Below are 144,179 nucleotides of genomic sequence, written 5' to 3'. Positions count from 1 at the left end.
GCCAGGCCCAACATGCCCCCCATCCCCGCCAGGCCCCCCGCCATGCCCCCCCGCCAGGCCCAACATGCCCCCCATCCCCGCCATGCCCCCCGCCAGGCCCAACATGCCCCCCATCCCCGCCATGCCCCCCGCCAGGCCCCCCGCCAGGCCCAACATGCCCCCCATCCCCGCCAGGCCCCCGCCATGCCCCCGCAGGCCCAACATGCCCCCCATCCCCGCCATGCCCCCCGCCAGGCCCCCCGCCAGGCCCAACATGCCCCCCATCCCCGCCAGGACCCCCGCCATGCCCCCCCGCCAGGCCCAACATGCACCCCATCCCCGCCATGCCCCCCGCCAGGCCCAACATGCCCCCCATCCCCGCAATGCCCCCCGCCAGGCCCAACATGCCCCCCATCCCCGCCATGCCCCCCGCCAGGCCCCCCGCCAGGCCCAACATGCCCCCCATCCCCGCCAGGCCCCCCGCCATGCCCCCCGCCAGGCCCAACATGCCCCCCATCCCCGCCATGCCCCCCGCCAGGCCCCCGCCAGGCCCCCGCCAGGCCCAACATGCCCCCCATCCCCGCCAGGCCCCCCGCCATGCCCCCCCGCCAGGCCCAACATGCCCCCCATCCCCGCCATGCCCCCGCCAGGCCCAACATGCCCCCCATCCCCGCCATGCCCCCCGCCAGGCCCCCCGCCAGGCCCAACATGCCCCCCATCCCCGCCAGGCCCCCCGCCAGGCCCCCCGCCAGGCCCAACATGCCCCCCATCCCCGCCAGGCCCCCCGCCAGGCCCCCCGCCAGGCCCAACATGCCCCCCATCCCCGCCAGGCCCCCTGCCAGGCCCCCAAGCCAGCCAGTGGCCCCAAATCCATATTGAATTAAACTCACTTGTTGGTCTGGAGGACCGTAGAGTAGCGCATACTGGGGGAGGACCCCATCCACAAGTTTCTCCAACTCTTCTCCAGTGAAGGCAGGGGCCCTTTCCCCAGGCCAGCAGCCATTGTCCCTTCCAGACCGAGGTCACAGCAACACTTGCAGTATAGGTCCTCTCCTGTGAAAGTTCAAGTCGCGAGTGAATAAGTAGATAGAAAATGGCGGTCACGCCCGCGGCGGTGCGTACCGCGGCGGTGCGTACCGCCACCGCCGGCGCCCTTCGCCATTGGCTCCTGAAACCCATAGGCTTCAATGTTAACCAATGCGGCTTCGCGCCGCGGTCTTCAACCGCCGACCGCCGCGGTGTGCCACGCCAGCGCATTGACCTCACATCCCATTGTCACACTTCACAGGTCAGGCAGCCGCCATTTCGAGGGTCCACATGGCTCAATTTCAACTGCGTCACACAGGCCTAGGCCTTGCATTGCCACTCATACACGCCATTCACTGCATAGAGAATCGTTTACTGTGCAAGCTGTGAGTACGTACCTGTGGGTTGCTTGACTGTGTGCTCCATGTTGTCCTTCCTAGGCACCGTCCGCTGGGTTTGGCGAGGAGAAGGAGGAATCCTCCCGTGTACAGACCGCTGGTGGACCTGTCGACAATGGAAGCACGCCACATTATCCTGACCTACCGGCTTGACCGTGCCACTATACATGAACTGTGTGCCCAGCTGGAGCCCGACCTGATGTCCCCCATCCGCCAACCCACAGGGATTCCCCCTCTGGTGCAGGTCCTGTCAGTACTCCATTTCTTGGCAAGTGGGTCATTTCAGACAACAGTGGGAATTGCTTCTGGGATGTCTCAGCCCATGTTTTCGAAGGTGTTATCCAGAGTGTTGTCTGCCCTGATGAAATACATGAGGAGCTACATCCTTTTCCCTAAGGTGGGCGAATTGGCTACAGTGAAGGGTGATTTCTATGCCCTTGGACATATTCCCAACGTCATTGGTGCCATTGATGGGACACATGTGGCTTTGGTTCCCCCAAGAGACAGTGAGCAGGTGTACAGGAACAGAAAAAGTTACCATTCCATGAACATCCAGGTGGTGTGTTTGGCTGACCAGTACATCTCGCATGTAAATGCCAAATTCCCTGGGTCAGTGCATGACGCCTACATCCTAAGGAATAGCAGCATCCCTTACGTGATGGAACAGCTAGAGAGACACCGTGTATGGCTATTGGGGGACTCTGGGTACCCCAACCTGTCGTGGCTACTGACCCCAGTAAGGAATCCCCGGACCAGGGCAGAGGAACGGTACAATGAGGCCCATGGGCGTACTAGGAGGGTGATCGAACGCACCTTCGGCCTCCTAAAGGCCAGGTTTCGGTGCCTGCATATGACAGGTGGATCCCTAATGTACTCACCTAAGAAGGTGTGTCACATCATCATGGCCTGCTGCATGCTTCACAACCTGGCTTTGCGCCGCCAGGTGCCTTTCCTGCAGGAGGATGGTCGAGACGGTGGTGTTGTGGCAGCTGTGGAACCTGTGGAGAGTGACGAGGAGGAAGACGACGGGGCTGAAACAGACAACAGGGACAGAATCATTGCACAGTACTTCCAATAGGACACAGGTAACAATTCAAACATAATTTAGTAAATGTAAACTACTCTCCTGCATCTCTGCTGCCTGTCTATTTGCCCCAGTGTATGATGACTGAGTTGTGGCTTTTCCCTCCCTATTTCAGATCTGGGGTCCCCACTACGAGTCCTGTGCTTCGTTTCCCCATGGACTACAGCTTTGTGGCAGCTGTTTGTTGACTTCACTATGTACAAGGACATATTTGCACTGTCATGTCAATTACAATATTTTGAAATCACAGCCAGACTCCAGATAGTTTTGTGCAAAATAGGTGTTTATTTCAGTGCTCAAAATGGGATGGGTGGTTTCAAGTGGGTGGGGGCTATGGTGAATGAATGTCCATGGCAGAGTCCAGAGTAACAGTCACACAGGTGCATTGTCCATAGGCCTGTGGAGAGATGGAGCATGGGCAGTTCAAGGATGGACAGGGTGACAATGTGGGACAGTGGGATGACATCAGGTGGTATCCTTTGCTGGCGGGGGTCTTGACATCCTACTCTGTCTTCTTGCAAGATCTCAGGGCCCTCTTGCGGGGTGGTTCTTCTCCTGCAGGAGGTGGGGGTCTGGTGGGCTGCTGTTGTGCGGGGGCCTCCTGTCCACTAGCGCCGGCGGAGGTGGTTGGCTGTTCTTGGTCCAGGCTAGTGGCACTGGCCCTTTGTTGTTGTTGAGTGTCCGTCCTGGTGTTGATGAGTTCCTGCAGCAGCCCTACCATGGTAACCAGGGTGGAGGTGAGGGCTCTGATGTCCTCCCTGTACCCCCGATAGTGTTCCTCCTGCAGTACCTGGATCTCCTGGAACCTGGCCAGTACCGTCGCCATCGTCTCCTGGGAGCGGTTGTATGCTCCCATGATGGTGGTGAGGGCCTCGTGGAGAGTGGGTTCCCTGGGCCCGTCCCCCCCCTGTCGCACAGCTGCCCTCCCAGTTCCCCTGTTTCCCTGGGCCTCTGCCCCCTGGCCGGTGTGCCCACTACCACTGCCCCCAGGTCCCTGTTGTTGTTGGGGTGGTGGGTTATCATGGGTGCCCTGTAGTGGTAGACACACCGCTGATTGACGCGCCGTGGAGACAGAGGCATGGGCCCGCTGGGTGGGAGCTGTGCTGGTGTTCCCAGAGGGGTTTGGGTCTGTAGTGGCCTGTGGCTGTCTGAGGGGAACCGACTGTCCAGAGGTCCCCGATGGTCCGGGCTGGTCATCAGTGTCCAGGTCGACAGAGCTGCTGTCATCGCTGACGGCCTCTTGGGTGGGGGGTGTGGAGAATTCTGGGCCCTCCGTGGCGGTGTGTTGGCGGTCGGGTCCTGCAGGGGTATAGAGGTATGGTTATAGTTTCAATGTGTGCCATATGGGTGTATCTGTGGGTTCCCGTGTCCCCAAGTGCTGGCATTCATGTGTGGGGGCTTTGGTGAGGGTGGCTTGTGGGGGGGATGTGTATATGCATTGGGCATGCTTTGGTGATGGGTGTCCATGCTTAGTGGACGCATGCAGGCCTAGGTTTTGGGATGTGTGGGTTGTGATGGTGAGACATTGGCAGGGAATAGGTGTGCTGGGGGTGGGGGTGAGGATGGTGGTGGGGGTGAGGATGGTGGTGGGGGTGAGGGTGGGGGTGAGGATGGGGGTGGGGGTGAGGGTGGGGTTCGAGGATGGGGGTGAGGGTTGGGGTATGATTTGGCATGCAGGTGGGGGGGAAGCAGTATTGAAGCTTCAACTTACCAGAATCCATTCCTCCGCCGACTCCTGCGAGGCCGTCAGGATGCAGGATGTTCAAGACTTCCTCCTCCCATGTTGTAAATTGTGGGGGTTGAGGTGGGGGTCCTCCGCCAGTCTTCTGCACGGCGATGTTGTGCCTGGATACCATGGAATGCACCTTCCCCCGTAGGTCGTTCCATCGCTTCCTGATGTCTTCCCGATTTCTGGGGTGCTGTCCCACAGCGTTGACCCTGTCGACAATCCTCTGCCAAAGCTCCGTCCTCCGGGCAATGCTGGTGTATTGGACCTGTGTGCCGAAGAGCTGGGGCTCTACCCGAACGATTTCCTCCACCATGACCCTGAGTTCTTCGTCTGAGAAGCGGGGGTGTCTTTGGGGTGCCATGGAGTGGTGTGTATGATGTGTGGGGTGGAGTATGTGTAGTTAAGTGTGTTGAGTGTGGTGGTGTGTGTTGTTTTGTGTGTGGATATTGTGTGGGTGATGGTGTAGTGTGCCTCTGTGTGATGGTGTTCTATGATCGCTGCTGTGTCTCTCAGTGCTTCTTTTTGGATTTTGGTCGATGGGGTTTGTGGGTGATGTGGGTGTGTGTTTTATATTGTATTGTGTGTGTGGGAGTGGTGTGTGTATGTGTATCAGGTGTGTGGAATTCAAATCGTCCAATGTTGCTGAGTTTTGTTCGTTTGTGTGTATTCTGACCGCGGCGGTGTGTACCGCCAATGGAAAACCGCGTTTGAAAGACCGCCGCGTGGATTCGTGGGTCAGAATGGCATGGGCGTATTTCTGTTGGCGTGACGGTGGAGGTTTGGTCACCTCCACTTTTCCGCCGACCGCTGGTCTGGCGGTCTGTTGTGGCTGTCGGATTTTCGGCGGTTTGGCTGCTGCGGGTCAGAATGACCGTGGCGGATTACCGCGACCGCGGCGGAATTATGGAGGATTTCTGACCGGCGGTAAGCGCCTTTTACCGCCGAGGTCAGAATGAGGGCCTGAGTGTGTCGTGGCTTCCACAGGGGTCCCTCTGGTAGGGAGTGATGAGTTTCAGCCAAGTATGAGGGTCGTTCATTCAGTTCCCAGCCTCTTGCCTCAGGGACAGAGTATCTCTCTTTTGTTTTGGTGCAGTGAGAAGAGTCCAGTTGTTAGTGATGCAGAGCTCCTCCTTGTTCATCAAATCCGAGGTTCTGGTATCAAGGGTCTCCCTTAACTTCTGGATGTAGGGGACTTAGGGTTGTGGAGGATAGTAACCTATAGCCAGCTAGCTCCTGCAGCTAATCTGCCCCTGAGGTGACCACATTTGTTGGGACAGGTCACCGTTAGCTACCCAGAACCCTCTAATCAAAATCAAAATTTAGTGCACTGAACTGACTGCTCTCCCTAGAGGTGTGGTAAGCTTGGTAGTGCTGTGCACAGTCCTGCATACCTTATTTCCCACCTGTCCATTAGCAAATTTGCCTGGGGTAGATGGAGGGATGTTTCTTCCACTGGGGGACAGCACCAATGGCTATTAGAGGCGGAGAAGCCTTTGCAGCTCACCATCCGGAAGGCTCTATTCAGTAGCCTACCTGGGGGGCGGGAGGTGTGACCTCCTTCCTATCTCAGACTTTGTTCCTGACCTCTGAGAGCATCCATGCTGCCTGACAGGGGCATCAGAAGCCTGTCTTGGTGGCAGCAAGTGCACGAAAAAAGGTGGGTGGACCAGCAAGGGCACAAAGAAGGGTGGTAGATAGGTGGGCAATCTCTAGTGTGCCACCTGAGTGCATGCCAGCCGTCCCTCGACATCAGATTCATGTTGCAGGAGAGAAATTAAGTTTTTTGATACCAAACTAGACATAGCGAGGCGGTACCATAATGGAGCTAGCAACCCAGGTCTGCCTGAGCTTAAGTCCCATTTTATACTATGGACTGGCATGCACTTATAGTGTACCTTAATTAAAGGTATGAAATAAAGACATGTAAGCTTGTGCTTATATGCCTGCACCTTAAATATGATGAACCCTACCTCCTGAGCTGCAGAGGCCTTCATTAGGGGTGTATGACATATATGTAAGGCTGTGAAGGCGAATGTGCCACTTATGGTGAGAGCACACTTGAATTCAAGCAGTTTGCACCTCTCCGGCAGTCTGCATTGGCAGGGCTGCCATCAGAAGTTAGCATGTGTCAACTAGGGTGGCACAAACTTGTGCTGCAGCCCTGAAGACCCCTTTACCACCGATGGATATCATTGGTACCATTTACTAGGGGCTTACAAGGAGGGAAGGTTTTGCCAATCAGGAAATTACCATGTTGCAAACAATTTAGGAAAAGAACACATACACCAGGCCATGCTAGCAGGTCTCAGTGCACTATCAGAGATGAAAAACCAGCATCTATGGGTCCAAAGGGCAAAAATGTGGGAGGCATCTGAAAAGAGCACAGTTTTCTTATAACATAATCAATCAGTGAGGTGTGTCCTGGTGAGCTCTATCTGCCACCATCGAGAACATTCAGTGTCAATACATTTGCCACTGCATTTTCCTCCAAAGTGTCACTGAAAGATACATTCCTCCTGCGATGCGACATGGGTCTCCTTCACACTTCCCATCAATGCCTCACCTGCCTGGAGCTGTGAGGGAAGTCAAAGCAGAATTGCCCCATGTCATATAACAGATCTGAAATTGGCAAGGAAAGTATTGTATCCAGAGTACGCAGCATTTACCATACATCACAGACCTCCTGCCTCAGAAACAGGTGAAGGTCTCACGTTCAACTCTCCACAATCTGTACATCCATGTTGTTAAACATTTCAGCCTTAGGGTGGTCTTCCCCTAAACATTTGCCTTACTCTTCCTGTTTTCGCTGAACATGGATTTGTTGATCTTAGGACTCTGCACACTTCACCACTGCTAACCAGTGCTAAAGTGCTTGTGCTCTGTCTTTGAAACATGATAAAATTGGCTTACACCCAAATAGCACATTTAGTTTACTTCTACTAGAAATGTGGTACTACATGTACCTAAGGCCTGTAAATTAAATGCTACTAGTAGGCCTAGGGCACTCACTCAAGTAGTCTTTTAAACATATCCTAGGCCTGCCATTGGAGCCTGTGTGTGTAGTTTTAAACTGCCTTTTTGACCTGGGAACATGCATACTCCATAGGGGAGGGTGCAAAGTGATTAAAAATGGAATGTGTAGTTTTAAGTTTTACATGTTGAGTTGGTGAAAAACTCACAACTTAATTTTTTACTATTGTGAGGCCTACCTCTGCCATTGGATAACATTGGTTTGCCTCATTACACTTAATAAGTGCTAACTCTTGATTAGGAGCAGTGTCTGATCTATTGTAATTTATAATCCTCATTCATGGGTAAGACAGATTTTAAATCACAGTTCTGAAAGTGTTACTTTTAGAGAGTTGATATTTTCTTGTCCTAACTCTTTGATGCCTACAACCGTTCCTGGGTTACATGACTTAGGGCCAGATGTAGCAAACGTTTGCGAGTCGCAAATGACCCGAATCGCTATTTGTGACTCCGCAAAATCGGAAATGGGATGCAAAAATCCCATTTCCGACTCGCAAAAAGCGATGCGAGCCGTTACCGACTCGCAAAATTTGCGACCCCATTTTGCGACCCGCAAATAGGAAGTCGCAATTTGCGAGTCGCAAACCATATGCAATAGCAACTCGCAAATTGCGACTAGTCGCAAAAAGCCCAGTTTGCATGTCCAATTTACCACTAACTCAGAGCAGGTGGTAATCATAACCAAAGTATAAAAGGAGACCCAGAAGGCATCTGGGTTACTCAAGATGGCGGAGATATACCTGATAGCAGTGAGGAGGAGAGCCCACGCAGCCCAGCAGAGGAGGAGGAGGAGCCAGAGACAGGAGAAGATTTACAGAACAAGGCAGACACTCTTCCAGCAAACCGAGGAGGAAATATACGATAAATATAGACTTAGCAGCGCAGCTATACTAGATTTAATTGAATTACTCAAACCACAGCTAGAACGGCAGACTCTGAGCGGCTGCGCCATTCCTACGCATGTGCAAGTGCTATGCTCACTGCACCTCTTGGCCTCGGGGAGCTATCCGGGGATCATTGCTGTGGCAGGTGGGGTATCCCAAAGTGCACTATCAAGGTTCCTCAGGGCTTTCCTAGATGCACATGTCCCAATACATATACCTACCCAGGAATGAGGCAGAAATTAACAGGACCAAGTTGGACTTTTACCGGATTGCCAACTTTCCCCATGTCATAGGGTGTGTAGATGGGACACATATTCAAATATGCCCTCCTGCAAACCTGGAATATCTGTTCCGCAATAGAAAGTGTACCCACTCACTCAATATTCAGGTTGTTTGTGACACCCATTATGTCATCACTGACATTGTAGCGAAATTTCCAGGCAGTACTCATGACTCCTACATTTTTAGGCACAGTGGGATACACCAACGCCTGGAACGTGGGGAGTTTGGAGACGGATACCTCCCAGGTAGAGCTGCATACACCTTGTAGACATGCACACAGATCAATGTGCACACCAACCAGGACTTTCTAACAGTGTACTTTTTGTGCCCAACAGGTGACAGTGCATATGCCTTACGGCCATGGATACTGACTCCGTACTTAACACCCAGCAATGAATGTGAGAGGCGATACAACAGTGCACATAAGAGGACCAGGAACCTGATAGAACGAACCTTTGGATTGCTGAAAGCACGGTTCAGATGCCTTCACTGAAGTGGAGGTGCCCTCCAGTATACCCCCATAACGGCATTCAAAATAGTTGTAGCATGCGCTATCCTGCACAACATTGCCACCCGACGTGGGCTACCTCTCACCCCTCCAGACCCAGATTCTGAGGATGAAGAGCAAGAGCAACCACATCGCCATCATGGGGATAGGAGCATCGCAAATCAAGGCAGACTGAGACGGGAACACATTGCAACACAATACTTTGGAAGATACGTGCCAACTTCTACCATACTCACCAATTGAACAAACACTCCATTTGTTAAGTGGAACAAAAACATTATTTAATATGTGCAAAAACAGAACTATATACAATGAAAAACTGTTCAGGGCCATCAAAAAGCCCACCTGGCATGGAACACATTGCCATCTTGTGCCCCAACATCAGGGACAGTGGTTAGTTTACAGCCTACGGCGGCCTCTGCCAGCCTGGCTGGTACCAGGTTGCTCAGCAGTGCTCTGCCTCGTACTCCCACTCCGGAGCACCCTGGTGTCACCAGCAGAGACACTGCTGACAGTGGAGCCCTCCTCGCTGTCTTGTGGGGTGTCCCCTGTACCCCTGGACACCTGCCGTGCCTCCATGAGGTCTATCACATGGGTGATCCGGCCCAGGCCCCTTGCCATATCACCCGCAAAGTGGCCCATTTCAACCTGGAGGCCGACTGTTCTCCTTGACAGCCCAGTAGTGTTCACTGCCAGTCTGCAAATAGAGGAGGCCATCCTGTCCAGCCTTTGGAGCAGCTGGCGGTCCCTGCGCCGCGCACCCTCACTCTGTGTAAGCAGTCCAGCCACCAGTTCACGCATTGACAGGGCTAGGTCACCAGTGTTGTTGCCAATTACCTCCAGTTGTGCATGAACCTGCTGCATGCTGTTTTCATTGTTCCTTACGAAGCGCTGCAGAACCCCACTAATCCGCCCTAACATTTGATTCTGCAGGTGCTGACCACGTAGCAGTTGTGCCTCTATCAGTGTGGTGGATGGAAGCCCTGACTCTGCCTGCAGCCCTGCTCTCCTCATCCTGCGTCGCCTGCGCAGCAGTGGATGCCCTGTGATGTGTGCTGTGGCACTCCTGGTTGTTGCTGGTGCAGGCTCCGAAACCACTGTTGCAGCGGGTGTTGCCATAGAGGGGATGGTGTTGGTGGTGCAGGTGGGAGTGGTGGCTGCTCCTGTTGTCTCCTCATGGGGCTGGCTGACCAGTGGCACCTGGCTGCTGTGGCTGGTGGTGGTGTCTTGTGGGAGACCTGTGGGACATGGGGAAAACACTGTCAGTGTCTACTATCTGTTGCACACTTCCTAATAAAAATTTGCCTATTAACTGCCTACTTGACTACATTGCTCATAATGCATCATGCTGGTATCTGCTACTCTGAAATGGAGCTATCTTGGTTGTGCATGCCCCTGTGTACATGGTGGGTGGGGGTATGGCATTGATGGGGGTACAGGCATATCACATGGTACTCACCGGTTGATGTTCTGGGCTCAGAGGTGTCCAGTTCTCCAAATCCTGTTACAGACTCCGGCTCCAGGGTCTCCTCCACCCTTTCCTCCAGGGGTGTGGGTGGTGGTATGGAAGATGGTCCCCCTCCTGTGCCTCTCATCTCCCGGAGCCTTTCTGCCACCCTCTCCTTGGTCCGGGAGCAGAGGTCGTACCACCTCTTCTTTATTTCATCCACACTCCTGTGGCTGACCCCCAGGGAGTTTACCTTCTCCTGAATTTCCTGCCAAATTCGTTTTTTGGCAGAGTCTGGCACATTGAGGGCTGCCTTCCCAAATAGCTCATCATGGTGCTGACAGCATTCCTCTGTGAGCACCTCCAGCTCCTTCTCTGCAAATTTCAGCTTTCTCTTTCTGGGAGTGTCAGCCATGGTTGCTGTTGCTCTGTTAGCTGTGCAGCAGTTAAAAAGGGTGTGGTCCTCCCTCCTCCCAGGTGTATTTGTAAACTTTCTGGCTGTGATATCATCATCATGTGCCAGGAAGTGTTTCCAGAGTGTTCTGGAGTGTTCTGCAGCACCTGCATTAAATTTTCAGAACAGTCGCAATTTGCGACACACGCTTGCAAATTGCGAGTACATTTTTTGCACGGTCGCAAAAAGCGAGCTCGCAAACAGCGGACTCGCTATCTGCGGTGCGACTCCGGGTGCGAGTCGCAATTTGTCCCCGCAAATTCTACCTGCATTCCAGTTAGCGACACGCAAATTGCGAGTCGCACATGCTCGCAAATTGCGAGTTGCTAATTTATTTGTACCTACATCTGGCCCTTGGTGTAGTTGGCAGTTGGTCTTTGTGTATTCCTGCCAGAGAGCAACACAATAGAGAGTCTGGAGGTTGGCAGGATGGGCCATCTCTGATTTGATAGTAGGACGAAGCTATCACCTACCACACTTGCACTTTCAAGGCACTGCCTAGCTCACATACAAAGAACTACACACTAGCCTATTGTGCCCCCAAACAGACTGGGACCAGGACAGGCAGTCAGGATATTTCAGACACCTCATTAGGGTGAAATACTAAAAGCTTCTCCCACTTTAAAGTGGGCACGAGGACCCTGAGACCCACTCTTAAGATCAAAAAGCCTAGCTGCTCTGCTGCAAGAAGGACTTCTGTGCTGCACTGTTACCTGAAGAAGAAGAACATGACCTGCACCATGAACTCTACACCACCAGAATGACTCCAAGGGCTAGTTGGCTGACCTCTTTTCTAAAGCTGCAGGGACACAACTAGTCCAATGCCCTTGAACCCTGCGCCTGGCCTCTGCCTACTCCGGGTTCTGACCCCCAAGTGGTGCATCCGCTGTCCTGGACTTTTAGAAGTGGGATTAAAGGTGCTCTGCCAGCCCCCATCAGAACCAACACAGCATGATGCAGTGCTACACAATCCAACCCAGACCATGCAGCTTCTCATCGTAACCAACTCAGTGCAATGCAACACCTACGCGGGAACTCACATCGCAGCCCTTGCAGCTCCTCATCAGAACTAATGCAGCATGATGCAACTCTGTGTGGGCCTCCAGTTGCAGCCCTTGCAACTCCTCATCTGAACCAACAAAGCATGATGCAACTTGACGTAGCACCATGCTTCACTCCTCAGAACCACTACTGAGCACCACAACGCCCCACATGAAGGACATACGGTACAATTCTCAACTGGCCTATCCTAGTCCCTGTATCCAGCCTGTGCTTCATCGTGGTTGGCTTGAACATGTGACTTTGTCCTGATTCGGCGCTTTGTGCTTTTAAGCACCATTTTTACCTAAAGCTTTAAAATTGCATAACCTTGGTTCTACTAATTGAAGTTTTAGCATTTTGGTGCATAATAATTAATTAAAGTTCACTCTATTTTTCTAAATTGGTGTGGGATTTTTCTTGTGCCATATTTTCATTTTATTACTGTTCGAATGCAGCATAAACTTTACACATTGTCTCTAAGTTAAGCCTAACTGTTTTGTGCCTGCTTCCGAAAGGTTAAGCACGCAGGTTAATTTAGTGACTTTTAGTGGCTCACCCTGGCAGATATTGTGGCTGTTGCTTGAGCAGGACTTCATGCCACTCGTCCAACAATCCAATTTCTCACTTTGGTGTTCAGTGGTGGGTTTCAGTACTTATATATATATATAAATAATTTGGTACCAACTTGAGTTTTTATAATTCTCCATAACTGGATTTTTTGCTTTTTCCAAATTGATTCTTGATAGAAATTGTTGTTCTAGTTGGCAGAGTTATGCACCCTGTCAAAGCAGGAACCACAATCCTCATCAGGGTAAGCCACACACACACCCTAAATTACTGTGCTCACCCCCCTAGTAGCTTGGCACAGAGCAGTCATGCTTAAGAGGCAATGTATTAAGTATTTGTGCAACACTTCAAACAGTAAAACAGTGGAAACACCACACAAACGATACCACACCTGGCTAGACAAAAAAATAGAACTTAGTTTAATAAATAAAACAAGCCCAAAACGACATAAATCCTATAAGTAGAACTTGATATATGCATTTTTAAATTATAAACTGCCAAATAGCTCTTAGAAGCAAGAAGCGCCAACTGGGAAAAATGGCCTCGCTGGACCAGGACAAAGGCAAAAGTTAAGTCTGACTGCGATGCAGCGTGGGCTGGAGACAGGGACCTAGTGAGGCTTGCTGAACAAAAGTACCTTAATCCTGGTTGTGTTGGTGTTGAAGATGCGGGGAGTAGGCTGAAGTGATGCATCGGTGTGATCCCCACAGTGAAAATTATGCATTGATGGTTCCTGCGCAGTGATGAAAATGTGTAGATTTTCTCCATGCAGCAGTGATGCACCAGGTCCGAGACGCGGCAGGTCCAAAGGTGATGCAACAAGGTTGATCCGCACTGGGGAGGGAAAGCCTCAATTCCAATCCACGCAATGGGGCCGATGCGCTGGCCCGATCCACGCAACAGGGGTGATACACTGGTTCTGATCTGGGCAGTGGCGTGGTGCATCATTTCTGACTGGAGCAGTACTTTATACCCACTTCTAAGGGACGAGAACTGGGCTGGCACTACTTGGCATGGCAAGACCCACAGTTGGCAGAGTCCAGGTGCTGTAGCAGGTGAGTTTGAAGTCTTTTGTGTCCCAAATACTTAAAAAAACAGGAGTCAAGCCAGCAAGACTTTGGAGTCACTTTGATTCTGGGTTGGAGAGATGCAGGCCAGTTCTTCTCACTACCAGGCATAAAGGGCAGCAGGCAGCAGGTCAGCACAGCAGAGCAGGAGTTCAGCAAAGTGACAGTCCTTTCAACAGCACAGCAGCCCTTCTTACTGGCAGTGTCCACAGGTCCAGAAGTGTACTGAGTTGGTGGTATCTGAGGTCCACAGCTTACACCTAGTTCTGTCTTTGATGTGGGGAGACTTCAAAAAGAGGCCTCTAAAGTGCAAAGAATCCCTGCCCTTCCTCCCCTGCATCCTGACTCACTACAGGGGGTATGCAGCCCTTTGTATGGGTAAAGTACATAGCCTATTCAGGTGTAAGTGTCAGCCCCACCCCCATTCTGCTCAAGCTGTGGATGGCCCATCAGTCACACCTAAGCTCCCTCTGTGTATTGCTGTATGGAGGGAATACAGCTGTCACCCACCCCAGATGTGTATTCAGAGACAGGCAGAAGGCACCGAATGGCTAAAGTAAGAAAATACCAACTTTCTAAAAGTGGTATTTTTGGAATTGCAATTCAAAATCTGACTTCACCCCTAAATTGTCATTTTAAATTGTGATTCCAGAGACATCAAACTTGGGCCTTTCATCCCTTCCCAATTGGACATTACACTTATAAAAGGTTATAAGGTAATCTCAATGTTATCCTATCAGAATGGTACGATGTGCAGTAGTGAAAAAAGAATGTAGAAGAAGAGTTTTTCACTACTAGGACATGTAAAACTTAAAAGTGTATGTCCTACTTTTTAAATACACTGCACCCTGCCCTTCGGCTGTCCAGCACCTACCTTTAGGGGTGACATATCTGAATTAAAAAGGAAGGGTTAGCTTGCCAGGTCAACATGGCAGTTAAAAACTGAACACACACAGGCTCTGCAATGGCAGACCCGAGACATGTTTGAAGTGCTACCGAAGTGGGTGGGACAATCAGTGCTGCAGGCCCACTAGTAGCATTTAATTTACAGGCCCTGGGCACAGGTAGTGTACTTTACTAGGGCCTTATAAGTACATTTAAATGCCAATTGTGAATATGCCAATGTTAACATGTTTTAAGCAGAGAGCACAAGCACTTTAGCACTGGTTAGCAGTGGTAAAGTGCCCAGAGCCCTAAAGCCAGCAAAGCAGAGGTCAGCAAAACAAGAGGTCTGAAAGCAAAAAGTCTGGGGAAACCACCCCAAAGCAGGCAAGGTCTAACAACTCTTATTGTACCTGACTGTCTGTTCCTCTGAATATACCTGCAAGAATGGAATTTGAGCTCATCAATTTTGGGAGCTACATTGTAGCTGAGCTCAATGAATTCTGTAAGGAAAAAGGTCTTCCAACCATGAAGGTCACAGGGAAGCTGGAGCTTCAGAAGGCTCTGAGGGCCTGGGTGGAGGCTCGCCAGTTGCTGGCAACAACAGAGGACCAGGAAGAGGAGAAGGGTATGGAGGGGCAAAAGGAGGACCTGTTCACAGGTCCTGAGCTGCGGCACTTAGATGAGGAGGACAACTCAACTCCAGGAATGAATCCCATTGTCAGGGCAGAAAGCAGTGCATATCTCCATGTTCTGTCCCCAGAGAAGTTGGCGGACATGGAAGAAAAGAGGGAATTTCAAATGCAGATGGCTAAACTAAAAGTGGAGGAGGAGCTGGCTTTTGCGTGACTAGCTCATGAGAGGAGCCTTTAGGAGATGGAACTCAAGCAAAGCAAGCAGAATATAGCAGTAACAGTAGAAGTGATACTGCGGTTTTTAGTGGAGATGAAAAGGCCAACATCTCCAAAGACCTGGTCTCTTGCTACCTGGTAGAGGATGATATTGACAAGTAGTTCTCAGCCTATGATGTAACACATGCCTTCAGAGGGGAGGGCACCCTGCTTACACTAGACATAGGGGACCATATGAGATATGCCCCCATCAAAGCCATTCTTATTTTAAGGTGTCGGCTGACTGCAGAGAAGTATGACATGACATTTAGGGTCAGTCAGAAACTGCCTAACCAATCTTGGGTGGACTTTCTTTATTACCCTAGCAAGGCACTGAGTGGTTCAGTATGAGGCAGCAAAGCCAGTGATAATATTGAACTGTACAACTTGATCCTTGGAGAGCACAGGCTCAATAGTTGTTTACAGACCTGCACCAACACCTAGTGGATAGTAAGCTCACTGACTCCAGGGAGCTTGCTAAGGATGTAGACCTCTGGGCCAGCACAAGAGTGTCCAAGAAGATTCCTGGGGCAGATCACGAGACAGGTAGTCAGGGGTCCCACCAGAAGAAAGAGGGGAGAGAAAAACTTTAAAATTAGTTCTTTAAAGGCCTCTAAAAAAATTCCCAAAGAAGAGTAATCAGGCCTAGTTTGAACCAAAGAAGAAGGGATTCTATAACAAGCAGCCCAGGAGGTATGCCCCCAGTGCACTTAGTGTTACACAAATGGGTACTCCAAAGCAGACAACAAATGCGTGAAGAGGGCACAGCCCCCTAATGGTGGACAGACACCATGGTTAGTGAGTGTAGCACTTGGTGAGAAATTAATAATAGTTAGTTTGAGGGAGAGAGTAGAAGTTACCCTAGTGTCCCTGGGGAAAAGTGAGATGGTGCCAAAAGCCCACATGCCTTCAAATACTTCCAAGTACAGGCAGTGGGACTCCATCAGTTGGCAATAGATGGAGGGTCTGAGAGACACAGGGGCATGTATGACTCACCCCTAATACTTTCCACCAGAACATAGTCATAAACTACTGCAAGAGCAACTACCCAGTGACTCTGGTTCCCTTTGAGTGGGGGTGTGGGCGTGGGGGTATTGGGGAGTCTCAGGTTCTCTGAAAGTGGCTGTGAGCCCTGACATGCCAACGTCTGTTGGGCAACAACCCAGAGAACACTGTCTGGTATGAAATGGAGTTCAGTTCACACCTGGAGATGTTAGAATTGCCTCAATGGGTCTATATGACTACATGGCCCATGGCTAATCAAAAGGGGACTCAAGGGAGCCTGAAAAAATGCCCCAGGCAGTGGCCAAGAAGGAGAAGGGCAGGGCCTTGGGAAACCAGCCCCTGAAACTCCCACTGTCCAGGTTGATAGGGTGTCGAGGAGGCTGTTCCAGAGCCTACTGCGGAGGACATTGCCACCCTGGGATATCTGCCTGAGCTTGCTGAATGGCAAGTTGAGGGTGAACCCACAAGGTAGGAATTCTGTAAGGCATAGAAGGAGTGTCCCATCCTAGAGGGTTGCAAAAGCAAGCTAAGGCCCAGGCAGCAAGTGACACGTCTAGAGATAACCTTATCTATTGAAAGAATGATCTCCTTTATAGTGAGGCTAAAGTTGCTGGGCCTGGGGCAACCTGTGCATTGGTGGTCCACCAGTGGTACAGGGCCTTCCTTCTGGGACTGGCTCATGACATACCCTTGGCAGAATCTATGAGGCAGGTCAAGACCTTTTCCAAGCTTGTCCCACACTTCTATCGCCCTAGATGAAGACAGCTACATATTCATTCTGTAGGTCTTGTTCCACCTGCCAGGCCAGTAGGAAAGCAATGACAAAACTAAAGGCTCCTGGTTCCTTTGCTTGTTGTTGGCACCTCCTCTGAAAAAGTGGACATCAACAAGGTTCATGTGATGTCACTTTCTTTGACATCATGAAACCTCAGAAATGTTCGTAATAACAATGAACTGGGATGTGGCCCAGAGTGATTGCCAGTAGTTGAGATCAATTCAAGCATTCAATCAATCACTTTTTTGTATACTTAAGCATGTCACCCTAGGTAGGATAGATAAGCCCAGACATGGGTGCGGTGCGCACTGTGTCTCTAGAACCAAGGTATACCTGGCTGATGAACCCATAACAAGTGTGGAACAAGTCCTGGGTTGCTTGTGTTCTGTTTTAGGGAAGACCTGGCATGGCCGTTCGGACGGGACTGCTCCCACTTGTGCAGGGTCAAGACTGATTTGCATATGGCTGGGTCCAAACTGAGGTGGCATGGTGTGCAAAATAATGATGGACTTGGATACGGTTCAAGTAATTACCAGTTGCCGAGATTAATTCAAGCCTTCCATTATTCACTTTTTTGTATACTTTACTATATTAAAGGCAAGGCAAAGCTATGGAGGTGGCATAACTTGAAGATCACATTACTAATGTGGAGCATTAGTGGTCTGCCTCACACACTGCTCACACCCTTTGCTCCCTAGTTCGATTCTGCTCAGATTTGCTGGTTGAGTTCATGAGGCAGAATCTATGAAAAGGCTGGAAAATATGTGGACTGGCCCTTAAGGCAACAGAATTATCCCTTTCATTGTCAATACAGATTCCCAGCTAGTCAAATTACCCACTTATATTACAAAAGTCTTCACCACAAATTACAAGATGCTATACTCCTATAGACTGCCACCAATAGCCGAGTAAGTAAACCTTATTGTACGTAACCTCCCAATTCACACACTGTCTACGATTGACAACAGTGAGCTAGATTCCCTTTCCTGGAGAAGGAAATATAGTGGCCATCACATATATACCTTCTAGGAGGACCGCAGGGCTACCCTTTAGAAGTGTATAAAAAATATTTCTCACTATTCATCCCAGATTTAAAAGATGTGTATGAGGAGGCTTATAAGTGTGATTTCTGTCCTGTGGTGTACGTTGGGTGACTACATCTGTTATCCTTAAACCTAACAAACCCAGTAATGAGTGCTCCTTGACCAATCAGTATTACTAATAAATATTAAATCCAAAATACTCTCTAATATACTTGCAACTAGACTCTCCCTTATACATTACGATCAAATGGCTTTATGCCCAACAGGAGCACTAGACATTGCTTAAGATGGTTGAATATAATCCTGACTTGTGTAAGCAAGATTGTGGAAAATAGTGCCCTCCTCCTGATAGATACAGAGAAAGCATTGTTTTCGGTTCACTGGCCTCTTATGTTTCATACGTTGACCCATGGGCGCAGGTAAGATTCAACAGTGCCCGTTCAACCCCCTTTCAGTATGGAGAGGAGTACTCATTATAAATGTCCTCCCTCACCTGTGTTATTTTCCCCAGTAGTGGAGCCATTGGCAGGCCGAATATGCATAGATGCTCAGGTTGAGGGGATACATTATAAAACTGGGCATGAGGACACAAATTCACTATATGTAGATGATATATTGCTACATGGCCAACAAGTTCACAGTTCTGTCCCTTGGCATATAGGTATCCTGTGAAACTGCAGTGAAGCATCAGGATTTAGTGCGAGTTGTACCCATTTATGGTAGGCTGTTACCTTGCCTCATCAACACCAAGGTGTGCATGGCCGGTGACCATTTGACACCTGGGGTTGGAAGTTCCAAGATGTCAATAAAGAATGTAGGAGTTAAATACCGCCCCCATCGTTCTAAAGCTGAAGCTGGACTTTAAATCCTGGCCCTCTCTAAACCACTCTGTAATGGGATGGGGCGCACTGTTCAATATTATCTCCTTACCTCATTTCATTTATATCCTTTAAAAATACCCATTTACACCAATAGCATCTACATTCCTTGCTGGCCTCCAATCCTTATTCAGCAACTTTCTTTTGGGTGTGGGGGCCATCCCACCATCGGCAACCTTCCTAAAATGCAGACAATCCCCACATTCCAACAGGCTGGGATGGACTGACATGAAACTATATTATTGAGCCTCTCAGTTTGTCCCCATCAATGTCTGGATATTTGGTGACAGAGTTGGTCCGTCAAATAGATTGGATGTGGACCTAGTTGAAAGGCTTGATCTCTTTCATTTGCTTTACAAAAAGACAGTTCCACCCACTGCCGGTCTCAAGACTACCACTGTTTTTCTGGCACTAAGACCTCAAGAATAGTCACTGGCACAGCACACCCACTGTTGCCACTGCTTTGCCAGAAAATGAGATTGGTTGGGTTTTGCCAATAGGACATGATCAGAATCTGGAACCTTGGGGATGTCTGTTACCCAGACCACATCAGGCCCTTTGCAGATCAGAAGACAATTTTCCTACTACACAAATATGTTACCTGAGGTTGAGTCACACCTTGGAAAGTTACAGAGACAAGCTAGATGTGGTCTCAGACTTTACCCTTTTGTTGTAGAAATCCTAGGTTAGAAGGGCATCTCACAAATAAGTCACAAGTCATTAACTCCCTTCATCCCTCCCTAAAGTTGAGAGGAACCTGGGAGCTTAATCTAGGGCAAATTTATGACAATGACTGGATTGAAGTGAGAATAGTGCCTCCAGACTCTTCCAATTCAAATAGCTTCATAGATATCACTTTAACACAACACAACTTTGGAAGATGGGGTGAGTGACTTCGGAAAATTGAAATAGCAAGGGACCCATATTGCCTAAGATGTAAATCCTCTTTGGCACATATATATACATGTTCTGGGATTACCAAATAGTAGCGAAATATTGGCCGTCAAGCGAGCCAGCACACCATTGTCTGGATTAAAGTGCACACTCATTGGATGGATGGACCAGGAGTATGGGAATTTGCATCAGAATAGAAGAACTAGCCTATAAAGTGAGAGATGCCCACAAACTCACTAAAATATGGAGCCAATGGTGGGATTCTTCTCATGGAGGGATCCATTAAACTGAGAATCTGGGATATGAGAAGTCACACTACATTAAATTTCATTTTATTGTGATGAGAATCAGTTGACATCACCTGTATCTGATGATGTTTTTGCTCTTTATTGTTGAACCTGGCATTTTTGTAGGGTCAACTCCTAACTGTTTGCCTTCTTCCTCCCATTTTTCCTGATCTGTTTATGTTGGTTGTAGGACTCTGGGCACTTTACCACTGCTGATCAGTGTTAAAGTGCAAATGCTCTCTCTCTAAATTGGATTGGAGGTTGGTTTACCCATGATTGGAATATTTGATTTACTGGTAAGCCCCTAGTAAAGTGCACTAGAGGTGCCCAGGGCTGGTAAATCAAATGCTACTAGTGGGCCACCAGCATTGGTTGTGCCATCAACATGGGTATCCCTGTGCACATGTCTCAGACCTGCCACTGCAGTGTCTGTGTGTACAGTTTTGCACTGCCAATTCGACCTGGCAAGCGTACCCACTTGCCAAGCCCAAACCTTCCCTGTTACTATATGTGAGTCACCCCTACGTTAGGGCTTAGTTATCCACGTGGGCAGGATGCATTGTATTCAAAAGGTAGGACATGTATTGATGTGTTTACATGTCCTGGGAATTAAATACTGCCAAATTTGGTTTTCACTAAGGCAAGGCTTAGCTCTCATATAGGTTAACATCAGGCTTGCCTTTAAATACATTTTAAGTGGAATTTACCATAGGGAGCAGGTAGAGATATGGAGTTTGTGGTCTCTGAACTCACAATTTAAAATTACATCTTTTGGTAGGATTGGTTTTTAGATTGTCTGTTTGAAAATGTCTCTTTTAGAAAGTGGGAATTTTCTTGCTTAACCATTCTGTGCCTCTGCGTAGCTGCTGAATCCACATCTGGGTCAGACTGACAGTGGGTTATTTGTGAATTCACTCTAGACAGTGACACAAAGGGAGCTGAGGTGTGTCCTGCATATCCTGATGAATATTCCTGGGCTGGAGTGATAGGAAGAAGCTGACACCTGCAATTGATAGGGCTGTGCCTGCCCTCACACAATATAGACTCCAACCCCGTAGAGTGTGTCTGGGGCAGGGCAAGGAAGAGGCAGGGACTTGTGCACTACAAAGACTTTCCTTTGAAGTTTGCCTACTTCAAAAGCAGAAATGAGTATAAATGTTGGACTGCTGACCCCACAACATTAGAACACTTCTTTAGGGACCTCTGCTAAGGAGAAGAGCTGAAGAGCTGTGAAGAGGAGTACTGCCCCTTTGCTGTGTGTTGGCCTGCAGTTGCTGCTTCTGGTTTGGAGAGGACAAATACTGGGCTTTGCTGTGTATCCTGCTTGTGAAAGTTCTCCAAGGGCTTGAACTGAGCTTGCCTACTGTTAAGAAGTCTCAGGGACAGCAAAGACTAAGCCTGCCAGCACCTGGGTACGCTTGCTGAGGACCCTGACTTGCCAAGTTGTGCCCAATCCAGTTCTGTGGCTCTTGGGAGTGAAAACTGTCCCTGGTTAGGTCCTAACAACAGTAGCAAAAGTTTAAAAGTCCTTACTTTAGTTGGCCTATCAAAAAAGGGTATACAAATTTATGAAAAGGTCCCAACTTAAGTCAAATAAAATGGCAGTTGCAGGGACCCAGAGCCAGGAGCGTGACCTGGAACCTTATCAGGCATATAGCTATGTCCAGTTAAGGAGACTCTGCAAGCTGTATCAAATTCATACTGGTAAAAGCCCTAGTGTCGATAAGATTAGGTTTCTGGTGGCCCACCATGAAAAAGATCATCCCTCAGATGAGATAGATGATGATGCATTGGTGGGAGAGGAAAACCTTGTGGACAATGGAGGTGAGAGTAGCTCCCCTCACTCCAGAATTAGTGCACCCACAGACGAAGACCTGGCTCTAGCCAGGCTGACAAAAGGACTGGCCTTAGAAAATCAGCTTTTGAACTAGAGAAACAGAGAAAAGAGTTGGGCCTTTCAATATTAAACTCTCAAAAGGAGTTTTCCTTCCCATCACTGAAGGGGATGACATAATAAATGGTTTTCTGCCTTTGAAAGAGCCTGCACTGGGTGGGAATTGAGAAAAACCACTGGGGCACACTGCTGTGGGAGTTATTCTCAGGAAAGTGCAGGGATAGGCTCCTGATACTGAATGAGGCAGATTCTAAATCCTATGACCTCATGAAGGGTACCCTGATTGAGGGCTTTGGATTTACAACTGAAGAGTACCGCATACATTTCAGGGAGGCTCGAAAAACCCAGAGCCAAACTTGGGTAGAGTTTGTGGACTATTCAGTAAAAATGGTGGGTGGTTTATTAGCCGGTAACAAGATACAAGATTATGATGGGCTGTACAATTGATTCATGAAAGAGCATCTGTGTGACGGGGATATTGTAATCTTAGATGATGTTTTATTCTGGCCCTTCCCTTCTCCTTCCGCACCCAAGATGAGTCTGTCTTTTTCTTACAGACTACATGGGACATCTGTCCCTTTAAGACATCTACAGAGGGACGTGAGGAAGGGCGTGGCCTTGAGTGTGACGCTGATCAGCCCCCAGATAAATGGTGGATGGAAATTGGAAGGACAACGTACCCAGAAGGAAGGCGTGCTGGAAAGAGAGGGAGAGAGGAGCACCAAACAGAGACACTGTGGGAGACTAGCAAAGGACAAGACAGACTGGCACAGGATGATTCAGGAGGCTCCAATGCCCTATCGGAAATTTCCAGGGAGCTGGATGAGAGTTGGTGGAATAAGCTGGGAGCCCACTGTCTCCTCATTTCACCCCGCAACGCTCCCGGAGAAGTGTGGCTAACCCAGGTACGTTGGTGTCTGCCAGGACAAGTGGGAGGGTGGAAAATGGGTAGTTGTGAAAAGGGGACACCGGTCTGAGAGACAGGCTCCTCTTCTTATTTGGAAGATCGGAATGAGCCTTGCATGCTACATTTGCAAGTAAAAGAACAAGCATGACAACATGGTGATGGGATAGGGAAAACAATGATTATCTCCCTTACACCCACCCTCTTAAAAATAAGATAGAACAAAAGAATATACATTTACCTGTGGTTCTTTCCTCTTTTGTCCGAGGGGCGCTATAACCACGGTGGTCCAGTCCGGTCGAGAATAGAGGGGTGAGGAAGAACGGAGAGGACCATTACGAACCAAGCCACAGAGGAGCAAAGCATGAGCCGTACATAGAGAAAATAAAGAGACCCATAAGTAATCAAACAAGGCGTAGAGTACTTCCTTTATCCGTCTACATAGCCGTTTGCCTGCCCATGTGACAATCTGCTAAGTAATTGTTACAATGAGAGGCTACATCAATACCTGGTAGCTCAAGGTGCACTTTCCCATCAGGAGTTGGGGAGGATGGCAGACCAGTTGGTTAAAACAAGGGTAACCAAAACTACCACTGGTGGGGGGAGACCAAAAGAAAGAGGCCAAAAAGCCCCCCCAATGGAAAGATGGGAGCCAAAACAAAAATAATAAAGAGTCCTCTCAAGTTCCCCAAAAACCTGTCCAGGAAAGTGGGTCCAGAGACTCCTAACAGTCTTGGGGGTGGGTACAAAGGTAAACACTTTGGTCCCAGCAAGGCTTGGTGCTATGATTGCAAAAACAGATGGCTCCAAACTGGAGATCCTAGCTGTAAAAACAAAAAGAATGCCTCTAGTCAACCTGCAGTAAATTCAGTTGCTAATCTCCAGATGAGATCAGAGTTGTGGCCTGACCATGTCAGTGGTCCCACAGAGGCAACATTAGTCACTGAGGGTAGGGTAGAATGATTCTATGCTGCCTGGCCAAGTAATATACAATAATACAGGCAGCAACCTATGATTAATGGGGAGAAAGTGAAAGCACTGAGGGACACAGGAGCTAGTGTTACCATGGTAACTCAGCACTTTGTCCACTCAAATCACTTCCTGGTAGGGAAGTCTTATCCTGTCACCAATGCTGACAATGAGACAAAGTTCCATCCCATTGCTATGGTAACCTTTGATTGGGGGGGAGTAGTAGGGCAAAAATAAGTTGCTATGTATCCATCCCAGTAGACTTCCTGCTTGGAAATGACCTGAAGCATCCCCCCTGGGCTGAAATAGAACTGAAGACCCATGCAGCGATGCTTGGGATCCCAGAATGGGCATGTGTCAAGACTAGGGCACAGAGCAAGCTGCAGAGAGAAAAAGGAGAGTTGGATATGAAATAGTGGGCCAGTCTCCGAAGAGAAAGGGCAAGAGGACTGGGCAACCAGCTTCAAAATAGATCCCAGATCAGAACCCTACTTCCCAGGAAGAAGCATCACCCTTTCTGGAGGAAACTGAGTATGAAGAGCTTGGGCCTTACCACCCAGAGCTCTTGGGCCCAGGGGGACCCTCCAGGGAAGATCTATGCCAGGAGCAGAGAACCTGTCCCACTCTTGAAGGCCTGAGGCAGAAAGATGCACAGGAAGAGCAAGGAAATGCCAGTGGTACCCACAGGGTGTATTGGGAGGATGTGCTCTTGTTCACTGAGGCCAGAGACCTCAAACCAGGTGCAACCAGGAGAGTGGTAGTGCCCTAACAGTTCAGAGAGTTCCTCCTCACTCTAGTCCATGTCATTCCCATAGCTGTCCTTTGGGCCAAAACAAAACTTGGAGTAGGTTAGTTGACCATTTCTACTGGTCAGGAATGTCACAAAAAGTGAAGGACTTTTGTCAGTCCTACACTACCTGCCAAGGCAATGGCAAAGCAAGTGGATATTGTAGGAAGTTGGCTCTGTATGTGCTATTTCAAAGTAAGGAATAGCATGCACAGAGTCCAAGGGTTCCCCTTAGAGGTAAAATAGTGGTAAAAATAGATAATACTAATGCTCTATTTTGTGGTAGTGTGGTCAAGCAGTAGGCTTATCCAAGGAGTAGTGTTAAGCATTTGTTGTACATACACATAGACAATAAATGAGGTACACACACTCAGAGACAACTCCAGCCAATAGGTTTTGTTATAGAAAAATATATTTTCTTAGTTTATTTTAAAAACCACAGGTTCAAATTTAACATGTAATATCTTGTTTGAAAGGTATTGCAGGTAAGTACATTAGGAACTTTGAATCATTTCAATTGCATGTATACTTTTCAAGTTATTGACAAATAGCTATTTCAAAAGTGGACACAGTGCAATTTTCACAGTTCCTAGGGGAGGTAAGTTTTTGTTAGTTTTACCAGGTAAGTAAGACACTTACAGGGTTCAGTTCTTGGTCCAAGGTAGCCCACCGTTGGGGGTTCAGAGCAACCCCAAAGTTACCACACCAGCAGCTCAGGGCCGGTCAGGTGCAGAGTTCAAAGTGGTGCCCAAAACGCATAGGCTAGAATGGAGAGAAGGGGGTGCCCCGGTTCCGGTCTGCTTGCAGGTAAGTACCCGCGTCTTCGGAGGGCAGACCAGGGGGGTTTTGTAGGGCACCGGGGGGGACACAAGCCCACACAGAAATTTCACCCTCAGCAGCGCGGGGGCGGCCGGGTGCAGTGTAGAAACAAGCGTCGGGTTTGCAATGTTAGTCTATGAGAGATCAACGGATCTCTTCAGCGCTGCAGGCAGGCAAGGGGGGGCTTCCTCGGGGAAACCTCCACTTGGGCAAGGGAGAGGGACTCCTGGGGGTCACTTCTCCAGTGAAAGTCCGGTCCTTCAGGTGCTGGGGGCTGCGGGTGCAGGGTCTTTTCCAGGCGTCGGGACTTAGGTTTCAGAGAGTCGCGGTCAGGGGAAGCTTCGGGATTCCCTCTGCAGGTGGCGCTGTGGGGGCTCAGGGGGGACAGGTTTTGGTACTCACAGTCGGAGAGTAGTCCGGGGGTCCTCCCTGAGGTGTTGGTTCTCCACCAGCCGAGTCGGGGTCGCCGGGTGCAGTGTTGCAAGTCTCACGCTTCTTGCGGGGAGTTGCAGGGTTCTTTAAAGCTGCTTCTGGAAACAAAGTTGCAGTCTTTTTGGAGCAGGTCCGCTGTCCTCGGGAGTTTCTTGTCTTTTTCGAAGCAGGGCAGTCCTCAGAGGATTCAGAGGTCGCTGGTCCCTTGGAAGGCGTCGCTGGAGCAGAGTTCTTTGGAAGGCAGGAGACAGGCCGGTGAGTTTCTGGAGCCAAGGCAGTTGTCGTCTTCTGGTCTTCCTCTGCAGGGGTTTTCAGCTAGGCAGTCCTTCTTCTTGTAGTTTGCAGGAATCTCCTCTTCTAGGGTTCAGGGTAGCCCTTAAATACTAAATTTAAGGGCGTGTTTAGGTCTGGGGGGTTAGTAGCCAATGGCTACTAGCCCTGAGGGTGGGTACACCCTCTTTGTGCCTCCTCCCAAGGGGAGGGGGTCACAATCCTAACCCTATTGGGGGAATCCTCCATCTGCAAGATGGAGGATTTCTAAAAGTTGGAGTCACCTCAGCTCAGGACACCTTAGGGGCTGTCCTGACTGGCCAGTGACTCCTCCTTGTTGCTTTCTTTGTTCCCTCCAGCCTTGCCGCCAAAAGTGGGGGCCGTGGCCGGAGGGGGCGGGCAACTCCACTAAGCTGGAGTGCCCTGCTGGGCTGTGACAAAGGGGTGAGCCTTTGAGGCTCACCGCCAGGTGTTACAGCTCCTGCCTGGGGGAGGTGTTAGCATCTCCACCCAGTGCAGGCTTTGTTACTGGCCTCAGAGTGACAAAGGCACTCTCCCCATGGGGCCAGCAACATGTCTCTAGTGTGGCAGGCTGCTGGAACTAGTCAGCCTACACAGACAGTCGGTTAAGTTTCAGGGGGCACCTCTAAGGTGCTCTCTGTGGTGTATTTTACAATAAAATGTACACTGGCATCAGTGTGCATTTATTGTGCTGAGAAGTTTGATACCAAACTTCCCAGTTTTCAGTGTAGCCATTATGGTGCTGTGGAGTTCGTGTAAAACAGACTCCCAGACCATATACTCTTATGGCTACCCTGCACTTACAATGTCTAAGGTTTTGTTTAGACACTGTAGGGGTACCATGCTCATGCACTGGTACCCTCACCTTATGGTATAGTGCACCCTGCCTTAGGGCTGTAAGGCCTGCTAGAGGGGTGTCTTACCTATACTGCATAGGCAGTGAGAGGCTGGCATGGCACCCTGAGGGGAGTGCCATGTCGACTTACTCGTTTTGTCCTCACTAGCACACACAAGCTGGCAAGCAGTGTGTCTGTGCTGAGTGAGAGGTCTCCAGGGTGGCATAAGACATGCTGCAGCCCTTAGAGACCTTCCTTGGCATCAGGGCCCTTGGTACTAGAAGTACCAGTTACAAGGGACTTATCTGGATGCCAGGGTCTGCCAATTGTGGATACAAAGGTACAGGTTAGGGAAAGAACACTGGTGCTGGGGCCTGGTTAGCAGGCCTCAGCACACTTTCAATTGTAAACATAGCATCAGCAAAGGCAAAAAGTCAGGGGGCAACCATGCCAGGGAGGCATTTCCTTACACAACCCCCCCCCAAACGAAAGAGGATGAGACTAACCTTTCCCAAGAGAGTCTTCATTTTCTAAGTGGAAGAACCTGGAAAGGCCATCTGCATTGGCATGGGCAGTCCCAGGTCTGTGTTCCACTATAAAGTCCATTCCCTGTAGGGAGATGGACCACCTCAACAGTTTAGGATTTTCACCTTTCATTTGCATCAGCCATTTGAGAGGTCTGTGGTCAGTTTGAACTAGGAAGTGAGTCCCAAAGAGGTATGGTCTCAGCTTCTTCAGGGACCAAACCACAGCAAAGGCCTCCCTCTCAATGGCACTCCAACGCTGCTCCCTGGGGAGTAACCTCCTGCTAATGAAAGCAACAGGCTGGTCAAGGCCATCATCATTTGTTTGGGACAAAACTGCCCCTATCCCATGTTCAGAGGCATCTGTCTGCACAATGAACTGCTTAGAATAATCTGGAGCTTTTAGAACTGGTGCTGAGCACATTGCTTGTTTCAGGGTGTCAAAGGCCTGTTGGCATTCCACAGTCCAGTTCACTTTCTTGGGCATTTTCTTGGAGGTGAGTTCAGTGAGGGCTGTCACAATGGATCCATATCCCTTCACAAACCTCCTGTAATACCCAGTCAAGCCAAGGAATGCCCTGACTTGAGTCTGGGTTTTTGGAGCTACCCAGTCCAGAATAGTCTGGATCTTGGGTTGGAGTGGCTGAACTTGGCCTCCACCTACAAGGTGGCCCAAGTAAACCACAGTTCCCTGCCCTATCTGGCATTTGGATGCCTTGATAGAGAGGCCTGCAGATTGCAGAGCCTTCAAAACCTTCTTCAGGTGGACCAGGTGATCCTGCCAGGTGGAGCTAAAGACAGCAATATCATCAAGATAAGCTGTGCTAAAGGACTCCAAGCCAGCAAGGACTTGATTCACCAACCTTTGGAAGGTGGCAGGGGCATTCTTTAAACCAAAGGGCATAACAGTAAACTGATAATGCCCATCAGGTGTGGAGAATGCTGTTTTCTCTTTTGCTCCAGGTGCCATTTTTATTTGCCAGTACCCTGCTGTCAAGTCAAAGGTACTTAAGAATTTGGCAGCACCTAATTTTTCTATGAGCTCATCAGCTCTAGGAATTGGATGAGCATCTGTCTTGGTGACAGAATTGAGCCCTCTGTAATCCACACAAAACCTCATCTCTTTCTTTCCATCTTTGGTGTGAGGTTTGGGGACTAAGACCACTGGGCTAGCCCAGGGGCTGTCAGAGCGCTCAATTACTCCCAATTCCAGCATCTTGTGGACTTCCACCTTGATGCTTTCCTTAACATGGTCAGACTGTCTAAAGATTTTGTTTTTGACAGGCATGCTGTCTCCTGTGTCCACATCATGGGTACACAGGTGTGTCTGACCAGGGGTTAAGGAGAAGAGTTCAGGAAACTGTTGTAGGACTCTCCTACAATCAGCTTGCTGTTGGCCAGAGAGGGTGTCTGAGTAGATCACTCCATCTACTGAGCCATCTTTTGGGTCTGATGACAGAAGATCTGGGAGAGGTTCACTCTCTGCCTCCTGACCCTCATCTGTTACCATCAACAGATTCACATCAGCCTTGTCATGGAAGAGCTTAAGGCGGTTCACATGGATCACCCTCTTGGGGCTCCTGCTTGTGCCAAGGTCCACCAGGTAGGTGACCTGACTCTTCCTTTCTAGCACTGGGTAAGGGCCACTCCATTTGTCCTGGAGTGCCCTGGGAGCCACAGGCTCCAGAACCCAGACTTTCTGCCCTGGTTGGAACTCAACCAGTGCAGCCTTTTGGTCATACCAAAACTTCTGGAGCTGTTGGCTGGCCTCAAGGTTTTTGGTTGCCTTTTCCATGTACTCTGCCATTCTAGAGCGAAGGCCAAGTACATAGTCCACTATGTCTTGTTTAGGCTCATGAAGAGGTCTCTCCCAGCCTTCTTTAACAAGAGCAAGTGGTCCCCTTACAGGGTGACCAAACAGAAGTTCAAAGGGTGAGAATCCTACTCCCTTCTGTGGCACCTCTCTGTAAGCGAAAAGCAGACATGGCAAGAGGACATCCCATCTCCTTTTGAGTTTTTCTGGGAGCCCCATGATCATGCCTTTTAATGTCTTGTTGAATCTCTCAACTAAGCCATTAGTTTGTGGATGGTATGGTGTAGTGAATTTGTAAGTCACTCCACACTCATTCCACATGTGTTTTAGGTATGCTGACATGAAGTTGGTACCTCTGTCAGACACCACCTCCTTAGGGAAACCCACTCTGGTAAAGATACCAATGAGGGCCTTGGCTACTGCAGGGGCAGTAGTCGACCTAAGGGGAATAGCTTCAGGATACCTAGTAGCATGATCCACTACTACTAGGAGGTACATATTTCCTGAGGCTGTGGGAGGTTCTAGTGGACCAACTATGTCCACACCCACTCTTTCAAAGGGGACCCCCACCACTGGAAGTGGAATGAGGGGGGCCTTTGGGTGCCCACCTGTCTTACCACTGGATTGACAGGTGGGGCAGGAGAGGCAAAACTCCTTAACCTTCTGGGACATATTGGGCCAGTAGAAGTGGTTGACTAACCTCTCCCACGTCTTGGTTTGTCCCAAATGCCCAGCAAGGGGAATATCATGGGCCAAGGTCAGAATAAACTCTCTGAACGACTGAGGCACTACCACTCTCCTAGTGGCACCAGGTTTGGGGTCTCTGGCCTCAGTGTACAGGAGTCCATCTTCCCAATAGACCCTATGTGTTCCATTTTTCTTGCCCTTGGACTCTTCAGCAGCTTGGTGCCTAAGGCCTTCAAGAGAGGGACAGGTTTCTTGTCCCTTACACAGCTCCTCCCTTGAGGGTCCCCCTGGGCCTAAGAGCTCAACCTGATAAGGTTCAAGCTCCAAAGGCTCAGTTCCCTCAGAGGGCAGAACTTCTTCCTGAGAAGAGAGGTTCTCTTTTTCTGACTGTGTTGCAGTTGGTTTCCCAACTGACTTTCCTTTTCTCTTGGTAGGCTGGGCCATTTTTCCAGACTCCAGCTCTACTTTTTCACCCTGTGCCTTGCATTGTGCTCTTGTTTTTACACACACCAGTTCAGGGATACCCAGCATGGCTGCATGGGTTTTTAGTTCTACCTCAGCCCATGCTGAGGACTCCAGGTCATTTCCAAGCAGACAGTCTACTGGGATGTTTGAGGAGACCACCACCTGTTTCAGGCCATTGACCCCTCCCCATTCTAAAGTTACCATTGCCATGGGATGTGCTTTAGTTTGATTGTCAGCATTGGTGACTGTATAAGTTTTTCCAGTCAGGTATTGGCCAGGGGAAACCAGTTTCTCTGTCACCATGGTGACACTGGCACCTGTATCCCTCAGGCCCTCTACACTTGTCCCATTAATAAAGAGCTGCTGCCTGTATTTTTGCATGTTAGGAGGCCAGGCAGCTAGTGTGGCTAAATCCACCCCACCCTCAGAGACTAGAGTAGCTTCAGTGTGGACCCTGATTTGCTCTGGGCACACTGTTGATCCCACTTGGAGACTAGCCATTCCAGTGTTACCTGGATTGGAGTTTGGAGTGGAACTTTTCTTGGGACAGGCCTTGTCTCCAGTTTGGTGTCCAGACTGACTACAGTTTCGACACCAGGCCTTTTTGGGATCAAAGTTTTTACCCTTGTACCCAGGATTGTTTTGTGAAGAGGCTCTGGGCCCACCCTCCTGTGCAGGTTTTTGGGGGCCTTTAGAAGACTCTTGACTATTTTTATTTTTGGCTGTCTCACCACCTTTCCCCTGGGGAGGTTTTGTGACCCCTTTCTTTTGGTCACCCCCTGTGGAAGTTTTGGACACCCTAGTCTTGACCCAATGGTCCGCCTTCTTTCCCAATTCTTGGGGAGAAATTGGTCCTAGGTCTACCAGATGCTGATGCAGTTTATCATTGAAACAATTACTTAACAGGTGTTCTTTCACAAATAAATTGTACAGCCCATCATAATTACTTACACCACTGCCTTGAATCCAACCATCTAGTGTTTTTACTGAGTAGTCTACAAAGTCAACCCAGGTCTGGCTCGAGGATTTTTGAGCCCCCCTGAATCTAATCCTATACTCCTCAGTGGAGAATCCAAAGCCCTCAATCAGGGTACCCTTCATGAGGTCATAAGATTCTGCATCTTGTCCAGAGAGTGTGAGGAGTCTATCCCTACACTTTCCTGTGAACATTTCCCAAAGGAGAGCACCCCAGTGAGATCTGTTCACTTTTCTGGTTACACAAGCCCTCTCAAAAGCTGTGAACCACTTGGTGATGTCATCACCATCTTCATATTTAGTTACAATCCCTTTAGGGATTTTCAACATGTCAGGAGAATCTCTGACCCTATTTATGTTGCTGCCACCATTGATGGGTCCTAGGCCCATCTCTTGTCTTTCCCTCTCTATGGCTAGGATCTGTCTTTCCAAAGCCAATCTTTTGGCCATCCTGGCTAACTGGATGTCCTCTTCACTGGAGTTATCCTCAGTGATTTCAGAGGTGTTGGTCTCTCCTGTGAGGGAACCAGCATCTCTGACTATTATTTTTGGAGTCAGGGTTTGAGAGACCCTGTTCTCCCTAGATAGGACTGGTAGGGGGGAATTTTCCTCCAAGTCACTATCCTCTTCCTCTGAGTTGCCACCCTCAGAGGGGTTGGCCTTTTCAAACTCTGCCAAAAGCTCCTGGAGCTGTATTTTGGTAGGTTTGGGGCCCATTGTTATTTTCTTTATTTTACAGAGTGACCTTAGCTCCCTCATCTTAAGATGGAGGTAAGGTGTGGTGTCGAGTTCCACCACAGTCACATCTGTGCTAGACATTTTGCTTCTAAAAGTTGGAATACTTTTTAAGAATCTACAACTGGTTCTAGAATCTAATTCAAACTTTTACAAACTTTTAAACTCTAAAATAAATGCTAAACAGGATCTAACACAAGGCCCTAGCAGGTCTTTTAAGAATTTAGAAAACTTTTCAAATTGCAAAAATCAATTTCTAATGACAATTTTGGAATTTGTCGTGTGATCAGGTATTGGCTGAGTAGTCCAGCAAATGCAAAGTCTTGTACCCCACCGCTGATCCACCAAAGTAGGAAGTTGGCTCTGTATGTGCTATTTCAAAGTAAGGAATAGCATGCACAGAGTCCAAGGGTTCCCCTTAGAGGTAAAATAGTGGTAAAAATAGATAATACTAATGCTCTATTTTGTGGTAGTGTGGTCGAGCAGTAGGCTTATCCAAGGAGTAGAGTTAAGCATTTGTTGTACATACACATAGACAATAAATGAGGTACACACACTCAGAGACAAATCCAGCCAATAGGTTTTGTTATAGAAAAATATATTTTCTTAGTTTATTTTAAGAACCACAGGTTCAAATTTAACATGTAATATCTTGTTTGAAAGGTATTGCAGGTAAGTACATTAGGAACTTTGAATCATTTCAATTGCATGTATACTTTTCAAGTTATTGACAAATAGCTATTTCAAAAGTGGACACAGTGCAATTTTCACAGTTCCTGGGGGAGGTAAGTTTTTGTTAGTTTTACCAGGTAAGTAAGACACTTACAGGGTTCAGTTCTTGGTCCAAGGTAGCCCACCGTTGGGGGTTCAGAGCAACCCCAAAGTTACCACACCAGCAGCTCAGGGCCGGTCAGGTGCAGAGTTCAAAGTGGTGCCCAAAACGCATAGGCTAGAATGGAGAGAAGGGGGTGCCCCGGTTCCGGTCTGCTTGCAGGTAAGTACCCGCGTCTTCGGAGGGCAGACCAGGGGGGTTTTGTAGGGCACCGGGGGGGACACAAGCCCACACAGAAATTTCACCCTCAGCAGCGCGGGGGCGGCCGGGTGCAGTGTAGAAACAAGCGTCGGGTTTGCAATGTTAGTCTATGAGAGATCAACGGATCTCTTCAGCGCTGCAGGCAGGCAAGGGGGGGCTTCCTCGGGGAAACCTCCACTTGGGCAAGGGAGAGGGACTCCTGGGGGTCACTTCTCCAGTGAAAGTCCGGTCCTTCAGGTCCTGGGGGCTGCGGGTGCAGGGTCTTTTCCAGGCGTCAGGACTTAGGTTTCAGAGAGTCGCGGTCAGGGGAAGCTTCGGGATTCCCTCTGCAGGCGGCGCTGTGGGGGCTCAGGGGGGACAGGTTTTGGTACTCACAGTCGGAGAGTAGTCCGGGGGTCCTCCCTGAGGTGTTGGTTCTCCACCAGCCGAGTCGGGGTCGCCGGGTGCAGTGTTGCAAGTCTCACGCTTCTTGCGGGGAGTTGCAGGGTTCTTTAAAGCTGCTTCTGGAAACAAAGTTGCAGTCTTTTTGGAGCAGGTCCGCTGTCCTCGGGAGTTTCTTGTCTTTTTCGAAGCAGGGCAGTCCTCAGAGGATTCAGAGGTCGCTGGTCCCTTGGAAGGCGTCGCTGGAGCAGAGTTCTTTGGAAGGCAGGAGACAGGCCGGTGAGTTTCTGGAGCCAAAGCAGTTGTCGTCTTCTGGTCTTCCTCTGCAGGGGTTTTCAGCTAGGCAGTCCTTCTTCTTGTAGTTTGCAGGAATCTCCTCTTCTAGGGTTCAGGGTAGCCCTTAAATACTAAATTTAAGGGCGTGTTTAGGTCTGGGGGGTTAGTAGCCAATGGCTACTAGCCCTGAGGGTGGGTACACCCTCTTTGTGCCTCCTCCCAAGGGGAGGGGGTCACAATCCTAACCCTATTGGGGGAATCCTCCATCTGCAAGATGGAGGATTTCTAAAAGTTGGAGTCACCTCAGCTCAGGACACCTTAGGGGCTGTCCTGACTGGCCAGTGACTCCTCCTTGTTGCTTTCTTTGTTCCCTCCAGCCTTGCCGCCAAAAGTGGGGGCCGTGGCCGGAGGGGGCGGGCAACTCCACTAAGTTGGAGTGCCCTGCTGGGCTGTGACAAAGGGGTGAGCCTTTGAGGCTCACCGCCAGGTGTTACAGCTCCTGCCTGGGGGAGGTGTTAGCATCTCCACCCAGTGCAGGCTTTGTTACTGGCCTCAGAGTGACAAAGGCACTCTCCCCATGGGGCCAGCAACATGTCTCTAGTGTGGCAGGCTGCTGGAACTAGTCAGCCTACACAGACAGTCGGTTAAGTTTCAGGGGGCACCTCTAAGGTGCCCTCTGTGGTGTATTTTACAATAAAATGTACACTGGCATCAGTGTGCATTTATTGTGCTGAGAAGTTTGATACCAAACTTCCCAGTTTTCAGTGTAGCCATTATGGTGCTGTGGAGTTCGTGTAAAACAGACTCCCAGACCATATACTCTTATGGCTACCCTGCACTTACAATGTCTAAGGTTTTGTTTAGACACTGTAGGGGTACCATGCTCATGCACTGGTACCCTCACCTTATGGTATAGTGCACCCTGCCTTAGGGCTGTAAGGCCTGCTAGAGGGGTGTCTTACCTATACTGCATAGGCAGTGAGAGGCTGGCATGGCACCCTGAGGGGAGTGCCATGTCGACTTACTCGTTTTGTCCTCACTAGCACACACAAGCTGGCAAGCAGTGTGTCTGTGCTGAGTGAGAGGTCTCCAGGGTGGCATAAGACATGCTGCAGCCCTTAGAGACCTTCCTTGGCATCAGGGCCCTTGGTACTAGAAGTACCAGTTACAAGGGACTTATCTGGATGCCAGGGTCTGCCAATTGTGGATACAAAGGTACAGGTTAGGGAAAGAACACTGGTGCTGGGGCCTGGTTAGCAGGCCTCAGCACACTTTCAATTGTAAACATAGCATCAGCAAAGGCAAAAAGTCAGGGGGCAACCATGCCAGGGAGGCATTTCCTTACAGATATGTAAAAGCCCTCTTAATGCCACTACTTGTGGTTGGGGGTTCCCTTTGAAAGGGTATTGGTTGACATTGTTAACCCCCTTGAACCTCAAACAGCACCAGGACACAAATACATACTAGTGATAACTGATCATGCCAGTAGATATCCTGAGGCTATACCCCTTAGACCATTACTGCACCTGCAGTTGCAACATACCTCCTGGATATTTTTACCAAATTTCATGTCTGCATACTTAAAACACATGTGGAAGGAATGTGTGTAACCTATAAGCTTGCCTAAGGTGTTGCATGCAAGGTGACCTCTTCATTTCAGTTTCCTCCATCTTTCATGGAAGGGAAACAGCCAATCAGGTGTATGGAAGTGACCTCTGCCCACTGGAAGTGATCACTTAGTTGGTGTAGCCACCCCAAGGTAGATGACCCATTAGTCACTACTAGATACCCCCTAACACGACCACTAAATACAGTATTTAACGGGCATCCCTAGGCATAGAAATCAGATTCTAAGGATACAAGAAGAGAAACAACAAATAAGACCCAAAGAACTAGAACTGAAGACTTGCTGCACAAATAAAAGACGCCAAACCCTGCCTGCTGCAACCATGACTCGACAATCGCTGTTGAGGGGTTGCTTGAACACTGGAAGGACTCAAACCCCTCAGATGACCTCCACTGGTCACAAATGACCAAATAACTCCCTCTAGAGTGAAGGCATCAAGAAGGAACTGACAAGCCAGTGAGGTCCACTTCACTGACCAGCTGCTGACCACTGAACCAGATGCTGCAACCCAACCAAACTCCAGCCAACAGACCACTAGGACAAACCTGCAACTGTGCCAAGTTTGGTGGAACAGTGCCTTTCAGCGGCCAAACCGTACCATTGCCCTAGGTAGTGGTCACCTCAAGCGGGCACCAGGAAAAACAATCCGCTCTGGACTGCAAAAGGACAAGGAGGAAGCCTTAGTTGAGTGACTTCAGAAACAACCAGGACCTCCCACCAGAAAGCCCCTGTTGACCTGCAAGCTACCCTCATACCGACCTACCTCCTGCTTCCAAGGGCACCTTTATGCACAGCTTCTGGCTCACCGATTCACTCTGCACCCAGCCGCTCTGTGCCCTGCACCAAAGATCCAGCTATGTGCTAAGGGTCCACCACCCCTTGCAACCTCGATACTCCAAAGGGACCCGCTGGACTTACCCCTAAGTCCGCCTGTGCAGTGCATTTCTAAGTGGGTCCTTGCAGTGGCCTGGCACCAGCTCCAAAGACCACTTCCTGCTGCTCCCACCGGAGTCAGGAGCCGCTTGAACTTCTGCAGCGGACCAATATTGGCCATCGACGACATTGACTCATCTGCACAAAGAGAACTAGGTAATCGCATTGCCTGATTTTATATGCATTTTTAAAGGTTCACCACCATTGATTCCTATGGTGCAGAAATAACACACAAAAGTACAATTTTTGTTAAACTTCAAAAATTCATAACTTAAAAAGTACTTACCTGATTTTGATGATCTGGCTCTTAAAAGTTTTACAGAAATCTGAAGTATTTTTGTAAATTGGTCTCGAGTTATTCTTTTGAGTGTGTGACTTGCTTTATTGATGCTGTGAGGACAACAAATGCTTTGCACTTCTACAAGATTAGCCTAACTACTCGACCAAGCTACCATAAAAATTAGAGCATTTGTGGCCAGATTTAAAGAAAAGTGGCGCAGCTTGGTGCTGCACCAAAATTGGCACTAAATTTAGTTGCCAACGCAGGCATCCTTGCACCATCATGCAATGATATCTGTGTTGAGGGGTGTCCCTTGCTGCACATAAACAATCACTAATGGCGCTTTGGCACTTCTGTGTATGCTGCACAATTCAGCACACACAGAAGTGCCAAAGCGTAATTTTCAAATGATTGTTTAAGTGCAGGAAGGGACACCTTCCCACACATAAACAATCATTTCTGGCATTTTGCTTTTTCTATGCGTGCAGAAGAATGAACCACGCATAGAAAAAGCAAAAAATGAGGAGGAATAAAATTATTCCTCCTTGTTGCGCCCTGCTAATGCTACCCCTGAGGGTGGTGTTAGATTTTGGTGTTGCCTCAGGTTTACAAAATTTCATTAATCTGAGGCAGCGTCAAAATGCAATGAGTGTTGCTGTGGCACGCCCGCAGCAACACCCATTGCACGCCCCTCCCACGCACAGTACTGCGTGGGAAATGGCTGTATTTACAAGGTGGCATTAAGCCCCAAAAAGTGTATTAATGCCACCTTGTAAATACAACGCTGTGCTTAGCGGCACAAAAAGCGAGGCTCCTGTGGCACTAGGGGCCTTTAAATATGGCCATAGGTGGTCTAGTTTTTACCTCTGTAATCCAATGTGTGGTTGCCTGGGCCCCTGAACAGTGTGCCTAGTTTTGCACACTACATAGAGGGCCAGCTTCCTACAAGCGCCTGTGGCTCCATGGTGTGACCGCGACCTTGTGAAGTCGCTTCATCGCATCTTGACCTGCTGGACTCATCGACCCCGCCAGATCATCAGGAACCAATGCCTCACCGCCAATGCTGCCTCAGATCTGCTGCCTCTGCAAGGAACCGACACCTCACCTCCTTAAGGAACTGACCCCTCACCTCCTGCGTAGCTACACGGAACTAATGCCGCACTGGCTCCAGTGAACGCTTCACCTCGCCCACTCCGTGCCACTTCTTTGACTGCATCATTCTAAGATACTGTACCTGGGGTGCATGCGACTCCGTGCCCTGCACTGCACTCTGTTGTGAGTGGTGCTGGATGGTTGGGAGCGACAATGCCGTGATAACACCAATTGGAGTTTTTGTGTTTCTAAGTGGTTTATTGGGATTTAATCTTTAAAAATGTGCATCTGCTTGTGTATGTTGGATTTGCTTTGGCGGTTTTGTTTTGTTTTACTTAGATAAATATTGGCTATTTTTCTAAACTGTTGTGGTGTCCATTTGTAGTGTTTTCACTGTGTTACTGTGTGTGGATACAAATACTTAACACATTGCCTCTGGGATAGGCCTGACTGCTCGTGCCAAGCTGCCAAATTGTTGAGCAGGGGTTATATTAGGTATGTGACTCCCTTACGCTGACTAGAGTGAGGGTCCCTACTTGGACAGGGTGTAAACTGAATGCTAACTAAAGATCACATTTCTAACATTTATTGTGTTTCTGTTTTTTTTTAAAACAATATAAGGAATTATATAACAACCAAACAACCTGGTAAATCACTGAAATTCGAAAGTTATGCCTAGGACCACAGTCCATTGCTCACAAAAAAGCCAAACAAACCATAGCTTTCACACCAAATGCATTTCTCAGGACCAACCCCAAATGTACTTTAACTGTGTTTTCGAAATGGCTACATTTATAAGTGCACAGCTAAAGTGAAGTTATGATTGTGAATTCACTCTGAAAAAGCATCGTGTGACATTTTGATAAATCTGCCCCCAAGTATCTAAAAGTATTTCGTATCACTTTGCAAACATGCGGCATAAACTCTTTGATTTTGCTTTCAACTAACTTTTCTCTCCATCCATCAGGGGAAGAGGGTTGATTCTACAGTATTTGATGTAGATCATCAAAGACCAAAGCCAACGTTCACCCAGGGATCCCACCACTGCTGGTTTTCTTAAGCTGAATCGTTATTGATGAGGTTTTCTGACGAGAAGTCCTCATTTCCATTTTGTTTTAGGATATTATCTGACCAGTGACCATTAAGATCCAGAAAAACAAACAATGATGCACACTGAATAAATCTGTAGGACGGCTCTCTAAGAGGCTGGAAATGTTTTTCATTAATTTTATTTGGAACCATTTCAGGAATTTCATTACCTCAGCCTGTCAGACGACTGTGATTTTAGTCATTAATTGACCTTTCAACTCATTATAAACTTTTTACACTGCTGTTTACCTTAATCTTCAGCGCAGACTGATAATTGTTAGTAATGGATGTAGCTGCTGATGCCATTGGAGTAGAGGGCTAAATGCTTAATTAATTACATCAAATATATTCTATCGTGTTCCTGTGCTAAATGGCTGATGATTACATACACCTATAACTGTTGTGGAACTCCTCAGATGAATCCTGCAGAAGACGTTAATGGAGAAAAATCCCTGGGCCTATATTTTGTAGAGCTGCTCTGTTCTTAGACAGCACAAGTCAGAAACAGAGGCAGAAAATTCCTGCTCGCTGTGTGGGCTGCACTTAATGCATTAATTTGGGAGAAGTCTGACTTAAGGGCCTTATTTATGAGGCCCTAGTGGCACACTGCGCCTCTGAAGCGTCGGGTGGCACAGTGTGCCAGCCCATATTTACAAGGTCACACAAAGCCACCTTGCATGGCTTCTCATGTCCTTGTAAATATGTACCCCTTTTACACATAACGCTGGAGTGTTCCCACGCAACACTCATGGAACCGGAAGGAACCTGACGCATTCCCAGCATGGGAATGCGTCAGATTCCTATGCCACCTCAGGATGGAAAAACAAAATCTCAATTTTTTCCTTTCTATGTGTGATGAAAGAGGAAAACATCTTTTGTAATTGTTTTTGTCCAGGAAGGTGTCTCTTCCTGCACAAAAACAATCATGCCTGAAACGCAGGCAACCTTGCTCCATTCAAGGGTGCCTACATTGGCGGTAGGCAGCAATTTGTGCACCAGCACAAGGGGAAAGGAGAGATATGTGCCATAACTTGTAGATATGGCGCATTTCTGCCCTTTCCCAGTGGTGCAGTGTGGCATTGCAAGGCACTTGCTGGGCCGCCCTGCACCACAGGCCTCGTAAATGAGGCCCTAAGTATATTAACTTTAGAAAGATCAACACAAAAAAACAGGCATACAGCTCTTTATTGAATCATCGCACCTCTTTTTAATACAACTTCAGGGGCCTTGATATAAACAGTGCGCACTCTACAGAAGGGAACTGTGTGCCTATTTTCAATATGTTGCTGTCTCTGCAGCACAATGCACATGCTTCAGCGCATGCTTGAGACAGATTTCCTACTACACAGAACCTGTTTTTCTCTTACCAGAAAGTTATGGAGAAAACTACCTGTGGTCTCTGACTTAACATTCTAGAAGATAAGCTTGTAATTTATGGGCGCTTCGAAACATGGAGCTGCAACCACTGCTCTCTATTAATTTGCTGTTCTGTCTGCAAATTATGCAGTACCTCGCAGTGTTTACGAGTTAGTTGCACGGTCTGGAAATAGCATGGTTTCCTTGGAAAAATGCATAGGATATCATTTGCTCGTTTACAGCTTCATTTCTGTGATCTGTGCATCTAATCATGTGCCTACACACAAGCCCCCTGTTATTGCTAGCACAACAACAGTCATCAGTAAGAGTATATTTACTATAAAAGAATAGGGCAAAAAGAGCAAAATGTGTCTAGATGTTTCACCTTACAAACAGAAACAGGGCATTTTTCTAAAGAGGATGGAAAGACATTGGGACAGTACTCCATGTGAAAAGAATAATTGTGAAAAACGTTATGAGGCAATCAATTCTGGATAGCACAGAGACACTCTGCAAACATCCCACTGCTTCTTAATAACCCTTTGGGCACCACAAACGTAATGGTTAAGTCCTGTGGCGCAGCGCTGGGGCGCCACAGATGTCACTATAACGTCCTGGCACTGGCCCATGGCGGGAGCGTTAGCGCTCTCCCCACGGGCCGAGGGGAGGGAAGGAAGGGGAATCACTTCCCCTTCCATCCCCACCCAGTGATGTCTGATGACGTCAGCGCGCGATCGCGTGATGATCTCATCAGAGGTCGCCCCATCGCGCTGGAAGCTCAGCTTCTAGCGGTCAGGCATTTCTCTTCCGATCGGGGAGTGGGGGCAGGCAGGTAGACATGAAAGGAAAGGAAAGGCTTTTCCTGTCTTTCTGAGCATTTCTGCAGTCCGATCATATAGCGATCGGGCTGCAGAAATGCCCACTGGACACCAGGGATTTTGATTGCTTATAGTAAACAAATAAGGGGAGTGGCCCCTTGGGCAAGGGCCGCTCCCCAAGTGGGACATATTTTTATTAGGCCCTTTCTGCCCCCCTGGGGGAAGATCGGCCTATTTTAATTAGGTCAATCTGCCCCAGGGGGGCAGAAGCCACTAGGCACCAGGGATAATTTCTTTAAAAGAAATTAAAGGTGGGGAGTGACCCCTTAGGCAAGGCTCGCTCCCCTGGGGGAGGGGAATTTATTTTAGGCCATTTCTGCCCCTCTTGGGGGCAGATCAGCCTATTTTTCTTAGGCCAATCTGCCCCCAAGGGGGGCAGAAACCAATAGACACCAGGGGGTTTTGTTTGTGCCAATTTCATGCAAAAGAGCGACCCCTTAGGCAAGGGTTGCTCCCCTGAGGGCCACATTTATTTGAGGCCATTTCTGTCCCCCTTGGAGGCAGATCAGTCTATTTTAATTAGGGGGGCAGAAACCAATAGGCACTAGGGATTTTTTATTTTTAACAGATGGGGAGCGACCCCTTAGGCAAGGGTCGCTCCTCTGGTGGGCAAATATATTTTAGCCTAATTCTGACCCCCTTAGGGGCAGATCAGCCTATTTCTATTAGGCCCATCTCCCTGTAAGGTGGGGGGGGAGAAACCACTTAGGCGCCAGGGATTGGTGTGTGTCTGTTTTGTTTGGGAGGGCTACCCCTTGGGTATGGGTCGCCCCCCACAGGGACACATTACTGTTGACCATTCCTGCCCCCCTTGCGGGCAGATCGGCCTATTTTTGTAAGGTCCATCTGCTTCCAAGTGGGGCAGAAAGCCAACCAGACACCAGGGAAGATTGATTTTCAAAAAAAGACAGTGGGGGTATGGCAATACCCATACCCCAAATAAATGGGGACAGAAGGGGGCTAAAAGCCTTCTAGATGCCAGGGAATAAAAAGAAAAAATAGTGGGGTGGTGGCTACCAACCAGTATGGGCATGATTATGCCCACACCCCAACTGAAGGGCGTAACAGTCTTTCAGCTCTCCCCCGCACACTAAAAGATCTTATCCCAACGACAAGCAAGAGGACATTTGATTATTTTGGGTTTTGGTTTTACATTTGGGCCATGAGAGTTTGTCTAACTCTCAAAATCGTCCCACTTGGAATGGTGAGGGCTGCACTTTTTGGTCTTTGGGATGCTGCAATGTAGAAAAATCTACAAGACCTAGACACATCTGAAAACTAAACATCTGGGTGAGTCCAGGGTGTTGTGTTTCACATGCACCCCACACGATTTTCTTACCCACAATGCCCTACAAACCTCCAAATGTGCTTCAAATCACAGATTTTTTCCACATTTTGTGATGGAACCTTCCGGAACCTGCAGGAATCCACAAAATTCCTACCACCCAGCATTGTCGCAGCTAGACCAATAAACATTCTGCCCTACTTGTCGGCCTAAAAACATTTTTTTTCAAACTGCCCTTTTGGACTCGCTTTGGTTCCTCCTCAATTTCAACATGTTTTTGGCTCTTCCCTGTCACAGGCACTTGGCCCACCTACACAAGTGAGGTATCATTTTTATCAGTAGACTGAGGGAAACGTTGGGTGGTACGAAATGTGTGCCGGTGCAGTGATCCCACACAGAAGTGTGGGGAAAATTAGATTTTTTAACTAAATTTGAGGTTTGCCGAGGATTCTGGGTAAGAAAACACTGGGGGATCCACGCAAGTCACACATCCCTATACTCCCTCGGGTGTCTAGTTTTCAGAAATGTCTGGGTTTGGTAGGTTTCCCTAGATGGATGCTGAGGCCAGGACCAAAAACGCACACAAAAAAACGCATCCCTGCAAAAACAGGTTGTTTTGAATTTGATCAATTTGATGTGTCCATGTAGTGCTTTGGGGCATTTCCTGTCGTGGGCACTAGGCCCACCCACACAAGTGAGGTACTATTTTTATCAGGAGACATGGGGCAATGCTGGGTGGAAGGAAATTTGTGGCTCCTCTCAGATTTCAGAACTTTCTATCACCGAAGTGTGAGTAAAAAATGTTTTTTGGGGCCAAATCTTGAGGTTTGCAAAGGATTATGGGTAACAGCACCTAGTGAGAGCCCCACAACTCACCCCATCCTGGATTCCCCCAGGTGTCTAGTTGTAAAAAATGGACAGGTTTAGTAGGTTTTCCTAGGTGCCAGCTGAGCTAGAGGCCAAAATCCACAGCTAGGCACTTTCAATGTAAAAATGTGATGTGTCCATGTTGCGTTTCCTGTTGCGGGCATTAGGCCTACCCACACAAGTGAGGTACCATTTTTATCAGGAGACATGGGGGAACATAGGAGGACAAATGTCATTGCCCCTTGCCTTTCTCTACATTTTTCCTTCCAAATGTAAGACAGTGTGTAAAAAAGAAGTCTATTTGAGAAATGCCATATAATTCTAGTATGGGGACCCCGGAATTAAGAAATGTGCAAATAACCACTGCTTCTCAACACCTTATCTTGTGCCCATTTTGGAAATACAAAGGTTTCCTTGATACCAACTTTTCACTCTTTATATTTCACTAAATGAATTCCTGTATACCCGGTATACAATGAAAACCCATTGCAAGGTGCAGGCCCTTTATTGGCTCTGGGTACCTAGGGTTTCTGATGAACCTACAAGCCCTATAAATCCCGCAACCAGAAGATTCCAGCAGATGTAACGGTATATTGCATTAAAAAATCTGCCATAGCTGGAGAAAGTCACAGAAGAAAACATGGACAGAAATGGCTCTTTTTTCACCTCAATTTTAATATTGTTTTATTTAGCTGTTACTTTCTGATGAAAGCTTTGAAGGATCTACACAAATTACCCCTTGCTGAGTTCAGAATTTTGTCTACTTTTCGGAAATGTTTAGCTGTCCAGGATCCAGCATTGGTTTCATATCCATTTCTGTCACTAACTGGAAGGAGGCTGCAAGCACAAAAATAAGTAAAAATGGGGGACGTCCCAGTAAAATTCCAAAATTGTGTAGAAAAATGTGTTTTTCTGATTCAAGTCTGCCTGTTCCAGAAAGCTGGGAAGATGGTGATTTTAGCCCCACAAACCCTTTGTTGATGCCATTTTCAGGGGAAAAAACGACATGCTTTATTCTGCAGCTCTTTTTTTACAATTAAAAAAAAAAAAACATTTTAGCTATATTTTGGCAAATTTCTTGTTCTCCTCCAGGGAAACCCACAAACTCTGGGTACCTTTAGAATCCCTAGGGTGTTGGAAAAAAAGGACGCAAATTTGGCATGGATAGTTTATGTGGACAAAAGGTTATGAGGGCCGAAACGCAAACTACCCCAAATAGCCGGAAAAAAAAGCTTGGCACATGAGGGGGAAAAAGGCCTGGCAGCGAAGGGGTTAAAGAATAACTTTAAATAAAATTTGTCTATTCTTGGCATAGAAAAAGTATTCACTAAGAGCTGATTGTCTGCATTAGGTGAAACATACAAATGCTGAAGATAGGCAACAACACTAAGGCCCTCATTCTGACCCTGGCGGTCGGTGATAAAGCGGCGGCCAAGCCGCCAACAGGCCGGCGGTCTAAAATATGCAATTCTGACCCTGGCGGGAACCGCCAACACAGCCCGCCGTATTAACACTCCGCCCGCCACGGCGGTACAAACAAACAGCGCGGCGGTCCCCGCCAACAGCCAGGCGGCAGACAATGTACCGCCCACCCTATCACGACCCACCAATCCGCCACCTTTTCCGGGGCGGGAGCACCGCCGATAAGAACACGGCGGAAACAGACTACGAACGGGAAAAAGCTCACCTCTACGCACTCCACGCGAGATTCCGGCAGTATGGAACCAGAGTTGCAGGTCATCCCCGCACTCCTATACCTGCTCATATACCAGGAGCACGCCCGGCGGCGCGGAAGACATCGGTGAGTACTGCACCTACGACACAGGGGAGGGAAAAGATTACCGGCACACACCCACACCCACTACAACACACACATCAATGCATTCCCACAGATCACTGTCACAACCCACAAACCCCCCCCCTCCGAAATAATGCAAAGACCAAAAGAAGAGATCATAAACGGGCAGATATATTGAAATATGTACACCAGTAATCCCAATAAATAAATAAACTATGTACAAAATATACACAGCTACTAAATGTAGTCCAACCACTGTCCGTGGATCACAGGGGTCCTGTGCAAAGGGGCAAGGCCCAGTCCCACGACAAGAACTCCACGGAGAGAACACTGCAGGGGCATCAGAAAGAAAATAGGACAGGCACCTCAGGGGGAAGGGAAGGGGGGGCACCTCAGCCACTTGAGTACACGACGCCAGATCCACGAGGGGACTCCATGACCACTGGGCCATCCTGGGGAGTGCTAAGCCACAGTCCAAACAGTCCATACAGTGGGTGGCCTGCCCACTGGGCCATCCTGGGGAGTGCAAAGCCACAGTCCATACAGTCCATACAGTGGGTGGCCTGCCCACTGGGCCATTCTGGGGAGTGCAAAGCCACAGTCCATACAGTCCATACAGTGGGTGGCCTGCCCACTGGGCCATCCTGGGGAGTGCAAAGCCACTGTCCATACAGTCCATACAGTGGGTGGCCTGCCCACTGGGCCATCCTGGGGAGTGCAAAGCCACTGTCCATACAGTCCATACAGTGGGTGGCCTGCCCACTGGGCCATCCTGGGGAGTGCAAAGCCACAGTCCAAACAGTCCATACAGTGGGTGGCCTGCCCACTGGGCCATCCTGGGGAGTGCAAAGCCACAGTCCATACAGTCCATAACAGACCCCACTGCCACTGGAGGAGGCAAGTTGGCCAGAGGACATCCTGCAGCCCTGCCCGAGATAGATCCTGCCCTGCCACGTCTGCCAAAGGGCCAGCGGTTCTTGCCTTGAAGGGCCCAGTTCAGCGGTTCTTGAGATGGCGGGGCCCAGCGGAGCGGTGCTTGAGACGGCGGGGCCCAGTTCAGCGGTTCTTGAGACGGCGGGGCCCAGTTCAGCGGTTCTTGAGACGGCGGGGCCCAGCGGAGCGGTGCTTGAGACGGCGGGGCCCAGTTCAGCGGTTCTTGAGACGGCGGGGCCCAGTTCAGCGGTTCTTGAGACGGCGGGGCCCAGCGGAGCGGTTCTTGAGACGGCGGGGCCCAGCGGAGCGGTGCTTGAGACGGCGGGGCCCAGTTCAGCGCTTCTTGAGACGGCGGGGCCCAGTTCAGCGGTGCTTGAGACGGCGGGGCCCAGTTCAGCGGTGCTTGAGACGGCGGGGCCCAGTTCAGCGGTTCTTGAGACGGCGGGGCCCAGTTCAGCGGTTCTTGAGACGGCGGGGTCCAGCGGAGCGGTGCTTGAGACGGCGGGGCCCAGTTCAGCGGTTCTTGAGACGGCGGGGCCCAGTTCAGCGGTTCTTGAGACGGCGGGGCCCAGCGGAGCGGTTCTTGAGACGGCGGGGCCCAGCGGAGCGGTGCTTGAGACGGCGGGGCCCAGTTCAGCGGTCCTTGTCTTGAAGGGCCCAGTTCAGCGGTTCTTGAGACGGCGGGGCCCAGCGGAGCGGTGCTTGAGACGGCGGGGCCCAGTTCAGCGGTTCTGGAGACGGCGGCCGGTCTATGGCCAACTGCTCATTGCCTGGTGGTGCCCTCCTGGGCAGCGGGGATGGTGCTCCTTCAATGCCCACCTGGGCTGTGGGTGGTGGGGCCCTCCTGGCCAGCTGGGCTGGGTCCTCCCTGGGCAGCGGCTATGGGGGTGGTGGGCTCTCCCGGGGCAGCTGTGCCGGTTCCTCCCGGGGCAGCGGCCATGGGGGTTGTGGGCTCCTCCTGGGCAGCAGGCCTGCTGCCTGACCTCTCCGACTTGCTGCCCTTGCCCTCCTTAGTCGTGGGCCTGTGGCCCTTTCCTCCCTTTGGAGCTGTGGCTGGTGACTGTCTCTGGGTGGTGTCCGGGGGGGATGTAGAAGGCGGGCTCCTGCGGCGCCCCTTCCGCCTTCTGCTCCTCTTCCCAGGGGGTGGGCTGGCTGTCCCCTTGCTGCTGGGCGAAGATCCAGACATGCGGGCTGGCGGGCTCCAATACCCCTGCACCCTTGTCAAGGGGGCTGCAGGGCTGGTGGTGGCTGAGGTGCTCTTCTTACCCCGACGAGAAGGAGGGGGGGGCTCAGGGTCAGGAAAGAAGTTAGTAGTGGCGAGGAAGAGTTTCTTGGGACAATGGAGAGTGGTAGGTACAGTGGGAATGGGAGTGGAGGGAGAGGATGTGGTTGTAGGTGAGTCACGTTTGCTGTCTTTGGGTGCAGGTGCAGGAGGGATAGGCTGTCGTGAGGTGGATGGCTGTTGGGTGGGTGGGTGGCTGCGTTTGTGTGGTGTGGAAGAGGGGGTGACAGACACAGTGGGAGAGGACACAGGGGACGTGTAAATGGCAGTGGGGGTGGTGACTGCACGTGTGCGGACTGGAGTGGAGGGTGTGCTGGTGATGGAAACACTGGCTGATGGTGAGGTGAATGGAGGTGTGAGTGTAGACGTCACAGGGAGGGAGGAGGGAGACGAGGAGGTGGGGGTCACAGAGGTGGTAGTGACTGTTGGCATGTCTGCATCGGAATGCTGCGTGTGTGAATGTCTGCGTGATCTGTGGTGCTTATGTTTGGATGAGCTTCTCTTGGGTGTTGAGGTGTGTGCAGGCTGGTCTGATGGTGTGGGTGGGACAGGCAGAGGAACAGGAGACTGGGAGGAGGGAGTTAGTAGAGGGAGGCAGGAGACAGGGACAATGGCTGCCGTCAGTGCTGAGGCCAGAGCCTGGAACGATCGCTGATGGGCAGCCTGACCCAAATTAATGCCCTCCAGGTACGCATTGCTGCGATGAACCTCCCTCTCCACCCCCTGGATGGCATTCAAAAGGGTAGTCTGCCCAACAATGAGCGTTCGGAGGAGGTCAATGACCTCCTCACTGAGGGCAGCGGGGGTAACAGGGGCAGGGCCTGAGGTGCCTGGGGCGAAGGAGATGCCCGGCTTCCTGGCAGAGCGGGCACGGGGCGAACGCTGAGGGGCTGCTGGGAGGGCGGAGATGGTGCGCTGGGTGGCGGCTGTACCTGTAATGGCGGGGGGCACGGATGGTGCCACCCCCGCAAGGGAGCCCCCTTCCGAGGACGTGTCCGTGTCGCTGCAGGGTCCAGTCGTCCCCGTCGTGGAGCTCCCCTCGCCCTCCGTCTCACTGGTCCAGTCTGACTCTGTGGCATGGCCCTCCTGGGCCATGTGAGATGCAGCTCCCTCCTGCCCCGATGCCACTTCTCCTCCGCCTGATGATGCTGATGCACACAAGCACAGAAAGACAAACAAAAAGGGGGGGGGGGAGAGAAATAAAGGGATATTGAGTACATGGATCTCCGGTACAGTTAGCGGACATGACAGACACAGATGCCCCCTGCACTAAGTTGCGCACTTGTGGTCCGCTACGCATTCCGTGGAACATGCCCTACACGCCTAGAGTTGACAACTGCACCCATGGATGACACGGCCCAGGGATGGCTGTACTGACAAACTACTGAGGGTGGTGGCTGGGGACACAGGGGCTTACGGGGGTGCCCAGCCTACAGATATCGCCCTGGCCTAGGGGGACCCCCAGCCCTCCTCCCCCACCCAGACACCTCCACTGCGCGACAACAGAGTAGATAATGCTTGTACTCACCCCCTTGTGTCTGCTGTGCTGCCCTCACGCGCCCATCCAAATCAGGGTAGGCCACCGCCAGGATCCGGAACATCAGGGGGCTCAGTTGACGGCAGGCACCCCGCCTACGTTGGGAGGCCATCCCCAGCAGAGACTCGGCGGTCTTCTTGGTCCCGCGGCGGATGTCCTCCCACCTCTTGCGGCAGTGGGTGCCCCGTCGATGGTGGACCCCCAGGGTCCGGACTTCCTTGGCGATGGCACGCCAAATCCCGATCTTCTCATGGGCGCGGACCTATGTGACACGTACAGGGAGGGAGAAATACCACGTTCAAGTTTGTCAGCATTTTCCTTGCCAGTGGCCCAACGCCCCCCATCCCCGCCAGGCCCCCCGCCATGCCCCCCGCCAGGCCCAACATGCCCCCCATCCCCGCCAGGCCCCCCGCCATGCCCCCCGCCAGGCCCAACATGCCCCCCATCCCCGCCATGCCCCCCGCCAGGCCCCCCGCCAGGCCCAACATGCCCCCCATCCCCGCCAGGCCCCCCGCCATGCCCCCCGCCAGGCCCAACATGCCCCCCATCCCCGCCAGGCCCCCCGCCATGCCCCCCACCAGGCCCAACATGCCCCCCATCCCCGCCATGCCCCCCGCCATGCCCCCCGCCAGGCCCAACATGCCCCCCATCCCCGCCAGGCCCCCCGCCAGGCCCCCAAGCCAGCCAGTGGCCCCAAATCCAGATTGAATTAAACTCACTTGTTGGTCTGGAGGACCGTAGAGTAGCGCATACTGGGGGAGGACCCCATCCACAAGTTTCTCCAACTCCTCTCCAGTGAAGGCAGGGGCCCTTTCCCCAGGCGCAGCAGCCATTGTCCCTTCCACACCGAGGTCACAGCAACACTTGCAGTATAGGTCCTCTCCTGTGAAAGTTCAAGTCGCAAGTGGATAAGTAGATAGAAAATGGCGGTCACGTCCGCGGCGGTGCGTACCGCGGCGGTGCGTCCCGCCACCGCCGGCGCCCTTCGCCATTGGCTCCTGAAACCCATAGGCTTCAATGTTAACCAATGCGGCTTCGCGCCGCGGTCTTCGCCCGCCGCCCGCCGCGGTGTGCCACGCCAGCGCATTGACCTCACATCCCATTGTCACACTTCACAGGTCAGGCAGCCGCCATTTCCAGGGCCCACATGGCTCAATTTCAACTGCGTCACACAGGCCTAGGCCTTGCATAGCCACTCAGACACGCCATTCACTGCATAGAGAATCGTTTACTGTGCTAGCTGTGAGTACGTACCTGTGGGTTGCTTGACTGTGTGCTCCATGTTGTCCTTCCTAGGCACCGTCCGCTGGGTTGGGCGAGGAGACGGATGAATCCTCCCGTGTACCGACCGCTGGTGGACCTGTCGACAATGGAAGAACGCCACATTATCCTGACCTACCGTCTTAACCGTGCCACTATCCATGAACTGTGTGCCCAGCTGGAGCCCGACCTGATGTCCCCCATCCGCCAACCCACAGGGATTCCCCCTCTGGTGCAGGTCATGTCAGTACTCCATTTCTTGGCAAGTGGGTCATTTCAGACAACAGTGGGAATTGCTTCTGGGATGTCTCAGCCCATGTTTTCGAAGGTGTTATCCAGAGTGTTGTCTGCCCTGATGAAATCCGTGAGGAGCTACATCATTTTCCCTGAGGTGGGCGAATTGGCTACAGTGAAGGGTGATTTCTACGCCCTTGGACATATTCCCAACGTCATTGGTGCCATTGATGGGACCCATGTGGCTTTGGTTCCCTCAAGAGACAGGGAGCAGGTGTACAGGAACAGAAAAAGTTACCATTCAATGAACATCCAGGTGGTGTGTTTGGCTGACCAGTACATCTCGCATGTAAATGCCAAATTCCCAGGGTCAGTGCATGACGCCTACATCCTAAGGAATAGCAGCATCCCTTACGTGATGGAACAGCTACAGAGACACCGTGTATGGCTAGTGGGGGACTCTGGGTACCCCAACCTGTCGTGGCTACTGACCCCAGTAAGGAATCCCCGGACCAGGGCAGAGGAACGGTACAATGAGGCCCATGGGCGTACTAGGAGGGTGATCGAACGCACCTTTGGCCTCCTAAAGGCCAGGTTTCGGTGCCTGCATATGACAGGTGGATCCCTAATGTACTCACCTAAGAAGGTGTGTCACATCATCGTGGCCTGCTGCATGCTTCACAACCTGGCTTTGCGCCGCCAGGTGCCTTTCCTGCAGGAGGATGGTCGAGACGGTGGTGTTGTGGCAGCTGTGGAACCTGAGGAGAGTGACGAGGAGGAAGACGACGGGGCTGAAACAGACAACAGGGACAGAATCATTGAACAGTACTTCCAATAGGACACAGGTAACATTTCAAAGATAATTTAGTAAATGTGAACTACTCTCCTGCATCTCTGCTGCCTGTCTATTTGCCCCAGTGTATGATGACTGAGTTGTGGCTTTTCCCTCCCTATTTCAGATCTGGGGTCCCCACTACGAGTCCTGTGCTTCGTTTCCCCATGGACTACAGCTTTGTGGCAGCTGTTTGTTGACTTCACCATGTACAAGGACATATTTGCACTGTCATGTCAATTACAATATATTGAAATCACAGCCAGACTCCAGATAGTTTTGTGCAAAATAGGTGTTTATTTAAGTGCTCAAAATGGGATGGGTGGTTTCAAGTGGGTGGGGGCTATGGTGAAGGAATGTCCATGGCAGAGTCCAGAGTAACAGTCACACAGGTGCATTGTCCAGAGGCCTGTGGAGAGATGGAGCATGGGCAGTTCAAGGATGGACAGGGTGACAATGTGGGACAGTGGGATGACATCAGGTGGTATCCATTGCTGGCGGGGGTCTTGACATCCTACTCTGTCTTCTTGCGAGATCTCAGGGCCCTCTTGCGGGGTGGTTCTTCTCCTGCAGGAGGTGGGGGTCTGGTGGGCTGCTGCTGTGCGGGGGCCTCCTGTCCACTAGCGCCGGCGGAGGTGGTTGGCTGTTCTTGGTCCAGGCTAGTGGCAGGGGCCCTTGGGTGTTGTTGAGTGTCCGCCCTGGTGTTGACGAGGTCCTGCAGCAGCCCTACCATGGTAACCAGGGTGGTGTTGAGGGCTCTGATGTCCTCCCTGTACCCCCGATAGTGTTCCTCCTGCAGTACCTGGATCTCCTGGAACCGGGCCAGTACCGTCGCCATCATCTCCTGGGAGCGGTTGTATGCTCCCATGATGGTGGTGAGGACCTCGTGGAGAGTGGGTTCCCTGGGCCCGTCCCCCCCCTGTCGCACAGCTGCCCTCCGAGTTGCCCTGTTTCCCTGGGCCTCTGCCCCCTGGCCGGTGTGCCCACTACCACTGCCCCCAGGTCCCTGTTGTTGTTGGGGTGGTGGGTTATCCTGGGTGCCCTGTAGTGGTAGACACACCGCAGATTGACGCGCCCTGGAGACAGAGGCATGGGCCCGCTGGGTGGGAGCTGTGCTGGTGTTCCCAGAGGGGTTTGGGTCTGTAGTGGCCTGGGCCTGTGTGAGGGGAACCGACTGTCCAGAGGTCCCCGATGGTCCGGGCTGGTCATCGGTGTCCAGGTCGACAGAGCTGCTGTCATCGCTGACGGCCTCTTGGGTGGGGGGTGTGGAGAATTCTGGCCCCTCCGCCGCGGTGTGTTGACGGTCGGGTCCTGCAGGGGTATAGAGGTATGGTTATAGTTTCAATGTGTGGCATATGGGTGTATCTATGGGTTCTCGTGTCCCCAAGTGCTGGCATTCGTGTGTGGGGGCTTTGGTGAGGGTGGCTTGTGGGGGGGATGTGTATATGCATTGGGCATGCTTTGGTGATGGGTGTCCATGCTTAGTGGACGCATGCAGGCCTAGGTTTTGGGATGTGTGGGTTGTGATGGTGAGACATTGGCGGGGAATAGGTGTGCTGGGGGTGGGGGTGAGGATGGTGGTGGGGGTGAGGATGGTGGTGGGGGTGAGGATGGGGGTGGGGGTGAGGGTGGGGTTCGAGGATGGGGGTGAGGGTTGGGGTATGATTTGGCATGCAGGTGGGGGGGAAGCAGTAGTGAAGCTTCAACTTACCAGTATCCATTCCTCCGCCAACTCCTGCGAGGCCGTCAGGATGCAGGATGTTCAAGACTTCCTCCTCCCATGATGTGAATTGTGGGGGTTGAGGTGGGGGTCCTCCGCCAGTCTTCTGCACGGCGATGTTGTGCCTGGATACCATGGAACGCACCTTCCCCCGTAGGTCGTTCCATCGCTTCCTGATGTCTTCCCGATTTCTGGGGTGCTGTCCCACAGCGTTGACCCTGTCGACAATCCTCTGCCATAGCTCCGTCCTCCGGGCAATGCTGGTGTATTGTATCTGTGTGCCGAACAGCTGGGGCTCTACCCGAACGATTTCCTCCACCATGACCCTGAGTTCTTCGTCTGTGAAGCGGGGTTGTCTTTGGGGTGCCATGGGGTGGTGTGTATGATGTGTGGGGTGGAGTATGTGTAGTTAAGTGTGTTGAGTGTGGTGGTGTGTGTTGTTTTGTGTGTGGATAGTGTGTGGGTGATGGTGTTGAGTGGCTGTGGCTGCTAGTTTGTGGATGCTGGTGTCTCGCTCTGGCCTTCTTTCAGAATTTTTTGGCGTAGGGGTTTGTGGGTGATGTGGGTGTGTGTTTTATATTGTATTGTGTGTGTGGGAGTGGTGTGTGTATGTGTATCAGGTGTGTGGGATTCAAATCGTCCAATGTGGCTGAGTTTTGTTCGTTTGTGTGTATTCTGACCGCGGCGGTGTGTCCCGCCAATGGAATACCGCGTTTGAATGACCGCCGCGTGGATTCGTGGGTCGTAATGGCATGGGCGTATTTCTGTTGGCGTGGCGGTGGAGGTTTTGTCACCTCCACCTTTCCGCCGACCGCTGGTCTGGCGGTCGGTTGTGGCTGTCGGATTTTCGGAGGTTTGCCTTCTGCGGGTCAGAATGACCGTGGCGGGTTTCCACGGCCGCGGCGGTGTTATGGCGGTCTTCTGACCGGCGGTAAGTGCATTTTACCGCCGGGGTCAGAATGACCACCTAAGTCCTGAGAACATCACAGGTTGTTTTTTGTTCTAAAGCTTAAGAAGAAGGAGAGTCACCCTTCCTCAGTGCTACAAGAGCCTAGGATACCACAGTGAAGAATATCAAAGACCCCCTGTATATTGATAACAGAAATATACGCCATTTGCCTGAAAGGCCACTTTGAGCTGCACTGGAGGTATCTTGCTCTACCGTAGATGATGAACCATTCTTGGTCCGAGCCTCAGTCACTTAGAACTCCTTGCCTTTGAAATTACAGTTTCAAACTAAACATCACCAATTGGTTTCACACGAAGATATAGGGTGCAGTTTAGATAGTGAGGGACAGGGTTGTCCACCACTAACATGGTAGAGTACCCTGTCTGCCAAATAGATGGTCTGCCTGGCTTATTTAGGGTTGGAGGCACCTCCATCTCTCCAAAAGTGGTGTTCCGGCTGATTGGTCGATGGAGTAGTGTCCATCAGAGTAAGGACATTAGACCCATTGCTTTGTTTATAACAGAGGGTCCAAAGTACTCTTTTCTGTTCACCACCCGTTAGTAAAAACCTGGTGGACTTACATGGAAAAATAAAAGAAAAATGCCCGTATACCTTTGGCTAAAAGCTTCCAGAGTGTGGGGTCATGACTGTTTTTCATTAACAAACTTCCGCTTTGGTACCTTGTTTTTTAACAGAAAAAAGTTTGATGGGTGGCCTCCTGAAACACATCTGCTGCACACCAAAATTGCAGTGGTTCCTTTGAAGGTACAGGATCCCTGCTAGGATGGCAGTGATTTCTAAATATAGCAGTCTTCTGTCCACCAGGTTGGCTGATGTAATGTCCTCTGCCACACTGATGAACACAATAAACACCTGTAGAATGTTGACTGTTGCAGGCATTGCGTTATATAAACTTTAGTTTATTGTAGAACAGGTTACAGCTGGCAACTGCCACTAGGTTAATAGTATAACAATAAAACATTCCTATAAAGAATGTGCACTCACTCAGTAGTGGACTGAAAGATGATATATATCACCGGTAAGATGGAACAGATAGAAAGCATGCAGAAAGATGCAGATGCCACACATCTTTCCCTTTCACAATAAAGAATAGCTACAACAAGGAATCACCAGCAGCACATAGCAGTACTAAAACAAAACACAAATTTAGAACAGGAACTTTCAAGGAATTTTCTTGAGTCGAAGATCCGTTGAGGAACCACAACATGAAGACCTTGATAAGAGACTTCACCAGAAACTAAGAGACGATATCCTGCATGTTGTTCCACACCCTCATTCCACAACATTCCTCACATTCATTCAATGACTTTGTTCATCATATGCGTTTCTTGCCACATGTGAAAAATTCCATCATTGGCAACACAAATATCATTTCCTCTAATATCCAACATTTTCACTGGATCCCTAAACTTTCACAATCCCTTTCTTAACAACAAAGGATCTTTTAGGGAAATCCAATTGTCTACTCCAATCTTGAAAGGGACTCACATTTTCTTATTTTTAAATCTGTCCTCTCATTCACAACTTCCAGTTCAAAATCTTGACCACCCAAAAGGGACAACATGTTGAAATCTCTCCCGCGTGACCTGAAAGAGAATCTTGCCTGCAACCCAATGTGGTGTAATATGGTAAAACTAAAGAAAATCTCTTATTCCATCCCCACAATTCACACAGGATTAAATTGCACTTTGAATGCACTCCACAAATCCCTCGTTGAACCTTTCCACCTTGCTGTTAGGTTGAGGGTGAAAAAACAGAGAGTGTGTTTGAGCCTATATTTATCCAAAAACTTGCAAATTTCATAGTGGAGAAAATGGGCTGAGCACTGTTGTCAGCCATGACTTCTCTAGGAACACCTTCCCTGGCATAGTCTTCTCAAGAGAAACATATGACACTAGTAGTGGTGGATTCTGAAACACCCTTAATTTCACCCCATCTAGAAAGATGGTCAACCAGTACAATTAATTATTTCATATGATTGTGAAGAACATGAAAGGAATCAAGAAAGTTGACTGCGACAATCTGCTATAACCTCAATCAATCAGTATTTGTAAAGTGCGGCCACTCACCTGTGAGGCTCTCAAGGTGCTGGGGAGGGAGGGGCAGGGAGGAACCATCCAAAGAGTCATGTCTTGAAGTTCTTTCTGAAGATGGTTATCGACAGGCTTTGTCTGAGGTGCAGGGGGAGGTTGTTCCAGCTCTTCGCTGCAGTGTAGGTAGAAGATTGTCCTCCGGCGGTGGTTTTGCGGATGCGAGGGACGGTGGCCAGGGCCATCTGGGCATAGCGGAGGGATCTAGCGGGGGTGTTGGAGGAGACGCAGTGGTTCAGGTAGGCTGGCCCTGCGTTGTGTATGGCCTTGTTCATGTGGGTGAGAAGCTTGAAGGTCATTCGCTTCTCGACCGGTAGCCAGTGGAGGGTCCTCAGGTATTGGAAGATGTGTTTTAGGTGAGGGAGGTCCAGAATGAGTCTGGCGGCGGCGTTCTGGATGAGTTGAAGTTTTTTGATGTTCCTAGTTGAGGTACCGACATAGAGGGCGTTGCCGTAGTCGAGCTTGCTCTTGACTAAGGCATGGGTGACTGTCCTGCGACAGTCTGCTGGGATCCATCTGAAAATCTTCCTGAGTTTGCCGAGTGTGTGCAAGCAGGAGGAGGTGACAGAGTTTACCTGGCTGGTCATGGACAGGGAGGAGTTGAGGATGATTCATAAGTTGCGGGTGTGCTCGGACTGCGCAGGGGGGATGCTGAGGGATGTGGGCCACCATGAGTTGTGCCAAGCTGAGGTGACGTTTCCAAAGCTGATGAGCTCCGTCTTGTCGGAGTTGAGCTTGAGGCAGCTTTCATACATCCAGATGGCGACAGCTTCCATTTCTACATTAAAGTTCATTTTGCCCATGTCCAGGACTTCGGTGAGGGAAATGATGAGTTGTGTGTCATTGGCATATGAAACTATGTTCATACCATGGCTTTTGACGATGGCAGCAAGAGGGGCCATGCTTACGTTGAACAATGTGGGACTCAGTGAGGATCCTTAGGGGACTACACAGTTGACTCCTGTGGGTCTGGAGGTGTAGGGCGGGAGTATGACCCTCTCCGTCCTACCTGAGAGGAAGGAGTGGTTGATGAATTTTGAGTAAACAAACCCGGATCTAAAAGTGAACGTAGCTGATAACTGTCATTAGTATGCGAATCTTTTAAAGTACCAGCCACCAAAACTGGTTTGGGTTTAACTGCTTCCCTCAATAGAGTATGTTTCAGAAATTTACTGCATTTACACAAAAAAGACACTTGTCACTCGGTAATGGAACACAATATCCTTGTAATATCCTAGAACTTTTTGAGCAGTACATTGATAACAACTCCCATTTCAGCAAATAGCAGAATGCTGACTTGAAACAAAAGCACAGTTTTACAACCTTCCAACATTCAGGTCATGATCTTTTGAAATATAGAGACCACTGAGGCCAGTCGAACTATCATACAATAATTAGATGTTACAAAAGCTGTAAGATAAGTGGATTCAACATCAAATTCCACCTGAAAGTAGGCAGCACGAAGATCTAACGTAGTGACCTCTTAGACTGACCTTCTTCTCTGAGAAAGAGGAAAACTCTCCACCCAAAGAGCATTGTTGAGACAGTGTAAAGCGGTAGAAAAGCATAAATCCACTATTTCTCTTGTGGCTAAACTCATAGGGGTAAACCCATCTTCTTGCATCTTCTAAAGAGCTTTTGATAGCCAGCACCCTACACTATGCGGTAGGTCTGGACTCTGTGTTTAATAGCAGCGCACACCTCCTTCAACTTAGTAGTGTGCATAAAATTATTGTTTACCACCTTATTACCAAATAACTGACTGAATAGCAGCATGACTTCTCACGAGACTTGATGTGCACCAGTGACAGGACACTTTTTTTACCAGGCTTGATGACCATGCCAAAATCAGCCTGATACTACCTTCGCAATACAGTGTTTCCCTTGTGAGAAAAATAAATTTTGCCTTTTATTCTCCTATCCTTGAAACCAATCTCTGCCCAAAAGTAGAAAAAATACAAATTTTACTACTTTCAAAGGTGGTGACAAAAGGAAGCAATAATAGCATTTCAGACCAGCACTTTTTATAATTTGTGATAGAAATGATGGTGATTCTGGCAGCTGAGTTGACTAATAGTTGCATATCTATGTTTTCAATTGTAATCATATTATTATGATCACTGTATGACTTACGGTTTTGTACACTACCAATGAACAGCACATTAAGAGCACCAGTTCGCTTACTTTGTCCCCCAGAGATTCAGTTTCATCAGGAATTTCGTCATCTGTAACAGACCTGGTTTTACTATGTTTACCATCTCTACACATTTTCCCAAATTGATCTACTTCATAATATCTCCAACTTTCCTGCCCTAAAGCAGAGCTGTTCTTGGGGTTGGATACAATTTATAGTGCCACTAGTATTATTTAAAATATATGCATGGCTGCATAGAGGATTTCTAGTTACTTGGCACCTCCTTGAGAAGTCTCTATGCTTTTCATTATGTCAACAGCTTTATCCAATGAAAGGTTCATGCAGGAAAGAAGTTGTGCTCAAATTTCAGTTTAATAATGCCTAGCTATTAATTTATCACAAATTAATTGAGAAGTGAATCCTTCAAATTCACAGTATGAAGATAATACCTTTACAGCTGTTATGTAACAGTAAATTAATTCATTTGCATCTTGTACCCTTGTGAAGAATTTGTGACAATGCACAACTAAGTTGACTTTCAGGCCCTAGACTAGATTAGACCCATAGATTGTAAAGACTTTTCCAACTACAAAGGTGCAAAAATACTGACATAAAAACATTTACTTGGTATAAATATCTTGCAACAGATATTCCAACATGTATTTCATTTTTAAATCCAGCCAAACAAATTTTCACTTAAATACATACTTTGTTCATTTGTTTTTCAGTTGCAATATATTTGGGAGCAAGTGCTTGATAGTGGGATTATGTGTAGGTTGTAATTTTTATAGGGAGCTATTTTGTAAAGTGTAGAGTATAGATTTCTTGTGATGTACTAGCCTCTTGCAAAATAGTTTTTTGCGATCTATGCTTTTGCATCCGATTTTTAGATGGTTATGCTTTTCAACATGTAATTCAGCATGCCTTAGTTGGTTCTGTAATCCAAGCAACTTGCTTCAGCCAATTTATCATCGAAAGTGTGCTCTATTACTGCTATTAACATAATGATATTTGTATATTTATCTATTAGAATGTAAATCTCTGGCTTGGAAAGATCAGGTTAAGAGTCAGGTATATGGTAAAAAACAGCAACATATTCAATTGTACAGACATGTGATAAAGGTCACTAAGAATGAAGTACAGCTTTTATGGGTTGCTCCTTAACCATGGCAATAGTTGGTAACTATTTCTGAATTGTTCAATGCACAGGATTGGTGAGTTGAGGACTGTGTTTTTCTAATGCAAGAAAGATATATCTGACAATACTATTCAACTTTCTCTGTGTATAACCAATGTTTTGCATCATGACAGTGAAACATTAGCTCAGTAAATAAAGCACACCAGTTTCAAAAATGTCTATAAACTTTATTTCATAAAAGGCAGAAAATAAACATTCCACACACATCTGATTTTGTAACAAAGCAGTAGACCACATTCCAGAAATACCGAATGTATGCAAACAAATTCAATAACTTGAATTGACAATTTCCATCATAAATGCACACAAATATAATCACGCACATAGTTTCAATATGGATAATATTGAAATAATATATGTCAGTAGTATGTCAGACTGGGATGTTGCTTCCAAGCATCACTATTCCATCTTGCAAGAGAATTTCCTTCTACTCAGGTACACAGTAAGTGAAGGGCGAAATGCTGTTTACATGGGTGTTGTAATGACTGTAGCCTCTGGTTCAATCTCATTTTCATAAGCATTTTCATGCTCTTTGGATCTGGAATGAGATGAGATAAGATCAGTATGCAGACCACAACACTTTCTGACCCAAAAGAAAAACAATAGCCCAATTAATAATTATCAGTGGGGGTGGTATGCAGACATCTCCTTCTGTATGGGTACTTCGACAGTCTTTCCTTTTAAGAGAGCCTACAGTTATTAAAACTAAGATGCACTAGGTAAATGATAAATGTGAGACATGAAGAATAGTGGGCCATGGAATGATCATGATTTCTTCTGAGTTTTTCCCTCCATTTCTTATATGACCAACTTTCCACTCTGACATCACTTGACAGGCACTGCTAAGTTATGGCCATTTACTTCTACCTGTCTAAATGGTGGTGGCAATAAAAAGAACACGTTTCATTCTCACAGGTATGTCAAGCAACTGCCTTTTGGTGTGATTTACTGTTAATATGTTCTATGGAAGTTTGTTTCCTAATAGAAATGTCTAACTTTTTAATGCATTTAACCTGGGTATTAAAACGAAGTAAAGATAAGTTTCAGCATTCAAAATTTGAAAAATGTCCATGTAGTCAATTGTTATGTAGCTCACTGATCCATTACATGCCATTGACATCATATAAAATTGTAAATGGATAGGCATCAATTGAAAAACACATGTTCCACAACGAGGTTACATAGGCCCAGGCGAAATGTAAATGACGCTGGCGAAAGGCCTGCAATTTCAGTAATTTGTGCTATGCTTGTTAAGCAAAATTCCTCAAATTATGACATTACTCCACATCAAGGAATTACACTGCTGTTCACAGCAAAATTATAGTGCAGGTGCAGAGGAACAACGTGAATCACAGGAAAGCAAGTGGCTGTTGTACAGGGCAATTGTGTTTTAGAACAACATGTGTTCTTCGGCCAAAATTTGATGCAAGGACACATTTCACACTAAAATATAGCACTAAATAACAGATGTGTATTTTATACAACTACGCGTAATTTCATATATTTTTCCTGGAACTGTGCGTAAGTATGTGAAAGCATTCAATGGGAACTTCAAACACCCCTATTTACAAGTGAGAGAAAAGTTCAAACTCTACTTTGTCTTCGATTGGTGGAGACCCAGACAAGGTTGGAGAAGGTGTGGTATAAGCACCTACTTAGACCAACCCGGGTCTTGGGGTGTGGCCTTTTGTTAAAAAATAAAAAGGTCCTCCACGACATTTTCTTTCTGATAATCATTATCATATCGATATAGGATTGCACCAATGTGATTTTTTTAACATATGTGGCTGTGTTGTTGCATTTTGTCTCATGCCAAAAAGTATGAATCCTCTCCCTTTACCTCCACCTCCTAATTCTCTTCTGATTAATCCCCTTTTCTGCAGACAGACAATAGGCACAGCTGTTTCAGCATACCATTCTAACACATATTTATTTATTTTTCTAAATCTGGCAAGAGGGAGCTCTAGTTGTTTCCCATGAGCTTATATGATCTATAAAAATATAGGCAATAGGTCAAACCCTCTATCTGACATCGGTTGCTGCAAGTGTCATTCAGACACTGACTAGCCCACATTCAATCGACATTGGTTGATTATAACTGTCTGTCATGATGTGTACAGCTTTTTCTGGTCACAGGTATATGACCATTTTGTCAAAACAGCAGTGGTAGGAGTCCAAATAGGGAAAGAGAACTCTTCTACATGCACACCCACCACGTTACATGTGCCCCATTGTTTGGCTTGTTCTGTTATGTCCCCTGTATGCTCTCCACGTCAGTGCGCAATTGTGGAAGCAGACACTAGCGGATATGTGGCTGTTGTGACCCCTGTGCTGATAGAAAGTCTATGCTGTAGCTCACTACACTGAATAACCTCTGCTGTATTTACCGCCTAGTTCATTTTGGAATAAGAAACAGGGTTTCAGTCAACTCTACTTGCATTTGGTATTCATTTCCACAAATAGCGTCTGCTAGACCTGAACATCAAAATACCGCTGTTGAGAACTGTCTGTCTGTCTTTTCCACTGTCTGCAATATAAATATTCCTGTGGCACTAACAACAGCTGAAAAGTGGTTTGCGCATGTCAACAAGACCGTGCTCGCTGCTGGGACCACAGAAGGACCTCTCCTTTCTTGGTCCTAGGTTCAATGTCAGCTTTTACCTTTTGAAATCTCCAGCTCGCTGCAATCCTCATCGCAATGGTAGAAAAGGAATCGAAGTCTACATCGCAAAGAACTAAATTGGAGCCTCCAACACCAGACTTCCCTAGTAGGAGCAAGACTGAATTTAGAGAAACTATGGACTCTACATTACAAAAACATTTGGATGTTCTAAACCTTGCACAAACCACCAAAGTGACGATGGATATAATGAAACAGGATATTTCTAGTATGAAAATGGATATTAAACAGATAGCTGAGAAAATGTCAGCAGCAGAGCAGCGTATATATGCGACCTAGAGGATAAAACTACCACCATGAAAAAAGACATTAACGCCATCGAAAAAAATTCTCTGGACATGCAACGCTCTGCAGCTGAGCTTGAAAACAGGAATAGGAGAGGCAATCTGAGAATTTTTGGCTTCATGGAAAATTGTGAAAACCAGCTTGGCTCATTTATCAACTTTCTGGAGGACTGGATACCGTGAGTTAAACGAATTGCCTTCACTGACAAATTCGAATTGGAGAGAGCTCACCCTGTCCCATCGCACCAAAATCTCTACACATCTTCACTGAACCCTCCTACACCAATAATATGCAATCCTCTTCGATACCAACAGGTTGAGACAATTCCAGACTTCATCCGCAAACACCAATTTATCACCTGGGAAGGTCATCGGATTACTGTTTCCAGGATTCCAAATAAACAGCCCAAACCAGAAAAGGAATCCTAGCACTGACTCCAAAGCTACGGAATAAGACCATTCCTTTTTCATTCTCAGGCCTGGCTAGATTCTGCATTGTCTACAAGGGATCACCCCACTTGTTCTATGACCACCATCACTTGCATATTTTTGTTGACAACATCCAGGAGGCTGAAATGGATACAGCCCCTCCAAGATCGACTGTTCTGTAATGTATAAGCCTGCTTTGCTTTTATGAAGCACTATTTCTTCATAATTCATAAAGCATGGGCTATGTGCTTGAATAACCCAAGATCATATTGCCATACATCAACTTTGAAGGTTCCATGAATTATTTATAACCTTTTCATGGACAAATTACAATCTCCTTTACTGAATCTTTTCCAGAACTTTGGCAATACAGGGTGCATAACTGGGTCTACAGCAAAAGCTACTCATCCCTAAAGAAGGCAAAGATCACACCCTCCCCAAAAATTGTAGACCAATATCACTAATAAATGTAGGCTATAAAATATATGCAAAACCTGTCCAAACGCTTGGAAGGAGTTATGCCTTGATTAATTGGATCATATCAGGCCAGCTTCCTTAAAGGACGCCTCTCTAATGATAACATCAGACTTTTAGGGCATGTCCTTCAGATCTCAAAATCCAAAAACACGCTGGTTGCAGCAACTGCCCTTGATGCCAAGGCTGCCCCTTTTCCTTTTCCTTTTAGCTATCGAACCACTTCTTCTTGCATTAAACAAACAAAAATAGTACTTCCATTGACATTCATGTTGGAGATAAATGTTTCAAAACAGCGATATACACGGATTATATCTTAATTATAACTGAGCAGGCAGACTCCGCCATTCCCAAAATTATGTCTATAATAGAAGTTAGACCTGACAGCTTAGGGTGGTCACCCCTAACTTTTTGCCTGCCTTCCTCAACCTTTTGGACACTGTTTTTGCTGGCTTTTAGACTCTGCGCACTTTACCACTGCTAACCAGTGCTAAAGTGCATATGCTCTCTCCCTTTAAACATGGTAACTTTGGATCATACCCAATTGGACTATTTAATTTACTTATAAGTCCCTAGTAATGTGCACTATATGTGCTCAGGGCCTGCAAATTAAATGCTACTAGTGGGCCTGCAGCACTGGTTGTGCCACCCACTTGAGTAGCCCCTTTACCTTGTCTCAGGCCTGCCATTGCAAGGCCTGTGTGTGCAGTTTCATTGCCACTTCGACTTGGCATTTAAAAGGACTTGCCAAGCCTAAACCTCCCCTTTCTCTACATATAAGTCACCTCTAATGTGTGCCCTAGGTAACCCCTAGAGCAGGGTGCTGTGTGGGTAATAGAAAGGACATGTACTTGTGTAGTTTACATGTCCTGGTAGTGTAAAACTCCTAAATTCGTTTTTACACTACTGTGAGGCCTGCTCCCTTCATAGGCTAACATTGGGGCTACCCTCATACATTATTGAAGTGGTAGCTGCTGATCTGAAAGGAGTAGGAAGGTCATATTTAGTATGGCCAGAATGGTAATACAAAGTCCTGCTGACTGGTGAAGTTGGATTTAATATTACTATTCTAGAAATGCCACTTTTAGAAAGAGCATTTCTTTGCACTTAAATCAATCTGTGCCTTACAATCCACGTCTGGCTGGGTTTAGTTGACAGCTCCTTGTGCATTCACTCAGACACACCCCAAACACAGGGTACTCAACCTCACTTGCATACATCTGCATTTTGAATGGGTCTTCCTGGGCTGGGAGGATGGAGGGCCTGCCCTCACACAAAGGACTGCCACACCCCCTACTGGGACCCTGGCAGACAGGATTGAACTGAAAGGGGACCTGTTGCACTTCTAAGCCACTCTTTGAAGTCTCCCCCAATTCAAAGGCACATTTGGGTATAAAACAGGGCCTCTGCCCTACCACCTCAGACACTTGCTGGAGAAGAAACATGAACCAGAACCTGCATCCTGCCAAGAAGAACTTCTTGGCTGCTCAAAGGACTCACCTGACTGCTTTCTACAGAGGACTGCTGCCTTGCTGTTGGCCTGCTGCCTTGCTGAACTCTTGCCTTGCTGCAGAAGGACTTGGATAGAGCTTGCCTCCTGTTCCCTGAAGTCTCAGGACCAAAAAGACTTCTTTCTTTCAACTGGACTCCTTGTGCGCCGAAAAATTCGACGCACAGCTTGCTCCTCAGTGAAAAATTTACCACACTCCGATCTGGAAAGACGGCGCTTGACCCCGCAAGGGAAAGATCGACGCGACGCCTGCGGTGCGACCGGAACTTTGACGCACAGCCCGCCTGGACAACGCCGCCCGACTCCCAGAGAGGAAATCGACGCAGCACCTGCCGTGAGGAAGAAAATTCCATGCACAGCCCACCGGAACGATGCGCAGCCGGACAACAAGTCCAGGATTCCACGCACAGACCCCTGGGCATCTGAAAACCCCACGACCCATAGAGGAGACCTGTCCGCGCGCTGGAAATCGACGCACATCTTCCCCGTGTGAAAAATAACAACGCAAGTCCGTGTGTGAAGGGGTGAAACCGACGCACACACCATTTTTCCACGCATCATCTCCTCTGCGGCCCTTTGTGGAGATTTTTCACTCCAAACCAGGTACTTTGTGCTTGAAAGAGACTTAAGACACTTTGGGGGTCATTACAACCCTGGCGGAAGGCGGAGAACCGGCGGCAAGACTGCCAATAGGCTGGCGGTCTTACTCTGTGGAATTATGACCATGGCGGTTACCGCCATGGTCATCCGCCGGTTCTCCGTTCCGCCCCCCAGGGCGGAGACGACCGCTGGGCTGGAGACCTGGGTCTCCAGCCCGGCGGCCGTCACTATACCGCCAGTGGTATTTGGACCCGGCTTACCGCCGTGGATTTCCAGCGGTTTGAACCGCCATGAAATCCATGGCGGTAAGCACTATCAGTGCCAGGGAATCCCTTCCCTGGCACTGATAGGGGTCTCCACCACCCCCCACCCTCACTCCCTCCCCTACCCCCCCACCACCCCTGCCACCCCCAAAGGTGGCAGGGCCCCCCTCCCCACACCGACCCCCAACATAACTTCACCCATACCCACACTACACGCACGCAGGCAACACCTACATACTTACACGCACACACGCCGACATACATGCCTACATCCACACACACAGTCATACACGCACACCCACATTCAAACATACACTCACACATCCATACAGACATACCCACAGACATACACGCACTCATTCCCATACACACAACACCCCCGCAGGCATACACGCACTCACACACCCCCTCTACATCCACAGACGCACACCCCCATGCACCCACACAACACACAACACCCACCTACCCCCCTCCCCTAACGGACGATCGACTTACCTGTTCCGTCGATCCTCCGGGAGGGGACGGGAGCCATGGGGGCAGCTCCGCCGACACCACACCGCCAACAGAACACTGCCACGGCTAATCACAGGACGTGATTCGCTGGGCGGTGTTCTGTTGGCGTGGCGGTGGAGGTGGAGCAACCTCCACTTCCCCGCCTCCCGCCAGTATGGCTGTTGGCGGCTCTACGTCCGTAAAAGGACGGAGAGCTGCCAACGGTCATAATAGGCTGAGCGGCAAACCGCCACCAATGGCGGTCTTCCGCACGGCGGTCCCTCGGCGGTCTTCAAAAAAGACCGCTGAGGTCAAAATGACCCCCTTTATGTCAGTTTCCAGTGATATCTCTACAATTTCTTGTTGCATCTTTTATCGTTTTGACCTGCAAATACCCAGATAAATATTATATATTTTTCTAAACACTGTGTGGTGTATTTTTGTGGTGCTATATAGTGTTATTGTATGATTTATTGCACAAATACTTTACACATTGCCTTCTAAGTTAAGCCTGACTGCTCAGTGCCAAGCTACCAGAGGGTGGGCACAGGATAATTTGGATTGTGTGTGACTTACCCTGACTAGAGTGAGGGTCCTTGCTTGGACAGGGGGTAACCTGACTGCCAACCAAAGACCCCATTTCTAACAATAGATGATTATGCAGCGGCTTACGGGTATACCCTTAATAGAGAAAAGTCTGAAGTCCATCCATTAAATATCCTCTGCTCGAAAGATGTCTTGAGGACTTCTGATCTGGTGTGGCAACCAGAGGTCCTTAAATATCTTGGTCTCCAAATTCAATGATTGCCTCACCGAATCCATTAGACACAACAAAACCCTAGTTCTCCAAAAAGTGCAGAACTTCTTTGGGGAATGGTCACCCAAGTGTTTAACTTGGTGGGGCAAACTCAAATCCATAAAAATGGTAATCACTCCGATTGTCAATTATCTGTTAGCAATGTCTCCTATTCTATGCTCTATTTTTTTACCAACTTACTCTGCCAACTCAACCATTTTCCTTGGTGGTGTTAAAAAATCTTGTATCTCCATCAAAAAACTTTGCTTATGTAAAAAACTGAGAGGTTGACTTGTTTGGCCTCCCAGAGAATACAATGGTTCAACAGCAGTACAGATCATAGCCCCCCCTTGGGTTCCATGTGAACCCTCAATAACAGATCATCTCTCACTACCTAGCCTTCTAACAATTAATAAAGACCACTACTTTCTTAATAATACTATCAAAAACCATACTAGATGGACCCTTATTTTGGATTCTCGGTTTTCTGAAGTAAAAATGAGACATTCACTACAAGCTTCCTTTTGGTTCAACAAAGACATTAAACTTAAATTAGGGTCCAAAACAATCAATGTTCAGTAGTCTGCTGGTGTAGCCATGGTTGTGGATCTGGGCTCAAAAAAATTCCCTCTTTCGTTCACTAATATCGCTCTTTAATTCAACATATCTCCTCCCAACTTCTACAATTTATTAAAATGAAAGTGAAAAACACAAAGCTTACCCATTCCAGTCAGCACTGCTACCCAGATTAATTTTGGTACTTCAAAGAAATGGTTGTGTGGCATCTAAAATTGATGCTCAGCTCAGCCCAAATTCCACTTTTCCTTATGACTCCTTGAAACAGAGATGGCAGGAGGAATGGTCATGTGACGGTCTACAAAGCCCTCTAGACGTCACCTGGCACAATTTTTGGAACCCTCCTTTTTCAAAGAAAATAACTCCTAATCTTGCTCAGACCAAATTTTTCATTATATACAAAGCTTATTTTACACCTCTCCGGCTATTCAAACTTTGCATTTCTTATAATAGCAATTGCTGGAGCTGCAACTCCCCTCATGCGGATCTACAACATATGTTGTATGATTATCTTCATTTGACAGACTTTTGGACCAAAATCCATAAGACGATCAACAACATTTTCAATGTGTTTCCTAACTGCCAATCGTCCTCTTTTCTGCAGACTCCTTGACTTTGAGTCAAGAAGATCTCTTACTAGTTGATCTACTTTTTACCTTAGCACACAAAACCATTCTCTCCTCATGGAGAACATTACACAAGGCCTTATATCATGAATGATAGGAATGGCTTAGATACACTAATGGAGCCCATGCTATCTTACTACTCAGTATCCTTGGATTTCTGTGAATAAGACACTCTCAAACAAACTTTACAGTTTTCTAGAAATTGTTAACCCTCCCTACGTATGCAACATCAAGCTGAACATGGCAAACTCAGCAGTCTCCCCCTCCTTAATGCCTTAATGTTCTAAAACGTTCATATTTTGGTCCTCCGTATTATCTCTCCTTTATAATCGTCTGCAACCACCTTTCTTATCAAGATGATCACCTCATCTAGATATCACTTTGCTCCCCTTCCCCCTTCTTTCTTTCTTTTTTTCTTTCCTTCTTTCTCTCTTTCTTTCTTTCTGTTAAAGTTTGTTCTTTCCTTTCCCACCAACGTTTGGATGAGATGTAACATGTTACGCTGTGTTGATCCTTAAATGTGTCATCTTCCGATTTTTGGAATGACTATTTGTCAATTTTGCATATAACTACAGCATATACCATGTAACATTTCAACCGTTTTTTCATTTTCTTTGTATGTTTCCTTTTTTCATTTTGCTCAATAAAAAGTTGTTTTGAAATAAAAAGAAAGAAAGTAACATGTTTTTATTACTGAGATAATTATTCTATTTGTATATTTAAAATATATTAAACCACGCTCTTGCAAGAATAATACATTTTCTGTTATCATCTAAAAAAACTAAAATACTTATTTTCTTAATACAAACGTTACTGCTTTAATTCAGAATGAGGGCTTTCTACAGTTTTTCCTACAAAAATAGCATATTACAATCTAATTGGTCACATGGTTTATGTAAACCAACAGACAGTCGCCATTCCAGCCTTGGACAGCCCATTCGTCCATCCGACCGTCCATCCATCTGTTCGTTCGTACATCCATCTGTCCATTCATCCATCCATCCTATAATGTCTAGTAACCTACTTGTCCATTACTGATTTCCTAAATGTTGGTGCGTCTGCTTGTACTTCTATCAGTGACATGAACGCATACCGTCAAGTTCCTGTCTATTTACTGATCCATCAGTGTCACTAAACTGCAACCCTTTATGAGTCCTTAAACAGATAACTAGTTCACCAAATAAAGCACGAACCTGAAATGAACAATAGTTGAATACCGTCCTTCGGTGCCATTGGACAACACTTCATTTCCTGTAGCCTTTGTTTCCGTCACCGCTGGAAATTCATTTTTTCTAAAGAAGAGAAAATAGAAAATACAGGTACAGATGAAGTTTACAAATGGGCGAATTGGCAGGTGAAAGATGAACTCAGATCTTATAGGTGACCCATCATAAATAAATTCAGTTTATTTTAAGCCTAAAAATACTCCAAGAAAGCCTGTTTCCGTAAAAACAATCTGTTTCTTTGACCGTCTTTGATGAAGCAGCTTTACTTATAACCAGAGCTACTGGAATTCTGCGATTCCAGGGCTGCAGCGTGTTCAGCCTAATTGTGCCACATAATCCATCTTCTACTGCATAATTAGCAGAATTCACAACCAACATTTGTAACTCAAACTGAACAAACTCTACTAAACCAAGCACCAAAAGGTGGCTGTGTGCAAGGGTAGACCCTTTGCAAGAATTAACTAATAACATTTCAGCTGCTGATTGCAATATTTAGGTTTTAAACTGGTATAATGAGGTTCAATTTGGACCAGATAGTATTAATAGGTGTTGAAACGACAAAATAACTAAACATGCCTGTCACCAACTGTGCAGCATTTAGCTGCATTATTCTGTCAAACCTGCCCCATAATTTGGTCATCCACTGCCGCATAAATCCAGTGGTCCTGATTCTAACCTGTATCACCATGTGACTCTAGACACAGATGGTCTTCCTCTGATGGAGAAATGAATGGCATGTATAAGACCATACACATCCCAACTATGTGGACCTCCTCATAAAACATCAGGGGCCAGATGTATCAAGCAATTTTGCATTCGGAAACTGTGTGAATCTCAAAATTCGGCCATTTGCGATTGCAAAAATGCCTAGCAAGATGTAAGAAAGGCATTCGTTGTGCAATTTTAAGGAATCACAAAAATAGCGATTCTCTAAATAGGAAATCGCAAATAGGGAATTCCTAACTGCGATTTCCAAAGCACATGTATCAAGCATTCCTTAAATGCGAATTTCTTAACAGGAATTCGCAAATTGGGAAATGCAAAACCATTCGCACCTAAGGGCCTACAGGCCCATAGGGATGAATGGACTCCCATTCCCTAATTGCGATTCGGTAATTTTAGGAAATCGCTATTACCGACTCGCAAATTTCATACATACCATTTTGCATTTCTTAGTGATTTCTTAAAATTCGCTATTTAAGAAATGCAAACCGGAAGCTTGATACATCTGGCCCCAAATGTCTTATGTATAAATGTATGCAATGCTACTTCTATATAGCAAACCGCTTGGAAGCAAGTTTGTGCAAGGTGGTCTGGAACAGTATTCATCAGACAGAAGTCACTCGGTACGGGCAAGGCATGCATATTTGGCAATCACAATCCACCAACAAAACATCTAACAAAAAATCCAATAGAACTCATTAGAAGGCAGGCTAAGGGAGAAGATGTGGCGCAGCTGTCAGAGCCACCACCTGGAGATCTGGGTTTGAGCCTCGGTGTTGGAAAAAGGTCCTGTGATTGTGAGCAAATCACCTAATCTCCCCACGCCCATGGACAACGCCTTGAGACCCTCACGGGTGAAAAGCCTTGCTATATAAATTTATGTTTCATTTCATAATGCCTATCTTCCAGCAATTTACTGCATCAGACACTATAAGACATCTCAGAAACATATGACAGAACAAAAATGACACTGTTATAACTTCAATTCAGCACACAAGACAGATGCATCAACCATGAAGATGCCCATATTTCAAACAAAAATAACTCATTAGCTAAGACTCTTATGATGTGTTAACAGAATTTTGAGTTTTTAATGTTTCGCTAAAAAAATGTCATAGCCAAAATACTTATGAACAAATTATAGACAAGGTCAATATACATATAGGTAAGTTTAAGTGTGCTATACTTACCTCCCCATATACAGAGCTTGACAATACATAGAACTCTCAAGTAAGTCAATGTGGTGTTAAGATTAGGGAATCTAGTCTAACGAATAGGTACTTAGCACCATAATATTTGGCTTGTCAATGCTTTTCTACAAAAATCTTCTAGCACATTTTTGTAGCCAGTATTCTTACAAACATCCACTCCACACAGATCACAAACACGTATATCATATTAGATAGTACACCACAAAACATACTTAACACAACCTGGACATCCTTCAACTTTGGCAACAACATACCTCCATTTGCTGGGCAACAGGCTTATCTACCAATCCGGGAGATGTAGAATTTGTAAAGCACTGTGACCACCATCTCTCCATCACTGAATTACTGAAAGGCAGCTCAGTGATCCAAAGACTGACAACCTACAGCTAACATCTTTAATATACAGCATGACGTAAAAAGCAAGGGGAAAAAAGGCATCTTGTTTCAAAGAGTTTTTCTGCAAGCCAACAAGTGAACTTTTAGCTAATGTTCCAAATCAGAGAACTGGCTGAGATTTAAACCTGCAGATGGAATTTAGTACAAATACTACATATTTCATTTGGAAATATATGATGGTAATATATTTAAAAGTACTAATGGGCGTACAGTGTCTCTTGTGTGTGGTTCTTCTGCAGATGAGAAGCAATTTCTAGTTTGGAGGGGCAGAAATAATTCACTGCTTAGTGCTCAGACAAAACAAAAAGAAGTCGACAACTTACTGGCTCCTCCCACACCAGATCCTGTTTATCACAAAGACGATGAGTACAAGAAAGAGGAATACGGACACAGCAATGATTCCCGTCAGCCACTGCGGAAAGGCCCTTACGTAGGCGTTCGTCCCTAAGGAAAGGAAGGATGGGAGTTGTACGTCAGGCAAGTCAGCCATGTGACGAAAATTGTATGAATATCTAAAATATGCTTAAGCTAAATTATAAAGATATAAACGGTAAAGAACATTTAATTCAGAGCGTGCACATTACTAGAAGCAAATAGACCTTCAATACAAGGACATATTTAACAAGCATTATCAAAAGGTCTGGCTTGAAAATGAAAGTGCCTTTTATGTCACTAATAGGTGTAAACACTCAATACGTCATCATAAGCGTGCTCTATCACACAACTGTCCACTCATGTACTCATTCTTCAATCCATTGACTCATCCTTCCAGTCACCCTCTGACACAACCAAAATACAATTACACACAATCTCTAAAACATGTGCAGGAAACATGCTGCCTTCTAAACATGGCAGGCATATGTTTGCAATAACAAAATTAAACATAGCAGAGGGTGCCCATCTTACAGAGGTATTGTAAATAGTCTATTATTGTTTTAAAGTTCAAGCAGTGTGACCACATTTAGACCCAAGGTGTTGACTATCTTGCAATGGTAAATCAATTATACACCATGGACAATAGCATTCAATAATGATCTCCAGGTTTATAAAAGGTGACACGTGGAATTTGCATTTAAAATGAGCAGCAAGCAACCTCCTCTAAATAAACATTAAAACAAAAAGAAGAGAAACAAAAAATAAATAGGGGACCTACAAAAGGAGAACATTCAAAATTAAAAGATCAGCCACCCAGCACTGAAGTACACTTATTTTCAGGTGGATGTACACAGTTAACAAAAATGCAATAACTCACATGGCATGAGGCCAGCTGAATGGTGCACACAGAGCCATTACCCCTCGCAGTTCAATATTTCAATATCAAGGATTGAAGCAGAGTGTAAATGACACTCAGACAGACCAATGGCAGAAAATAGTGGACCCAAAGTCCCTCTATGTAGAGGTATGTGTGTATATATATATATATATACATATATATATATATATATTTGTATATATATATTTGTATATATGAGCTATGCACTGTTTAAATTATTTTCTATTACAAAATCCTGACAGACATGCAAGAGAGTCTAGCAAGAATCATTATAGTGCAAATGTTCTTCCCCTAAGGTTTGTCAGAGGCAATACCCAACACCAAAATGTTTACCAACAAAGGTAATTTGGCATTTTGTGTAACAAAATATCTACCTATAGGCTTTAGTAGACAAATATAATAATCTACCCTTAATTACCTCTTAATTTAAACACATGCTTCTCACAATCAATATGCCAAACCTAATGTGTTTATCATAATATTTCAGCTCCACGCTACCGTCCTGGGTGATAGTGCACTCTACAAATCTGCATAACATAATAAACAGATCAGAACGATGGCAACAAAAATAGTTTTCCTACGGAAAAATCATAGCTGTTACAATGGCTTACCTCCATATTCAACATTGTACTGAGCATAAGCTTTCCCACAAGGCAAATATCAGGCATACGTTCATAAAATGACACAGTATACAAAATTACAGTTAGCACACCAAAATAATATCTTTCATAAGATGCCTAAGAAGGATTTTGACAGTGCAAATCTTCTATGCTCATGGTTTGTAACAGAGGGCAAACAGCACCAAAATGCTTACCTACTATGGTGAATTGCGAGATTCCATGAAACAAAGGGTCAGATGTATGAATGCCAGTTTGCGAATGCAAAATGCCAGTTTAGAATGTATGAAATACATTCTGAACACAATTTTAAGGAATCGCTAAAATAGCGATTCCTTAAAATTGCGACCCTGTTTAGAGAGTCGCAATTGCAAGTCTCTAAATTAGAAATCACAAATGAGGATTCCTTATTTGCGATTTCTTAGCACATGTGTGAAGCAATTCCTAAATGCGATTTTGGCATTTAGGAATCGCTAATTACCACCAAGTTGAACTTGGTGGTAACCATGTGCAAAATTTAAAAATGCATTTAAAATGCATTTTTAAATTGTCCATGTAAAGCACACATGCCCTTTTGGCATATGTGCACCTTACATGTCCCCCCAAATGTTTTTGGGGTGCAGCAGAGGGGGCCTTAGCCCCCCAGCACCCTGGGGTTTTGCATTTCCAGAATTGCGATTTCTGGTTCAGAAATCGCAATTTTGGAAATGCAAAAAATTCGCAGGTATGGGCCAACAGGCCCATAGCTGCGAATGGGGCAGGTATCGCAATTTGCGATTCGGTAATAGCATTTGCGATTTTTAAGAAATCGCTATTACCGAATCGCAAATGTGATACATGGCACTTTGCGAGTCGGAAATAGCGATTTCTTAAAAATTGCTATTTCCGAATCGCAAAGGGCCGGGATGATACATCTGGTCCAAAATCACTTTTGTAGCCTTTAGTAGGGAATAATAACAATCTATCTTTAACTATTGACTTTAGCATATGCTTTTCACAATCAATATGTCTGGCCTACTGCGTTTATCATAACTTTTGATAGTGAAGAATTGTGCCTATAACATTTATCATTGGTTTGTTAGCACAACCAACTTATACCTACAGTCGTTGTTCATAAACCTTCAGACCCAGCAATCACCAGCTATACCATAATAAAATCGCCAATGTGTACAAAATACAGTTGTCAAAACAATACAAGATCCCTGCTCATAGAGCCTAATAAGGATTAACATAGTGCAAATCGTCTATTCCCATGGTTTGTTCAGGTGGGTCACCAGTACCAAAGCCCTTGCCTTCTACAGTAATCTGCAGGATTCCATGTAAGAAAAAGTCTGCTTACGGTCTTTAGCATAGTGTAATAACAATCACCATTAAAAGATGTTTACCTTTAGCACATACCTTTTACAATAAGTAAGGTGTACTTGCTTTGTCATAACATTTATTAAGTACAGATTACACCTAAGGAATCTGACATAACCATTCCCAGTGAACTGATAAGGCATCAGACCTTTACAAGTGGATTCACACTATATGTAACCCAGGCCAACAGAAGTGTGCAGAAGTTGGCAACCAGGCATACAGTCATAAAATTACAAATACGTAAAAAATACAGTTGTCAAAAGAATATACAGCCTCTCTCAGTGAGGTGCAGCAAGAGCCATCACAGTGAAATTATACTCTCAAGGTTTATCAGAGTGGGGGACAAATACCAAGATCTTTGCCTACTATGGCAAATACTTTTCTACAGCCTGTAACAAAATGTGACAACAATCCACGGTTATAGGCCTACTGACTTTACCATATGCTCACAATAGATAAGCCAGCCTTTGTAATAACTTTTCATAATAAACAGGCCTGACCTATGACATCAGATGTAAATTTTCACTGCACACAAATCAAGCCTATGGCTCTTATCATTGGCTTGTCACCATAACTAACTCAGGCCTACTGTCCTGAATGTGTGTTTTCCCACAAGTCACCCATCAAGCATACACTTATGAAAATGCAAATGTATACAACGTTGGCTTCCAACCTTTTGACTCCTGAGGACCCCCACTGAATCACTACTGAAAGCCAGAGGCCCCCAAGCAATTTGTACAATTTCAATTTCAAACATCAAAACAGTAATTCCCACAAAATACACAAACATGTACACAACAAACAAATACTTGATTTACTAAAGATATAATTATTTGATATTGAATTTTTTTTTTAAATAATGGAAAGTTGGCGCTGCATCTCGATGACTAACTTTTTAATGTTTGGTTTTACTTAGGAAAGCTGAGTCCTCAAGTCAGATTCTACATTTCCCAAGCAATTTCTGTTTTTAATTTTTAGGTACATAAGATCTGGCGAAAGGAAGTAAAACCATAAGGGCCTCTCATCTCTCCATAGCCTCAATATCCTCTGTCACTTGTTATTCATTTCTTTTATACCTCCTCTCATACCAGTGTAAGGTGTTGAAACACTTTACAGGTGACTACATACTGGTAGCCATTTTCTAAGAGCGCTTGGTCTGGAGAAGTATAAACTCAGGATTCAGAACATAACACAGTGGTTAATGTTGACTTTAATATTAAAAATGTATTTCTGATCAAGCAAACCATTTTTAGAAGCTTACGTATAATGAAAGACTGGGAAAAAACATAACTTTCTAATTTGTGCCATGCAGCTTGCATACAGCTCCTTGATGGCAGTTCATAGCTCACGGTTCGAGATTAGGATTGTAATTTATGAACTGCACAGTAACAAAAGAATCTCTGTGACACAAGCAGTACACCACTGAGCATTGCACATAAAATACTGTTCTTTACATGATACATGTTCTTTGAATCAGGCCTATTAACCCTTTGTGCTAACTTAGATGAGTCAAAACTGCCACTAGATAAAACTCCCATCTCTCTGCAGCAGGTACATTAACCACCAGAGGTATCTTTACACTTTTATTTTTGTCCGTAAACTGCTGGATGTACAAGAACATTTGCAGTGCTTTTAAAACTGCTGCACAAAGAAAGTAATAAATATAAAAACATGCAGAGAGAGGCCCCAGATGGAGAAGTGCTTTCCTGACGGTCCAGACCTGCTGACCCTCTGGGAATATGTCACAAACCCCTGGGGTTCTGCAGACAAACAGGTTGTGAACCACTGGTATACAAAATTAAAACTGGCAAAGAAAAATAGCATCTGTCCTAATAGGGCTTACTAAGGATTTGCACAGTGCAGATGTTCTATACTAATGACTTGTCAGAGGGGGCAACCAACACCAAGCCCCTTGCCTACTAAGGTAATCAATGACGTTCCATCTAACAAACCTATCTGCAGGCTTTAATTGAGAGTAACAACAATTCAGCCTTAAATGCCCGTTGACTTTAACATATGCTTTGGATAATCAGTATGTCAGGCTTACTGCCTTTATCATAACTTTTCATGATAAACAATCAGGCATATAGCCTTTATCATTGGCTTGTGTTTTTTTTAATTAGAATACATTATTTATATGTAGTTTGCATACCACTTTTTAATTATGTGTACTATTTCTGAAGGTATTTAATGTTAATTACATTTACGTATAGTGTGTGATCAATGAAAGTTAGGTTTTATAAATATTCTTTTTAAATTGTAAATATTTAATGTATTTATTATTTTTAAAATACATTTGAAACATAGTTTAATGTATTTTTTTTACAAATATAGTTTATGTTCAACATTGTTTCTTAAATATGGTTATTTTTTCTGAAAAATTACTATTTTTTATTAATTTAAATACTATTAATTTTACATATATTAATTTATCCTTTTTAATGATATTTTTCAACACTATAGTTTTATAGTAGATATCGTTGTTAATTCTATTTTTTAAATTTGCCACATTACTGTAGTAGATAGTTTAGTAGTAGACATATTTATGCTCTAAAAGCCTTCTCCTGTAAGCAAGGTGCTTTGCAGGAAATATTTAAGGCTACTGTGGTTACGGCATTACAAAAAGAGCAAGGCATACCTTCTTCACCCAGGCCTATATAAGAAAGTGCCTTGAAGAGACCTAAGTTGCTTCATGTTTTATGACCAGTGTAACAGTGAAGATGGTGCTACATAATGTCAGGGTAATGTTGGTTGACCTATTGCTTTCTTATATGGATTCATTCAATAAATATGAACAACTATCTTCCTTTCAACTGTACCTTCACAGATCCATGTAAAAAGAGAAAAAGGCATAACCCTGAAATAACGTCTTTTCAAAAATATGTGTGTAAACTTCATCCAGTAGTGGATGAGGATCTCGACTTGCCAGTCACAATTCCCGTTGATGTAACGCTCTCCAATTGCGCAGGATACCTTTCAATTGTAGTTAAGGAGATGGCACCTAGAGATACAGTGGATCACAAAACAGATGCTGCACTGAAGAAAGCTTATGCAGGTGCTTTGTTATCATTGCAAACAGGCATAGCAAATTTACTAAGGGAAGATTTTTCTTCATTATATAAACTCACACAACAAGAGGCAGATTGTTCAGAAGTTCTACAGGCCATGAAAGTCCAGGTGGATAATTTAATGGGTGTTACTGTTGACTATGTAATGAATGCTGCATTTACTAGGAGTTCAAACATGGCTGTCAGTCACAACATTTTGGTGCATGACTAGGAAAATTATGCTAATCAAAGGAATGTGCTGTTAGTGGTAAGGGATTATTTAGTCCAGATCACAATGAAGTCAGCAGTTGAAAATCATAAATATACTTTTCCCTTGCAACCCATAAATAAGATGAAAAGAAATGTAAGGATCAAGATAACCAGATGGCCTCTACTTCTACTTCTTCATATAAATCTTCACACACTTTAGAACAACAATTTGCTCCTTCTGTAGCTAAGGTGAAGTCCCATTTTCATCCTGTGCTTGGCCAAAAGCATCCATCTTTTTATGGGATTTTTTGTCTACGACTAGGAATTCCAGTAGGAAGAGGTATTCCTTTATTAGATTCCACATAGAAACAAACAAAATCAGATCTTTAGGTCTGGAGTACGGTATTCTAAGGTCATTGCCTGAATTTCATCTCAGTTGCACTGGCCTTGGGAATTCGAGTGATACAACCTTCAACAAATCCTCAAAGAAAGCAGCATTGGTGGAACAAGTAAAGGGACTGTTAGAGAAAAGAGCTACTGTGCCAGTTCTGTCAGAAGAGATTAGCAATGGATTTGACTCACTATTGTTTCTGCAACCAAAGAACAAAGGGAAGTTCAGATTGGCCATTGACCTGAAGAGTTTAAACCAGTGGATATTACACTATCTCAAATTTTTCCAATTATATTTTTTTCATCTCTTTATCTGTTTTTAGGATGTCTAGCTCCACATTCCTCTACTTCAGACCACGTGAAAGTATATCTAGTTTGCTGTGCATTTTCAGCACTTTCAATTCATCGTACTGCTGCCTTTTGAGTTAAACGCTGCTCCAAAACTATTTTACAAAACAAGGGTGCCAGTGTGGTGATTCCAATGACAGGTTTTAGCTAAACTAACAATGAAGAGAAATTGTAAAGTCTTCTATTTTCATGGCCTAATGATGATTCAAAAAGGTCACATGTGATTGATTCTATCAACGCCTTTAGAGTTTTCAGCACTTTTTAGGACAGGTCTGAAGGAGGTATTTGTCCAGATTACAGGTGCTGTAGCATTTTTCATCCATCATAGGAATCAAATGCTCACCGAGGTCAATGACCTGTTGATCCAATATGTAGTCTGGTAGAACCATCAACAACATTTTAACAACACTCCAACAATTTAAACACCATGTCCAATGTGGCCACAGAAGGAAAACTCCAATCAGGAATAAAGTTAAAAGATTTATTACCGAAACAAGCTCAAATTCATGTAGACAATGCAATGCACAAAACCAAGTTATGAAGGAACATAATAACCAAGGGTTCCTCAAGATGTCGAAATAGATTCAGGTGAACTAACATTAATAAAACTAAGCATTCAAGAAGAATAATGCATAACATCAATAAACATATCTGAGACACTTAGATAATACATTGCTCAAAGTTAACAATCATTGGTCAATTCAAATTAGCAGAGTCAATAATCTTTGGCTGGGGCACAGGCGAACCCTACAACTAACCAAATCAGGGAAATATATGCATGGGGAGAAACACATGCGGGCAAAATACAAATAGTACAAAAAGTAAAAAATACTCTCGGACTGCAGGTCACTAACTAAGTTTGGCAAAAGATAAGTGAAAAGAGAAAGTGTCAGCATCTCAGAAGCTCGGTCAAGACTCTTCAGAATGGGGAAAATAAAATGATTTCTAAGTCTAAAAAGGGCATAGCAAAGGAAAGGGCAAATAGTTGATAGGAAGATACCTCTCAAAGGGAACAGCATTAAGGGAATCCTCATCAGCAAAGCATCAGACACAGCAAGACAGCTGCAAGCATCGGAAGCTCTCTGCGAGCTGCTGGGAACTGCTCAGGACTGCTCAAAGTACAAATGACCACCAGCATTTTATAATTCACAAACCATTCTGATTCAGCAAAGATATCAGTTCATGTCACGATAAATGGGCATCATCCAATGGGAATTAATTGTATGACTCCAAATTGAAACAGTCCAATTTCTGCCCAAGTCTGTCGTGGGAACATCTTCCATCCATGTGACTTCACACACGTTTGAAACAATTGTATACAATACCAGTCCATGCTTCATATTGTTCTTCCATGTAGGACACTAAGCTAAACTCTCTCTAACCTTAAACAATAATATCTATTACCAACTAACTAAGCTTCTCATAACAACATAACCTAGAATAAAGTTCAAGTGAATTAGCATGTATAATACAACCACAAATTACAAGCTTCAATAGACCTCACTCATGCTAACACAAAATGATATAAAATGCCTTTAATTATTACTTTTTAGTAAAACACGTTTTAGAAACTTAAAAAATTGAGCATTAATAATATTTCATCAATATGAACAATGCATTTCATATAAATGGAAAAGCTTTGTTACTGCATTTCATTAAGTACAACAGAAAACTGCATTTCTCTCATTTTGCACATATTTTTAAACTCATGAATCATTTACTAATCACTAAAAATTCTAAATCATTTCTATATGCACTGCTAGTCTAAAGCCTAAATTACATTTTAACATAAGTTGTATCCTTCTAAAGTGATTTAACTCAAAAGGCACCTAAGTAGAACTCTGAAAAACAAGCAATTGCACATTTAACCCCTCGGGTGCCTTGGATGCAACGGTTACGTCCTGGGCAGCAACGCTTACATCCAACGTTACATCCAAGTAGGGGCCCTTGGGGGAAGAGCTAGCGCTCCCCCCGGGTGCCTCGCACCACCCTCCCCTGGGCAGGGATGGAAGGGGGGCACCTCCCTCCCCTTCCACCCCCGCCCCCTGTGATCCCCCGTGGCATCTGATGACGCAATCGCGCGCTGACCTCATCAGAGGCCTACCTTCCAGCGCGGATTGGAGGGGAAATGCAAAAGCAAATTACCTCCGATTACGTGGAGGGGCCAAGAGAGGCATCAAAGGAAAGGAAAGGCTTTTCCTTTCCTTTGATGTCTCTCTCTGCGTTTCTGCTGCCCGATCGCGATGCGGTCGGGCAGCAGAAAAGCCCACTTGACACCAGGGAGGTTTTTTTTTTTTGTAATTAAATAAGGGGAGCAGCCCCTTGGGCAAGGGCCGCTCCCCAGGGGGGCAATTTATTTTTAGGCCATTTCTGCCCCCGGGGGGGGGGGGGGGCAGAAACAGCTAGACACCAGGGATAAAAAAAATTGTCAGTTTCACGTGAGGGGAGCGACCCCTTAGGCAAGGGTCGCTCCCCTGTAGGGGGCAAATTTGTTGTAGGCCATTTCTGCCCCCCTTGGGGGCAGATCGGCCTATTGTAATTAAGCCGATCTGGCCCCGGTGGGGGGCAGAAAACCCTAGACACCAGGGATTATTATTTTTTTGCATCAATTTCACACAAGGGGAGCGACCCCTTAGGCAAGGGTCGTTCCACTGGGGGGCAAATCTATTTGAGGCCATTTCTGCCCCTCTTGGGGGCAGATCGGCCTATTTTTATTAGGCCGATCTGCCCCCAAGAGGGGCAGAACTACTAGGCCCCAGGGTTCTTTTTATTGGAGCCAATTTCACACAAGGGGAGCGACCCCTTACGCAACGGTCGCTCCCCTGGAGGGGAAAATTTATTTTAGGCCATTTCTGCCCCCTTTGGGGCAGATCTGCCTACTTCTATTAGGCCTATCTGTCACGGAGGGGGCAGAAACCACTTAGGCACCAGGGATTGGTGTGTGTGTATGTGTGTGTTTTGTTTGAGGGGCAGCCCCTTGGGCAAGGGTCGCTACCCATGAGGGCACATTACTGTTGGCCATATCTGATTGGCCTATTTTTGGAAGGCCCATCTGCCCCCAAGGGGGGCAGAAAGCCCACCAGATACCAGGGAGGATATTTTTTTCAAAATAAGAGGGTGGGGGTATGGTCAAATAAATGGGGCCAAAGTTGTTCCGCCCACCAGTGGGCAGATGGGGCAATTACCCCCGATCCACACCCCGGGGGCAGAAAGTCTACTAGATGCCAGGGAATTTAAAAATAACAAAAAATAGTGGGTGGTGGCTACCAACCGGTATGGGCCTGGTTATGCCCCCAACTCAACTGAAGGAGGTAAGAGTTTTTCAGCTCTCTCCCCGCACACTAAAACATCGTATCCCACAGCAAGCAAGAGGACATTTGATTATTTTGGGTTTTGGTTTTACATTTAGGCCATGAGAGCTTGGCTAACTCTCAAAATCGTCCCACTTGGAATGGTGATGGACACACTTTTTGGATTTTGGGACGCTGCCATTTAGAAAAATCCACAAGACCTACACACATCTGAAAACTAAAAATCTGGGTGATTCCAGGGTGGTGTGCTTCACATGCACCCTGCACCATTTTCTTAACCACAATGCCCTGCAAACCTCCAACTTTGCTGGAAATCACACATTTCCACACATTTTTGTGATGGAACCTTCCGGAACCCCATCCTGGATTCACCTGGGTGTCTAGTTTTTAAAAATGCACAGGTTTGGTCGGTTTCCCTAGGTGTCGGCTTACCTAGAGGCCAAAATCCACAGCTTGGCCCTTTGCAAAAATCTGCTCTGTTTTCTTTGGGAAAATGTGATGTGTCCATGTTGTGTTTTGGGGCATTTCCTGTCGTGAGCACAAGTGAGGTACCATTTTTATCGGGAGACTTGGGGGAACGCAGGGTGGAAGGAAATTTGTGGCTCCTCTCAGATTCCAGAACTTTCTGTCATCAAAATGTGAGGAAAAAGTGTTTTTTGGGCCACATTTAGAGATTTGCAAAGGATTCTGGATAACAGAACCTGGTGAGAGCCCCACAGGTCACTCTATCCTGGATTGCCTTAGGTGTCTAGTATTCAGAAATGCACAGGTTTGGTAGGTTTCCCTAGGTGCAGGCTGAGCTAGAGGCCAAAATCCACAGCATGGCCCTTTGCAAAAAAACAGCTCTGTTTTCTATGGGAAAATGTGATGTGTCCATGTTGTGTTTTGGCGCATTTCCTATCACGGGCGCTAGGCCTACCCACACAAGTGAGGTACCATTTTTATCGGGAGACTTGGGGGAACACAGGGTGGAAGGAAAAGTGTGGCTCCTCTCAGATTCCAGAACTTTCTGTCCTCAAAATGTGAGGGAAAAGTGTTTTTTGGGCCAAACTGTAAGGTGTGCATAGGATTCTGGGTAACAGAACCTGGTGAGAGCCCCACAAGTCACTCTATCCTGGATTCCCTAGGTGTCTAGTATTCAGAAATGCACAGGTTCGGTAGGTTTCCCTAGGTGCAGGCTGAGCTAGAGGCCAAAATCCACAGCTTGGCCCTTTGCAAAAAACAGCTCTGTTTTCTTTGGGAAAATGTGATGTGTCCATGTTGTGTTTAGGGGCATTTCCTATCACAGGCGCTAGGCCTACCTACACAAGTGAGGTACCATTTTTATTAGGAGACTTGGGGGAACGCTGGGTGGAAGGAAATTTGTGGCTCCTCTCAGATTCCACAACTTTCTGTCACAGAAATGTGAGTAAAAAGTGTTTTTTGGGCCAAATTTAGAGGTTTGCAAAGGATTCTGGGTAACAAAACCTGGTGAGAACCCCACAAGTCACTCTATCCTGGATTGCCCTAGGTGTCTAGTATTCAGAAATGCACAGGTTTGGTAGGTTTCCCTAGGTGCAGGCTGAGCTAGAGGCCAAAATCCACAGCCTGGCCCTTTGCAAAAAACAGCTCTGTTTTCTATGGGAAAATGTGATGTGTCCATGTTGTGTTTTGGCGCATTTCCTATCATGGGCGCTAGGCCTACCTTCACAAGTGAGGTACCATTTTTATCAGGAGACTTGGGGGGGCGCTGGGTGGTAGGAAAAGTGTGGCTCCTCTCAGATTCCAGAACTTTCTGTCATGGAAATGTGAGTAAAAAGTGTTTTTTCTGCCAAATGTTGAGGTTTGCAAAGGATTCTGGGTAACAGAACCTGGTGCGAGCCCCACAAGTCACCCCATCCTGGATTCCCCTAAGTGTCTAGTTTTAAAAAATGAGCAGGTTTGGTAGGTTTCCCTAGGTGCTGGCTGAGCTAGAGGCCAAAATCCACAGCTAGGCTCTTTGCAAAAACAGGTCTGTTTTTTTTGGGAGAATGTGATGTGTCCATGCCGTGCTTTGGGGCATTTCCTGTCGTGGGTGCTAGGCCTACCCACACAAGTGAGGTACCATTTTTATTGGGAGACTTGGGGGAACGCTGGGTGGAAGGAAATTTGTGGCTCCTCTCAGATTCCAGAACTTTCTGTCACTGAAATGTAAGGAAAAAGTGTTTTTTTTTTTACACATTTTGAGATTTGCAAAGGATTTTGGGCAACAGAACCGGGTGAGAGAGAGCCCCACAAGTGACCCCAGCCTGGATTCCCCTAGGTGTCAAGTTTTAAAAAAATGCACAGGTTTGGTAAGTTTCCCTAGGTGCCGGCTGAGCTAGAGGCCAAACTCCATAGCTTGGCCCTTTGCAAAAAACAGCTCTGTTTTCTTTGGGAAAATGTGATGTGTCCATGTTGTGTTTTGGGGCATTTCCTGTTGCGAGCACTAGGCCTACCCACACAAGTGAGGTACCATTTTTATCGGGAGACTTGGGGGAACACGGGGTGGAAGGAAAGTTGTGGCTCCTCTCAGATTCCAGAACTTTCTGTCCTCAAAATGAGAGGGAAAAGTATTTTTTGGGCCAAATTGTAAGGTTTGCAAAGGATTCTGGGTAACAGAACCTGGTGAGAGCCCCACAGGTCACTCTATCCTGGATTGCCCTAGGTGTCTAGTATTCAGAAATGCACAGGTTTGGTAGGTTTCCCTAGGTGCAGGCTGAGCTAGAGGCCAAAATCCACAGCTTGGCCCTTTGCAAAAAACAGCTCTGTTTTCTATGGGAAAATGTGATGTGTCCATGTTGTGTTTTGGCGCATTTCCTATCACAGGCGCTAGGCCTACCTACACAAGTGGGGTACCATTTTTATCAGGAGACTTGAGGGAGCGTTGGGTGGAAGGAAAAGTGATGCTCCTCTCAGATTCCAGAACTTTCTGTCATAGAATTGTGAGTAAAAAAGTGTTTTTTTGGCCACATTTTGAGGTTTGCAAAGGATTGTGGGTAACAGAACCTGGTAAGAGAGAGCCCTACAAGTCACCCCATCTTGGATTCCCCTAGGGGTCTAGTTTTAAAAAATGCACAGGTCTGGTAGGTTGTCCTAGGTGCCGGCTGAGATAGAGGCCAAACTCCACAGCTAGGCACTGTCCCAAAAACACGTCAGTTGTCTTTAGGAAAAGGTGATGTGTCCATGTTGCATTTCCTGTTGTAGGCATTAGGCCTAACCATGCAAGTGAGGTACCATTTTTATCAGGAGACTTGGGGGAACACAGAATAGCAGAACAAGTGTTATTGCCCCTTGTGTTTCTCTACATTTTGTCCTTCCAAATGTGCAGTGTGTAAAAAAGAAGTCTATTTGAGAAATGCCCTGTAGTTCACATGCTAGTATGGGGACCCCAGAATTTAGAGATGTGCAAATAACCACTGCTTCTCCACACCTTATTTTGTGCCCATTTTGTAAATACATAGGTTTTCTTAATACCTATTTTTCATTCTTTATATTTCACCAAATGAATTGCTGAATACCCGGTATAGAATGAAAACCCATTTCAAGGTGCAGCTCTTTATTGGCTCTGGGTACCTAGGATTCTTGGTGAACCTACAAGCCCTATATATCCCCACAACCGAAGAGTCCAGCAGACGTAACAGTATATTGCTTTCACCTCAATTTCAATATGTTTTTATTTCAGCTGTTATTTAGGAAAACCTTGTCGGATCTACACAAATGACCCCTTGGTGAATTCAGAATTTTGTCTACTTTTCAGAAATGTTTAGTTTTCCGGGATCCAGCATTGGTTTCAAACCCCTTTCTGTCACTAACTGGAAGGAGGCTAAAAGCACAAAAAATAGTAAAAATTGAGTATGTCCCAGTAAAATGCCAAAATTGTGTTGAAAAATGTGGTTTTCTGATTCAAGTCTGCCTGTTCCTGGAAGCTGGGAAGCTGGTGATTTTAGCACAGCAAACCCCTTTGGTTGATGCCATTTGCGGGTTAAAAACCACAAGCCTTCTTCGGCAGCCATTTTTTCCTTTTTTTTTGTATTTTGGCTAATTTCTTGGTCTCCTTCAGGGGAACCCACAAACTCTGGGTACCTCTAGAATCCCTAGGATGTTGGAAAAAAAGGACGCAAATTTGGCGTGGGTAGCTTATGTGGACAAAAAGTTATGAGGGCCTTTACGTTCATAAACTTAAGCTATCACATCCTGATTACTTTTGTGATATGAGGGACATCACTAAATTTGAAGCTCAGTCACAGGTTACAAGCTTCTTCATTGCAAATCAGCCCCAGTCAGGTTCTGGTTGAAGTACATGGGCACATGCTAACTACGGTATTTCTGATACCGTGGGTGTGTCACAACTAATGCCTATACTGCACTACCTTCTGAGCCTTTGGGACGAGCATTCCAGTGTGTCTTTGCCTACAGTTAAATTTTACAGAAATGTACATCCAGTCTGAACAAGGAGATGCTCTTAGCGCCAACTACTCATGTAATATTGATGATGGATGACATCATCATGGATGGGGGAAAACGTTAGGCTTCTTAGAGGCAAAGAGTCCTTGGTTTTAGACAGAATTTGCACTGGAGGTCATCTGGAGAGTTCTTCAATCATATTCTCTGCTTCTTTGCTTGAGGGATGTTGTGGTCTCTATGGACAAAACTGTGGCTAAAGCATATATTAACATGCAGGGACACACAATATCAATAGCATTTGCTCTAGTGGAAACAAAGATATTTCAAAGGACAGGGATGACAACAACCGACATCAGAGAGTTAATCCTGATAGCATATTACCTGACCAGGGTGTTTCCATCTTAATAGCTTTATCAAAAAAACATTATGGAATATTTGAGATTTGGGACACCGTGCAAAGACCTTGGTGCAACAAGGGATGATCAAGTAGTTCCTATTTTCTCTTCCAGTTGCCATCTTCTCTTCCAGGTTCCAAGACAATATGGCTCAGGGGTAGATGTTCAAATGTTAAAATGGCCAAAGATCTTCTGTTGGCATTTCCACCATTTGCACTGCTACGGATGGTTATATTAAAAATTAATCAAGAAAGAACAAACATTCTATGGTAGCTTCTTATTGGCCTCAAAGAGTATGGTTCCACTTCTAGTAGCATTAGCAGTGAAACCTCCGTTGATACTATCTCTGTTACCATCTCCCCTACAGAGTTCAATGTTGTCTTACCTCTGCTTGTCCTGCTTCTGCAACTGGAAAGTTAGAGCATCAGTGATTAAGGATATCCTTAGAGGCAGTCTAATCTTCTACAAGGATATTAACTCAAAGGTCAAATGGTCCTCATTATCCTTTATTTTGGTGTTCAACACATGATTTACAACCTCTGTCTTACTGTCAATTTCTGTTAGAGAAGTTTTAATTGGGATTGACAGTAGCTACTTTCAAAATCAAGTGGGCTGCAATCTTGGCATTTACAGAAGAATGGGAAGGATTGGATAACATCTCTTCATTGGTTTCTTGTTAAATTAAAGCTTTTCTTTGGCTCTTTGTTAAATTAAAACTTTCATTTAGTTCATTCCAGTTAGGAATATGTTGGATCCTCCATGGGAAATGACCCTTGCACCAAGGGTCCTGCTGAATCCACTATTTGACACTGTAGCATAATTAGCAATAGACCTGTTGACTTCAAAAGTTGTATTTCTGGTGGCCATCATGTATCGAGACAGTTAGGGGACTTTGTGGTCTTTGGCCAGTACTCCTCCTTATTTGAGAATTCCTTTAGAATCTTTACTATTGAAACCTAGTCCCCCTTTCCAATTCAAACCTACGAAAACTTGTGTCTACATTCTATCTGGATCAGGGATTGACAATTCCAAGGATTCCAGAGGGTGAAGAGAATATTCATTTAAAATGCTAGACTGTACAATAATGCAGTTCTGTTATTTTTAGATTTTAGAATGCACAGCTAAGGTTTTCAAACGTGATTCTCTATGTGTGATATTTCGAACAATTAAAAGGGAAGTGAAACTGTTCCCAGTTAAACTTAGCAGATGGGTTCACTCTTTGGTTATTCAAGCATTTGAAATTGCTGAAGTTCCACTGCTGCCATTTTTACAGGGTGATCTCGGATTCAGCCTTTCCTTTTCCCATACCTATGTAGAGAGGCAAGTGACCCTCTCCTTCAGTATCGTATGATAATGTCTGATCAGACAGCTTTAGCAGTCGGTCAGTCGGTTCTTTCTATTGGAGAATGCCCAGATTACTTGTAATCTCTACTACTCTTTTTTGCCTTTCTTCTTCATACCAATCCTGAGTGGAATAGGGGATTGAAGGAGAGGGTATGCTTAGTATCTGTAGTAACTGAGATTACCACAAGCAGTATTGGTATTTTATGGCCTGTTGCAGTTAGCACGCCACTTACCATCACACACAGCATTATTTAATATACCTTCCTCTGTGTTCAACCATCCTACAGCATACTATTTGGTTTCAAGATAAACAAATTCATAGTTGTAACACGTCATCTTATTTTCTTGCTTCAAAAGAAATGTAGATAAATAGAGCAGCACAGAAAACTTAAACATGAAGCAAAAAAAAATCACTTGAATCTACTTGTATTTGCAGTGCATAATCCTTGAACAGAGGAGACAATTTCCATGTGCATGTGAGATCAATTCAAGCATATGATGGACAGCCATATTTTGAATATATTTTGCCATGTTTTGCCTGATGTAAGCCATTCTCATGAAGAAAGGCAGGGTTGATTCCTTCCTTCAAAGTGTACTGTGTGTTTGTGTACTTTTGACTGTGAGATTGTAAAGATTTAGGCTGGTGGCAGCATCTACTGAGGTTTTAATATAGCATATAACAGCTGCCTCCAGTAGTATCGGTTCTTAACTGCCATCTTCTTTAAATACAGGCCTGAAAGACGGGTATTACAACATTCCAAAAACAGAGGGAATAAAAAGAAAGAGAGACCTTAGAATGATGTGGTGCAGCCTATACTAGTTATCATTAGCCCCATACCACTCCCCTGTCTTCAATGGATGTTCCAACATTCCAATGTTCCACCGCACTTTAAGGAACCATGCCATAATTTGGTCCTTCTGCTACAAAGAAATTTTAGTGCCACAAGAAGCTTGTTGTGCCACCTGGCGCTGCAGCCATGCCCTTGTCTGTCGAGTGATTGACAGTGATGATAATCAGTGAAGTGACAGGAGCTCTAAGTGACTGGTGGAGTGTGTATTGACCAGTGATTATGGTAACCTTGTAACCTTGGGAAGTTACTTTATTTATGAAACTCCTATTCTCTGGTTGAGTTCACCTATTCTGGTACTCAGGCTGAAATCATGGTTTCTGCTTGCCATTGTCCAACAGGGAAAAGTGTTTCAATAGATTTATTTGAAGACTTCAGATGGCTCCTCCAGGGTGACTCCAGTCCTTACCTGATTCTCCAGGTGATGGACTTTAGATCCCTATAATTTTTGTATCTGGGACCATGAGATCCTGCACTTATCTTAGTAGGGCCCCATTATGGAGATCTAGTTAGGAGGGAAAGGAGGCTGGGGGAGGTTAAGAGTATTGTTGGTAGCAAAAAATACATTAGAGGATTAGAGATGAGAGTTGGGGAGAAGGCGAGAGAGAGGCAGAGGGGGCAGGGTAAATTCAGATGGCATAAGCAGAGAAATTGATCCTGAGTTCCACTAAGAGATGATTGAGCAGTTAGGTGGGAGTATGTGAGAGAAAAGGTCAGTGTTGTGGTATGTGGGGGGGTTGGGGAGGTTAGAAGGGATTAATGGGAAGATGAAGGGGGAGGTGAGAAGGTCCTGAGGGGTGCAGAGCAGGAAGCTAGGGAGAAGCATATGAATATGTGACTGTGAAGTAAGTTTGAAAGGGTAAAAGGGTTCGAGTAGGTGATAAGGTTATGGCGGGAAGAGAGAGAAGATAAAGGAGGAGAGATGTCAGTGTTGAGAGGCTCATGACTCCTGCAGCTCCAATGAAATGATCTAGAGGGGAAGGAGAGTCAAGAGGGGTGCAGTGTGGTTAGAGTGAAGGTGGGGATATTAGCTAGAATGGGGAGGGAGGTTAGTTACATTATGGGACAGACAAGCTAAGGGGAGAAGGAGAAGAGGCGAGAAAGGGTGCAGCGTGAATAAGTGTGAAGGACGGAGTAGTAGGAGGTGGACACTGGTGGTAGAGTTGGAGAGTCACAAGGGTGCTCATACTATGGGAGGCATGATATAACTAGAATCAAGTGAGTGGGTTCAATGAGGGTTGGCTGGAGTGGGAGACCTGAAAGATGTCAAAATCTATGCTAGAAATGCATGTGAAAAAATGTGTGTTATATGTGATTTTTAACACTGGAAATGATATACAGAAGAAGGGTAATGTATGTAGATGTAAGAAGTTATAGTGCCTAGTGCACTAGCCTTACCAAACCTCGAAAGGAAATGTGTGTGCAAGTGGAACATGTAGGTGTTTCTTTCCTCAACGGGATTGACGTACTAAAGTTTTCTTGGGCCCTAATAGGAAGTCAGCTGTGTTATATATTTCCGGTCTCTGTGAGTTGTCATTTTTGCAATGAGTTACAGTCACCTGTTAGCTGATCTAAGGTTTCTTGATGGAACATACCGAGGCTCGGTAACACCCAGTGATGGTGCTCCTTGTGGAAGGGTATGAAGCATTGCAATGTACTGGGACATAAAAAAGAAGGCAGTAAAGTTAATTTGAGCTTCAAAAAAAATTGACAGATTTCTTTGATAGAGGTGAATCCAGCATGTCAGACTGGCCCCATCTGAAAAGTATTAGTTGAATGAACTGGATACAGAAGTTTTCACACAGTAAACATAGGGCCAGATTAACTAAAAAGTGGTGCGGTGCGGTGCCAAAATTGGCAGCACCGTACTGCTTCACTTTAGAAACACAGGGATACACCGTATTTATTAGAATACGGCGCACCCCTGCGTTTACCCCTGCACTGGTGCTAAATTGAGCTGCCTAGCACCAAAGCAGGCATCCTTGCAACCATCGTACCAGGATGTCTGTGTTGAGGGGTTTAATTGTTTATGAGCGGGAAGGTGTCCCTTCCTGCACATAAACAATCACTAATGGCAACTTGGCACTTCTGTTTGTGCTGCAGAAGTGCCAAAGTGTCATTTTGAAATGATTGTTTATGTGCAGTAAGAGACACCTTCCAGCACATAAGCAATCATTTCTGGCATTGTCCTCTTTCTATGTGTGCTGCAGAATGCAGCACACATAGAAAAAGCAAAAACAAGAGCAAATAAAAGTATTCCTCCTCGTTGCGTCTTGCTAATGCCACCCCTAGGGTGACATTAAATTTTGGTGAGGCCTCAGGTTTACGAAAACTCGTAAATCCGAGGCAGCGTCAAAATGCAATGGGTGTTGCTCTGGCACGCCCACAGCAACACCTATTGCACGCACCTTCCACACAAAGTGCTGCGTGTGAAGGTGCTGTATTTACAAGCAGTCGCGGCTCGCAGGAGGGATAAGGGGTGGGGCGGCGCGTGGTGGGGAGGGGGGGAGGAACCCCCAAAAAATAATAAATAGATAATAAAAATCAAACTTACCTTTTTCACACGCCATGCCGCTCCATTTGCTCTGCTCCGTCATTGTAGGCTGTAGGCACAGGCTCCCAGTCTGCCCTGCGCCCAATCATCATGATGCTCAAAGCAGAGTTAGGATGGCTGAGAGCACCCAGCCAGGGCGCTCCCAGGCAGACTGGGAGCCTGTGTATGCTCTTTCCAACCCAGCAACACAGTGCCGGGCTATGGAGACCACAGTGTGCAAGTATGTTTGGCTAGCCCAAGACGGCAGGCCAAACATACTTGCTCACTGATGTCACGCCTATGGCCCCGCCCACTTTTATAGACACAACATAATAAACTGGGTTCATTATGTTGTTTCTATAAAAATTTTGCAGCTCCTGCTGCTGGCGGCGGGGGTGGGGGTGACACTCCTCTGTCTTAGCAGAGGAGCCACCCCTGTTTACAAGGAGGCATTAAGCCACAAAACGTGGCTTTACGCCACCTTCTAAATACGGCGCAGGGCATAGCGCCACCGGAGAGTCACAAAAAGTGACGCTCCGGTTGCACTAGGGGCTCTTAAATATGCCCCACAGTATTACATCCTTAAATGAGTGCATCTATATGGAGTAATGGAAGTTACTTTCTTTTAGGAAGCTTTCTTAGTATCTATCTATCTATCTATCTATCTATCTATCTATCTATCTATCTATCTATCTATGTGTGTGCATATATATGTGCTGCTATTTACAAAGTGCAAACATAACTACAGAAAGAGGGTGAGCAGAAAGTGCAATAATCTGACACTGTATAAAAGTGGGGCGGAAAGGGAAAAGTAGTAATGGAATCCTTATGGGAGATGGGTAAGGTGCTCATTGACATGGTGTGGATATAATTCAATGTTATAGCAAAAAAGAAAAAAAAAGTCTCACAATCATATGAGCTCCACACAGTCCCAGTCCCAGTAACAATTCCATAACAAAGTCAAAACTTCATGGTACACCTTACAATACACACTATCATGAAACAAGCCTTATAAACATTAGTGGGGAGACCAATTAGCATATAGCGTGATGTCACGGGTACTGACACCATGGAAAGTAACATCACTTCCCAAGCATGTGCCTGGAATGAACTATTTACAGTGTAGGGGCACAGTCTCTTAAATTGGAATATGTTATGCTGTTTATTGCCTCTCACTTTTAGGTCTGGCCTACAGGCAGCTTTTGCTGTGTTTGAGAGAGATCTATGGAATCCAATATAGATTTATAGAGGGCTTTGGGCTACCAATTGCTCATAAACTAATTGTTTTTTGTCTGACTTAGCTGTGTGGTCCTCATTCAATTTGGTCTCACAATGTCTTTATTGGATGACTCGTATCTTTCTGATGCTGATGTGAGTGAACTATTTGTAACATTATTCCAGAGGATTGCATCGGTTTCCTCAATATTTTAGTCATCATTATTTTTACTTTTTAAAGGGGCCACGGAAGCTATACATCGCTAACTGGCAGCTAGCCCACTAGTGGGCTCTGGAATTGGAGAGTGATGCTGGGTGTAGGTGCAAAGCTCAGAGTGGTAATGTAAAGCTGGAGGAAGTCAATGAGGTGGTGTGGATTGATAGTTTGGTGGTAGGGTATGGAATAGTAGTAAGTTGATGTAGGGGTGACATAGATGGTGTATGACAGTTGGTGCTATGCATGGTAGTGCTTTGCCAAGTGTTAGGATGATGCTTCGGTGTTGCCTGTGAGTGACAGCCTGGTGCAGAGCAGATTTAGTATGGTTCTGGGTTTAGAATCGTGGTGGGCAGTGCTACTGTGGGTTTGCATTTCACAGTGTAGTGGGGTTTGGCTGTGTGGCACTATGAGGATTCAAAGTAGTGCTAAATGTGATAATGCAATGGGGGTGGTAATCTGTTTGTGGGGCAGTAGCATGGTGCCTGTGTGTGTTAGTTTGGTACTGCAAAGTTAGGAAGCCAAATGAGGGCTTGCAGTTGTGGTAGTTAGATTGTGGGTTTGGTTGTGTGGAGCCTTGGAGTCGCAGTATGGTTCTGTGTTGAGAAAGAGTGAAGCCGAGGATGGTAGTGCATTTCAGAGGGTAATGGTGTGATGTTAGAAAGAGGCAGTGCAGCAGTATGGCAGTGGTGGTTGAGGGGTGGTACCATCACAGTGTGCTTCAGCGGTGGAGGCAGCAGTGCAGTAGTAGGGAGTAGTGGAATTGTGATGTGGTGGTGTGTAGTAATAGCCTAGAAGTGTACAGATATTGGAGGCTGGATGTGTAGGCTGTTGTATTAAAAAGGTCAGAAGAACAATAAGAACAATCAATACTTTGGGGTCACAGTGCAGTGTGAGATGCAGACGTGTGGTAGCACATTGGTGTGTTTAGCAAAATAGTAAGGGGTGGTAGAGGGGTTGTAGTACAATACTGGGGGTGATAGTTTGGGTCTAGGTTTGTAGTCCGGTGCCTAATGTGCTTTAATGAAAGTCGAAGCCCTTCTGCCATAACATCAGATGTGTGAGAATGTTGAATATGTTTATAGCCAGAAATTTGAAAAGGGCAAAATAAAGAATCAGAGATCTCCAAAAGCAAGGTGATTTGGAGTTTGGCATCATACGGGAGCCTTTCATTAGTGTATGCATGGCACTGCAGAAGGTAAACTGCTTACCGAAGGAGGATAATTTGCACATTACAGCAGATTTTCTGTTTTCAGTGAGTAGGCAAATCATTAAATCGACAAACCATTACACTGGAAAGTCACATACAGTGAGCACTGTTATGAAGAACATTACACAACCTTAATCAGTGAACCTTGAGTGGAAGTTGTCCTTTGTTCTTAGTGGAAAGAAAATGGAATCTTTGCCTTCCGCAGACTTTTGCAACACTTGTCAGCTGATGAAAGACCAATGGGTGTCCGTGTCAAAGATTTGGCCAAGAAGTCTAACACAATGGGTATGCCTCAAATATAATTCACAATCTAACTCATGTATCTAAGAGTACGGAGATGATGCTTTTACAACTTTGATCTAGAATTATATAAAGAATAAAGTACTTTCTACTGTACATCAAGGATATTGCAAGTCAAACAGGATTGCTTTAGCCATATAGAGAAACAAAGCTGAAGATTAGTTCATTTATAAAGTCATTGAAGTCAGCCGTTAAATCCAAAATAATGACCCGTAGAAGGTGTTTTATTCCTTATAATACATGGCAAAACATTAAACTTCCCCCAGAAGCTTTGGTCTAGTGCCCCTTCATATGAAAGAAATGGTATGGTTGTCATTCAGCACCAGAGTGAACCAAAAATGCTTCTGTAGAATCACAGTCATTCACCCTCTCATGTGAGTGGGGCCATAAGGGTGTATCTGTCTTCATCAGCTGCACCTCAAAGGGTAATAACTACTTAGATAGCTGGTTTGTACAGAGGCTGGTGTGGAAGTCTCTCTGGAGATTAGTTCTTTTGCTTTGTGGTGATCACCCATTGTTATGTTTGTTGCGCAACTAAATATATATATATATATATATATATATATATATATATATATATATATATATATATATATATATATATATATAGTCCTAAAAAGAAAAATCCCACCCATGCATTTTCCATAGACAAACTGCTAAATGGAACTACACCAAATTTGGCGGAAGCTAGATCTTGGTATGCAGATTGTGCTTTTTGTGATTTGGTGAAAATCTGTTCAGTTTTTGGAAAATTAAGGTTCAACAATATTTGTATATCTGGAAGATTTGAGGGACTCTTGCAAGAGTCCCTTAAGCCCAGTTTTAAAAAATAGAGAGTTCTGATTGGCCCAAGGACCTTTTTTTCCCTTGGGCCATCTTGCTCCTGCGAGTCAGACTCCTGCAGGAGTGAGACATACTAGTTATAGAGCAATGTGCAGGCAAAATAAGCTTGAATGATGTCATCTGACATCTCCTCTGAGATGTCATCAGTGATGTCATAAATTATGTCATAGAACATGTCATAAGTGAAGTAATATGTGAAGTCATGAGCAGTGCATGGCGGGGACGCAATTCACAGTTAGCTCTGCTAACTGTAAGTGGTGAATTTCTGTGTTATTTTTAGTTCAAAAGGTAACAATAACTTGCGCCCCGCCATGCACAGTTTTCTCTTCATTTAATTTGACTGCCAGTGCTTCACTAATATTTTTAATGACGTTATAAAAGTTGTCATGATTGCTGTAATATCTGGGGTATTTAGCAGTGCATGGCGAGGGCACGAGTTATAGTTACTTTAGGGCGTGAGTTATAGTTACTTGAAATAACTCAAACTGTAACTGCTGAATTTCCAAGGTTTTGTACCAGTAAATTCGGGACCCTCCTATAACATATTTGTAACCTTTGACCCTTGTCCATCCCCTATAACAACCAACCCCCGCCATGCACGGCGGAAGGGCCTGTCTCTCTAGGAGTAAGAATAGGTGTGAGAGGGTGTCCCTGGGTGTGACAGTGCCTGTCTGGATGTAAGAGTGGGTGTGTGAGGGTCTGAGTGGGTTTGTGAGTGGATGCATGAATGTCTTAGTGGGTCTGTGAATGGGTACGTGAGGGCCTGAGTGAGCCTGTGAGCAGGAGCGTAAGTGTCTGAGAGGGTCTGTGAGTGGGTGCATGAGTGTCTGAGTTGGTCTGTGAGTGGGTGCGTGGGGGTCTGTGAGTGGATTTGTGACAGTTTAAATGGTTGTGTGAGTGGGTGCATAAGTGTCTGAGTGGTACTGTGAGTAGATGTGTCAGTGTCTGACTGGGGCTGTGAGTGGGTGTGTCAGAGTCTGAATGGGTCTGTGAGTGGATGCTTCAGTGTTTGAGTGGGTCTGTGAGTGGGTATGGAAGGGTCTGAGTGGGTGTGTGAGTGGTTGCGTGAGTGCCTGTGTGGGCCTGTTAGTGGGTATGCGAGTGTCTGAGTGGCTCTGTCAGTACCTGCATGAGGGCTACTATGAGTGAATGAATTAGTGTATGAATGAGTGAGTGTTTTTTTACCTATATTCGTGGCATGACGTAACAAGGGGGCCACACTGAGCGTCACAACGTATTCGCGAATATCATGCTGTGTGAAGAAAAAAAAATAAGGGAATAATTTGGCCCTCAAAGACCCCTATGTCACACCCCCCAGGTCAGGGTGCCTCCATCCTGACATCTTATGCCACATATCAAATTTATTTTCAGCCCCGGGGACCGTGTCCCGTAACATAAAATGGTGGCTGCAACTTTCTGGTCAGGTTGTAGCCAGCCAATCACAGCATTCCTGGTGGTGCGCACATTCACAAATTTGCTGCGATCGCCCCAAAAACATCACAATGGAGCCTTGGCCCTAGACATACAAATGTATTTTCCCTTTAATATCTCAAAAACTACTGAATGGATTTACACCAAATCACAAAAAGCACAATCTGTGAAACAGAATTTGCCTTTCTGCCAAATTTGGTGTAATTCATTCAGCCCAGCGGTTTGGGCTGTACTCGTGTTCAAACTCCTATGGGAATTAACTTGGAAATGCATGTTTTTTTACCCCCCCTTCCTTTTTCTCTGCCCCCGGTTGATCACCCCAGAGGTTGATCACCCCAAAACTTTCCATGTGCAACAAGAATCACCAGCACACTTTTTCTGGAAAATTTCTTGAAGATTCATCAAACGGTACCAAAGTTATATGCAAGTCAAAAACACTTATCCAGCCTACCAATCGCCAACCACTGCCAGCCCAAACACATAGCTCCTAGGTATGACATATGTATCCACACTCATACTACTCAGCATTAATCTCATAAAGTAACTATATTTAAACATTATTACGATGTACTTAAGCATGTTATAGAGGCCATTTCTACGAGTGCTCTTACCGTTGGTCATTAAATCTTTCTTCCAATTACTACTTGAGTTGCGTTAGCAGATTTTTATCCAGCCCTCTAAACCCAAAATGTAGTCTTGGGTGTTTGCTAGGGATCTGTGTTGCTAAAAGTACAATTTAATATTTATCTCCATTGTCTGACATTTTTCTTTTAGAGTTATGCATGTTTTTAAAATGTGGCTGTATTTACATCCTGGTTAGACCAAAGGGCTGTCAGCTGAAAGTAGATCGATTGGGCATAGCGATTGATTAAAAATGAGTCCACCATGGTTATGGTAAAATGAACTAAGCAACTTTTGGCCATTTTCTTTCAAGCAATTATTTTTGAGTAAATAAAAAGATACATGACAAATTAATTAATGGGGCATATAGTATATTCTACTAAGGACTTGTATCAATATAAAAGTCAAAAGTCTAAAGGTCAAAAACATCCGCAAACGTTGACCAACGTAGCAACTTTCCACATCCAGGGAGGAAAGGATAAAAAAAACAACACGGAATAAGCTCCCAGTAACGAAATGAAGTTCGCTTACTAAGTGTGACAAAAACCACACGTCCTCGACTCCAGACACGAAATATATCTCGTGAACACGAAATATGCAATAATGGAGAAACCATTGAACAGTAGAAACCGCTATCGCAGACACGCAGATGCTCTTGGCCCAATCAGTGACTTGTAAAAAGGTCCTCGTGAATGTAAGGAGATGGAAGGTGGCCCCTCGCTGATGATTCTGAAAACATTACGCTCATGTGCGTGCATCCAAACCCTGTTGCGGAGGCCCCTGCCTTCGTATCTGTTTCAGTCCTCGTCCTGTTCCCTTTTTTAATAACGTTTTCCTCTTCTTTGATTCCATGATCCTTCTTAGTATCCACTGCCGCTTCATCTTTCAGCCTTCCTCTACTCCCTTTTTCAATCCCTAATCTTTTGTCCATTGTTCTCAAGAATCTTACATTCACCGAAGGTTCATTATTCTTAATACCCAAGTTAGTCTTTGACATGACTTATCTGCCTGTTTAATATGCTACACTGATTGTCTGTGTTTGAATTTCTGTTATTTCTGTTAATCGTTTCCCAGTTTTTGTCTCTCCATTAAGTCTCGTTCGATGTTCTTTGTAAGCAGTGTCCTCATTCATCAGTGTTGTTCTTTGTTTAACGCGCACTAACGTGGTTTTGGTAAAGATGCACTATAAAAAATGAGAAATAAATAACATTGGGATCAAGGTGTATGGTTCCAGAGGTCATTGTTCTGCCACTCTTACGCAGGTGGGTGGGCGGCATAGGCTACAGGTAGGATGAACACAAGCTTCAAGAGAGGGGTCACACTCAAGACGTGTAGGACGCAGAGAGGAGGAGGCCTGGGACCACAATACTAACAAAGCAGGTAGGGTGAGGGCCAAGGATCAGTGGGTAGAATTGTGAAGTAAGGACGATGCGTGAGACATTATTGCACAAACATGGATTTCGCAATGGAAGATATCACACCTGCTCAGCACCAACATACCCTCCTGGGTGATAGTGCGCTCTACAAATCCGCATAGCATCAATATATTCTTTAACTATTGTGCAGTATGACCTTAGCCACCGACTGTTGAAGTTCTCAGGCTTCTTCCATGGTAGATTAGACTTCTGACCAAGAAAAGTTCAAGTTGAGATAACACCAAAATATGTTCATTATGTTACAATCATGTTTCCCACATTTTGACCACTTTTAATTTAACCTGGTTGAAACGCCATTGTAGACTCTGCAGCGACAGCAAAAGCTATTGGTATGAGCATAAATTATTGAATTGTCTTCAGGGACCGAAAAGATTTGAAAGGGAAACTAGTGCGTATAACTGACAATAGAGGCACCTAGAAGAGAAAAACAAAAAAGTGATGAGTGGAATGCTAGAGTTAATCTCAGCTATTGGTGATCACTCTGGGTCACATTCCATTCCATCGTTTATTTGTCACTATAGATAGGGATCAGCCATATGCAAATCAGCCTTGGTCCTGCTGTAAATGAAACAGTCCAACCCGACCTGGAAGCTCATGTCCCCTTTGAATGAGAACACAAATAATCCATACTGGATTTAGTCTTGCTGGCCTTCATCAGTGAGTTGCATCTTAAATCCTTTGTCACGGCATGCTACAGGATCAACATATCGGTATAACAGTCACACAAAGGGTATATCACAAAGAGCAGCACAGAAGTTTACACAAAGGCAGATTTAAGACAGACAAGCTGACTGACTCAAGTGTCTGAGGTAGCCTTTGAAAAATCATAATTGGTCCAAGGAGAAACTAAAAGAATACTAAACGTAGCTGTAAATATTTGATTGCAGAAGGGAAATTAATGGTTGTCTAACTGGGATAATACTCATTAATTTCAATAAAAAGTTAAAAGGGAAGTTAAACTATACAAAATAAAGTTTTGGGGGGATTAGAAAAAGAGGAAATTGAGAAACGATTACATGTCATGGTGACAGAGGAGGGGGAGACAGAAAATGGAAAACAAAAATGTTATTCAACATTTCAACGGATTTGGACATTTGACCTACCTGAAAAAATCTGTTATCTAAGTGTGGACGCGGGTTACACAGTAAATAATTTTGCAAACTAATTAATACTCGTAATAGTCGTAAATGCAATGTTAATTAATACAATTAAGTTCTATAACTTGACATGAGTGAGGCTACAGGCCTCCTCATGTTTTCAGAGTTGCACATTTTAACATGTGCAGATTTCCAGTGCTTGACACAAATTCATCTTCCTCCTCCCAGTCAGTGTACCACAGAGTTCAGATATAACCTTTTGGCTTTACAACAATTACACAAAATTCAGTTAGCTAAAATGTCATGTTTCCTGTTCCAAATGTTCCTGGAAGGGTGGAATTTTACAACTGTACACAATTTAAGGTTACATCCTTCTGCCTATGTGAAGGTGCTATTTATATTCCCTACGTGGTATTGTTTTCTGTGCAAGGCATAGTATAGAATACTCATTACATTTAGGGCAAATGCCAGTATTACCATGTGAGGTGTTTTATGTTTACCTGAGCAGTTTCTCTTTCTAGGGATGTAAAGATGCTCACCATTTTGGAAAAGAGACAGAGCTGTTTCCTGTCTCTTAGACGTCAGACCCTATGTTGATCTGTTTATCACTCAAATACCTTGGAGGGGATTTACTAAGGGCCGTTTTTTACAAGAACTTTCTCTCACAGATGAAGGAGCCCTTGACATGTTTCTTTAACAACTTTTTCGCAGATAGGTGGCACACCACTTTCTAAGAGGGAAAGGGATTTTGCCCTGATTTATTAGTTGGGGCAAAACTGCACCTCATATAGGTCAATAGCCCTACTGAATACAGACGACAAGATCTAGATAACCTCATGCTTTATATGACAGGCACAGATCACATGGGTTTCTTAAAAAAAGAAACCGAGGTGTAACCATATAGCAAATTTGGTATAAAAGGCTAACAAAAAAGGGATGTCTTGCTAAGCCTAAATGTTTAAAAAGAATTTGACTGGGTTAAAAATTCCTTGAAGCTGTCTGCATGACATAGGTGTAGGCCATAAAAATGAAGGCATTGATAATATTGGGATATACCCCCCCCCACAGTGGTAGTCAGAATAAAGTGCTTCCAATCACTGAGTGTTATCTTGCGGGGCAGTATCAGACATTCTTTAATTTGAGCTAGTTGTAGAGTCTCTGGCTCACAAAAATAATCAGAGGAATTCCCTTTGGGATGAGCATTATTGCTTAATTTGTGAAACAATCAGTGCCACTGCTGAGAGCTCTGCTCAGAAGCCCATGAATGGTGCTACTATCTGTCGGTGTGCCGAATACCAAGGAATTAGAGTCTTGAATCCACCTAATGCCTTGAAAAACCACCACAAGACACTCCCTGTCACTTTATCTCAGCCTTACAGGTTCCTGCTTTGCCCCTGTGTGATGGTTTTCCGTCTTTCTCTTCCTCCGTCTTTCCACTTTGAGTGTTTTTCTCTCTCTTGCGTTCCCTAAATGTCTGATGCAGAAAAATAAGTGCTGTTGCCAAAAATGGGTGTTGGTGTCAGTCGCAGCTCACAGCAAGCAGAAGGGGCGGGGTAGGGAAAACATTTAAAGATTTAAAAATTAAATTAAAAATAATTTTTAAAAAAACCACTTACCTGAAAGCCGCGCGCCGCTCTGCTCCTCCATCTCCTCACTGCAGGCACAGGCTCCCAGCCTGCCCTGTGGCCAATTCTGACACTGCCCTGGCTGGGCGTTCCCAGGCATACTGGGAGCCTGTGCAGGCTCTCTCCGGCCTGGCAACTGTGTTGCTGGGTTGAAGAGAACCTACTGCGCATGTGTGTTGGGCCGGCCCAAGAAGGCCAGCCAAACACACATGTGCTCTGAGGGGGGAGTGCTGAGCCCTCCACCTCACTACTCGTCACCCTTGGTCTTCCCCCTTTTACCAAAAAACAATAAAAACACAGTTTATTATCGTTTTTGGTAAAAGGTTTGCAGCTGCCGCTGCTGGCGGGGGGGCGATGCTCCTCCGCCCTAATGGAGGAGCCTCCCCTGGTTGTGTGCCACATCAACAATGACCCACTCAAATTAAGCACTGGTGAGCACCATATATTTTGCATTGCAGATGATGTCCTGCTCTGGCTGACAGACCTGGTAACCTAGATTTCTGCAACAGTGGACATATCAGATGCATATGGGGAAGATCTTGGTATTTAAAGTAAACAAACAGGAATCAGAGATATTGAATATTTCAATGACTAAAATGCAATAAATGGGCTGCAGACTATCTCATTTTTAATATAGGCCAGGTCAATCGAGCATTTGGGCTCCCATTTCACTGGTAGATTATTGGGGCTGTGTGTTGAGAATTGGTTGAAACTCCAAAGACAGATACGAGATACACAGTATATATCATAGCTGAGCCAAAACAATCTTATCAAAATGGCGTCCACCCCAGGTGTCTGTACCTCTTCCAATCGCTTCCTGTGGCATTCCCAGAGGTGGAGCTGAAATCATTGCAGGGAGAATTTATGGCCTTCATATGAATAGGTGGAAGGACACTGGTGACCAAAAGATTACTTGTAGCCAAAGAGAGATAGGGAGCTCACGTTCTCAGACATTCTGAAATATAAAGTGCATTTCAACTTAGGGTTCTGATGATTGGACGCCATAGTAGTCTGAAAAGAAATGGCTTCCAGTCAGTGCTTCATTTGTAATAAAATATGTGCCAGGGCCCTTGTCAGGAGGCCACTGCAGTTTGCTTTGTCCACTGACCCTGGCAGTGCTGCCACTGACATTACCAACACAACTACTAACCATCACACTCCTACAAGTGTGCCAATTCAGACTATTCCAGACCCCTAGAGCTATTAGAATGGCTTAGGTGGCAGGAATTTGTCATTTTTAATGTATAGTGAATTAATAAACAAGCTGTTGCACTCACCTCTAAATTAGACAGACAGCTCCACATGTGGCAGACTGTCATAAGCGGTGGTGCCAATCACTGGGAACCACCAGCTCAACTTAAGCACTGCTTCCAATAGACCCTGTGGTGGTAGGTCAATGATTGTGGGCTCTGTCATGGCTAGCAAAGTCTTAGTGGTCCCCAATGCATACCTAGCACCTCCAGCTAAAATAGAGTTGTAGGTGTGGGATTGAGTAACAAGTAGGGGTAGATTAATGTAATTTCCCTCTCCAAATACATGACAGCATTTCAATTCTCAGTTTTCCACAGCTCTAGCAGGAAACACCTTTATGTACCAGAGACAAAGGGATTGCAGGATTAATTAAGAAATGTTAAACAATGACAAGCAAAAACACATGAGGAATGTAAGAGGAAGTTTAGGCTGAAAGAATCAGACAGACATACAATATCTACAGCCTAGCCTTACGTCCCTAGAGCAAAGTAGCAGTTACAAGAGAACCAACACCATTGAAACAATTCACAAGGGTACACTTGGGCTTCAAAGTGTTTTTATCTTGCACTTACAAAATTTCTTGTGGGAGTGTATGAGGTGTAAAATGGGGATGTCAAGCGGGACACTAAAACACTATTACCCAGATTACAAGTTGGGCAGAGTTTCCTGGTGGCCAGTATTACTGTTACCAGCCAGTATTTCAGTGTTGAATTCCTCAGAATGGGAAATAACTGTGCAGACATGGAATTACTGTGCAGAATTCCTCACGCTATTCCCTATTCAAGGGTTTTTACCCTTCTCATATACCACCTGTTCTTAGCAGGTGATAAATGAGACAATGGCCTTCTTTCAGGGTGGGGGTAGAGGTGGAGGGGGGCTGGGAGAATAGGGGAAGGCAATGGAAGATTAGTTTTTTTGCAGGGGGAGCATGCATGCTTCTATCTTTCCAAAGAAATAACGTGGCAGGGACCGGAGGAGGAGGCCTGGCTGCTGTTACAGTGAAAGCCAGCTGGAATTTTCCAACCAGTAGAACCAACCTGGTGTTCCCAGACCTACGACAACTGGCTACAAGAACACCAGGCCATTTGTGATCAGGTGGAGCAGTATCCCCAGGGATACTCATTATTAGGAAGACCTAGGTACAGAAATACCAGATGATGAGTGGGAAGACATTCCTAAAAAATATAGGGGCACCCCTATAGACAGTCAGCATGTAAGACACTTTACCATTTGTATGTGAACGGAGCTTTCTGCTCCTGCTGAATGGGAGCAAATTATACTTCCCTGACTGCGCTGTTGGGCAAGAATAACACAGTGTCCCAGGGGCTGGGCTCCAGGGACACCGTCCCAGAGCCGGCGCTGCGGGATGGGGTCCCCGGAGTTTTAGTATGTTCCTGGGAGGGGGGCCGCACACCCCTTCCTCATCTTGAATATTCTAGCCATGTTAAATGGTAAATCCATAAAGGACTCTCATCTCTAATAGGCTCTGTGTCACATGTAATTCATTTGTCTTATAGCACCTCTCAAACCAGTGTAGGGTGTTTGAGCACTATACAGGGGACTACAAGGTGTAGGATTCATGTCATCCACACTGGTAGGCATTTTATAAGAGTGCTTGATCTGGAGAAGCACAGACTCAAGATTCAGAACATAACACAGTGGTTAGTGTTGACTTTAGTAATAAGAATGTATTTCTATGCAAGCAAACTTTTTTAGCAGCATAAGGAAAATGAAAGACTTGGAAAAAAACATAACTTTCTAATTTGTGCCATGCAGTTTGCATGCAGATCTTTGATGGCAGTTCATAACTTACTGTGCTAGATTACAATTGTAACTAATGATCTGCACAGTAACAAAAGAATCTTTGTGACAAAAGCAGTAACCCACTCTGCTATGCACATAAAATACTGTTCTTTACATGATACATGTTCTTTGCAGCAGGCATATTAACCATCTGTGCAACCTTAGATGAAACAAAACTGCCATCTCTCTCCAGTAGGTACACTAATCACCAGAGTTATCTTGATGCCTTTATTTTTGCCCGAAAGATGTTGGATGTACAAGGAACTTTGCAGTGCTTATAAAACTGCTGCACAAAGGAAGTTATAAATATAAAAACAAGCATGTGTTTCTGTCAGAGGTCCCAGTTGGTCCAGGCCTGCGGACCCCTCGGGCCGTGGACCACAGGTTGAGAACTGCTGAAGTAGACAAACCATAAAATTTCCATCAGTGGAGCCCCCGTTGGCTTTGTCAATGGAAAGGTTTTTCTAATTGCCCAAGGGAGTAGGGGCTGTCAGAGGAAGGTTATGACAGTGCTTGCCCTCCATAGGTGAGGTTCCTTCTTTATGTCCTTCATTGTCAAGAAAGACCTAATGGTTGGGGACAGAAAAAACTCCCCCTTTAGGAGTTTGCTTTGAAAAACAAAAGATGTTAAAAGTTTTGGTGGACAGCTGTCTAAACCAACGACTGCCATCCACCAAACATTTTCTACTTTTAAAGGAAACTGCTGTGACGGTGGTTCTTTTCCATGCACAGAGATGACTGCTGGGCTGGCAGTCATCTCTAGGTTTGGGTGGTATCAGGGTGGCAGAGGTAATGTTCTCCATCACCTGGACAGACTGTACTCCATTCACCAAAATCTAAATTGCCCCCCTATTCCAGCGATATATGCAAATTAATCCTAGACAATGATGTTTGCCTATCAGTATGACAGGTCTACCATCATTATTGATTTTACAAAGTATGAAAGGTCCATGCTAGTTACTCAAAAAAGTATAAAATGCCATCCACAAACCAGATATTTTCACAACTGCTTAACATATTTCATCTAACTACACTGTAATGCCCTACACTATGTGTATGCCTACCTTCCCACCTTGCTTCTATCCTACAGAACATTCAGTAGGCATGTCTCAAAATAAAAATGAAAACAATCATCTCTGATTTTGGAGACAAACTACTTTTTTATCTTCCTAATCATCTCCCAAATTTTCAGGCCAAAACCAACCTAGACTTCAATACATTTTAGACATCCAATACCACATGAATCCAGCAGATCACAAATAACCGTATCTGGGCTTTCATCAACCCACAACCAGCAGTCATTACTCAACAATGACACCAAACGCTATTGTTTTAAACTTTCCTACGAATGATTTTACTTGGATAGCAGACATTACACAGAATCATATCACTACTGTGCATGGGATTAAAGACATATAGCTGCCACTCTTAGTGCTAAATTGAAATAAGGAGGGAGAGAAGTGCCTTTATCATACAAAATATGAGAAAAGGGTTCTGAGTTTCTTTTCAAAAATCAAATCGGAGGGAGTGCTTTTAGTTCAGAGAGGCTTCCCCTCTGTAAGATGATTTGTTAAAATGTGGCTAAACTAGTAAGTCTACCAAGGCAGAACGAAGGCTGAGCGAGGGAGCGGATCTGGAGATCTTTATTAAAAAAAATAAAGGGGAATTTCCATATTGGCTTCTTTGTACTAGACATAGGTCCAGATTACGAGTCTGGCGGACTTGTGGTGGTGGTCGGACCATTCATTGGCTATCGCATTCTCCAGGATTCTTGCTAAAGCTGGATACCAATTCTCTAGAACAAGTTTAACAGTTCCCTGTTTCAATTCAGCTGGAGCTCACGGAGGGGTTAATAATCTGAACAATACCGTTTCTTGAGTCTGGAATTTCAGTGTGAAATAGTTTTAGTGGATTAGTGTTGATGGGAAAGCCTGATATGCACTTCATAACAAGTTTCTGAAGCTCTTCCAATGATAAATGATGGAAATGGAACATGCTCAGAGAAGCTGGGAAGGATTTTCTGTCAGTATGGTGGTACTAAGTAAGGAACAGTGTTGAATGGACAGTTGATTTTATGAGCAAAGTATTTGGCTAAATCATCACTGAAGTTTTGCAGACAGGAAGGTTGAAGGTGTAGAGATGAATAGGTTGTTAATTCTGAGAGAGCGTAGCTTATATAATCTATATTAAAATGAAATGTTAATGAATTAATGTGTGATAATGCCGCATAGAAACTGTAGTAATGAATTTTTGCTTAAACATGCACTTGAAATGTGACCACGGGGAGTGGCCGCCAATGTATACGTGGACTAATAAAAATGACTAATGTTATGAATTACTATAATTGAATACGTTTTATACTAATTATTAATGATTGCTTTATTGAATTTGTGCTACAATCCTTGTAGGCCTTAAGTTAGCAGGAGCCGAAGCTAAGCTGCTTGGCTCTCATATTAAATGTATTTTTCCTATCTTGCAGTGTGCTGACTCGCAAAAGGACATGACCCCTTGTTTTCTTCAAACTAGAAGCTGAATGTAACCATAGTAGATCCGTTCTCATGAAATTCACATTGCTTGTAGAAAATATTTGACAAAATGAAACAGTGTAGATTAATGTAATGTACAAGGTCGTTCAAACCGGTGAAGACAATGGAGCTACTGCCCAAAAGATGTGCAAAGAATTACAGAAGGATGAAATCATACCGGACGTGCTACCTCTGAAGACGTCAATCATATGGACCAATAAAATGCCTGTAAAATAATATGGGGTGAAAGATTAATAACATAATCTGTTTTCTAATAGGGTAAAGATAGTGGGGTATATCCGTAAACCAATGAAATTTTAGGGGAATGTACTACGAAAAAGGGATAAAAACCCATGACACGGAGAGCCATTTAGAATTAGGTAGGGACTGCTATTGATTTTATCCAGAAACTTTGTCACTCTGTTTGGTGACTTACTATGGTTTTACTTAAACCATCCTTTTCTTAGATTGCCCCTTTTACACTTTACCTCCTTATGAGGGAAGTGCCCCCTTTTGCCCCGGAGCTGAGTTTTGACTGATGGCGATTTGACTGATGTCCTGAAGACGAAGACTGAACCTGTGCGCTGACCTAAACCTTGGAGGGTAACTATGACAATTAAATTGTGATTTGTCTGTTTGCTTTTCCTTTCTAGGTACCAACTGCTTACTTTTGACAGGGACCCTAGTTTACGTGTTTTCCAAATTGGTGTTCTAAATTGTTTGGCATGAAGCCCAACATGCTAATGATAATCTAAGGTTAGGAGAGGGGTTCACTAAACTGACGCAAATAGACAAACGACTGAAGCTATGCTTTGTTGGACTGACGTGATGATGACACTTTGCTAAAATTGACTTATGTTGACGCTGTGTTATGTTCTAATAATTGCGTTTCCTCGCTTTGTTTAAGTCTTATTCGAGTTGCCAAATTATGACAATGTTATTGAGTGTTTTGGTTTTGAGTTTAACACAAATGCTTTTAGAATTGTAATCAAATAGGGAATAAATATCATAAAATCTACTAAACTGGTGTGGTTATTCATGACTGCAAGGTCATGGTAGTGTCTTAAATTGATTAATGACTTTGACTAAAGTGAAATGTATTGTTGTGATAAATATTGATGACATTATTGACGTATTGATTGACATATTGATTAGTTATCTCGTCCTAAGGGGTCTCTCAAATGGGTCAAAAGATTCATTGGCCTAAAACGAGTCCTGATGTGTAATAAATTATCATAAAGGGACGCGTTAGCAGTTCAATAATGATTTTAAAATGTATTTCCATTTTTAGTGGTGTCAACACAATTGGTGTAGCCTTATCATGGTGTGCACGTCTTTTTATAGGACATAAGTTTGCTTTTTATATTGTAATTTGAGCTCTGATGAGGAGTTGGAACATCATTTCCTCCTGGACTATACTAGTTTAAGTTTATGAACAGTTGTGATAAGCCGTGGAGAAGCTTCGTGTTTGTTTTTGAATTTTTGATTGACAATGGGTGCTGAAGTGTTAGTTACAGAGGTGGTCCAAAGCACACAGTTACAATAACAAGAATAGGGACAATCAATTTTAGCAGGGGAAGAAAATGCATCTCCAAGGTCTTTAGAATTGAGCTTGTACTCTCTATTATGTTTTGGAGGATGGTTATTAAATGCAAAATAGGTTAGAATGGAATAATATCATCTAGAGTGTGTATGAGAGTATGCATGGGTGCATTCACTAGTTGATTTCAGCCACACTCTTTGTAATGAATCAATAACTGTAAGACAGGAATGTCCATCAGTTCTTTCAAAGTGCAGATAAACGCAACCTAGTATGACACAAAAGTATTTATTGAACGTGAAGGATGATATGCGATCCATAGATTCATGTACAAAGGATGCAGATGAGTTAGTGGATAATAGGCTACAATTCTTGAAATCGTATGATTGGGAGAAGTTGAGAGGGAAGTCGTTAAGATTTCCAAATCTGCTACAATTTAATTGTGTACATCAAAAACTTCAAAGACGTTTTAAAAATGACAGCAACTCCTCCTCCTCTCATAATTTTAGGCTAATTGCGTCTTAAACCACAGTAGCCCTGTGGCAGGTGGCCTATGTATAATAAGTTCTGCCTTTCTTTGAGCAATGTCCCTGATTTAAGTAAGAGGTCTATGATGTATTTGTTGTGCTTGGTCCGTGATTGGGCATTCATTAGCCCATAGCTAATGTGATACTTTAAGCAAAATGGCACCCTGTAGAGAGCAGGGAGCAGACTGCTGGAACCTTATAGCACACGTGCCAACAGAGCAGATTAGGGCGGGAGACTCGATTTATAAAGCTTAAAATGGGTTTATTTCAACTGTCCCCGGCCTAAAATTGTACTCAATCTTAGTCAGTAGGAAAAATAAGTTTCCTCCGGTTTTTTTCACTATCTTCTTCTTTCCTCTTGCGAAATGTTGGCATGTATGCTTCCGTGAGAAAGGGCTCGAAGTAATTAATCATTTATTGAGCAATTTGAGAGAATATTTAACTGAGTAAGGATACTTAAAGTGTCAAGAGACAGTGATGAAGACCTTAAGGCAATTAATTAATCTGGTGTTTATACAACAAATTGTGAAGGAGGGTTCACTTGCGCCAGGATTGCCTTGAGCGCCCTGATCCAACGCTCATTCAGGCCCTAGGGGCCTGTGCCTGCTCTTTACACAGCTGTCTGAGACATCTCGGGTGGAGGGGTTTAAAGTGCGCATGTCAGGCTGGCCGTCACAAAACTGCCAGCCAAAGTGACATGTGCACTTTAAACTGGAGTGCCCACCACTCCTACTCCCCTGCTCCCAGTCAGCAGTGATGGCCCTACCCCGTGCTTAATTTGTAAATACAAAGGTGCCGGTGCCCAAAGCCCTCCTCTTAAACATGCAGCTGCTGTAATCAAACGTGTGAGCATGGAATACTGAGGCGGCGTAATCCTGAATCCATCTCGGGCCTCTTCAATCCATATAAAGCCACTCCCTGCCCCTCCAGCTCACTCTTGCAGCTTTTTACTTTCTCTCTTTGTGATGCTTTTTTGTTTTTCCCTTCATCCGTCTTTCCTATATGTGTCTTTTGCTCACAGCAAATGCTTGAGGCATAAGAATAAGCCCCGGTCCTCGAAAATAAGTGCTGGTGCTCAGGAACGGAAACAACCAGCACAAATTAAGCACTGGTCCTGCCCCAAAACTTGGGTCGGGCTGGCTAGCTGCACTAAAAAATAAAATGGAAATAAAATGGTTTTACTACTGTTTTATCTTTCATTTTTGCTGTGCTGGCAGCAAGGGGGTGACGCTCCCCTGTCCTAATGGAGGCACCACTGCTGCTGTATACATATGAGGCCCTTTAAAAGAGGGAGACAGTGTCAAAAGTAGATACGGAATGTTCTGATCGAAAAATCGACAAAGGTAACCTAGAGTGAGAGAAACAGGGGCGTAGCTTCCGGGGGAAGTTTGGGGTGTTACATCCCCCTAGTAAATGTATTTTCCAGAAAATAGTTGGATACAGGTGCTTTCAGTCGGGTATGGTAAGGTGTCTGTCGGATTTCCCATGGATTTTTACATACACACAGACAAAAACACATGCACGCTCTCTCCCTCTCCGTTTTGAAATTCATCAGAAATGCTGGTGATTTTACAAAATGTTGTGTTTTCTGTCCCTTAGTACCCCTACCAATCTGCATTCTTCGCCCTTTCCACTGCCACTTTCGCCGCTCTGATGTGCCCTACTTGCAGTATAATGCATTTTGACACTATACACTAGCGCAATTGTTGGAAAATCTGGAGCTCACTCCCTCAACACCTTACAGACCAAGCTACACCCATGAAGAGAAAACTCATATTACCAGTAGGCCCTTAAATGATGGGGGCCCCGGGCCATTGCCCACTACGCCCATGTCTTACGAGCTCTCTGAGCACCTCCTGTGCGACGCCAATGCATCTGCGGTATGGGCGCATGAAATGTTGGTTTAAAATGCAAGAGGGGCACTTGACCCCAAACAACTGAGAGATAAAATTAAGGGGCTGATTTAAGAAAAGTGGCACTGCACTCAGTGCAGCACCACTTTTCTTGTGCCCCTTAGCCCCCCCCACCACCACAATATGTGCGCCGTATTTAAAATACGACGCACCATGGTGCAGGATAGGGGCAATAGTGTCAGAATTCCTGCTGCTCTTGATGTACTCTGCAGGAGTAGAGCCAAAATGTTGGTGCTACTCCCGCAGAGTACATAGGGGCCCATTGTATTCAATGGCATGCACCCTTTTAATGCCTGTGCTTAAAAGTGGCAAAAAAAATGGCGCAGTGAAATCTCTTTGATTTCCTTGCGCCATTTTTTCAGCCCCCCTAACAGGGGAACGCCTCCTTTGCATACATCATGCCTGTCGCAGGCATAATGTAGTACAATGGGTTACATAGTGGCGCAATGCATGCATTGCGCCACTTTGTAAATATGGCACAGCGTTTTTGGCCATCTAATGCCACAGAGTAAAAAAATGATGCTAATGTGTTGTTAGGATGGCGCTGGGGGGCTCTTAAATCAGACCCTAAGTGCTCTGAAGAAAGTTCCTTCAGAAAGCTTGAAAATAGTATAGAGATAGAAGAAAAGTGGTGGGAGGAAGCCTCCAGGAAGCTTTACCTCTTAACCATCACAGTATAAATCAGGTGAAAAGAAAGGGAAAATGTTCATCTGAAAACACAACATAAACACAGGTATTAACAATGTAATCCTTAAAAGCGAATTCATACGTAACAAGTCCAGACGGAAGCACAAAATAAAACAAGGTTAAAAAGAAATGTGATTAAAACTACAAATGTCGGGAAAAGAGGTTTAAAAGCTGACTCTTTATGAAACAGGTTTAACAGTTTTCAGCAGGTAAATGCACAGAGTTAACCCTTGTTTCTGATTTACTGACATACTCCTTAGAAACAGAGATGGGACTAGCATGCACGTAAGACTCCCTCAGCTGCGAAACACAACATAAGATATGCATGTATGGAAAGCATTAGGCTATGGCCAAGCAAAGGACATTGACCTCCCCGCCATTTCTGAGAACAGGGGAAAGTCCCTTAGCACGCTCACACATATATATCAACACCACAAAAATGTTCTCCATCAAACTCATTTCATTTGCCATCTAAGTCACATGAATATTAGAGAAACTAAACATTGAACACAATGCCTAGTTCCACATGAACGGGCACCCGGATGAAAGGAGTGCTACGTCGTTTCCAAAGACTGTACACGGACAACCAACATAACTGAACAAAGCCACCTCCTAAGATTCCTCACACAGTAACTATGGAGGCAGATGGTTGTTGCAGCCAAACTGTTAATCTATGAGCGGTCTAAGAAGAAGTCATGTTTGTGACAGAAAAGATGACTCAAAGCAAAAGTTTGCCCTCTGTTCCTCATCTGTGAACACAGACCGCTACTATGAGATATTCTGCAGAACAGTGATGCATTTCACCATACTGTCAATCATAGGCACCATGTGTCAATCATGCTCCCACTGCTTTTTATGTGAGTATGCTACTCAACACTGCAGACATCCTATGCCAGCGTGGAACTTTCTGTAATGCAATGCACTGCACAGGTGTCAGAGCCTCTTACGCTATATCTAGTGCCGTGAGCGCTGCTCTTAGGGCCTCTGTCTCAGGGCACTACAGACCAAGTTGGTGCAGCAAGACATGCTTCGTTCTGCACTTCTAGGATGAGGGGGGCTCCCTATGGTTTGTGCCACTGGAGACTTGTCAAGGCACCAGGGTGGCGCCGGTGCAACAGGGCATGTTGTCGGCTTCCCTGGTGGTGGAGAACTGATTGGGGACAAGTCCCGGTGTTCTGTGCACAGCGTCTATCATGGACCGGCCCTGGTACACATAAGAGGCCCATCCAAGCCTCTACGTTCAGTATTCTAGATTCAGGAAGATGCAAAGATGTGTCTTGTGCCGGGCCAGACTGGGAACCAAAACCAGCCCAGCGCCCTTCCTCCTCTCTTTGTCTCTCCATCCTTCCCTTTCTCTCTGCTCTCTCTCTTTCTCCTTCCTCTCTCGCCTCCAGCATCCAGCGAGGGCCCCAGAAAAAGTGTCAGAGGTGCCAGCAGTGACCCTCGGACTTCAATGGCTCCAGACCACCGGGGAAGTGCCAATGGAACAAACAGGCAGTCTGTCTCGGGTGTGTTGATGCTGAGTCCTCAAACCGGCACCCAGAAGATCTGGCCTCATCAGAAGCATGCAAGAGGCCCGCTGCATTTTTGGGAAAATCCAAGTAGGAGAGAACTGACTTCATTGAGAGGGTTAGAGGCACTTTGGCACCATATTTTGTATCCTACAACAGTCCTGAGTACGCCAACAAAACGTTAAAAAAAAGTCCAACTCAGCCACAAGCCAAAACTTTGGATGGAATACTATCCAATATGGATTTATTTGTGTACTACCCGGAGTTCTGATTGAAGGATGTAATGAATAGAAGCAAAGGAAGAGGACTCGGAGTAATGCAATTACCAGGTAAGTAACTGAAGCATTTTGTATCCTATTTGTTGAATTATTCCCTGAAAAAAGAAAGACATGGCGTAATAATTCAAAACGTGTTTACTGGATTGCTCTGACTTTGCCCAAATAGTGTTTGTGGTCGGAGTGTGGCCACATCCAAGAGCCCTTTGCTAGTCCTAAAGTTACAAGACTTCTGGATTATAAGCAGGGCCAGCCCTAGGGTGGTGCGACTGGTGCCACCACACTGGGTGCTGTCTTTGGGAGGGGGCGCCGTGTTTGCAAGTATAGTATAGTTTTACTGGTGCATTCCTGGCCTCCTGCAATTTTCAGGCAACAATAAAAATGTCAAGATAATTCGTTATTAATGATCTGCCTGGAGAGAGTTCAGAGTTTTCTCAATTGGAAGTTTTAAGACAGTGCAGGAGGTTAATATTCCCGCTGCAAAGAACATTTACCATGCAGATTACAAAATGCATATTAAGCAAATAGGTCAGTGGGTTACTGCTTTTGTCAGAGAGGTCCTTTTGTTACTTACAGTTGATATGTTAGAATCCTAATATAGAACAGTAAACTAGTAACTGTCATCAAAGAACTGCATGCATTCTGCAATGTATAGATTAGAGCGTTATCATTTTTTTCTCTACTCTTTCATCATCCTAATGTTGCAAAAATGGTTTAATTGGGTATAATTCAATTATTGTTATTATAAATTCTGAGTTTGTGCTTCTCCAGACCGAGCACTCTTAAACTATACAACCTACCAGTTTGGATGACATGTGACTCGTACACCTTGTAATCCTCTGTGTTATGTAACATTTCCTATACACTGATTTACACACTTATGATTGATTGTCTCTGTGTAATATGTGTGTGATGTATAGTGCTCCTTCACCCTACCCTGGAATGAGTGGCGCTATTAAACTAATTAAATGCAGGCGATGGAGACTTGAGGGGCACTGTTAAAGGGTGGTAGTGAGGGAAGCTGTGACGAAGGTGGTCATTGGGGGGTGTCAACAAACATTGTCGCCCAGGCTGCCGCCAGGGCCAAGGCCGCCCTGGTTATAAGCACCAGATCGCTAGTATCTACCATGGCTGTCGTACCTTGACTGTAAAGACTGCCCCTATCTATTGCTGCTTTTCCCAGCAGGTTGATGCATTCGCTGCTGCTTCTGAGAAGTATCGACTTTGCATGTTCTGGTGTGCTTGTTGATGGGGTTTTTACCACTTCATGTGTTTGTGTTGCCAGACGCGTTGGTGGTGGTGATTAATCATGGCCCATTGGGCACAGCAATCCCTTCCTGTTTCGTCTCAGACCACGAGCACAGAGACTAGTCAAGGAGTTACTCATCGAGGTGAACATTGTACATGAGTTTAAGCTGAGGGATTTAGGTGGGAACATTTCTCTGTTGTTTCAGACCCCCCATCGCTTTCCCTTCCCCCAGTCCCTTTATCTCGCCGGCCACCCTGTTACTCCACTACAAATTCCAGATATCTCTTTCTGTGCAGGTCTTTATCTGGCTGCTGGTTGTTGTCTCTGTACTCCCACCCCTGCCTGTGAAGTGACATCCCTTCTGAGGCAGGTAAGATCATCAGTTAAAAGTACACACTCAGTTTCAGACTGCCAATGTTTGTTTTTAGGTCTGGCATTAGGCAAAACCTTTAGTTTCCCTTGAAACTCCTTAAAGAATACATACATATTCATAGATACATAGATATTGGGGCTGCCAGTCAGCTTTCTTGAATCATTGGAATTTTGTCAAATTCACGTTTTGCGTCTGCTCACCACAGCGTACATGGGCAGCAGATCAGCCATTTTCAGTCACTGGCTCCATCACTGTGAGGGGGATAAGTTTGCTTGTGCGCATGTACCAGAAAATTACCTTCTTTCGTCTCCTTCAGTGGACCTTAGTTTTTACTTTTTTTAAACTTTGTAAATTTTAAAAGGGCCGGGAAGTTTCCCACTCAATGCCACTGTGTCCTTGTTGCTATTGCAGTGTGCCACATCCATCACTGACATTTCAGTTGGAAACAATATTTGAAATCACCCTTTAAAACCATTTGAAAGAACGCTTGCAGACGCATTGGCAGACATTTTTCTTAATTGTTTTGTCAGACTTTATTAAAATCCATTCAAAGGTATCCGTGCCTACATGTGCACGAATGCGCATATATATACATGGCCATTTTGAAATTAATTTTTGATCATCTATGCTACAAATAATTTATACATGCCGTGCATGCACATGCATGTTCATATATGTCAGGTTATCTTGAATGGAGTTTTATAACGTGCAACAAAAACAGTCAAATAATGGCCGTCCGTATGCCCACAAGCATGAGCATGCACGGGATGACATCTTGAGTTACTGATCTCATGCTTTACGAAAAAAAAAAAGAAAAAAAAACACAAGCACCAGCAAATCCAATAGTTGTGCAGACAAGACCTGATGTATTGGCTTTGTCAGTGCCATTTGTTGTGAATGGCTGTCTGTTTCATCTTAAGAATTTTGGGGGCTCCGAGCAAGACTTATTTGAGGACTTCAGCAGGGAACATATTGGAACTTCATTACCCATCTCCTGATAATTCAAGCCTGCATGATGCCAAACAGTACTTAATTATATGTTAAATTCAATCACGAACACAAAAAAACATTTAAATCTTATCCAGGAACTCAAAAAAACAGATTACAATGGGCAGGAAGACATAAGTCAAATTCGCAGAAGGCTCACTTTCCCACGGGCACTTTGGATGGCGGTGGCCTTGGGCAATTTGTCCATGTCGTTAAACGTCTCTGATGGCTGTGCTTTACATGATCACCCTAAAAAGTACTTGTTCTCCGGACACCAGTGTCAAAATGCACACTTTTTTTAAAACAAAAAAACAATTTTTATCCTCGCTTGCAAAAATGAAGTGTACCTAAATTCAACGGACAATAAGAAACCTGGAAAATCAGAGACGTGACACCAATTAGGATTGTGCTTCTTGAGTCCGTTTTAAAAGGAAATGCTAGCATTCCTCATTCTTGCAAATTGTGTCATTATCTCCTCAGTTCAGTTACACACACAGTGCAATAGATACAATCTTCAGTATAAAATCTGTAATAGTGTTGCATGCTTGTATCCATGTGTTGCCTCTGATGGCATGCATGGAAGAATTAAGCAAAGCATGTCAAACTTTTGTAATTTCTGTGCATTCATATTACCACAGGATTAATAGGATTAAAACACAATGGCGAAGGAGCGTCGCTTTACCGGCTGAGCCAGCAGCTGAAAAATGAAACAATGTTTTACCATAATTTTACTTTTCAGCTACCTGCTCAGCCAGCATGTGCAGGGAGGGGTGGGGCTGGGCCAAAGGAGGTGGGGTGAAAGGGAGTGGAGTTCACCTAAGTGCGCATGTTAGTTTGGCTTGCCGTTTTAGGCCGGCCAAACTGACATGCGCACTTAGGTTTCTCCAACCAGGCTATGTTGCAAAGCTGGGTTGGAGAAACTGCATAGACCCCAGCTCACTGTCTGAGCAGCAGGCCAAGCTGCTCAGACCAATACTGAAGTTGCTCTCATGCTAGGTACAGCATGAATGCAGTGCCAGACTTGCTTGGGGTGCCTGTGCTGGTGTCCCAGGGACTGCTGGGACACCAACACCATCAAGGGAAGAGGAGTGAGGCTGCCAGCAGGAGAAAGGTGTTTTTTATTATTATTATTTTATTTCCCCTCACCCTTCCGCCCACCTACCTCTTCCCTTTGAGATTTGCGACGGTTGCCTCTGAATGCCCGCTGGTGTTTCACTTACTAAAGCAGTTACCAGAGTATCAGTGAGAAAAGGTAATGTTTTATTTCCTTTCCAATAACATTTTGAAGGGGAGAGTACCATCGGCATTCTTTTCTTAATTCTTGGGCTCAGTGCATCCAAATCTCTAAGCATGATTTCAATGGAATATAACTAAATTGACCTTGAAAGATGCAGTGTGCAGAAGAGTTTTTGATCCAGCCCTACCTAGACTTTTGTTAAGCCTCGGTATGTAAGGGTTCTTGAGAAGTGATAAAGGAAAGTTGGTCACTCTATTCCACACACAACTGCGTGCACAACACACACACACACACACACACAAACAATCTCTCTCACCATGACTCTGACATACATCATCCCAACAACATACACAACACAGGCACCATACACTCACAGTCGCTCACCACCACACCAATGAGCACAGAGGACACGCAGCATCATACCACAAACATTCCATTCCATCAACATAAACATCAAACCCAATCACACCTACTTACACCATCATTCACAATCAATCAACATCATACATATTATCATACAGAAATCACGCTATCATGGCCATCACAAAAAAACTATCACACAAAAGACAGACTCCATTCCACAGACAGGCACATTACCATCAAATTGTTCTACATGCTCCACTAACACCATTTTAACAACACACACACATATACACAATCACGCCCGTACACACAATAATATGACTACACCAAAACACAAATTCATTACTCAACACAAACATCGCACTAGTATATCACGCATGTAGTATCACAATATCACGACATCGTATGCATCATATCACTGACATATTTCCACACTATTGCTCACAATACCTGCAACACACCCGCTCACCATGACACACAACAAGAACTTTGGTGTACATCATTCCAGCAACACACACATCACACGTGACACAGGCACCATGCACTCACTATCACACCACAACAACAATGCACACACACAACACAAAGCATCATACCACAAGCACTCCATTTCACCAACAAAAACACCACTATACTCCAAACACACACACACACACACCATCAGCCCAACACTCTAATGCAACATAATACTCACACATCACACTATTCTGGCCATCACAAAAACTATCACTAATAAAGTCGGACACCATTCCATAGCCAGGAACATCATCATATTGTTGTAATCTTTAGTCTCACTTCATCGTACCAACACACACACAGTCACAGAAGTACACACACAATACTATCACTACACCAACACACATATATCACTCACCACACACGATCACAACAGTATATCATGCATGCATTATCACAATAGCTCATCGTCATACGCACCATGCCACCAACACACATGTACGCATCACACACAGACACTATGAGGAAAACGTTTACTGCTATTGTGACACTACTGTTCTGTGTTTGTAGGGATCTTTCTACTGCTGCCTGCCTTGCACATGTTGTATGTCATGATATCGAGTATAGAAATATGGGCTTACTCATAAAAAATATCCACAATATAGAATCCATTACATCGCTTAGGCAAGCACGCATAAGGAATGATATATTTGGTGTTCTAAATCCTCGTCTACTTACCTTGATTTGTTTGCAGTTGGTTGTGGAGCCAATAAATATGCAAGTCGATTACTATGCTACCAAACCCCTGCAACTCTGCCTTGTGTCAGGGAAGCTTGCCCCGTATCCTGCCCATTCTCTTTCTGTCATCTGTTATAGGTAAAGACTGATAGCTCGACTTTGTCAGTGTCAAGTTTTCATAGAAAGAGCATCTGTGGAGTGGTTAGAAACACTTTATTTGCTGCAGGTAGTAATCATTCGTTCAAAGACCCTTTGGGTTGGCATCAGATATATATTTTACCTGCTGCCATCTAGATGAACCTACAGTCTACCTGCAGGGGGGCGGAGTCTGTCCCAATCAAATTAACCCTATAAATCCCTCGCTCCCCAAACCCTAAGAACACAAAACTCTACACCGTTTTAAGTTGCACAATTAGGGGGATTCTTATGTCCTTTTCCTGTAAGGTTACTGAAAGACTGTACCTGTTTGTCAGAATTATGCGGCATACAGTGTTTTACCACAGGCATGCTGTGGTCTCAGTGGCCTCGGGGTTAATGCCGAATTAAGCAACATTGAGCAGGAATTTCTGCAGCAGCGAAACCAGCTTCCTATGTGCGCAAAGAGCCGAGCGTGCCAAATCTGTGAACCGTCTGCCGCCACGCAGGGCGAGCAAAACAAACATCACAAGAGTTAAAATCGGAAAGAAATCGCTCCTATACCTTGCTGGCAACAAGCGAGCCCCATAGTCACGCAGAGAAGAAGCAGCTGGAAGGTAGCCATGGCCCTGGGTGAGCGGTGCAGCCTCCTCTGGGTCCCTGTGGTGTATGGAGAAGTCCACTCAGGTGAGGTGGGAAGCACTCTGAGGGAGTTAATGTGAAATCTGGAGAGTCTCTGCCGCGTCGACCACGCCTCCCTGCTCCAGGGAGGGAGCGGGCAAATTCTAAAACTCTTCCGCGCTGTCTCACTGTTGGGGCGGCGTTTGCTTTGGGAACAGTCTGTGATGACTCGGGCTGAGATTTGGAAATCTGTCCTGTGTGGGAATCTGGCCTCTTGACAATCAGAGGTACACAACCCCAGGCAGGAAGAAGTTGGAAGCAGGGGCACTGAATGTTCTAGAAAGGTTTTCTTAATTCATTGTGGCTAACAAAAGCCAGTTGGTAGATGTGGCGATTGTTGGAACTCAGTAAAACAGATTTCATAAAATAAATGGAGACTAAAACATAAGGAAAATTGCATTAATTGATGCGACCAAATGTAACAAACCCAGAGAGGGGCTATGGGCTGGTGGCCAAGCTTCTGAGGTGGAAATCTCCTGACCTCGGTTTGAATACCGGCATCAGCACCTGATATAGGGATCCCCACTTGATTGACTAAAGTCGTAAAAAGACTCCCACTTGGTTTACCCAATTGCGAACCCCCCATCTCCACCACCTCACCTTTTTACTGTCCCACACCAAGGTTTGTTCTATAAAGAAAACTTTGGCATTTGGGGGGTCATTACAACATTGGCGGTAAAAGCCGCTTACCACCGTGCAGAAGACCGCCAATACACCGCGGCGGCGGCGGGAGACCGCCACAGCTATTATGACACACATCACGAATTCCACCGAAATTCAGACACGCACACAAATCCGCCACACCAAAGGTCAGCGATAAATATGCGGAAACAAATCCTCCACCTCCACGCCAACAGAAACACGCCCATGCTATTACGACACAACAATCCACGCGGCGGTCATTCAACCGCGGTATTCCATTGGCTGTACACACCGCCGCGCTCAAAATACACACACAGCTCCAAAACACCGCCACATTGGACAATTACAAATACACACACCTGATACACATACACACACCACTCCCACACACCCAACACAATATAGAACACACACCCACATCAACCACAAACCCCTACGACCACAAATTAGAGACGAAGGCCAGAGAGAGACAGCACAGAATAGATAACACCATCACACAGAGGCACACTACACCATCACCCACACAACATCCACGCACAAAACACCACATACCACTACACTAACCACACTCATCAACACATACACCACCACACACATCACACACAACACCCCATGTCACGCCTAGACACCCCCGCTTCTCCGAGGAGGAGCTCAGGGTCATGGTCGAGGAAATCATCAGGGTAGAGCCACAGCTATTTGGCTCACAGGTACAGTACACATCCATAGCCAAGAAGATGGAGCTATGGCAAAGAATAGTCGACAGGGTCAACGCTGTGGGACAGCACCCAAGAAAGAGGGAGGACATCAGGAAGAGGTGGAACGACCTACGGGGGAAGGTGCGTTCCACGGTATCCAGGCACCACATCGCAGTACAGCGGACTGGCGGCGGACCCCCAGCTCCTCCCCCACAACTAACAACATGGGAGGAGCAAGTCTTGTCCATCCTGCATCCTGAGGGCCTCGCAGGAGTCGGTGGAGGAACGGACACTGGTAAGTCAAATCTTCACTATCATATCCCCCACCCTACCTGCATGCTATCACACACCCCCACCCTCACACCCTCCCCTATCACCCTAACTCCTCACTAATCTACCCATAACACCAACCACCCATCCCAACCCCAAGACCTGCATGACACAACTAAGCATGGACACCCATCACTAAAGCATGCCCACTGCACACACCCACAACACCCCTCAAACATCACCACACAAGCCCCTACATAGGAATGCCTGCACTGGGGTTCACGCACACCCAACCATTGCACACCATGAAACATACACATGCAATAATCATGTACTTATACCCCCGCAGGAATCTGAAGGAATGTCACCACACCAGAGGGTCCAGACAACACCCCTCCACCCCCAGAAGAGGCCCACAGTGACGACAGCAGCTCTGCCCTACTGGATCTTGATGACCAGCCCGGACCATCGTGGGCCTCAGGACAGTCGGTTCCCCTTGCCCAGCAACAGCCCAACACCGAGCTTACACCCTCTGGTAACACCAGCACAGCACCCACCCAGCGGGCCCATACCTCCCTACCCAGGACAGTTCAATCAGCGGTGTGTCCACCACTACAGGGCACCCAGGATAACCCACCACCCCAACAACAACAGGGACCTGGGGGCAGTGGTAGTGGGCACACGGTCCAGGGGACGGAGGCACAGGAACACCGGGGAACTGGGAGGGCTGCTGTGCGACAGAGGGAGGACAGGCCGAGGGAACCTACTCTCAACGAGGCCCTATCCTCCATCATGGGAGCATACCACCACTCCCAGGAGACGATGGCAACAGTCCTGGACAAGTTGCAGGAGACCCTGCGTCTGCAGGAGGAGCAGTATTTGTGGTTCAGGGAGGAGCTCAGGACCATCGCCTCCGCCCTAGGCACCATCGTAGGGGTGCTGACGGACATTCAAAAGACCTTGAGGGACACCGTGGCACTCCAAGGGGCCCCTGACACTAGCCACGATGATGAAATGCCCACCACCTCCGCCGGCGCTAGTGGACAGGACGCTCCGCCACAGGACCAACACACCAGCACCCCACCCCCTGCAGACGGACAACCACCACGAAAGCGGGCCCTGAGATCCAGGAACAGGACAGAGCAAGATGGCAAGACCCCCGCCAGGAAATAAGACCACCCTGATTGTCCCCCCACTGTACCACTTTGTTACCCTGTCCAGCTTGGAACTGCCCCAGCTCCACTTCCAATGGCCAGATGTGCAATGTACCTGTGAGACTAATAGACTGGACTCTGCCATGGACATTCTTCCACCATGACCTCTCCCCATTTCACATCCCCCCTACATTTTTATGCACTTCAATAAACACCCTTGAAACCTCAATAATATTGGAGTCAGTCAATGATTCTGAACTTTGTATTGTCAATTACAGTGTTAAAAAAGGTTACCCATTGGAAGGTCAACATACCAATGTCACACATCACAAGCCTTTCAAGGGTGCAAGCTGTTGAAACGTAGGTTACCACATTACTGAAAATGAAATGGAAGGGGACAACTCAGTTACCAAATAGGGAGTGAAATGTAGGTACAGGATAGAGGTGAAATGTAATATGATGTGAAACATGAAATTGTACTCACCTGTGTCTCATTGAAAATATTGCTGTATGACTGACTCCCTGTTGTCGTTTTCATCTTCATCAGCTTCATCCTCATCACTGTCCACAGGCTCCACAGGCTCAACCGCTGCAACAACACCGTCATCTGGATCATCCTCCTGCAGAAAAGGCACCTGGCGTCACAATGCCAAGTTATGGAGCATGGAGCAGGCGATGATGATGTCTCACACCTTCTTCGGTGAGTAGAATAGGGACCCGCCTGTCATATGGAGGCACCTGAACCTGGCCTTCAGGAGGCCGAAGGTCCGCTCGCTCACCCTCCTAGTCCGCCCATGGGCCTCATTGTACCGTTCCTCTGCCCTGGTCCTGGGATTCCTCACTGGGGTCAGTAGCCAGGACAGGTTGGGGTAACCAGAGTCCCCCAATAGCCATACACGGTGCCTCTGGAGTTCACCCATCATATCAGGGATGCTGCTATTCCGCAGGATGTAGGCGTCATGCACTGAGCCAGGGAACATTGCATTTACCTGCGAGATGTACTGGTCTTGTACTGGTCTGCCAAACAGACCATCTGGACATTCATCGAATGATAACTCTTCCTGTTCCTGTACACCTGTTCATTACTGCGTGGGGGGACCAGAGCTACATGGGTCCCATCAATGGCACCTATGACGTTGGGGATATGTCCAAGGGCATAGAAGTCACCTTTCACTGTAGGCAAATCCGCCACCTCAGGGAAAATGATGTATCTCCTTACGTGTTTCAGCAGGGCAGACAACACTCTGGACAAGACGTTGGAAAACATAGGCTGGGACATCCCTGATGCCATGGCCACAGTTGTCTGAAAAGACCCACTTGCAAGGAAATGGAGCACTGACAGCACCTGCACGTCAGGGGGGATTCCAGTCGGATGGCGGATTGGTGACATCAGGTCTGGCTCCAACTGGGTACATAGTTCCTGGATTGTGGCACGGTCAAACCGGTAGGTCACGATGACATGTCGCTCTTCCATTGTCAACAGGTCCACCAGCGGTCGGTACACCGGCGGATTCCGCCACCTTCCAATATGTCCCAACTGACGGTGCCTAAGAAGGACAACAGCGAAGAAACTGTCAGCATTCCTCCAGGTATGTACCCACAGTCACACACAAGGCTACAACAGACAATTAACCCATCCGGGAAAGGTTTTGAGTGTAGGCCTCGGTATGTGTGACGCAGTACTAATTGAAGCCATGTGGGCCCCTGAAATGGAGGCTGCCTGACCTCTAAACTGGGACATTGGAACTGTGGGGTAACTGCGCTGGCGTTGTACACCGTCGCGGTAGGCGGTCGTAGAGCGCGGCGCAATGCTGCATTGGTTAACATTGGACCCTATTGGTCCCAGGAGCCAATGAACAGGTGCGCTGGCGGTGATGATGCGCACCGCCGCGGACGTCACCGCCGCGGACGTCACCACCATTTTCTATCTCTTCAATCACTAGATACCTGACCTTCGACAGGAGAGGACCTACACTGCGAGTGCTGCTGTGACCTCGGTCTGGAAGCAACGATGGCTGCTGCGTCTGGGGAAAGGGCCCCTGCCTTCACTGCACAGGAGTTGGAGAAACTTGTGGATGGGGTCATCCCCCAGTATACGCTACTCTACGGTCCTCCAGACCAACAGGTTAGTACACAGGGAGCACGTTGTATGGGCTAGGCCTGGGTGGAGAGGGCTGGGTGGCTGAGGGAAGGGGGCAGAGTACATAGAACAGTCATGCATGGGGATGAATGGGCCACAGGGATAGAGTTGGGAGGGGGCCAATTACAACGACGGTGCTGTAGGTAATGACTGTTCCTCTTTCCTTCTGCATGTCATGTAGGTCAGCGCCCACCTGAAGAGGGACATTTGGCGTGCCATCGCCAAGGAAGTCCGGACCCTGGGGGCCCACCAGAGACGGGGCACCCACTGCCGTAAGAGATGGGAGGACATTCGCCGCTGCAGCAAGATGACGGCGGAGGCTCAGCTGGGATGGCCTCCCAACGTGGGAGGGGTGCCCGTCGCACCATGACCCCCCTGATGTTCCGGATCCTGGCGGTGGCCTACCCGGAGTTAGATGGGCGCTTAAGGGCATCACAGCAGACACAAGGGGGTGAATACAACCTCATTCTGCTGACTTTGCGCGTAGTGGAGGGGTCTGGGTCGGGGAGGTGGGCTGTGGGTGTCCCTAGGCCAGGGCGAGTTAGGTAGGCAAGGCCCCTGCGTAATGTAGGCCATGGGGCACTCTACCCCAGCTCAAAAAAAAAAATGGCTAATTGATGTATAGTTGCCCCTTTGCCATCCATGTGGGCAGATTTCTAACATTGCCATGTAGGCCATATCCCAGAAATTGCATGTGCAGAGGGCAGGAGCACGGCGTAATGCAGGGGGCTGCTGCGTTTGTCTTGTCCGCCAACGGTAGTGGTATGCCATGCACTAAAACTCTCTTTCTTCTGTCTCCACCCTTTTTCTGCTCTCCCTGTCCTTCTGTACATCAGCATCAACAGGCGGAGGTACAGTGGCACCTGAGCACGAGGGAGCTGCATCCCACATGGCCATGGAGGGCCACACCACAGACTCTGAATTCACCAGTGGGACGGAGGGCGAGGGGAGCTTCACGTCGGCCACAGGATCACCAAACAGCGACACGGACTCGTCCGCCGATGTGAGCTCCCCTGTGGTGGCGGCACCATCTGTGCGCCCCACTTCTACAGGTACAGCCGCCACCTCCCCTACCAGCACCGCCCTCCCAGCAGCCCCTCAGCGTTCGCCCCGTGCCCGCTCACCCAGGAGGGTGGGCATCACCTTCGCCCCAGGCACCTCAGGCCCTGCCCCAGTCACCCCAGCTGCCCTCAGTGAGGAGGCCATTGACCTCCTCAGGTCACTCACTGTTGGGCAGTCTACCATTTTGAATGCCATCCAGGGTGTAGAACGAGAGTTGAAACACGGTAATGCATTCCTGGAAGGCATTCATTCTGGTCAGGTTGTCCTTCAGCGAACCCTGCAATCTCTGGCCTCAGCACTGATGGCAGCCATTGTCCCTGTGTCCAGCCTCCCCACTCCAACTTCCTCCACCCAGACCCAATCCCCTGTACCCCAGCCCATCCCAAGCAGCCCCTACAGACCAGCATGCAGACAAGTCAACACACACAAGTAGCTCAAGCAAACATAGGCACCACACACACCACAGGCACTCACACAAGCATCAGACCCATACAGACACAGCAACATCCACTGTCTCCACTGTGTCCCCCTCCTCCTCTTCTCCATCCTCCCTCCCAGTGTCGTCTACACACACACCTGCATGCACCACATCTACAGGCACTAGGACTCGCACCAGGACACCCAGCACCACAAGCCGCTCACCTGCACTCACCACCTCCACTGCCGTTTACACGTCCCCTGTGTCCTCTCCCAGTGTGTCTGTGACACCCCCTCCCAAAGTACACAAACGCTGGCAATCACTCACCCAACATCCATCCACCTCACGACAGCCTCCAGTACCTGCACCTGCACCCAAAACAGCTAAAGTGACACCTCCTACAACCACCTCCTCTTCCTCCACTCCCAGAGCCCCTCCAGCTACCCATCCCAGTGTATGTCAGAAACTGTCCCTATGTCAAATTGACCTTTTTGCCCCCCCCCCTCCAATTCATCAGTCCCGTCGTAGCGCCTCAGCCAAAAAGCCTCCAGTACCAGTGGTGCGTGTACCAGGTTTTTGGAGTGCCCCGTCCACCAGGGCAGGCAGTAGGACCCGGAGCCAAGGCACTGTCAGCCCACCCCCTGTAAAGGCTCCGAAATTGGAGAGTGGACGACGGGACCGTGTCAAGACTCCTGGTGGGACAAACAGTGACATGGGATCCAAGGCGATTGGTGAGTCATCTGTAACTCAAAAGAAGGTGGGGAAGGTCCCGAGGAAGTCTCCCCAACCTGTTGTGAGTGTCACGGCGGAGAAGTGCGCCATCATTTCCGGTGGTCCAGACACAACCGCCAGCACCGTCGTTACTGGTCAGGAGACCACCGCCAGAGTCATAGCCCAGGAGGGCTCAAGTATCGTCACTGGTCAGGAGACCACCACCAGAGTCATAGCCCAGGAGGGCTCAAGTATCGTTACTGGTCAGGAGACCACCGCCAGAGTCATAGCCCAGGAGGGCTCAAGTATCGTTACTGGTCAGGAGACCACCGCCAGAGTCATAGCCCAGGTGGGCCCAAGTATCGTCACTGGTCAGGAGACCACCGCCAGAGTCATAGCCCAGGAGGGCTCAAGTATCGTTACTGGTCAGGAGACCACCGCCAGAGTCATAGCCCAGGAGGGCTCAAGTATCGTTACTGGTCAGGAGACCACCGCCACCGCCGGAGTTATAGCCCAGGAGGGCCCAAGTATCGTCACTGGTCAGGAGACCACCGCCAGAGTCATAGCCCAGGAGGGCTCAAGTATCGTTACTGGTCAGGAGACCACCGCCAGAGTCATAGCCCAGGAGGGCTCAAGTATTGTTACTGGTCAGGAGACCACCGCCAGAGTCATAGCCCAGGTGGGCCCAAGTATCGTCACTGGTCAGGAGACCACCGCCAGAGTCATAGCCCAGGAGGGCCCAAGTATCGTTACTGGTTAGGAGACCACCGCCAGAGTCATAGCCCAGGAGGGCCCAAGTATTGTTACTGGTCAGGAGACCACCGCCACCGCCGGAGTCACAGCCCATGAGGGTCCAGAATCCCACAGCCCCGCTGGGCAATGATGGAACGTCAAGCCACACACCAACGTCCAGTGTGGAGTTCGTCATGCCACACACCGATGTCCAGTGTGGAGTTCGTCATGCCACACACCAATGTCCAGTGTGGAGTTCGTCATGCCACACACCAATGTCCAGTGTGGAGTTCGTCATGCCACACACCAATGTCCAGTGTGGAGATCGTAATGCCACACAACAATATCCGTACCAGAACCGCCATGGCAAAGCACCGCTGAACAAGGCCAAGACTACCATGGTGAAGACCGCTGAACAGGGCAAAGACCGCCATGGCAAAGCACCGCTGAACAAGGCCAAGACTGCCATGGTGAAGACAGCTGAACAGGGCAAAGACCGCCATGGTGAAGACTGCTGAACAGGGCAAAGACCGCCATGGCAAAGCACCGCTGAACAAGGCCAAGACTGCCATGGTGAAGACCACTGAACAGGGCAAAGACCGCCATGGCAAAGCACCGCTGAACAAGGCCAAGACTGCCATGGCAAAGCACCACTGAACAAGGCCAAGACTGCCATGGTGAAGACCGCTGAACAGGGCAAAGACCGCCATGGTGAAGACCGCTGAACAGGGCAAAGACCGCCATGGCAAAGCACCGCTGAACAAGGCCAAGACTGCCATGGCAAAGCACCGCTGAACAAGGCCAAGACTGCCATGGCAAAGCACCGCTGAACAAGGCCAAGACTGCCATGGAGAAGACCGCTAAACAGGGCAAAGACCGCCATGGTGAAGACCGCTGAACAGGGCAAAGACCGCCATGGCAAAGCACCGCTGAACAAGGCCAAGACTGCCATGGTGAAGACTGCTGAACAGGGCAAAGACCGCCATGGCTAAGCACCGCTGAGAGACTGTGGCTTTGCACTCCCCAGGATGGCACAGTGGGCAATCCACCCACTGTAGAGACTTGAGAGACTGTGGCTTTGCACTCCCCGGGATGGCACAGTGGGCAAGCCACCCACTGAAGTGACTTGAGAGACTGTGGCTTTGCACTCCCCAGGATGGCACAGTGGGCAAGTGACCCACTGAAGTGACTTGAGAGACTGTGGCTTTGCACTCCCCAGGATACATCAATGGTCATGGTGCACCGTCGTGGATCTGGCTTCGCATTCATCTGGCTGAGGTGCCCCCTCTTCCCTTCCCCCTGAGGTGCCTGTATTGTTTCTATCTGATGCCCCAACAGTGTTCTCTCGGATTTTGGTCAGGTATCTATTGTGGGCGTCGCCCATGTATTTTTGGACTGTTGGTGCACGGACATTGTTGTGTACATCTCTGCACTACTTCTTGTATTGTACATTTATTTATGACTGATTTCGTGAAATATATATCCGTAAATTTTTTGATGAGTAGTATATTGGCACAATACAAAGTTTGACCGCTATTCGCATTGTCTTTGCATTCTTCCGGGGGGATTGTGGGTTGTTACTGTGATTTTTGTGACTGCATTGGTGTGTATGTTGTAATATGCGAGGGTGGGGGTGTTTGGTGGGTGTCCCCGTAACTTTTGCCTCCCCCCTCCCCTGTGTCGTAGGTGCTGTACTCACCAGTTTGTTCTGCGCCTACGTCGCTGTTGGTCGTAGATGAGCAGGAATGCAAGGGCAGGTAAGATTTGTAGTTCCGGCTCCATGGTGTCCTCGTTCCTCGTGGGATGTGTTGAGGTGAGCGTTTTCCCATAGCACAAGCTGTTTCCGCCGTGTTTTTATCCACGGTGAATCCGCCCCGGAAAAGGTGGCGGATTGGTGTGTTGTGATAGTGTGGGCGGTACATTGTCCTCCGCCTGTCTGTTGGCGGTGACTGCCGCGCTGTTTGTCTGTACCGCCGTGGCGGGCGATGTGTTAAAGTGGCTGTCTTAGTTGGCGGTTTTCGCCAGGGTCGTAATTCCCTTTTTTTGTCCGCCGGCCTGTTTGCGGTATTACCGCAGCTTTAACACCGTCCGCCAGGGTTGTAATGACCACCTTGGTGTCTCATCTTGGTTTAATCTGCATTCTTGTCAAACGTACTCTGCCTCCAGGATTCCTACTTGTTCGATATTAATGTATTACAAACTGTATTCTTTTGGATTAATCTCGGCACGCTGCCCATGTGGGGATTTATTTCCAGGTAGGGTGACACGATTTTCTGGATGAAAAACCAGTATGGCTACAGACATGGAAATAGGACTGTGTTTAGGTGGGGCTGGATCATAGTCACAGAAGGTCTGCTCTAAAAATACTTAAGAATATATATTCCATCCGCCATGTGTGATGTGACCCAGGAGTGTAGTACGTATTTCAATATGTATCATGTATTTCAAGATGTATTTCAATATGTTTGTATTTCTTTAATTGCTTGGTGAGCCTATGTCATTGTGTTCTAAATATGTCACCATGTTCTATGGAACTTCGAGTGGGCAGTTGGGTTCCAGTTTCAAGAGGACTGGTAGCTGAGCCGTCTGTAGTATGCTTCATAGTCATGGGTTCTTTTCTACTTTGAGAATTAAAAGACATAAACCAGTCTGCACTGTGACTGTTCACTTGAGATCTCAAATTACCCTCGCTGCAAGGAGCAGGCTGCCTGCCAGTGATCCCATGATCCCAGGCTTTGGTGATGGGACGCCAGTTCACTCCTCACCCCTCATTACATCCTACTGTGCTGCATGAGTGAGTCAGGCAGTACAGCAGTCGGCTCCTAAAACAGCTCAACTTCTGTCCCTGGTGGGAAGAGAGGGTCAGAGGAAACATGAGCCTGCACCAGACTGTGATTGATGTGTACACTCATCCGACCTCTCCAAAGCCGAGACATACCTGTGTTGAAGGAAAAAGTGAACAAGCATTGGCACAGCCAATAGGCCTCAACTTTGGGACCTTATAGGTTTTCAGCTGTGCATCACATTATCATGGATGGTACAACATCTACTGTTACTTCACGAAAAGTAGGCTAGAATGACCACATCTAACCAACACGGTGAATAAAATGAGTAAAAACCGTGGCAACTCTTAAAGAATAATAAATTGTATCACTGTACTTAATCAAACACTTTAAACAGATTTTCTACTGGTCTTTCTAATGACTTTTTGAACTAACTCTTGGTGTGTGTTTCAATTCTTTTGTATTACAACACTAGACTAGAAACCATGAGATACACAAAGGAAAACAAACTACATGTCCCAATGATAGGCACACTTTACACAAAAACATGACAAACAAAACAAACAATTGAACACAAAGCCCCTCTCCCACATAAACATCATATGTAACAGACAAGTGAGAAAAGACTAATTTCTTAGAACACAACCCGAAGATGTGTCATTCCTGCTGGATGAATCACCCCACACCTGATCCCACTTCCAGAGTCTCACAGGCGACTGCCACCACTTGCTGCAACGTCTGCTTGGGTAAATGGCAAGACAGGGACTGAATGCGTCAGGAGGAGAGAATAGTTTGCTTTGTGCATAGTGCTTGCTGTCAGTCTAGCTGCTTCGTAGCACTGCAAAATAGTACCTGCTAATATGCTTGAATCCTATAATCCACACTGTCTTGCCTTCAGATGGATAGAAGGTTGTCTGTTGGACCTGCTGGTAATGTGACCTGTGTCTGGCAGCAGGTTCAGGACAACCCCGCTATTTTGCTGTGAAATGAGATGTAAAACCGGTGGGACCCTGTATAGAGAGGAGCCAAAGCCAAACATGAACAACAGCCCTGCGACGATTAAAATAAAACAAACAGACAAGCACCTAGAAGGCAGGAAAGTGTCTAGAGCAATACAGAAACATGTCACGGGCTGGCTGTCACAATAAGAGGTCAGTCCCACTGCAACAAGTGTGGAGTTGCACAGAGACCAGGCCACATGCGTCACTTTCCCACCACAGTGGCAGCTTTCAGTGACAGTGCAACATGGCTGCTTCCATAACAGGCATGTTGTTCACTAGCAATGGGCAGTGCATGGCCTCTCATTACTCCCTGCACTGCTGCAGCAAGTGGTTATATCCACAGCCTCAGGGACCCCCCACGGCCTCAGGGACCCCACCACCACCAACCCCCCTGCAGCAGTCACTGGAATACCGCAGGAACCCACGTTGTCAGTAGACTCAGAAAAAATGACTATTTGTACAGTGAAACAAAAAGTGGAAATAGATATTTAGTAAATGTTGTGAATCAAGCAAGTAAAGATAGGCAGTTCATTAAATTAGTAATAATAGAAAACAAGCACTGTTAAAGTCAACACGAGAAGCGAGGGCACTCATCGAAGAATCATCCTGGCTCCAATCAGATACTTTGGCTGCAAATTAAAGGGGTTGCATGGAAAGTGGGCGGAGCGCTGAAGCCAGTGTTGAAAGGTGTAGGCACTTTTAAGAAGTGCTTGATGTAAATAATAAGCAGACTTTCATCATAAAACAGGGTGATGTTACAGTACATTTGAGCCAATGACATGCAATCTCATTGTGATAGATGTTCAATATGAAATGGGAAGGATGTTACAGAACGTTCAGATCCTGGGCTGCCCTGGATTACTGATTGTGCAATTAAAGAAAGCCGTCTATAGAAGGAGAAGGCAATATTTCAAAGTGTAACCAAATAATGCTTTAATGCTAAAAGATGAAGCACACCGATAGAAGCAGCTGGGCACCTTTATTTTATCAACACAGCGCCAACTTCACAGCCACTGTGCTTGATGAAACATGATGTGCAGCGGCCGTGAAGCAGGCGCCATGCTGATAAAAGAAGTCCTTACGCTGGATTGAAGCCCTAAATAACTACATCCACAATGAGCATAGATAAAAACAAAGCAAGTAAAGTAAAATAAACAACAAAAAGAGTAAGAACACATGTAACAAGGGCGGTCTCCTTGGGAGGTCCCAAAACACCGAAAGATTAGTCACCAAGCAAAAGAGGCATTTCCCGGGGCAGTAACAGGAACCAATGAAAAAAGATGGGAGGTGCTTGAAGCCCACATTGTAGATACTGCATGTCTCCAAGAGATAGTGCATGCACTGCCTAGGTGAGACCAAAAAACTATGACTATCCAGGCAAATCCACTACATCTGGTAACCTTGTTTTCAGGGGTCTTTGACCGCGATATTCACGATTGCCACTATATATTGTCCAGTGTGCCACTCCCTCCTCATGTGCTGTTTTTGGACCCATCAGTACATGAGTGCTGCCTGTGCGGTCCATGCACATATACCCAATAAACAGTATTTCTGAAAGAAAAAGACACTCAGGGGCAGATATAATAAATTACAATGCAACTAGAACATGCAATCAAAGAGGATGCACAGTGATGCAATGGGAGAGAAAGCATCGCATAGCCGTATTTCCTAAATATGGTTGTGCTATCTTAATGATTTTTGTGGCTCTGGACAAGGCATATTTTGGGAACTCTTGTTCAGAACAAATTATGTTCTGTTATTTTAAGTCTGCCTGATACCAAACAATACCCAATCTATGTTAAAAATGTCTGCAATGGAATCACACAAAACAGTTGAAATCTCTCTTACCCAGTACCCAAAAATCCTTAGGATGAACCTTGGTAGAGAGAGACAGAGTCAGAGGTAAAGGTAAGCCAACAGAACAAGAGAGGTTGTGAGAGAACTAGAAGAGACTGAGTTCCAATAGAGAGAAAGTTAATCTTTTCTGGGGGTCCCTTGGAATCGGGGGGGTGGTCGTGAGTAATTCCCCATTTTACCTATGCCTTAAAATGTCTCTAAAATATGGTCTGTTGCTACTCTCTTCTCTTCTGGTGCATAAACTGGCTGCACATCACTTTTGCACCATTGTGCAAAAGTGTGTGAATGTTATCCAGAATAGGTTTTGTACCGGAAAGATAAACTTTCAGTATAAAAACACTATGCTTGACAAACTTCACACTTTTTCTCACATTGGATGTGTACTGTACAGTACAGCACGTATGCAATATTTGAAATGGTAAGATAAATAATAAGATTTCTCCAACTTTCGGCCTACCTCAAGGAGGCATTCTTTTTTGACACAATGTCCAGTTAAACAATTTAGTAGATAGGGCTCTGTGTCAGAATCCCTGGGTGGCTACACTGGAATACTGTAGTACCATCCATGGAACACACCCTAGACCAAAGTTGAGAAAAATACAATTTGGGATAAAAAAAAGAGGACACATTTGCAGTGCAGAAATGTTTTGAACTGGAAAGAAAATACACTATCAAGACTACACCAATTTGCGTCACTTTGCATGACTTTGTGGAGCAACAAAGTGTTGATAAATCTGCCCCTAAAAACATAAATCTGAGGGGCAAAATGACTAGTGTTTTCACTGGGTCTGCATCACAAAACTGATCCATGGGATTTGCAGCAAAAATAATTCCTTATAAAGAGTTCCTAACTTGAAGAAAGTATTTTACTTCTCCAAAAATTTCCAGCTTTGCATCCCAATTTGGGACAAAGACAGCTCCCTGTTGTGAGTTACACATAATGATATCCAGAGGAATGACAACTGCAGATATATATCCAGGTGATTTCAAAGCAACACCCATGTTTTTGAGAGCTTAGAAGGCAACCTACTCTTGGGCAGTTAGCAAAGCGACCAATTTAATTATAGTTTTAATTCATCATGACAATGAGCAAGTTAAAGGACGAGCAAAAGACAATCACTCATATCGAGAAAAATAGCAAATCACCTCTAGGTCGATACTGCTTAATGTCACTGGACACTACTCTTCTGCCAATATCCTATGAATTTTTTTTTTGCTAACTTCGTTTAATATCAGGAAACTTAAATGAATAATGAAGTAAATAATAAATAAATACATACAAAATTACATAAAGTTACAGACTGCGGGAATTTGTCCATGGGTATGTTTAAGTTGAAGATATATGTGCATCTTAAGTATGTGTATACAAGGAGACAGAGATGAATACCCTCTTTTGGTTCTAGGGAATACGTTTTTTAAGACACTGAGGGCCAGATCTACAGAAGTGATGAGCCACTTTTCTTGTGTCGTTCTTGCCCCATCTAACGGCATCATGTGTGCACTGTATCAATAACATGGCGCACCAAGGCAGTTGTTAGAACAATAGCGTCATTGTTTTTTACTCTATTGTGGTGCTTTGCTACACCTTCGTCAAAAGTTTTGATGCCATTGTAGCAACGTGCAAGGAGGCCCATTGATTTCAATGGGTGTGTCATTTTAATGCCTGCTCTGAGCAAGTGTTAAACATTGCACCAAAACTGGTGCAGTGAAATCTTGCAGATTTCACTGCACAATTTTTGCAGGCCTCCTAACGCAGGCATAATGTGGCACAAGGTGTTGCAAAGTGGCAGAATGCATGCATTGCGCCACTTTGTAAATATGGCGCAGTGAAAATTGCCTCCTGGAGCCACATTAGAGTGAAATGTGGCTCAAGGAGGCGCTAGGTATTTGTAAATCTGGCCCTAAATGTAATGAAAAAAATAGATTCCATTCATATTATAAAATAGCTTTCTTCAGAATTGTTTTAATTGAATAAATGATATCTCTTCAGTGGCTATAATTCACTTTGACTTCCAGGTACTTTTACTCATTGTAACCGGGCATCTATCGCCGCGGCTACACGCACTCCGACGGAGCCCGTAACAACATACCCCCGGTACACTCCGGAAAGTCCCGAAGGGGTGACGTCAGACGCAGAAGGCGTCTCATCCTACACTGAAATAGAGGACGGACGAGAAGAACGCCGTCTCAGGGCGCAGGAAGGAACTCTGCAGGCACGGACCGAGGAGAGAGAGACGCCGAAGCAAGAAAAGGTCGGGAAGGAACGCGATGCGACCGGAAAGACGCTGGAGAAGAAAGGAGGCCTTGGAGCGCCTCCCGCAACTACCGGGGAAAAATCAGGATACTACGAAGGGGCCAGCCACGTCCCAGGAGGGGCGTGGCACCCACAGGTACGTTCGTACCTAACCTGGGGTTTCTCACTGGCTTGGCTAAGGGGAAGGAAACCGAGGGAGGGGAATACGGGGAGCAAGGAAGGGAGGTCCTATAGAGAAGGGGAAATCTACTGATCCTACCACTAACCTCACTGTGAGGGGAATCCCTCTTAGGAAAAGAGATAAAAACAAAGAGGGAAAATAAACCAGAAGGTTCACAGGAAGGTGACAGTCACTACTGAAGGAAGTTACCCCACCACAACCCTACACCTCCCTTTCCTCCCACCAGCCTATTAACCCTATTAAGACCCCTGCCTTACCTCTACACTTACCTGTTGTCCCGTTCTTCTTTTTGTTTTGGGGAAACCTGGGCTGCTGCCACGAGGGGAAGACCGGACCTCCTTCTATCAGGGAACGGGCTACACAGGAATCTTGACCCAGAATCCTACAAGAGAGAAAAGAACCCGGATGAATACCATAAGAAGCCAACCTGAAACATAAGAATCAAAAAGACAACCTTAAATACGTATAAATAAAACACTTATCCACTCAATCCTGAGCCTATAGAGTTATTCCAATATCTCTTCCGCCTGGAGGCAAAGAACCCATTACAGTGGTGTCAGAAGTGGGATATTGGAATAGGCGACAGGACGGACTGATACCATGGAGGGTACTCCCACCATAGCGGACATGATGCAGCAATTGGCTGAGGGGCAGAGACATCTGCAGATCGTGTGGGAGGAACAACAGAAAGAGGCGAAAGTGGAAAGGGAAGCCCTACAAAGCGCTCTCAAAAGTCAGGCCACTATCATGGCCAACAATCAGTTGGTACATGAAAATGCACTAAAATCCTTAACAGATACCATTGCGGCCACCAGAGTACATCCGAATGTACCCAGCTCAGTGTTACAAAGGTATCAGGAAGGAGAAGATCCGGACGCCTTTTTTACCAACTTTGAGTGAGTTGCCACTTCAGCCACCTGGCCTCAGGATAGGTGGGGCCAGTATATTGCAGTAAACCCAGGAGGTACGACGCTCTACCAAGATATTAAAAAGAGCATCCTGGAGAGGGTGGGCTTTGACACAGAATATTATAGGGTCAGGTTTAGGAAAGCCAAGTGGGGACCATCCGAGAATCCCAGAGCATTATATTTTCGGATAAAAGATTTGGGTCTCAAATGGCTAGGACCCATAGGGGCTAATAGGGAAGATATTATTAAGGCCATCCTCTTGGAACAATATCTAGAGGCCCTATCCACCAATACCCGCAACTGGATCAAACAACATCCGAGTCCCGACATGAATACTACCATCGAGTTGGACTGTGCTTTCCACTGCTCCCTCGAGTTTAAGACACCCCTCCATCGCACAACCCCTACGCCAATCCGACAGAACCTTGGACAAACCTCTTCCCTGGGGCGAAGACCGGTTGAAGACCCAGGAAAATCACGAGGGGCCGAGAGACCGTATTTGCAGCAACCCCAGTGTTATAGTTGCGGGGAGTGGGGCCATATAGCCCGGGTTTGTCCCCTTAAAACTGAGAAACCAGAGCCTATGGAAATAGGAATTACTAGAGGGAGGGTCTTCTTTACAGGGGGAAAAGATACCCAGTATAAGAAAGAGCTTTTCATCAATGAGAGACTAACTGTGGCACTTATTGATTCCGGATGTAGTCAGTCCGTAATCAGGGCTGATTTAATAGACAGCCATACCTTCACGCCGGGGCTTACTGTCTCCATTTGTTGTATACATGGTGAAACGAGGGAGTATCCCATGACTTGGGACACCCTTTCGTGGGAGGGAAAAGAAACCCCCATAAGGATGGGAGTAGTTGAACGACTGGTTGAAGAAGCCATCATCGGAACTGATTTCAAGTTTTTTTTCGATACTTTTGAATAGTACAAGGAATAAAGAGGACACGAGTTCCTGGTGGAGGAGTGCCCCCTTTTCTAACATACAAATACAACCCCAAGCTATTCGGCACAAACCTACTAGGAAAGAAAAACGAGAAACAAGGAAACTCTATGGAAAAGGGGATTCGAACTACAATAGGGTAATTACACGGGTTCATACCCTCACTGGTCTTCCCCCCTTCCGTATTTGTCAAAGGGAAGATCCTAGTCTGATTAATGCCTGGAAGACATCCCGACCTTGAAACCCTGACGATAAGGGCCCTTCTTTTGCTATAAAAATCTGTTATATCGAATCACTAACAGTGAAAGGCAAGAAAAGAAACAACTACTGGTTCCGAGCCCTATAGACAGCAGGTGTTACATCTGGCCCATAGTCAACCGGGGGGTGGTCACTATGGGAGAGAGAAGACGGAAGAGTACCTGTTAAGGAGGTTCTATTGGCTTGGAGTCTTTTCTCAGATCAGATAATTCTGTCAACAATGTCCTAAATGCCAAATGATTGATCCTGGACCGAAGAAAAAAGCCCCCTTACAGCCTCTTCCCATTATTGAAATACCTTTTTCAAGGATAGGGATGGACATAGTAGGTCCTCTTCTACCTTCCTCTAAAGGCTACCGATATATACTAGTATTGGTAGATTACGCTACACGGTACCCCGAGGCCATCCCACTCACCATTATTAACACCAAGAGTGTTGCCAATGCAATGATAGGGTTCTTTTCCCGAATAGGCTTTCCCCGAGAAATTTTAACAGATCAAGGTACCCAGTTCATGTCCAATTTAATGGCTCAGATTTGTCAACTTCTGGGAATTAAACAAATAAGGACTGCGGTTTATCATCCACAAACCTATGGGTTGGTGGAGAGATACAACCGCACCCTGAAAACTCTCTTAAGAAAATCGGTTTCAGAGTCAGGTAAGGACTGGGATAGAAGGTTGCCATTAGTATTGTATGCCATCCGGACACATGAGCAAGCCTCCACGGGACGTAGTCCTTTTGAATTAGTGTTCAGACGACAACCTAGAACATTATTAGATATGGCAGCGGAGTTATGGGAGGAGGAGGATGACGGGAAGAAATCCCTTTTGGAATATACCAGCGATTTAAAATCCTGACTACAAACTGTATGGGAAGACGTAAGGGAACATATGGAAAGAGCCCAGGGAAAACAAAAGCATTATTACGATAGGAACACGCGAATGCGAACCTCAACAGAAGGGGACAAGGTGTTAGTACTTCTACCAAGTTCCGACAACAAGCTATTGGCAAAGTGACAGGGGCCATATAAGGTGATAGGAGTAGTAACCCCTGTTACCTATAAAATCAAACTAGCTGATAATCCCAAAAGATCCCATATCTTTCACATCAATCTGCTAAAAAAATGGGAAGAACCCATGATGGGCCCGACAGCTGGATATTTAGTCAATACGGTTAAGGAACTGGAAATAGGCTGGTGTCCCACAGACTGCCCTTACAAAACCGAAGTCCCCCAAAGAAATACAGAAATCACGTCCCAACAGAATAGCCAGTTAACTCAACTACTCAACGGTCATAACCAAGTATTTTCCCCGCTACCAGGTAAAACCAAGTTAGTACAGTTACGACCATATCGTATCCCCGAAGCTAGGAAAGTTCTAGTGGAAAAAGAAATAGAGAAAATGTTAGACCTAGGTATTATAGAGCCTTCAAAAAGTCCCTGGTGTTCTCCGGTGGTGTTAGTTCCAAAGCTGGATGGGTCTACACGCTTCTGTATTGACTTCAGACAGGTCAATGCCGTATCCCAATTTGACACTTACCCCCTCCCAAGGGTAGACAAACTCATAGAAAGACTAGGAAAAGCCAAATATATGTCTACCCTGGACTTGACCAAAGGGTACTGGCAGATTCCTTTAGCAACAGAGGATAAAGAAAAAACGTCATTCTCTACCTCCTCAGGCCTATATAATTTTAATGTTCTCCCTTTTGGGTTACACGGGGCACCAGCCACCTTCCAACGTCTTATTGATACCATATTACGACCTCATACCAGATACGCAGCCGCCTATCTGGATGATATCTTTATTTATAGCGAAACTTGGGCCGACCACTTGTCACATTTACACAAGATATTTACAGTCTTACAGAGGACGGGTCTGACAGCCAATCCCTCCAAAAGTCGACTTGTATTTCATGAAATCTCCTACCTGGGGTATCACATAGGAAGAGGTATCATTAAACCGCAAATGAACAAAGTAGAGGCCATTTTGCGCATAAAAACGCCTACCACGAAAAAAGAGGTACGTTCGTTTTTAGGCCTAGTGGGGTACTATCGGAGATTTATACCGCACTATTCCACATTGGCGGCTCCCCTGACGGATCTCATGAAGAAAGGTCAGCCCAAAAATATTACGAGTCTCAACCCGGTCCAGTCCTATAGTTACCAAACCTTACAAAGGTGTCTTACTACTCAACCGGTATTAAGATGTCCTGATTTTGATCTCCCATTTCACCTGTAGACGGATGCCTCAGACATAGGTCTGGGGGCAGTTCTTTTCCAAAAAGATAAAGACAACGTAAGCCACCCTGTGGTCTTTATTAGTTGCAAACTTTTCCCCAGTGAACAAAGATATCCTATAATAGAAAGGGAGTGTCGGGCCATCAAGTGGGCGATTGAGAGCCTACAGTATTACCTCCTAGGGCGGTCTTTCCTACTATATACAGACCACGCTCCTCTTACGTGGCTCTCAAGATGTAAAGATACCAACGTACGTATTCTGAGATGGTTCATGGAGCTTCAACCTTTCTCCTTCCAGGTTTGCCACCTTCCTGGTGATCTTATGGGTCAGGCTGACTATTTGTCCCGGTTCCCGGGCCCTCTGGGACTCGAACAGCCCCATTCTTGGTAGGGGATGTGTACCCGGGCATCTATCGCCGCGGCTACACGCACTCCGACGGAGCCCATAACAACATACCCCCGGGGCACTCCGGAGAGTCCCGAAGGGGTGACGTCAGACGCAGAAAGCGTCTCATCCTACACTGAAATAGAGGACGGACGAGAAGAACGCCGTCCCAGAGAGCAGGAAGGAACTCTGCAGGCACGGACCGAGGAGAGAGACATGCCGAAGCAAGAAAAGGTCGGGAAGGAACGCGACCAGAAAGACGCCGGAGAAGAAAGGAGGCCTCGGAGCGCCTCCCGCAACTACCGGGGAGAAATCAGGATACTATGAAGGGGCCAGCCACGTCCCAGGAGGGGCTTGGCACCCACAGGTACGTTCGTACCTAAACCTGGGGTTTCTGGCCGGCTTGGCTAAGGGGAAGGAAACCGAGGGAGGGGAATACGGGGAGCAAGGAAGGGAGGTCCTACAGAGAAGGGGAAATCTACTGATCCTACCACTATCCTCACTGTGAGGGGAATCCCTCTTAGGAAAAGAGATAAAAACAAAGAGGGAAAATAAACCAGAAGGTTCACGGGAAGGTGACAGTCACTACTGAAGAAAGTTACCCCACCACAACCCTACACCACCCTCTCCTCCCACCACCCTATTAACCCTATTAAGACCCCTGCCTTACCTCTACACTTACCTGTTGTCCCGTTCTTCTTTTTGTTTTGGGGAAACCTGGGCTGCTGCCACGAGGGGAAGACCGGACCTCCTTCTATCCGGGAACGGGCTACACAGGAATCTCGACCCAGAATCCTACAAGAGAGAAAAGAACCCTGATGAATACCATAAGAAGCCAACCTGAAACATAAGAATCAAAAAGACAACCTTAAATACGTATAAATAAAACACCTATCCACTCAATCCTGAGCCTATAGAGTTATTCCAATATCTCTTCCGCCTGGAGGCAAAGAACCCATTACACTCATGCCATGCACTAATCACATTTGAGAAAGGATTGCAAGCAGCTCTGTATCACACCGTCTCTTCCAAAATGGAGGTAGTTAGTGAGAAAGGGGCAGCAAGCTGAATACATTTTGTGTTGCCACCAAGAAGCTGTTGGAGGCGATGTTAAAGAGCATGTTGGTGGCACTGATTGTCTGTCTAAGTACATTTATGTAGCACACACAAAACTTTCCTGCTGCATAGTGACCAAATGGGCATGGTACCAGACTATCATGAAGAAAATATCATCTGACAACAATATAGTGCCTTATATAACATTAACAAAAATATCACCCCTGTGGAGTTAAAAATATAAAATCTACAGCCTAAATATATTTTTGTAAACAATATTTAGGAAACAGATTTTATTGAAGACAATACTTTTGTCAATAATACTCTGACGTACAATAGACCTAATAATTGTGCTATCTTGGGCCCACAATTCTGAGTGATGAGGTATCAGAGTAGTATTTGCCACACACAGCAAACACAGTCACGCTGGTTTGGGGTATTTACCGGCTTTACTATAGATCTCCTATTCTACATTTTCTAGGTGGGTATGAGATATAGCATACAGAAACAGTTTTCACTTCACCAAAGTCTGTATGTTTTGGGTTGCTTCCTAACAAATTTTACCATTTTTAGGTCGAACGCGCAAGCGATTTGACCTGTTGTAAGAATTGTGGGCTTTTAACCACGCCCACCGCACGCCCATCATTTTCACTGGTTCCTGGGCTTGCCTTTCAAAAATTATTTGTTATCATAGGTAAATGCTTTACTTCTGTCCCTCCTTGGGGTGGTTTTATAACCGCCTTGGACATAGACCCTATTACATGGATAAGTGCACGATTGCCGATACGTTTGACTGCGAGCGAACTTCTCTTTCTTTTTGTGTCTCTCCTTCACGCTCGTTGGTGGCCATGGCACTTTGGGTCAGCTCGTGTATGTCAACTGTTTCACTTTTCTTTTTCAATTTACATGGCAAGAAAAGTCCAGTTAGGAATTTGCAACGCTAATAACTCTAACTCAAGCAAACGCAAGACTCATTGCATTGCAAATGTTTGTTTTTGCTGCTGAAGTTTGTCAGGTGAAATTATGGGGTGGGGTTGCAATAACTATTGCATTACTTACAATTCTGACGCTGCACAATTCATTCTTAATAAAGGGATCAGATTTTAGCCCATAAATTGACCATGTGTTTTGAGGTGTCCAGCAATGTTAGTCATACATTTATAGAGGTACAATTGATTTAACTTCTGTACAACACCATAACACTTTTGGAGAGAAACACGTGAAAATAATAGTCAAGGAATGGTAAAACAACAAACTTAAAAGCGTGATATCAAACTAAATAAGGAAATGAAATATAAGGAAATTAAATATTTGAGCACAAAACTGAAACTCTTCCACAAGGGATTGCATTTCATGGAAAGGTGGATTTGATTAACCTTCTCCATTTGAAAATCTTCATCACACTTGTTCATTCACACAACAGCTTAAAGAACCCACAATCAACAAACAATACTGGAACGATGGAGGATCAATAAATGTAATTGGAAACAGTATTGATAGTGAGAACAATTCCGATGATGAGGATCTCTGGATATGTGGATGATGCCTGTTCATTCTTTGGCTAAATGAAAGGGTACACACAAAACACGCTGGTCCTCTATGTAATAAATAGAAACTTACTGGGAACATGGACTTGTCAAATGCATGCACATCTACAAAATGGGTGCAGATAGAAACTTCACAAACTTTAAGGTCTCTTTTAGGGGAGAGGCGCTTGGCATTCATTGTTTTAGGATAAATCTGGTACACATAGCAGGTGGTTAAGGCGTTTTCCTGACTTGCCTGGAACAGAAGGCCCACCCCACAACAGGTGTGACATGCCCAGAAACAACTGGGGAACCAGAGTCCTTGCAATGAGGATTATAGTGCCTCGAGGAGCTTTTGGATATGTGGATATTCCTTCTTTGATGTAACGTAATGTTTGCGTGTGCTTGGGCGGTGGGAACCGTCAGTGGGACTTTGGTATGTGTGGACAGGACTTTAGGCAGGGAAACACATGACAACACTTGACCCGTGTACCGAGCATATTAAGGACACCTTAAATAGCAATGTAGGGCAATGCAACAGTTACAGTTCTTGTGAATTAAAACACGTCTAGCAATGAGATACAAAAATAATTAAGTAGTGTAAACATATTAGGAAGGAGATAAGGCTATGTAAGTATTCAAACATTCCACATGGTATGGTGTAATAGTAAAAGATGAAGCATGATGTGCTATAACAATTATTAATAATTATCTCAAGACCCGTGCATGGAGTCTGTGCTGGAAGGGTCCAGGCGTTGGGGAATGGTGGTACTATTGTTGACAGTGTCCAGAGGATGTCCCCTTGTTCGCAGTTAATCGCATGAAGATGTAGGACCTTTTATGGATATGAGCAATTGAGGTTACTGCGTAAGGTTGGAAGTGTACAACAAAGAAGGTATGCTATTAAGCAGATGGTTAAGTCAAAAGGGACGTTGCAATAGCAAGACAAACTGCAGTAAAAGAGAAACAGTTCTCTGCGAAAATCACTCCTCT

General features: G+C 46.1%; 1 protein-coding gene across 1 annotated transcript; it reads right to left on the bottom strand.

The window, feature by feature from the left end:
- Positions 1-59,512: 59,512 nt before the first annotated feature.
- PDZK1IP1 (PDZK1 interacting protein 1) lies at positions 59,513-120,034 on the bottom strand. The gene is made up of 4 exons (XM_069232716.1): positions 119,858-120,034; positions 71,976-72,096; positions 69,290-69,388; positions 59,513-59,904 (listed from the first exon to the last, which is right to left on the bottom strand). The coding sequence occupies exons 1-4, from the start codon at positions 119,916-119,918 to the stop codon at positions 59,832-59,834; spliced, it is 354 nt and encodes a 117-aa protein (XP_069088817.1). The 5' UTR covers positions 119,919-120,034; the 3' UTR covers positions 59,513-59,831.
- Between the last annotated feature and the right edge of the window lie 24,145 nt (positions 120,035-144,179).

The sequence above is a fragment of the Pleurodeles waltl genome, chromosome 4_2 (genome assembly GCF_031143425.1).
Source record: "Pleurodeles waltl isolate 20211129_DDA chromosome 4_2, aPleWal1.hap1.20221129, whole genome shotgun sequence".
Classification (NCBI taxonomy): domain Eukaryota; kingdom Metazoa; phylum Chordata; class Amphibia; order Caudata; family Salamandridae; genus Pleurodeles; species Pleurodeles waltl.
Note: the sequence above shows the minus strand (reverse complement) of the source record. Positions and strands in the feature narration are given on the sequence as shown.

What these genes read in the sequence shown, in the direction of transcription:
- PDZK1IP1 (XM_069232716.1), bottom strand. Translation starts at nt 119,918, where the DNA reads ATGGCTACCTTCCAGCTGCTTCTTCTCTGCGTGACTATGGGGCTCGCT. An exon ending in GCTCGCTTGTTGCCAGCAAG is followed by an intron (nt 72,097 to 119,857) that starts GTATAGGAGCGA and finishes TCCTTTCCTTAG; the next exon opens with GGACGAACGCCTACGTAAGG. An exon ending in ATCTGGTGTGGGAGGAGCCA is followed by an intron (nt 69,389 to 71,975) that starts GTAAGTTGTCGA and finishes TCTCTTCTTTAG; the next exon opens with AAAAAATGAATTTCCAGCGG.